The sequence below is a fragment of the Heliconius melpomene genome, chromosome 13 (assembly GCF_056956725.1).
Source record: "Heliconius melpomene rosina isolate 202511_hmr_F chromosome 13, ASM5695672v1, whole genome shotgun sequence".
Lineage (NCBI taxonomy): Eukaryota > Metazoa > Arthropoda > Insecta > Lepidoptera > Nymphalidae > Heliconius > Heliconius melpomene.
In genome coordinates this window covers 2,934,475-3,056,370 of record NC_140401.1, presented here as the reverse complement: position 1 = coordinate 3,056,370, position 121,896 = coordinate 2,934,475, and the positions used below count along the sequence as shown (strand labels likewise).

General features: G+C 31.7%; 2 protein-coding genes and 1 long non-coding RNA gene across 3 annotated transcripts; all 3 read left to right on the top strand.

The window, feature by feature from the left end:
* The first annotated feature begins 822 nt into the window (after positions 1–822).
* LOC146532475 (protein qui-1) lies at positions 823–91,930 on the top strand. Its single transcript, XM_085195961.1, has 31 exons — positions 823–961; positions 42,688–42,840; positions 43,381–43,460; positions 46,194–46,316; positions 47,169–47,338; positions 49,879–50,033; positions 51,572–51,740; positions 53,364–53,523; positions 53,660–54,404; positions 54,957–55,100; positions 56,145–56,345; positions 57,384–57,562; positions 57,791–57,937; positions 61,180–61,298; positions 65,443–65,621; positions 72,796–72,919; positions 74,711–74,822; positions 75,395–75,673; positions 78,208–78,379; positions 80,098–80,216; positions 80,616–80,876; positions 81,274–81,444; positions 83,382–83,576; positions 84,658–84,856; positions 85,029–85,166; positions 86,096–86,182; positions 86,617–86,761; positions 86,951–87,023; positions 87,973–88,077; positions 88,766–88,841; positions 89,514–91,930. Exons 2-31 carry the CDS (start codon positions 42,729–42,731, stop codon positions 89,528–89,530), a joined length of 4,956 nt encoding a protein of 1,651 aa, XP_085052087.1. The 5' UTR covers positions 823–961; positions 42,688–42,728; the 3' UTR covers positions 89,531–91,930.
* Positions 30,010–35,501, top strand: LOC146532476 (uncharacterized). Its single transcript, XM_085196211.1, has 3 exons — positions 30,010–30,939; positions 32,792–34,002; positions 35,117–35,501. The coding sequence occupies exons 1-3, from the start codon at positions 30,010–30,012 to the stop codon at positions 35,499–35,501; spliced, it is 2,526 nt and encodes an 841-aa protein (XP_085052337.1).
* A 23,089-nt stretch (positions 91,931–115,019) lies between the features above and the next one.
* On the top strand, positions 115,020–118,016 carry LOC146532474 (uncharacterized). The gene is made up of 2 exons (XR_014878658.1): positions 115,020–115,420; positions 115,905–118,016. It is a non-coding gene; the product is annotated as an uncharacterized LOC146532474 (long non-coding RNA).
* The last annotated feature ends 3,880 nt before the right edge of the window (positions 118,017–121,896 follow it).

Here is a 121,896-nt window from a genome sequence, read left to right as displayed (position 1 = left end):
TTGAGTTTCGCCACTCAACACGCCTTTAAAATTCGGCGGAAAGTGAGGAACGGAGTGTCTTGACACTAGGTTCCCTCTGCCTAACCTGCTGCGTGCGGGATACAGCGTGAAGCTGATTTTATTTTATGTTATATTCATTAGTTATCCTATTTATGAAGAGAGATTAGTAAAAGAGATAAAGTGAGAATTGGGTTGGTTTTAAAATATAAGTGTGAAATCAGAGTCAAGTTAAATGTGAATTAATCCGTCATTCTGAACTCTACCGACAAAAAAATGAGATATCTGTATTTATTATTGATTTTAATATTATCCCAATTTTGAGTTCGATATTTACTCAGAGGGATGAATTATTTGCATTTCCTAACGAGACAAAGCACGACGTTTGCGTTGAGTTCATAGCACATAGTGCCTCCAAAATTAGGCGGAGTGTCTTTAACACTAGATTCTCTCAGGCTATTCTGTATTATGTGGAATATAGCGTGAAGCGAAAAAAATAGAAAGTAAATTACACAAGATTAATTTATTTCCGGACAAAGACAAACGTGTCTCACGTTAAAATTACTTGTATTTGTTTGCGATAATATCAAAACCTCATTTTCATTCTAACAACACGAATCTTTTATCCTTATCCCATTGTTACGGCATTTGAATCGCTATAGAAATATAAAGATAGCAGGAAAGCAATGACGCGTAGTGAACCACCTTAGGGCGGGCGGGCCTTCTCCGTCCCGCACCTTGGCGCAGTCTACCTCCGGCCTCGGTATATGATGGACGTGCACCACGTGGTTATACCAATCGTGATTACCGCGTAATCATAATATTAAAAATATGAATTAAAATTACGATTTATTACTTGGTAATTTAATATTATTAACTCTTTATAGTGCCAGTGATTTAATAACTGAGTGTTTGTGTTTTGTGAGGGGATTTTCGTTGATTTCTTTGATTCAGGTGTATTTAGGTAAGATTAATTATATTTTTAATATTTTTATTGAAAAATATATCTTACATATATATATATATATATATATATATATATATATATATATATAGTTGCATATTTATACTGAAAAATTTATACAAAAAGTGTTATTTATGGGCATTAAATATTTTGAAGTTTAATCAATGTTATTTCTGTAATAATATCTATATTTTTAAATATCTTCTTTTACACATAAACTTGCTTCAAAAAACGTTCTAATTGATTATACCTATATTTGCTTTAGTAGTACAACCTAATAGAATAAACATATTCATAAGTAATCACTAATGGTGTGCCAGTGACAAGTAGATGAGTTTGCTTGTCATTGACATTATATATTGAAGAATAATTTATGTTATGTTTATTTAATATTTCTATCAATTTTCTCTTTCAAAATTCTTCAATATGTTTAACAGAACACTAAGCCATTAACGAGTTATGGCAGTGTTAAATCACTATGCTCTCTTTTTTGTATATATGTATCATATATTGAGGCCATCATCAGGCGCTCATCATATCATATCATATCATATCTCATCATATCAGAGTATGATCGGGAAATTATTTTTTGGATAATCATTTTAGGAATCCACCACAACGCCTATCAAATTAAGAAAAAAATGTTTTTAACAATATTAGTATTTTTGTAGAAAATAACAATGTACTGATAACTAAAACCTTGAACTCGAATAATAAATCGATTAAAACGAAAAATTTGGAACACCCAAATAGTTGAAATATTAAGTTATCATTAGCACATAAAGATAAAAAATATGTTTAATGTAAATGCTCGGTACACTAAAGATATGGGTCGCCACAGGTCAAAGATACGTAGAAGCGCGTGCGTTGAAAATTCATAATTAAACTACTAAGGATTGTCCTCCACTTGAGTAAAAAAAATCGCTTGTCATCATGTTTTGTATATAAAATGTAGAGCTTTTCAAATAAATTTAATAAATTATTATTAAATAATATGACGTCATTACCTGCATATGTATGCAGGTAATGACGTCATATTTTTTTAGCTTTACCTGTATACCGCACATAGCATACCGCAAGGTAGGCAGAGAGAACATGGGACTCTGGATATTAAGAGACTCTGTTCTCATTAAGACTTCCGTTCAGTAGCGAATACGTTGCGTTACACTTAATATATTTTTCCAATTGCTTTTGAAATTTATATACAGGGTGTCCCAGGAGTCAACGATAAAACGAAAACAGGTGATAGACCAAGTCGTGACAGTTATGAGAAAAATATTAAAAAAAATCTGTGTCATCTATTTTTCATATTATATTGATTTAAAAAAAATCGGAAAAACCGACACCCTGTGATGGTTTTTCAAGCCCTAAGACTACAAATATTACTCTTTTTTCATTTTTTTTTCTGTAATGTAATCATGAGTAACCCTTCTGTGAATTACGGCTTAAAATTGAAACATACCTGCATCGGTTTTCAATAAAATGCCGTGTTTTTGCCAAACATTAAATTCAAAATATTTAGTACACCCAACTTTAACCGACTGTACTATAAAAAAATGTACTACACTGTTTTTGCAAGTAACTTTAAAAGTTGGCGCATTTAATCTGGATTCCGAAATGGTACGATACTTGCTGGATTACTTCTTTGTTGAAGAGAGAAAAATCGAAATACACGATAATCGGGATGACGTTCAACATTTTGGTATGTTTTCCGATACATTCTAGCTGCAGCATTAGCATTACATAACCATTCTCCATGAATGAAATGCATATTGACAATGTGTCAAAGACCGAGTATATGGCTTGCGAGATCGCGGACTCGAGCACTATCCTTATAGGTCCTGGGTCAGCCCCTAAGTCGAAAAAGTTCAGGTATCTTAGATCCGTCATGCACGAGTCAGGAGGCATCGATCATGATCTCCATGGTCGGATAAGCGTTGCCTGGGCTAAGTGGCGGGAGGTCACTGGTGTGGTCTGTGATCGCAGGATACCGTCCAAACCTTTTCCGACTTAGGGGCTGGCCCAGGACTTATAAGGATAGTGCTCGAGTCCGGGCTCTCACAGGCCATATACTAGGTCTTTGACACATTGTCAAGATGCATTTCATTCATGGAGAATGGTTATGTAATGCTAATGCTGCAGCTAGAATATATCGGAAAACATACCAAAATGTTGAACGTCATCCCGATTATCGTGTATTTCGATTTTTCTCTCTTCAACAAAGAAGTAATCCAGCAAGTATCGTACCATTTCGGAATCCAGATTAAATGCGCCAACTTTTAAAGTTACTTGCAAAAACAGTGTAGTACATTTTTTTTATAGTACAGTCGGTTAAAGTTGGGTGTACTAAATATTTTGAATTTAATGTTTGGCAAAAACACGGCATTTTATTGAAAACCGATGCAGGTATGTTTCAATTTTAAGCCGTAATTCACAGAAGGGTTACTCATGATTACATTACAGAAAAAAAATGAAAAAAGAGTAATATTTGTAGTCATAGGGCTTGAAAAACCATCACAGGGTGTCGGTTTTTCCGATTTTTTTTAAATCAATATAATATGAAAAATAGATGACACAGATTTTTTTTAATATTTTTCTCATAACTGTCACGACTTGGTCTATCACCTGTTTTCGTTTTATCGTTGACTCCTGGGACATCCTGTATATGCCTATAAGGAAAGAAATTGTCATAAAGATAAAAAAATCGAGCCGATTATTAAAATATATAGCGCTATACTATACTATATTACAGTGGGTAAACCTAACAATGTAATATTAGAATATGCAAAGTTCCTCGCTCATGTCGGCGCGCTAAAAGATGAGTTGGTTTTAACGACTGCCTCGCAACCTACATAAATAATATGAGATACACGTAAGAGGTGAAATGTAAACAAAGCCTAACCTTAGACAAACGGTAGAGTTAATTTTTATATGTTATAGTACAGTTTTCCTATTTTATGTTGCTATTTTCAAAATAAATGTGTTGTTTTTTTGTCAAGCAAGGTCAGAGTCATCTTAGTATCGATACACTCCATTGTCTACTTTTCGTCTGAATTTGAGACATTGCCTCTTAGGTGGCGGAAATTTTCACAGCGCTTTATGTTACCAAAGTAGATAAAAGAAATAATTTAAACATAATTCGGCAAGCAGAAGTGTCTTAGAGGGAACGGCATGTCCTAACACTAGGTTCCCAGGTTGCCTCTGCTTATTATTGTTGCACGGGTTCACGTTACAGCGTAAACCTAAATAAAAAATCCCGGAGTGAGAATCGACCTACAACCATTGCTCTTACAGTTACATACATTTTAACATTATTTTTTATGAGTAATTGAATGCTGAAAAACTGATGGTCAAAACGAATATATTTAAATTTTTATTAAATGAATCAAATTCACATCATTTCATATAGAGTAAGTGAAGTATTATTTTCCTTGTAAACTACCTCAATACAATATAGTAATGTCTCCTTTTAAACTCAAATATATAGCAAATAAAAATACTTTCTTTTATATTTTGTATTTACATCCCTAAATATAAGCATAAAAATTATTTGAAGACTGTGTAAATTGAAATTGATAACAGAGATGGATCAAGGGAAATGCGATAAAGGAACTCACTCGGTGGAATGAATTTGTAAATAAATGTTTTGTAACTTTTCTTTTTTTAGCTTCACCCTGTATCTTGTTTTTAGTAGATTAGGCAGAGGGAACCTAGTGTTGACTCCACATTCCATCCAGCGTTGAGTTACAATGTTCTTGCTAGAGTCACTATTTACTAACTCCACGTCGCTATTTTTTTGTTTCCAAAGCGAGGAAATGAAAATGATTTTTCCCCTCGATTAGGAATCCAACCGACGACTATTACGTTTATAGACGGACACATCAGGGCGGTTATGTCTCGTGTAAATTGAAAATCAGAGAAATATGAATTAATTTAATTATAGTAAAATCCACGGCAAGATGATTCCATTCCATCTATGCTTTCGGGGGCTGAATCGTAATAGATATCGATTCCAACAGAAGGGGAAACATTTAAAATATAGAACATTTTTTAGTCTGCTGCAAGTTAGGACTGCAAGAATAAAAAAAAAATCTTTGAAGATATAAAAAGAAATTACAGTCAACCTATTAAATCCATTAAGTATATTGGTTACTTCGTACTGTGATTACAATCAATAGTTCAACCATTGAATACTAAACTACACATTTATCAGTACATATATTACAAAACAAATCAGAGGTTATTTTATTCTAATGGAGTGCCGAATTTATTTAAATCGCGATTGACACGTCCATGTTTAGATAACGTTTCCGTTTTATATCACGCGAAATGAGTGTGACACAAGCATTATTATTTTTAAAATTTATTACATTTAATACTGCATTAGGTCATATTTTTGTGCTGTGGTAATAAGATATGGAAATTTATGTGAAAAAATCTAAAACATGTAGAGTTTGATGGAAATATGATAAAAATAAATATTTATGTAGAGTGATGAGATAGCTTTCGCTTCGCTTTTCAAACGTGTTTCACTGTACAAAATGATTGAGCTTTACGCTGTATCCCGCGTATATCAGGGTAGGCAGAGGGAACATATTGCTAAGACTTTTCAGAGACATTACGTGTTACGTGTGGTTTCTACAGTAAGGAAATGAAGATAATTTCTCCAGCTAATGGAAATCGAACCGTTGTGAGTTCGTCGTGTTTACAGTCAGTTTTTATACTCTATATATTAAAATATTTTTAATTCCCTTATCTGGTCAATGCGGTGATCAATTCTACCGCTCTCTACCTAATCTCCTTATTTGAAAAGAAAACGGTGTAACCTACGCCTTAATTACTGATGCCTATAATGTGGGAGCTGCGTGAAAATAAAAAAATAATATTGATTTAGGGCATGAGAAATCGTATGTGCTATAAACGATGTACTAAAATCCAGGATTAAGCTAGCATTGTGTTGACCATAAATTCCACCAGCGCTTTTGTCCCAATTTGAATAGAGCAAAGCGTTTTGGTTTGAATGAATAGGGTATTAGAAGAAAGGTGATGTTACAGCATATTGGTTCTATGCCTCATAGTCAATTCTAGGTTTAAAAAATATTTTATTAACGTATATGTCTATATGACTATATACACAAGATATACTAGACTATATAAACAAGACTTTGTTAAAATTATTTTTTACGATAACAAATGGTTTTTAACTGTTAATATATAGGATAAACTCTTATATAATTATTGAAGATATAATCAGCCCGTGGTGACGCAGTTGCACAAAAGTGTTACTGTAAACGGAACGGTGCTAAGTTCGATTCCCACTCCGAGAATTGAATTATTATTTATTAATATTTTCATTTCATTGCTCTGGTAACAAGGCAAAGCGCGAAGTTGAGGTTTGCACCACTCAACACGTAATGCTTCCAGAATTCGGCGGAAAGTGGCTTCTTAATACTAGGCTTCCTCTGCCTATCCTGCGATATAAATTGCTATGTATAGTTAAAAAAAGGACAAACAACAAGAAAAATCTATGAAATATCACTGAAAAATACACATCCTAACATGATTACTAAAAAATAACTTTACTCAAGCCTTTCTTAGAAAATAATCCAAGTTGTAACAAAACGAACGAATGAATGAACCTATATACCTATATACAAAAATTCTCTCGAAATGGAGCGAGCTAAATAAATGATGAGCTGGTTCGGAGCGTGATATCAATTATGTACGGGATACGGGACGGGACCGCTTTATTTTAGTCGCACCGGTAAATCAATACTTGGTATTAACTTAGCCGCATTGTTGGATACTACTAGTTTGTAGAACCAGTGCTGTTTGATTAAGTATTTAATATTTTTATTAACGAGACAGCGCGGCGTTGAGTTCCGCCAATCTTCCAGAATTCGGCAGAAAGTGAGGAATGGAAGTGCCTTAACGCTAAGTTCCCAGGTTCCCTATGCTTACCTGTTATGTGCAGGATTCGATACGATTTTACATTATAATTTATTTACTTCATGAAAGCTAAGAAACGATAGGTGCAGATTTATTAAATATATCTATATATTTTTTTAAAAAAGTTATAATAAACGATAAAGATAATTTTCTGCTCATTTACAGAAGCTATCTATGCAAAGTAATTATGAATGTTTGAAATATTATATTATAAACGTAGTAATTTACATGTAAATAGGTTAAGGGTGTAGAAATAAGAAAAAATAGAAATTAGGTCTAGATTGTTAAAATATATATCACTACATATCCTACGTGTTCTAGTGTAGGCAAGTGTCTTTTTACTCTTTTATTTATCCACCCGGTACGCGGAAGTAGAATTATAATACCTTTTTAAAAAAAATATATTAAAAAACTTTTTATTTCAAATTACTGCAACGAAATCTTGTATGAACGAACACGTATTATTGGTAATTGAAAAGTCAAATAAGAACACCTATTTTATTTATGTAAATATAGACACAACTCTCAAGGGATATCTTAATAATTTCTCCCAGCCCAAATTGACATCCACTGTCACAAATTATTCACTAGTTAAATTCTGACAATTTTTAAAAAAATATTAGCATTTTAATAGGCGCCGAAGGTTTAATATATACAAATGTATGTAAATATAGACCTAGTTATTTTTATGAAAATAAATACATTTAGGTATTCTATATGATCTAGATAATGTCTTTTTAGGGTTCTCTAAAAAAAACTTTAATGGGGTTAATTTATTGTCTGTCTGAGCTGAAATTAATGTCAAATATTCACGTGTACGTTTTCTTGGAGCACAGAAACAAATTTAATTTTTGAGTCAACGCAATGAAAAATTATATTAAAATTACTTTCCAGTAGTTAGAATTTGCTATACAAATAAAAGAAAATATCGAAATTTATATTTAACTTGATTAGCGAACCCTCGGTAAGCGAGTCCAATTCGCGCTTGACCAATTTTTATTGTGTGAAAAAATCAAAGGGTCACAGTGGCCCATCATAGAAGATAATATGTAAATAGAATTTTATGATGTGGTGTCTTTAAGGTAATTAACATAAGTACATTATAACAAAGGTTCATACGAGTAGCATATATCTTTGTCTGGCATCAGAGTTGTTAAAAAACTAATTGAGCTAATAATTTAATATCAGCAGGAAAGGCAGCCATGGCTACTAAATTATATTTAATAATAATTATATTATATACACATATTATCAAAATGATAAATAATTGTGTCTTATCAATATTCGCCACCAAGTTTTCTTTGAACTGTCCGCAAGACACTGTAAATTTTGAAAACAAACATTTCCTTAGCTTTTAAAATTAATTAAACCTACGTAAAACAAATAAGTTCAAGAAGATCCATCAAATGGGTCTTGTAATTAATTCAAGTTTCAACTTAAAGCGGTTTTTCAAAGTTGTCGAATTTCCCGAGGCGGCCTTTCACGCTTAATCGGCTACTTAGATCCAAACTCTAATATTTTGGAAACATTACGTCATTATTTATTTGAAAAGGGTTTCTGATGTTCGTAGCTATGATGCTGATGCTGCGGTAAGTAGGTAAGATCTCTTATCTCTTATCTACATAGTAATGCCTTTGTTCTTTACAGATGGATATAAATCGTGGATTTTGTCGGGCTTCTGCCAAGACGTCTAGTTCAATTACATCAGACGTCACTTTGATGTTGCTTAATGGTTATAGAATAGTATAGAATTGAAAAAGAATCTTTAAAATATGATATATCTATTTTGCTGGTAATTCTTGTTAAATTCTGTAAATCTTACGAAATATGTAAATCTTATATTGGTCACGAACATTGCTTTATAAAACATAGTAAATTGAAACTTTACCTAGAAACTGAAAATATTATTAACTAATGAAATATAAAAATTACAAGCATAGATAATTAAGTACTTAAACTAAAATCTTAAGTAGATACCAATTAGCTAAACTTTACAATGTTTATACAGATGACAAATTTGATCTTGTCAGCAAACTGGCTCAAACTCTTTCCTAATTAATGCAAGTTCTCTTGAGACTGTTAACTGTCGAATTTAGTCATGAAAGCTTCTCGTATTAACATAATTCCTTTATGAAATAATGTTATTATACATGTTATTATTATCATTTTTAATTGAGATTTACTATGCATATTACTTGTTTTTATATTTTATATGTATTTTGCAGTAAAAAATACTTAAAACCGATATATATATATATCTTGTTTCTTTTGTATATATTTTAGTAAAATACATTAAACAAAAACATAAAATATTTCGTGTATGGACGTCAAGTATCTCTTATAAGAGATCCCTTACGGTCAACGTATGAAAGTGGTTAAGTGTATATTGTACTCTATTAAGACATAAGGATCTCTATATAAGACAAAACACAGTTTTGCTCAATTCTACATTATGCAAAACAATTTGGTTTTTTCTAATTCGTATAAACTTCCCTAAAAGGACTTTTCCCAACTTTGCCACAAAGATTTAAGGCATAAAACATATTTGCTAGGTATAGTAAACTTTATGTACAACTGTATGTGAAAGTGCTTTATATAAAAATGTAAAAGTTTTTACATTCTTCAGTTTCAGGCTGCAATCTTTTTCGGATTTTTATTTAAAGCCACTCTCGCGGAAATGTCCATATTAAAATTATATTTAATAAAAGCTCCCCACTACTATACGCAATGTCCTTGAAAAGTATGAAAAGAGAAGAGAGAAAAGAAGAGAAGAGAAGAAAGAGTGTACTTACTCCAGATTCTCTTCTAGAATTACGTTTCATGCGGGAGACTGGTGACAACATTGTTCGTCACAGCTTCCATATTTGACACACAGGTGTTCAGAATAAACATATTTATATGTGTACTAGAATTATTTTACACTTCGTTACTATTATCTTAAAACAAACATTAGATATCTCGCAGATAGTACATAGTCTCTTACGTAAAAGGTTTATTTGATCTCATTATCTATGCCAGAGCATTGGTAATGCAAATTTACCAATTTCATTGTCTTCTGAGTAAATAAAAAATAATAATTTGGAGTAACAAGTGAATTCTTGCGATCCAAATTCATAATTTTAGCTATTTGTCTTAAGTAACCAGATACAAAGTATTATTTTAGACGTCTCGAGTTTTGATTAGAATAATTTTCTATGTTGTTGTTATTATTTGTAAATACAGGTACAGTAACTTTACAAATGCTAAATTTACCTACAATTTTTAAAGTATAATTTTTGCTGATTTTACCTTTTGGGTATGGAAACAATTATACTGAGTAATGAGTATAAACGTACTTATGGTACATATCTGTGCACTCGTCTGTGGCTTTACTCAGAAAGAGCCTAACCGATATAAATGCAATTTAAAGAAGGATATTCACTTTTATTAAATTACTTGAAATTGTATTTTTAACGTATATATGTATACGCATAAATATAAACAGTTAATGTAACAATATAAAAATAATACAAATTAGTATAAAATAATTATGTAGTCAAAAGCGGGCGAAGCCGCCAGCGATTCGTTAGTCCTTGAAATAGTTATCCTGTATATTTATTTGTTAATATTATTTTACGTAACACTATCTATCTTCCATCACAGACAGTGAACTAGTTTTATTTCCATCGTAGTGCCTATATCCACTATAATCTTATTAATTCAGCTCTCTGGGTCGTACGACGACGAGTGCTCTTCAGTTTTTGAGTGCGGGAGACCTCGTTATGCGAAACAGGACGCAATCACACTAACTACGTTTCTTTGTCGTTTATATAGATTGCGTTGGGAATATACACTTCACGATGTTATATAAGCTTTCTTTGAGTTATTTACTTTAGAATTACGATATATAAAATATAATTTACAATGGATTCATGTGAATTACGAGTACATTGTTAAAGTAATTGTTAATTGTTTAAATTACTCTTAAATTAAGCAAAATAGAATTTCAAAGGAATAATTTAAATACTATTTTGCCTATGATACACGATATAGCAAGTTTAATAATGAGGATTCACATTACAAAGCTCTATGAATAAACGATCTAATAACGCCTAGAAACTTCAAAGTAGACTAATAAGTTAAACCCTTTCGTCTGAAGTAATCTAGCAGAAAATAAAATTAAGAAGCTTTTTATTTGCAAAAAGGGTCAGATCAAAGGAAATTTTCAATATTAAAATTATAGTAGGTATTAAAGTGAATTTAAGAAAATAATATTAAATATATAAATATGTGGGTGACACTAAAACAGGTTGATTATTGTTTGGGAGTTATTTCGAAAGGTAAGGAATATCTGGAGCGGACGTGAACACTCGGTTTTATGTTCCCATTTAGGAAATTATACGAGCTGTAAAAACGACGTAAATTTATGTCACCGAGATGACTATATCCATATACGGTAAATATATGGATATAGTCATCTCGGCACTGCGTACTTTTAATATGGATTTGTACGGTCTAAATATTTTTTTATTAGTTTCCCGCGTCCTGCATACAGTAGTGTATGTATAGGGAAACTAGTGTTAAAACTCTACGTTCCCCATTATCCGCCGAATTTTTGGGACAGCGTGTTGGGTGTCGAAAGTCTACGCCTCGTTTCGCCTGGTTACCAAAGTGAGAAAATGGAAATATTAAATAATTAATTTTCTCGAGTGGGAATCGAACACATAACCTTAGCTCTTACAATCACTCTCTCTGCCACTGCGCCACGACGGATCTAAATATTATTATATTATCCATTAATATTAAATATAATATTTTTATTTCAAACAAAACGTGTATTTTATAATTAGTTAACACAATAATTATTTTTTCATTATGATTCTTTATAAAAGCTATTGTCGTTTGAAAGTTTCTTTTTTTATATTATCTTTACAAATTTTTTATACAATTAGCTGTATCAATATTTATTTCTAAGTATTCAATTTCTCGAAGAAAACAATATATTTTCTTCAATAAACTTTAAATTAAATAATTTACTAGTTCTAAATAACTGTCTAAGTATAACTTATCTAACATTGATTTATTTGGTAATTATTATTAATGTTATAGGTATTATATTTCTTCAGATTCACGCATTATCATATCGGGAAAATAAAGGAACAAATATTTTATTTTTCCTCCTCTAGGCTTCGAATTCACAACTACATGTGTCATTTCCATCCCATAATCCACACTAATTTCAGTGATGGCAATTTCATGCATGTTTCACTTTATTTTCTTGTTGCTTTGAGTCTATGGTGGGCTCTTGTGTGAAACAGGGCTTACAACTTACAGGGCGCAAAGAACACTTGGCCAGCATCGTTATATGTGTACAGGAGGAGGGTTTGGACATTCAGTAATTGGTGATTGACATCATCGTCTACTTTCTAGGCGGTGAATGTTTGTACATCTCTTTATATTTAAAAAAATAATGCTTCGACATTCCGGACTTCACAAATAATGTAACAAAGACTTTATTTTAGATATATTGATATATTTTTGTTTGTCCTAAAAAATATGGTATATGTTATAAAATAATATGTTTTAAATTTTCCAAAATAAATTTTACACTGTTTATACGTATACAGTATATTTATATTAAATATGTATATTATAATTTTAAATATGTTCCTAACGTCGTCCGCGTAAGCGTGTCTGTCAGTCTCATCATAAATATCATTTGGAAGACAAGACTGACGTCGTACGTGCGCAGACTCGCAATTTCGTGATGCGTTTAATCATATTAACTTCGCTGTTTAAACGTGAAATTTGTCTTTGTAGCGTACAGCCGTGTTATACATTATACACCGCGTTTACTTTTTTACTCTGACAAGCTTTCAAGCTCAAGCTCAAGCTTTCAAGCAAACTTCTGAAAAGTTAAGTATATAAAGCTAAATAATATTCAATGACTTTCCCGCATCATATATATTGAGATTTGTGTATTAGTTAAGTATTATATCTTTTTATATTAACTTTGTTAAAGGATTTTTATTATTAATCTAAACAAATGAGTTTTTAATGGAAAACCATTACAAGCCAACCAGCCACGCCATTATATAGAATCAATTCCCCACTTTTGACAAATTCTCGAGGCATTGCGCGTTGAGCCTTTGTCTTGTTACCATACCGAGGACATTAAAATATTAAATAATTCATTCTCTAGAGTAGAAATCGAACTTACAACCTATGCGCTTACAGACACACTGTGCCATTAGGCCACAGCGACAACGATTAGATGTATATAATGTTTTGAATCTTACTACAAAGGAGCAATACCTCCTGCTTAAGGCGTAAGTAAGATGTTTCTTGAATATTACAACTCAACAAGTAATAATTAATGAACTGATAATAATTAATTAATAATACACATTACTCTGTAACATGCTCAGGTGTATTCAAAAAAGGTATATTTCATTGTTTACAACGCAGTTACCGTATAATATAATAGTAAGATTAATTATTTTATTATTATAAAATAGAGAACGAAAATTTAAAATAAGATGAAAAAGTATCAGATTTCATCACTCCCTTTGGTTCCACACTTCTGTTCTCCATTTTCCGCTTGATCCTGGATGCATTGCGTGTTGAATTGCGGAACTTAACGCCGCGATCTGCTTTGTTACAAAAGCGAGGAAAAATTCAAAATGATGTGAGTCAAATTCTAAATATTAATCTAATAAGTGAGTATCAAATATTAAATATTAGTCAAAATGTAGTACATATTATGGTGAATGTTGCATTCCCAGCGTAGTTAATCCCATTACTGCCGCTTGTTTGGATGCAAGATGGGCCTTTGTGGCGTTCTATCCGCTCGTCTGTGAACGACTCCATCACGCTTTATTGCGAAATGTATGGTATTAACTGAATTATTAAATACCAAAAAAGGATATCTACTTTGATTTGTATAGAAAGCAAAAAATATTTAATTGGTTTAAAATTTATTTAAAACAAAACATGAACACCATAGTGAACTTTGACTAGATTTATTTTCACGCCATAAATAATATGCCTATACCCACATTTTCTTAACATTATTTATAAGCAGTGGCAAGGCATGATAAAGTTAACAATTTTTTTTATTTAATTTTGCATTTTTTTTACTTCAATAAAATCAACTATAATTGAATAAATAACTATAATAATCTTTACTACGTATTTTAAAATAAACAAAAAATAACTATTTTAAATACTATCCGAGTTAACTATTCAGATCAAATAAGAACTCTAGTGATAATGATCTATTTCAACAAACACGCTAAAAGTACATATTTATTAAAGTGACGTCTGTATATAGACAGGATAGCACGACAGTGATTCGAGGCCATAATATGAATAAATTATCTTATACTAAAATAAACCATATACTCATATTCTACTTTATTTTACCATTACCATTCTACTTTATTTTACCATTTTCAATTAAAAAAATTGAGTAGAAAATGGTACACGAAGTGTTTTAACTCTATATTGTCTCTGCCAAACGAGAAGTTGCAAAAAATATTGATTTTATATATATTAACTATTTATATTGATTTCAATACCAAAATATACAGCAGGCACTTTATTCTCTAAATATATCACTTTTACATATACTTATTTTGTATGAGATTCTACATATACATATATGAGAATAGAGAACGTGACTAAGCATCCCGCTTCTCCGCTTACCGTCGGATTAATTTCGAAAGGGATTTGTTGTATATTGGTTTCTAACATATTAAAAGACTGTATTTGAATATATAAAATATAAGCTTACAATATATATTACAAGCTACAAAAGAAATGTTATTATATAGAAGTCTTATTATCTATCTATATATATATAAAATCGAAAGGTCACTCACTCATCACGAAATCTCAGAAACTACAAGTGCTAGGAATCTGAAATTTTTTCATAGGAGTTACTTATAGGACGTAGGTGCTCGCTAAGACGGGAATTTGCAATATTCGACTTCTAAGGGGTTGTTTTTGGGGTCGCAAGTTTGTATGAAACTTCGTTACTACAAATGGTAGGAGTCTCAAATTTTGCATAGACGTCACTGGGACGTAGTCATGGAGACAGACAACATTTTGATTAAAAATATTTGGTATCCAAAACATCAGGCTATTTCGTTTGACAAACTATATATTGTATTTTGGAAAACTTTTTTTTCCTCCTTCAAAAAGTCAGCGCCCAGTTAAAAAATTGTATACATTAAACCTTCGAACATATATATATATAGCACAGTATGTTTTTGCCAAAGGGTCGTAGTGTTAAAACACTGCTTTATCGTTAAAGTACCACCGTTTACCACTTACTCAAGGCATTATGAGTTAATTGGTGAAACCCAACAGACGGAATCCTCGTTACCGGAGCGAGAATATAAAACTATTAAATATTTAGATTTTAAGCGACACCTAAAAAGACACAAGAATTCTCAATCTCAATCATGGAACACAATATAAAAATTCTCTAACTACATATTGCTATTTAATTATCAACAGTTAGTTACTGGGAAATAAAATTCCCAGCAGGTTCAATGAAAGCGCGTTCCAATTCTATTTTGGTTTTTATGGAATACTGAATTCGTCCCGTTATGTATGATTCACGGTAACAAAGACCAGATGTAAAATACAATAAGGATATAAAAAGAGAGTAATATTTTTGGATTTATTTAATAATAAAAAGATATTAAAGAAAACAAAAATTTTTAATATCATAATAATTTACATTATTATGTAAATTAAATAAAATCATATAGTTTGAATTAAAATGACCAAACCGAACTCACCGTTGGATTTGTTGTTTTTTTAATTTCCAATAAATATTTTTAAGGGAATCGAACTCACAAACATCGATTATACACAACATTACCCAACTGTCTCACAATAGTGTGTAATTTTTGATAATAGTAACATCATTATTAATAGCGAAGAGCTGAAGATCGAGCGTAATGGCGTCAGCCATTGGGGAGGCCTATGTCCAGCAGTAGACGAGGACAGCCTGATGATGAGGATGATGATGATGATGAATAACAATATAAAAATGCAAGGGCTTATAATTTTACAACCTGAACTCCCAACAAAAACACACTTTGAACAGGTGATAAAAATTCACTTACGCCCAATTTCCTAAGTGCCTGCATTAAGATGCTGAATCACGAACACATTGTCGTCGTAATATCCATAACATTCCCTCTACATGCATTCAAGTACGAGCATATTCTGCAAGAGCTTTAAGAAGCTTTTACAGTTTTAGAATATAACATTTGAACGGCTTATTACTTTTGAATGTCTTTGTTGTTACATTTGAATATTATTTAGTATGATTGTGGTAAGGTCTTTTATGAGGTAATTGTTTTACCATAAAAATAGCATTTAGCTTAAGGTAAAAACACTCTGCTTTACGCTTTCTACACGAATTCAAAATGTAGTATTTCGTAGTGGGTACCTCAATACCATAGTTTGTAAGGATACCGGGAAATGAACCACAATTTCCAATGCAATTACTAATCTATATAATATACTAAGAAAAATTGAAATTGTATAAAAATATTGATTTATTAAACTTCGATTACTAAATCTGTATTTTATACAATTGTCTAATTACTGTATGAAATTGTCTTATAAATATGTTACTTATTTTAAAATTCTACTTGCTGCCATTAGGTCTAAAAACGAGCATGTTGGATTATCTGTTTAATCGATAACACAGTTTCGTTGCAAAATTCCTGTATTTTTTGCGTAACAGTTACAAGGAGATATATCGAGATAACGTCATGAATTATGTTATTACTTATTTAACGAGCTAGTGCTTTAGTTAGAAGTTATAATTACTATATAAATATGTTTAAATTGTAAATTGTACAGAGGAAAACTGTAGTGGATTATAACTATTTTTATAATATATTATGAGGCCGGTCGTGGCGCAGGAGCACACGTTTCTGTAAACGGGACTGGTTGTGGGTTCGATCCCCGCTCGAAGAAATGATTTAAAATGTATATTTTAATTTTTTCGTTCTGGTGTGGAGGCAAAGCGCGGCGTTATTCGCCACTCAACACACACAGTGCCTCCAGAATTCGAGGGAAAATGGGGAACGGAGTGTCCTAACCTTGGTTCCCTCTGCCTGCCCCGCTGTGTGCGGGATACAGCGTGAAGTTGACTTAAAAGATGATAGATAAATAATTTCATACTGATATTATATTTTCATGTAAAATAACTATTTCACATATATTAGTCACTTGCAGCAATTTCGCTGTACTTTAACTCTTTATACTAAGCACTTAAAATACATAAGTTTAAAAAATATATTATACAAACCTGACCTAACCTAAAAGAGCAGCTAGTATTTCCCACAAAAAACCTTATCGTCCATTATTTGAATTGACCGCCATATCATATTCCACGTAATACGACACTGTTTCCTAGAACAAATATTTGCGCCCGCAAAGAAATTGTGAAGCTTTTCGTATCTTTCACATACCGACTAAACTGAAAGTAAAAAGAACAGACCAATAAATAAACTAAGACTTTCAAGTTATTACTCATAACCATAGTTTACTACACAAAAGAAAAATAACAGTTAATTATTAGTTTAGCAAAAGCTAATAAATAAAAGCACGGAAGAACCGCAAGCGTATACAATACGTGTATTATAATAAACGTAGCCGTTTCCATGGCTCGGTAAAAATAATTGAACTGTGTAGCGCAACGCTCTACCCTTTGATGTCAAACGCAGTTAGCGCATTTTAAAACAAAACTATCCTGTATACCTAGGTTCTAGGTGTACAGGCAGCACAATATAAAATGTTTATATACAGGAACTGATATTAGAGCATATTTCATGATTTTTATTGAAAATATGACACAGTCATTGTTTAAAGTTTTGACGTGACAACGTATTATAATTCATTGTCACGTTCCGCCCGAGCCGAGCGTGCAAGCGAGAGCGCAAGTCAGGCGATAGAGAGGTGCCAGCAGCCTAAGTATAATTTATGTAAAATCTATTTGAATTGATGAATGCAAATATATGTGAATTTATTGAAAAAAAATTAATTAACTCCTTACTATTATAGAAAATAATGATAACTCAGTGATTTTTTAGATATTTTTTATATTGGATAGTTAACTAGAAAGATAACTTCATGGTGCGGTTAACATACGATGAAGTAATCCAAAACTTTTCAATACTTACAAAATGTCAAAATGACGCATCATTTCATATGTGATCAGTGCTCTACTGGCACGCTCCTTAGCCATAAACTAAGAACTGAACTGAACATGTACATAATATTATTAATAATGTGGAATTTGAACAGTCATTGATAATCGATACGATGATAAAATGAAATATGCCAATAATAATGAGCGCTAGATATTATTTTATCATAGATATTTTATTGTTAGTAATAAAACACAAAAATTATATTGTTTAAACTGACGAAAATTCAATTCGACGGGTATGAATGTGTAAAATGTTTTTATATAATTCTATCAAAAATTACGAACAACTATCTCTGAACGAAATTACTATATTATTGCTATTAATATTTTTTTAATAAAAAGAAAACACAAATCAGGTTAAAGAACTTTTCATATTAACCCACTTCAATGTAGTACCTACAAAAGATAATACTAAATTTTTAGCACGAAACTCGTAAAAAGGTCATTACTTTCTATATAAAAAAGATTTCTGAAAAATAATGCCATTGTCCTAACCACTTTGTTTGTCTCTTTTATTTTATTTTTCCCCATCTCGGTCACAAACACGTGTGTCACCATAAATAAGAATATAACATGGGGCGAAGCGACTCGACCGTCCGTACGCTATGTATCATTCTTGTATTCTTTTTTTTGTAGCCATATATCTACAGTTTTTGTCTTTTTATTTTAGCAAGATCTAATTCTTTTCAAGATGTTGGTGTGAAAGTGCTACTTCAATAAAGTAAGGTATACTTAAAGAAAACAATGATAAATGTATTGTTTTTATAAGTATAGAATTTAGGGAATAATACAGCAATATATATATTTTTTTAATCATAAAATATCAGCATACTTTTGCAACTAGCTAGTAAATTTTTGATATCAGGCAATTTTCCTCTTATTATTGTTATCCAGTTGATAGAAATAAAGTTATATATTTTATTAAAACTTACATTCTTTTCTATATTAATAGACACATCGTGTTTTCAGAATGATAATTAAATATTATTCATTCACTTACATAAATAATCGTATAATATGAACTATAAAAAGACCACAGCATAAATATTTTAATCGTCATTTATAATCCACAAACCGTGCCCTAATTTCCAGTAGAGTTCGCAACACAATGCCAGTCTTTCTACGAAAGATCGATATTATATTCAACAACCGAAATGTGGAAATTTCTGTAGTAAATTCCACATTATATTCCATGTAATAGAGTTCAGAATTGCCTCACAGTACTAGTAATACGAGGAACTTCATTTTAACTTGGTTTTTGCAACAGGTGTGCCACTAAGTCTTGACTTACGACTGTAGAATATAGCTTAAGGGAAAGGAAAACCCAGCTACGGTTTTCCGAACAAAAGTTTAATTACTTGGTAGGGAATATGAAAGCAAAATATACATTAGAAAATTATTTTAGGCAAGTATCTATGTATCTGAATCTAGAAATATCTTGAGTAAAATTAAAGTGGTATTTTTTATAACTTAATAATAGGCAAGAAAAAAATATTTTAGTATCTAAATTTTCTTAGGTAAACTTTATAAATACTTTATTTTATAAGTTCAGAAACTGTTTAACAAATTACACACGATTCCGTGCAATGGGTTTTGCGTGACATGTCACAAATAATTAAAACTATAGGAACATTTCATTTATAATATCAGTCGAATATACCTTCACAGCGCCTTTCTTTCAGTATTTAACTAATGATTGAATAGAAAACATTTTTATTTGAATGACAGATTAAATAATGTACACTTTTACTGTAAAGAAGAAAGAAGACGGGAAGAAGAATTATTATATGAAAAGTTTTAATTTTGTTTAATAGTTACAAGAATACGTAAAATATATAACGAAGTTAAATTGAATTAATGTATTTATATAATTAATATACATACTTAAATTCAATTCAGCTTCATTCTTTTTCCCACATAGAGCTCGAGAAGCAGAGAAAACTTAATATTAAGATCAGCCTGCCAGCCAGTTTCTACTTTTTACCATTTTGGCACAGTGCCACAAATTCTGACTTTTCCGCCACTTAACACGCATTACCTCGAATTCCGATAGAAAGTGGAGAGTGGAGTGTTTTTTCGATATAACATAATGGTAAATAAATTAACTTATATTTCTATGAACTCTAAACTTAATTTAAATCCGACTACATAACCAATCGAGTGTTTGATTAAATTAATTAACATAATAATTAATAAGGCCGTGTCTATTAGGAACATGAGTAACCACAGCTATACTCGATTAGCTGCAATAATTAAGTGTAATTGAACTATTGTATTCTATATAGGTTTGTATAGAATACATTGTCGAAATGTTTTAGTGATACGTCACTACGTAATTCACTGTGTGATATGTGATAGAAATCCTAAATATTAAGTAAGTCATTTGCAGGCTTACTAAGTTTTATATAACAAATAGTTTTATATAAAGTAAGAATTAATACAAATATAAGAAACAATTATTTTAAAATATTTTACATATTATACAGGCATAATTTTAGAGTCTATAGCATATTATAATACAGTCATTAAATATGAATCTGTAGAAAAAAATGTAATAAGATTACGACATAGTAGACGTTCATGAAAAACGCTACATAATTTAAAACGGCTAAGCTTTCAAACAACTTGTAACTAAATAATTTTTCAATTTAAATCCTACACACATATATTTTGGCATACATGAGTTTTGAGAATTGTAGATTGACGGGAAGTACAGCTTATAAAAGTTTACAAACTTAAATTTTAGGGCATATGCAGTCATTTTGTATAAAATGAACTACAAATATAAGTTTCCAATATTCTTTTTCTGATCATGCTTTTATAATTATTATTTATATTAAAAATCTTATTTAATGCAAAATTCATAATTACCTTTCCGTGATACCTCCACGGACAGACGGACGACAAAATGATCCTTTAAGTTATCCGTTCTTACCTTTTGAGATACGGAACCCTAAAAATTGTGCTTTATGTATGCACATCACGTGTTATCATATGTTATCGAGACAGGAAAGTGTTCTTTGTATTTTAAAAGCGTGAACAACTTTATCATGCTAATTTTAATTTCGCTTCATAATTTTAATTTAGAATATGTAAATTTATTGCAAATACCTATAATTTACAACTAGTGATGCGAAAATGCAGAAATTAATTTTAATTATAACACAATAAATATTTTGTATGTTTGGTTTCTTGCTGTCTTCTCTGTATTACTTACTTTTGTAAAGAAATCAAACACCTCGAGGCTTTTACAGAACTTATATTTCTTCCAGGGCTAAATAACATTAGGCTTCTACAATTTATATCTCAGGACTTTTACAGAACTTATACTTCTTCCAGGGCTAGATACCATTAGGCTTGTACAATGTATATCTTAAATTATAATACAATATTTTATTCTAGAGGACCACTTTCCTCTTCAGCTCCAAATCTAATAATGCGCATCAGAATTTTCAACACATCATGCGTCGCGCTAGTTCTATGTATCAATTTTCAAATATATCTTTTTATTAAACAAAGAGGTTGATTTACATTTTTCTATAACAAATTATCGTAAATATAAAAACTATTTATATTAAATCATTACATTCGGCCATCCGACTTCGTGCAATCTCCCGATGCACGACTACTCACAAACTCACTCATTACATTCGGTCGATTACAAATAATATATGTATTGATATTGCCGCAGCCTACTTGACATCACTAGTTTCAACAAATATACAACTAATTAAATCATTGCGTCTTGAGCTAGTACAATCATATTATAACAAAATGCGCAATAGATACTAGACTTAACATATAATTTACAAAAAATAATTACTTTTGAGACCAGAAGACTTTTGGAGTTCTCTCAGAAGTTTAACCATATGTACATATAACGAAATTGTAACTTATCGCTGCGTGGAAGAAATACGAGAAAATCTATCAATAAATAAAACATGTTTTGTTAAAATGTTGTCTGTCGGTTTTGTCGGTTTATGTGTCCCTGCGTTTGTCTGTACGCAAAGTTGAGCAAGTAAAGAAATATGTAGTATAAAGTTTAGTTTCAACTTAAAGTAACATCAATAATCATACACACAAATATAAATATTATGTTCTAATGTCCACTGGCTACATGTTATATTGCACTCTTTACGTACATACTATTTAAAGTTTATTTCTTGCTGTTACCTATTATTATCTGTCAGTTCCGTTATTGAACTTTAATTTCACTCTTAAATATATAAAATAATAAGGATAGCGTATTTATATTTGAAACTCCGCTAAAATTACAAATATCCTACGAAATACTTTATTGTCCATCATCAAATAAAGTGTAGTAAAAGAAAATGCTTCACATAAGAAAATGCACAGCAGGCGGCCTTATCGCTGTAAGCGATCTCTGCCAGGCTACCTTAAGGTGCACTCGGAAGTGTCTGTCAATCGGTAGCCTACCGCTGCTTTATATCCTTATACACATACGTAATATATCCTATTATATTGTATAGAATTATTAATTATAATAAAATATAATTTCTAATGTCAACAAATATATATAAATACGGTCACGTTAATTTGTAAAGAAAAGGATACAAAAACTTAAATATGTCTAGGTCTAGGTCTTGGTATAAGGATACCTAGGAAATATTATTAAGCAATTTTAATTAACACAATAGATGTATGTTGATAAGTATGTAAAAAAAATCCATAACAGTACGTTCAGAAAAGTAAAAGGATCTACGATATTACAGAGCCAAGTAGTGTGCATCTAGCTGGGCTTATAATGTTTGGATTGAGAACGTTATATTCGATAGGAATACACCGTCGAGCTATTGGCATCATCAAAAATAAATATATATAATAACAATTTTGCAGTTGAGTTATAACAATTACTTCACATACATACTCATAATAAAATCGTAAGAGGTTCGGTCTTTACTTGAAAAATATTTTTTAAAAAAAAAATGTTATTAACCTAATAGAACCCAAAACAATTATTTTTGAATTTTTGTTTATTTGTCCGTTTGTCTGTGCGTTTGCTATCTCAGAATCGACTTAACCGATTTAAATGCGGTTTTCACTATTGGGTTCTGGCAAGCTCCCGAAAACATATAGGGTTTATTTTATTACAATCGGTTCATAAACAAAAAAAATAAAAGTTATGCCAATTTAAAGTATTTAGTTCGACAAATTTGCTAATTGCCGTAACAGTTATTTTATACAAGTGTTTTACTGAACTGACTGAATCTTTAGTTTTCAATTCCTTTATTAATATTTCTATTTCAGGCGGGCGTAGCCCCGGACGGGCCCACTAGTAGTAAATAAATTCTTATGTAATGTAAAGAATAACCTCATGAGAAACACTATAACGATTTTACAAAGTTATTTTTTTATTTTAAAATCATCCAATATGAGAATTCCAATTTTAATTAAGTAGAACAACATGTTCCCTGAACTATTCAAGACCGACCTAAACACAGCAATCCCTAACCATGCCACGGAACGACATGCAAGGAGAGTTGGCTGTGGCTGAAATATTCGAAACGATCATCTGTTGAACTATATTTACATAAAAGTCATTTAAACCATCAAATATTCTTTGTGTTGTAAAATTTACTCGTTAAAGAACCGATTCCGAAAATTCCTCAAATTTTTGCAATTGAAATTTACTGAATTTAGGTAAAAAATACATATATATATATCAAGGACGAGTAATTCCGACGGCTAAATCAAATTTTAAAAACTATGATTTATATAAATAAAAAATAATTTTCCGTATTATTTCTTAACGTATACACACACAATGCTACAAAAACTATTTTTTTAGTCCTATGTAACTTCCTTAGTAATTTCCTAAAAAATATTTCTTTTGAGATACTTTAATTTTTATAAATAAATTTAGAAATCTTTATTGCCCATTTACGCTTAATGACTAGAATTGGTTTATGAATAAAAACGTTATGTTAATATGAAGCACGTTTGTAAGACAAAATTGCTGCAAAATAACTTATTGAATCGGCTAAACATTGTTTCTAAAATTGCTCGGTATAAACATTGTTTCTAAGTCTACGTTGACGATGCGGTCCCAGAACGAAAATACACTAAATTGTGACCACCATGTTGTCATAAGGGGAACAAAATCGCGTAAAAATAACTACGTACGTAGCAGTTATTATTATTTACAGTTACCAGCAAACAAATTGCGATCTTTTACGAGCTACCAATTGTTAAAGTTTCGAGTTCGTAAGAGAGTAAACATCTATCTTCGTGACAAATTTGACTAAGACAAGGTAAGCAACAAACGCGGAACGCCACATTTTAATGCAGTAAAATCTCATCTACAACTAGAGCACTAACGCCTGCCTAGTCATCAGATGAATTTTCAAAAGGTAAGTAAACCCCTGGACAGAGGTCCAAGAGAGGTGAAGAGAAACTAACAAGTTTACTAGTCTTAGTTTACATGTTTATTAAATTTATGAGCTTAAAAAATGCAGATATTGACACTCGCTCTATGTGCGTTTCAATTCGCTACCATAAAGAAAATGGCAGAATACATAAATATACATTTTGTACTAAATAATATGTTTTGGAACTGGAGAAAAATATATATAAAGACAATATACTACCTTTTTAAACATAGCGTTTAAATAGTGCGATAAAATAGTGAATACGTGTGAATACAAAACCAACGTAAGAAGATAATAATTGCTATAAATCAAAGCAGACTGGATAACGCTAAAAGACAACAAAGTGAGATGATTCATTAATTGTGACTGTCGTTTCTCTAATTTACACATAATTTGCAACGTCTGTACATATTGTAATTATGCTAATAATAAAATTGTAACGTGTGTATGCTAATAAACTCTTATGTACATAGAAACAAATTTAATTAATTTATTCCAATCACCCCAACCCGATATAAATCACATATATGAATTCTACTGGAAATACAAAATGTCGAAACTTGTAGGTGGTACTACACTGGTGGCAGAACCTAATGCTGTGGCTTTGTTATCGTGTTTCTATTTATCTTGTTTAATATATTTGTTGCCACAATAATTGATACATAAAAAATATATATCTTTCAATATATAAAATTTTGAACTAGCAGACCAAACTAACACTGTTATGACCTATGATATTTATAACACTGACGGTACCTGATCCTGATCCTGATCCTAATCCTGACCCGATACCCGAGTGAGACTAATTTTCTACTTTTAATGCATGATATCTGAGATAAATCAATAAATCTTCTGGTTTTTTTACATTTCTAATAGGTTTATCGAGTATCCTAATACAGAAAATAGCTTTTTTTTCTTTCGTTTTAACCAGATCTAAAAGTAAAGCTAAGGGTAATTTATTACAGAAATATTGATGTATATTTTTTTATTGTCTAGTATTAGCTTTCATTTCTTTGAGAAACTGATCATAATTTCGCTCAAAGCACTTTATTAAACTTTTTGTAGATACGAATTATTTCCTCACAAGACCCATTATAAACAAACGAGCAAAATTTATACACTCATTTACTTATGTAAGCCAATTTTCTATATGTCACACAAACTGCGGAATTACATTTAAACGTGATCTATTAACTTTTATAATACCAGTAACTAAAGTTTAACTTTAATTCTTATCTATTATACAGAAATTTATAAATCTAAACATTGCTTTTGTATACCAGTAAAAAGTTCCTTTGCTTGTCTTTATGTCACCGAAGCGCTTTATCACATCAGATGAACCGCTCATCAGAAGATGTAAATCAATCACGGCCGCGAAGATCTCGAAGTTTTGCATTTTCGATAAATTCCTTTTTTTTTTTTGTTTGTCATTGCCATCATTCCACTGGGTGGTTCCTCTAGGGTGCGTCTCAGCATCCGACTCCATTTCCCTCAAATTAATGCAACAAATGTCATTAAAAACTAATAATCTTAATAAATTAATTGGTGTATTTATAAATTATCAATTCAAAAGCATTCTCTTTTAAATGTCATTCAAAAAATATTTAAAATGGATCGTCAAAATGTCAATAAATAAATCAGAATCAATCAAAAGAAAAAAAAAAAAAAAATACTAAAATAATCAATATTAATAAACAAACATAATAATTTAAGCATACATTACTTACAAAGACTACTACACACTATGCCTGACTGCCGCAATCATCAGTCACGAGCAGGCGCTTACTTAATGTTTTACTTTACTACTACGCCCGACATACCGAGGCCACCACCAGCCTCGAGCAAGCAGGCTCTTACTCTAAATACATAATATCAATCATCAATCTTCGGCACGCTGACCGATAATTCATCTACGGCACGCTGACCGTTAATTCATCTATGGTATTCTAACCATTCTTCTGTGGCACGCTGACCACTAATTCATCTATGGTATTCTAACCATTCTTCTGTGGCACGCTGACCACTAATTCATCTACGGCATCCTTAGCCGTGTATCAATCTTTATACTATTCTATAAAATATACTTTATCTTCATACTATTCTAATAAAATGCATAATAACTCTTAAAGTGACTAAATTTTCAATCAAAAGCTCTCCGATCAATAATATCTACAAAAGCTAGCAGTGGAAAACTTGATTTCCATGTTTTTGTTGTACGTACCTCACTTTGGGGCGGAATCTGATCCCGCTTCTGACTGTAAAGAAATCAAACACCTCGAGGCTTTTACAGAACTTATATTTCTTCCAGGGCTAAATAACATTAGGCTTCTACAATTTATATCTCAGGACTTTTACAGAACTTATACTTCTTCCAGGGCTAGATACCATTAGGCTTGTACAATGTATATCTTAAATTATAATACAATATTTTATTCTAGAGGACCACTTTCCTCTTCAGCTCCAAATCTAATAATGCGCATCAGAATTTTCAACACATCATGCGTCGCGCTAGTTCTATGTATCAATTTTCAAATATATCTTTTTATTAAACAAAGAGGTTGATTTACATTTTTCTATAACAAATTATCGTAAATATAAAAACTATTTATATAAAATCATTACACTTTTACTTTTATTATTTACTTTTACTTTTTTGCCTTACAAACATGTTTATATTTGCAATACAAGGTATATTAAAATGGTGCATTAGAAACATTAGTCTTCATGAAACTGGTAAGTCCAACAGGTATTCCCGGTTTGATTATGTAAAACATTAAAACAACCATTTAGCACGCAACGCTATTAAGTAGGCGAGAAGTGGAAAACTAAAAAATTGATGACTCAGTCCTTCTGAATTACTTTTCCGTTTCAGTAGTATAAGATTAAAGTTTATTTTGCTATAAATGTATTATATTTAATAAATAAATAAATAATAATAATATAATAAAGCGGAAGAGTTTGTTTGTTTGTTTCAACGCTAAGATCTCTGGATCCGATTTACTATGTCTTTGTTTTGTATGAAAGCTGCATTCTCCAGAAGTGCTATAGGCTATATAACATTACATTACACATATATACTAATATATTAAAGTATTTTCTAATTTGACATGCAATTTATTCTGCCATGTTAATAACAATCGTCGTTGCTAAGCAACGGTTTGCAATGTTTCTTGGTTGTTTTAAGAAAACGTCACCCAAAATGAACTTATATTTTGATATTCATCCTTATAAAAATAAATATATTATATAATGTTTAATAAATATTCTTATAGTTCAAGCAGGCGTAACCGCGTCCGGGTCCACTAGTTTAATAGATAAAATCATTTAATCAAATAAGTCTGTTGTATCCCGCACACAGCAGGCTAGGCAGAGGCAAAGGGCGAGAGAATGTTAAGACACTCCGTTTCCCACTTCTTGACATTGTGGACTGTCTTTTGTCTTGTAAGTACATTATTTTTTTCTTTTCTTGTTCCCCCAGTGGGATCAAACCTTCAACCCCCGCGTTAATAACGTATATTATACGTTTTATCACTGCGCTACAATGACGCCCATTATTGAATTAAATTGTCTAATATAGTTAATTCATCAGTCAACACAAGCTTCTATGAAAGTAGAAAACGTTTCGTGACCGACTGACTCCACCCATCGTTTTATAAAAAATACAAAATGGGTGGATCTAACGACCTCAGTTCATTAACTGTAATATTTCTACCGTGACCGTAGATTATACGTCGACGTCACGCAACGTGTCATTAATGCTTTTGAACGCATTGTAACAACATTATGTGAAAAATGGTTCCTACGATTTTGTAAAGGGAAAACTTTTGTTAGACTTAAATGTTATAAATTTATTGAAGCCTTCTGGTTTGTATTCAATTATTATAATGTATAGATTAGTTAATGATTTAAATCTTTTGTATGAATTGCCAAAAAAAGACAAAATTCCGCGTATTGTCTTTTTAACAGAGCTAGGAAATAAAATGAATTCAACACCCAGAATGAAACTGAACCTAGGACCTCCGGTAACTACAGTCAAATACTGTCCCGCTGCGCCACTACGGCTCCAAGATTACTTAGGTACTTATATTTTTTGCAGATTAAAGAGGAAATATACAAAATGGACACAAATATAATTTTCAAGGAAAAGCTTTTCGGTTCTCTATTGTGTAGATATTTCAGCAACCCGAAAATAAGGAATTACTATTGTCACATTCTTAGAAATTCAGAATTACATTACGAATCGACGTAAAAGTTCAATTATGGAAAAATAAATAAAAATGTTTCACAATAATTGAAGGTATTTCACAAATTGATTACTATAGTTTATTTATAAAAGTATGAATCGTAATTAGCATTGCATGTTGAGAGGTGGAACTCAACGCCACGCATTGCCTCGACACCAGATCGTAGAAATGAAAATATTAAATATTTCTTTTGATCGAGTACCAATCAAACCCGTAACCTGTCGCATTTACAGAAATACGCCATGCGCCGTGAGTGGGCAAAATGGAAAGTACTGTTTGATATAAATAGTTTCCCTCTGCCTAGAGATAATTTTTACGATATTTATTTTAAATATTTATTTTTATAAAACTAATGATTTTTATTTAATATATCTTTAATTTTAAATTAAATTAAAAATGAAATAAAATATCGCAGAGCGAACTACTTCCGTCTTTATCAAAGCTCTTTAGGCAGTGAATAGATTGATGGGCGCGATATTAATAGACTTAGTATTGGCATGCTGCGAAAAATAAACAACATGTGAAATCTCAGTAACATGTTCAAATTTTAGGAACATTTTAATTAAGTTATATTTCTGTCTTAAAAGAAAACAGACCGGATTGTTTCGGCTCAATGAAATAATCTCGTAGTGGTAACGCGATGTTTGTGGATTCGATTCCCACTCAGAAGAAAAAAATATTTATTACTATTTTAATTGCTCGGCTTAGAATAAAGAGGGTATTGTGTCCCACTAGTCAACATGCAATTTCTTAAATTTGAACAAAAATTAGAACAGAGTGTCTTCACACTAGGGTCTCTGTACATACTCTTCTACATGGAGGGCTTAATATACATACGAAGACTACTTAATGCATTTTGAGTCCGATTCATCAATGCCTTTATGAACAGCTATTATTATAATTTTATTTTATTAGATTAATGATATAGATATACAAGTAAAAAGCTACTGCAATCACTATTTGAACTATTTATTAACTTTGTATAGATGCTATTCATAAAGCATTATGCTTTTTTTTATTTAAGCATATAGGTATATGCACATGCTACTAAAAAAACATAATGAAAGAAATAACGTGTTATATATTAAGTAATATTAAATTATTAATAAATGTGAGGTAGAATGCAAAACAATTGTAAAACTAGTTATGAGAAATAAAAGTCAGTCTTGGTCGTGAGCTAGTTGTTTTACTACATGGTGACAGCGGTGTTAAATTTAAACAGATAAATGATTATTATTATTAAACATGGAACACGCTAGACCTCCAACGGAATTAATATTGGAAGGTGGCCCTGCAAATCGGGCCGACGCGTGGCGTAAATGGTATACTCAATTCCAAGTGTTTTTAAAGGCATCGGGAGTGTACAGAGAAACAAAGGAAGTACAAGCGAGTTTACTTATTAATTTGATCGGACCTGATGGATATGACATATTTTCAACCTTCAAGTTCACAAAGGATGAGAGCCAGGACGATTTTGATGTGCTCGTTAGAAAATTTAATGAATATTTTGTATCGAAACATAATACAACAATGGCGAGGTTCCGGTTTTTTACACGTGTTCAAGAACCGGGCGAAACTATTGACGTTTACGTGACTGCGTTGCGTCTGCTGAGTCATCACTGTGAGTTTGAGCATTTAGAGGATGGTTTAATACGTGATCGTATCGTTTGTGGCATATCCGACATTACAGTTCGTGACAGATTACTAAGGACAGAGGAATTGACCTTAGAAAAAACTATAAAAATTTGTCAGGCAAACGAAATATGTAATGGCGCGGAATCATCGGCGGCGCTTCGAACAGTGGACGCGTTGTTCGGTGCGCGTGCGCGTGCGCCGAGGCGCGGCGGTGGCGGCGGCGCGGCAGCATCGGCAGCATCGTCGGCACCGAGTGCGGGCCGCGGGCACGTACGCGAACGCCCCACACTGGACAGCGGGAATGCAGATCGTCGGGGCACTGCTTTCAACAGTGGCAAGTACGTCCCGACTAAGTGTTGTGTCGCGTGTGGTAATTCTTATTATATAGATAACTATCATCGGTGTCCGGCCAGGTTTGTGCAGTGTTTTTTGTGCAATAATAAAGGGCATTATAAAAAGATGTGTCCGGTGAAAGGTAAAAAACAAGTACATGAGCTTCGTGAAAGTGTTAGTGACCATGACTCGCTTCTTGTGTCAACTGTAAGAGATTATTGTAATAAAAATAGCAAATGGTTCGAAACATTATATTTGTATAGTACTGGTGTGCCTGTAAATTTTAAATTGGATTCGGGGTCCGATTTAAATGTGTTATCATTTTTAACTTATAAAAGATTAGGTTATTGTTTAAATGATTTAACAAAATGTAACATAAAAGCACAATCTTTTTGTGAGAATTACTTACCTATACTTGGTTCTATTGAGATGTCTTGGATATACAGTGTGTCCCAGGAGCCAACGATAAAACGAAACCAGGTGATAGACCAAGTCGTGACAGTTATGAGAAAAATATAAAAAAAATTCTTTGTCATGTATTTTTCATATTATATTGATTTTAAAAAATATCGCAAAAACCGACACCCTGTGATGGTTTTTCACGTCCCTGGACTACAAATATTACTCTTTCTTCATTTTTTTTTCTGTAATGTAATCATGAGTAACCCTTCTGTGAATTACAGTTTAATATTTAAACATACCTGCATCAGTTTTCAATAAAATGTGGTGTTTTTGCCAAACATTAAATTCAAAATATTTACTACACCCAACTTTAACCGACTGTACTATAAAAAAAATGTACTACACTGTTTTTGCAAGTAACTTTAAAAGTTGGCGCATTTAATCTGGATTCCGAAATGGTACGACACTTGCTGGATTACTTCTTTGTTGAAGAGAGAAAAATCGAAATACACGATAATCGGGATGACGTTCAGCTTTTTGGTATCTTCTCCGATACATTCTAGCTGCAGCATTTGCGTTACATAACCATTCTCCATGAATGAAATGCATATTGGTAACGTGTCAAAGACCGAGTATATGGCCTGCGAGAGCCCGGACTCGAGCACTGTTCTTATAAGTCCTGGGCCAGCCCCTAAATCGGATAAGCGTTGCCTGGGCTAAGTGTTTAGTTTAGGGAGGTGACTGGTGTGGTCTGTGATCGCAGGATACCGTCCAAACTCTTATCCGTCTTATAGAGATCATGATCGATGCCTTCAGACTCGTGCATGACGGATCCAAGGTACCTGAACTTTTCCAACTTAGGGGATGGGGACCCAGGACTTATAAGGACAGTGCTCGAGTCCGGGGTCTCGCAGGCGATATACTCGGTCTTTGACACATTGCCAATATGCATTTCATTCATGGAGAATGGTTATGTAACGCAAATGCTGCAGCTAGAATGTATCGGAAAATATACCAAAAAGCTGAACGTCATCCCGATTATCGTGTATTTCGATTTTTCTCTCTTCAACAAAGAAGTAATCCAGCAAGTGTCGTACCATTTCGGAATCCAGATTAAATGCGCCAACTTTTAAAGTTACTTGCAAAAACAGTGTAGTAAATTTTTTTTATAGTACAGTCGGTTAAAGTTGGGTGTAGTAAATATTTTGAATTTAATGTTTGGCAAAAACACCACATTTTATTGAAAACTGACGTAGGTATGTTTAAATCTTAAACTGTAATTCACAGAAGGGTTACTCATGATTACATTACAGAAAAAAAAATGAAGAAAGAGTAATATTTGTAGTCCAGGGACGTGAAAAACCATCACAGGGTGTCGGTTTTTGCGATATTTTTAAAATCAATATAATATGAAAAATACATGACAAAGAATTTTTTTTATATTTTTCTCATAACTGTCACGACTTGGTCTATCACCTGGTTTCGTTTTATCGTTGGCTCCTGGGACACCCTGTATAAGAATAATATTTATAAAATTAATTTTGTAATATGTAATGATAACTGTCAGAGTGTTTTAGGTCAAGATACTTGTGAAAAGTTGGGAGTTATTAAGCGTATATATTCTTTAAATATAGAAACATATGATGATTTATTTCAGGGTGTAGGAAAACTACCGGGTAAATATAAAATTATGATTGAGAAAAACGTATGTCCGTCAGTATGTCCAGTGCGAAAAATTCCATTCGGTATAAGAGATAAATTAAAATGTGAATTAAATAATATGGAAGAAATAGGCATTATAAGAAAAGTATCACATCCGACTCCCTGGGTAAACGCTATTGTATTGCCAGCTAAAAAGGATGGCAGCATTCGTATCTGTCTCGATCCTCGGACTCACAACCGTGCGATACGCCGTGCTCACTATCCGCTACCTACTGTTACTGATATTGCGTCTGCGCTGCGCGGCGCCAAATATTTTAGTAAATTAGATGCGCGCTCCGGGTTGTGGATGATTCAATTAGATGACGAAAGCGCTGATTTATGTACTTTTGGTACTCCCTTTGGTCGTTATCAATTTTTAAGGCTGCCGTATGGTATTAGTTGTGCTAGTGAAGTATTTCATGCAAAAATTTGTCAATTGCTCGAGGGCTTAGAGGGAGTTCATTCGTTTGTTGATGACATTATAGTTCACGGACGTACTATGGAAGAGCATGATATGAGACTAAGACTACTCTTGAATAGGGCGCGGCAAGTAGGTATTAAATTTAATCGCGATAAATGTGAATTCGGGGTCGAGGAAGTTATTTATTTGGGTCATATGTTTAATGCTGATGGTATGCATATAGATAAAAATAAGTTAAGGGCTATAAAAGAAATGCCTAGTCCGACCAACAGAGAATCATTGGAGAGATTTCTTGGAATGACTAATTATTTGTCTAAGTTTATCGCTGGGTATGCTAATATAGTAACTCCTTTAAGAAATTTATTAAAAAAAGGTGTTGTGTGGTGTTGGAATAGCACATACGAGTCTATCGTATTAGAATTAAAAAACGCGATATGTCAAGCGCCTGTGCTTGGTTTGTATGCACCTACTGAGCCCATAACTTTAACAGTAGATGCAAGCTCAAGAGCCATAGGTGCTGCGTTATTGCAAAATGGAAGGCCAGTTGAATATGCTTCACTTACATTAACAGAAACTCAGTCAAGATATGCACAAATTGAAAAAGAAATGCTAGCTATTGTTTTTGCACTTGAAAGATTTCATCAGTATGTATATGGACGTGGTAATATAACAATTGAAAGTGATCATAAGCCTCTTGAAGCGTTTTTAAAAAAAACCGTTGCATTTAGTACCGGCGCGGTTACAGCGTATGATGTTGCGTATCCAAAGTTATACTTTTAATGTTATTTATAAACCTGGAAAGTATATGTATGTTGCTGACACTCTGTCCAGAGCACCCCTTACCGATATAATGGATACTAAGTATTCAATTGAACTCGAAGCTCAAGAGTGTTTCCTTATTGCCAATGTACGGTTTAGTGACGAAAAAATTAAATGTGTTAAAAACGCAACTAGCACGGATTTAGAATGTAAAATCTTAATTAAATACATTTTATACGGGTGGCCGCGTTACAGAGCTGACGTGGATAAGGCAGTTAGTGTCCATTGGCCGTATAGGACATCTTTTGAATATATTGATGGTGTAATATTTAAAGATAATTTAGTTTTTATTCCTCGCGAATTACGGACGACAATGTTACAATGTGTGCACGAAGGTCATTTAGGCATTGATAGATGTAAAAGACGTGCGCGGGATGTAATGTTTTGGAGTGGCATGTCGCGAGATGTTGAGCGTGCAGTTCGGGCGTGTGCTGTATGTGCTGATCTTGCTGCATCACCCTCCAAGGAGCCAATGATACCGCATGATGTACCAAATTTGCCATGGAGGAAAGTCGGCTCAGATATTTTTGTTTGCTATCGAAAATATTATTTAATATTAGTTGATTATTTTTCTAATTTTATTGAAGTAAGTCCGTTAAATAACATCGGGTCGAGAGCTGTAATAAACGCGATGAAAGATCAATTTGCTCGACATGGAATACCTGCTGAATTAGTAACAGATAATGGTCCTGCGTATATATCTAAAGAATTTAATCAATTTTCATTGGATTGGTGTTTTAAACACACGACAACTTCACCTTATTATGCTCAGGCTAATGGGTTGAGTGAACGAGCTGTGCGAACTGTTAAAAATATTATTAAGAAATCGATTATTTCGGGGACAGATTTGCATTTAGGTCTTCTTAATATACGAGTGACTCCTCGTAATGGAGTGAGCTCGTAATGGAGTGAGTTGATGGGTAGACGTTTGAACACAAAGCTTCCCATACACGTTAATAAATTAAAACCTGATCGTAACAATAGCGATGATTATCTAAATATAGTGAAAAATCGTTCTTATACTAAAAAATACTATGATAGGTCGGCGCGAAAGTTACCGCAATTAAATTCCGGAGAAGAAGTAGTAGTTGTTGATGGTAAATCAAGAAAACGTATGATTGTTCGCGATCCTGCTCCGCAGCCACGGTCCTATTTTCTTACGGACAACACGGGTAGGTTACATAGACGAAATCGTCGTCATCTTATTAAGGCACAACCCAGCACGTCTTTGCAAGATACATCTTCTGCAATCTTAGGAGAAAAGGCGGTATATGATGATAATACAGAGAATGAAGTGGATATTGAACCATTTTTAGTTAATGCGTCGCCCAGTGAGCCCCACACGGATGATACAGAAACTACTCGTACTCGTAGGTTAGCCGCATGTAAAGCACGCGAAAAAATGGCATTATTATTTAAAAATTAAAAAAAATAATAGTTTTTTTAGTTATATTAGTATACTAGCGGACGCGCGCAGCTTCGCTTGCGTATTTAAGGGTGAATTCTAATAACCCATGAAACATGTGTTCAATGAAATAATTTTAAGAGTCTAAATTTCAAATTTTATAAAAATCGGTGCCGATTTAATAAAAACCTATACAAACTTTCAACCCCTTATTTGCACCCTTAGGGGGAGAATTCTAGAAAACGACGAAACACGTGTTCAATTAAATACTTTTAAAAATCTAAATTTCAAATTTTATAAAAATCGGTGCCGATTAAAATTTTTTTCCATACAAATTTTGAACCCCTATTTCACCCCTTTAGGGTTAAAATTTTTCAAAGTCCCTTCTTAGTGGATGTCCAGATTACGAAAGTAAACTTTTGTCCAAATTTCACGTTTCTACCATCAGCGGTTACGGCTGTGCGTGCGTCTTACCTCAGTCAGTGAGGACAAGTCCTTTTATATATATAGATTTTAATGAAAGTTCTGTCTAAGTCTATAAATATTGTAAAATTTTATATAAAGATTTATATATCTAGATAGATATTGGTGATGGTATAATTTTTTTTATTTTTTTTGTAAGGGGAAGATGTTATATATTAAGTAATATTAAATTATTAATAAACTAGCGGACGCGCGCAGCTTCGCTTACGTATTTAAGGGTGAATTCTAATAACCCATGAAACATGTGTTCAATGAAATATTTTTAAGTCTAAATTTCAAATTTTGTAAAAACCGGTGGCTATTTAAAGATTTTTCCATACAAACTTTCAACCCCTTATTTGCACCCTTAGGGGGTGAATTCTAGAAAACAATGAAACATATGTTCAATTAAATATTTTTAAGAGTCTAAACATCAAATTTTATAAAAATCGGTGGCGATTTAAGAATTTTTCCATACAAACTTTTAACCCCTTATTTGCACACTTAGGGGGAAAATTCTAGAAAACGACGAAACACGTGCTCAATTAAATACTTTTAAAAATCTAAATTTCAAATTTTATAAAAATCGGTGCCGATTTAATTTTTTTTCCATACAAACTTTGAACCCCTATTTCACCCCTTTAGGGTTAAAATTTTTCAAAATCCCTTCTTAGTGGATGTCCAGATTACGAAAGTAAACACCTGCCCAAATTTCACGTTTCTACCATCAGCGGTTACGGCTGTGCGCGCGTCTTACCTCAGTCAGTGAGGACAAGTCCTTTTATATATATAGATGTGAGGTAGAATGCAAAACAATTGTAAAACTAGTTATGAGAAATAAAAGTCAGTCTTGGTCGTGAGCTAGTTGTTTTACTACATAACGTACGTACTAAAAATTATAAATGCCGTGAAAACGATAAAAAAACTTATACTCTGTTAATAGTTCGCAAACTGTTTAAGAATATTTTATGAGGGTAAAATACGTCGACATGCCGACACACACGCGATTGGGCAATAAAAGCGAAACACTACCTTAAATATTGTTTTAATTTTCCGACCAGAGCTGAGCAAAAAGTTTTCATAAAATAGGAACAAAGAAAAATTAAAGTGTGTTCTCGTTCATAATAGGTAAAATAATAATAAAAAAAATTCCATTGTTTTTGTACTTTTTTATTGTATTTAACGTAAATCAGGGAAGGTAGAGGGAACCTATTGTTAAGACAGTTCGTTCTCCATTTTATGACAGTTTTTTGAAGTATTAGCGGCGGGACTTAACACCGCGCGTTGTCTAATTCTGTTCGTTGTATCATTCATACTTCTCAGAGTGGGCATATTATGAGTAACATTTCTCCGTTTTCTACGCTCAATCTCCTAAAGGATATTGAAAATGGAATTCCAACGCCCTACTTTGCCTAAGCTTATCGGCTATAGGCCTTTGTACATATAAACATTAAAGCGAATGGGAATTAAGAGCCACGATCGTGCAGTCAGACACGTTCCAGTTACGTCACTATAAACGCATTAATGTTTTTTAATCTAAAGGTATTATAGCTTTTTCTTTGTGTAGTTAGTTAGATTTAAAATAATTAAAATTATATATATTATATTAAAAAAATAAATTAAAATAATAAGTGTTTGTGTTTTCTTTTACAATTAAAAACCGAACTAGTACATGTTGGACTCGCCCACCGAGGGCTACGTACCAAATTCTGGATTGTAGGTGAAAGAAACTAAGATTTAAAGACATATAAACTCATTTTGTATTTAATGAAACTATACATATAAACTCTTTTTGTACTAAAATTATAAGCTTGATATAAGAAATGTCAATTTTCCAGACTTTTTCCTTTATATGTACTGCAAGTTCGCACTTCTTCCCAATCGCGTTCCACATGTAATAAATATATGATTTCTCGAAAGGAATTTGATCATACGATTCTCACGATAATTTATACATCTACTTGTTATACTATTAACAACACTGACGAGAATCATGGAGAACTAAACAAAGACTGTCTTAAATGTATATGAAATAACATTAATATTAAATATTAGAATATTCCTATATAGACATTCAGACAGATTCTTAGACATAAGTAATTCACTTACGTAGGTACTCCCGCTATAATTAGCTTTATTAGTGCTTTTAGAAATGTTCCATTAGTATGCTCTACATTAAAGTTATTAATTGCAAGTGAAGTCTCTAGAAGTTACTTTCTCAGCAATGGTTGCGGCGATAAAAGTGCTAACATTATTGTTACTGACTTCTACAAGTTAGTAGAGTTTAGTGGTGTTTGATTAAATAATTTTAAGATACTGTAATTCACTCTAATAAGTACTTACTTATTCATTTAATTGAAGCTGAGTAATTAATATTTTTTTGTAGCTACACGCTATCTTCTCCATTTACAAGGATATAGATTAACAACTTAGTGTTAAGGCACTCCGCCGCGCTTCGTGCCAGTATATAAAATAATTCTTTCCCTTACGTGGGCATCGAATTCACGATCGTAGAGCTTAAAGGCACATGCTGTGCCACGGCGTCATGAGGGTTCAGAAATTAAAATCGTAAATCAGTTCACAATTTGTCGATGACACTGTGTAGATATTGACGTTCATTAATTTGGCGAGGTTCACGTATTACGATTGATGAGTTGTTTGTAATTATGAAATTTGTTACAAAATCATTAGTTTCTCTAAGTTTTTTTTTTGCAGCTTCACACTGTTTCCTGCATGTAGGAAGGTAGACACACTAGAAAACTACCTTTGAGCCTCGAAGTTTTGATAATCATTTTTATAAAAGACGTACAGTCTCACTCATAGAGCTCTATGACATTTAAATCAGAGCATATTGCCACTATACTTACGGTATATTTGAGTGCGGTTATTAGTAATTTCTAATACTAAAATATTTTGATTTTCACGAGAAATTCGGAGTAATATCTACCTAAAAAAGAAAAGTTGCTATATTTCATCGAGCTGAATCCCGTCCATAAAATTTAGAAGCCATCTCGTTTCCCCCAACGTCACATGAAAGTAACAAAAAAGTTAAAAAAGTAGAACACTTCAAGAAATAAAAACTCGAAGTCCAAGTTTATATACTTTCCTTCTCATTACCATACTTAGAACATTCTTTGATTATGTCTGGCCTCACGGCAACCACGCTGCCTATAGCGTGGTTGCTGAAATAATAATAAAAGTCACGATATTATTGCTGTCAGCAGCTATTACATTGTAGAAATTATTATAAGTTCTTCGTAGTTAGACACTTTTTTGTTTATTCATCGTTGGGGCACAAGCATGTGACTGTAAAGGTGGTGGGTTGTAGGTTCGATTCCTATTTGAGGACATGAAATATTTAATCTTTTAATTTCTTCGCTCTGGCGTCGAAGCAGAGCGCGGCGTTGAGTTCCGCAACTCAACACGCAAGGCCTCTAGAATCATGAATTACCTATGACAAATTACATAAAAATGCGATTTCTTATATTTCTTTAAGCAAACCTATTTTCTTTACATCTTATACAACTTAAAATTAATATTAAATGATATTTGAATATGCCTAAAATTTAAAAAAAATACCAGAACATTTCATAACATAAAATAATCGAAATATTTTTGACTTGTAATTGGATATAGAACCAAAACGACAGTAGCACGTTTAAGTCTCAAATTTCGATATTTCAGTAAAATTTTCAATATAATTTATGCATTCTGCAAATCCACTTGCTATTCCAAGCAAAAGTGCCACAGGTGCTCTACACTTGGACCGTGTATCATCTGACGTTGAATAATACAGCAGATAATTGCGTTAGCTTGTCAGCTTCCTAAAGCCTTTTGACGTCAGTTTATACATAATATATATAATGTTATAAAATTGTTATGAGAGTATAAGAATGCTCCTGTCGTTAATTTTTTTTTCATTTAAACTCCTAATTTTTTGAGGTCACAGGTGCAGGAGCACAAGCGTGACACTGTAAACTCGATACGATTCCCACTCAAAATTGAAAGTGGGGAACAGAAATGTCTTAATAAGAACGGTAAGTCCCTAGGTTCCCTCAGCCTACCCTGCTAAATGCGGAGCAGAGCATGAAGCTTATAAAATATAAGGAAATAGAAAACATTTGCAAACTCTAATTTTTTTTCAGTTTTAATATTCAAAGCCTACGAAAATACAAAAACGATGTTACACTTGTGCGTCAAGCGTACATTTTATATAGCTGTCACATAGGTACCGTATGTACGAAACCTAAGCTCTTTTGTATTCATGAATATGAGATAGGCAATAAAAACAAAGTAAGGTTCAGGATCATGCATAATTTGAAAGATATAACGGGTTAAAATAAGTAGAATAGTCAACAAGGCTTATTCTGATAGGGTAAGGGAAAGCTCTATGCTCACTTTTTATTTTGACTTTTGGATGTTATACAAAAACAAAAATTTTTAAAAATTATCTTTTATACAAATAGAAACATATTTTATTTATATATAATATACATATTGTATAACAGTATATTAATTTCAGAAAGGAATTGTATATTTAGATATAGTAAAGTAATGACGTACTTGATAATTCAAATTTTAGTATAAGTAAAGATATCAATCTTCCACTCTACTCCCAATAACATATACTAGTACGTACAGTATTTATTTTATACTTGGTATAAATCATCTTGTTTTTATTACGAAATCCAAGAATAAACTGGCTGAAAAACTGAGACTACACGCTGAGAGAAAAATGTCTTCTTTCCTCCAATGGGGTAAATTATAATGTTTATTATTTATTATAGTCAATTCACATTATTATATATTTATTATTAAACTTTGATTTTATTTATTATTAAATAATATTTATTATTAAATTTAAATTTATATTATTAATTAGTATTTAGTATTAAAATATATTTAAAATTCTGCTCGTGTTAAAAAACAATCAAATATTGCATTTCAAGTTGTCTACCGTAATAGAACCCACTACCAATTCGTGTTCTAATCTTAATTATTATTAAGATATAAAATCGATATTACATTTGAAATCGATATTTCATTCGGATTAATAGACGTTAGCACTACAACTATTTCATAATAAAGTTCTCCCTGCAACACAAACGATTGGTACAAACGTTACTCAATTTTAATTATAGCATTCTGCGCTACTACCACATTTGTTAAGTTGATTAATTGTGCAAATCCACAATTATTATACTGTGGATTAATTTCTCTTGTATATACACGCTTGCTCTCATGTAATTGACAGGGATAATTGCGTTTACATAATTTTGATGATTGCACAAACGAATATGTTTTAGTTCGAGGGCGTCGTGGCGCAGAAATACAAGGATGGACAACACAACGATTGTGGGTTTGATCCTTACAACGGGGAGTAAATACTACTATAGTACTATTAAATATCCATACAAACATTATTTAACAGTGATAAGGCACTAGAAAAAACCACAAAGGTTTGTCTCGAGTATTCGTCCCAAATAATATTTCTTTAATATGTTTAAATATAATATTAATACATTTAAATAATATATCTTTAATATTTGATTTCTGCTAATCAACACGTAATACCTCGAAAAAAAATCAGCGGAAAGTGGGTAACGGAGTGTCTTAACACTAGGTTCCCTCTGTGTGCGGGATACAGCGTGTTAAAAAATAATTAAATTTCCCTCGATTATATAGTTTCGTATATTATATATTCATCCGTAGGTTTGTACATCACACAAATAGGAATTTCCAACATAACATAAATAACAATTTAACGTCTAACGATAATAAACGAACGATCTAGTCTTATCCCGCAACGATAGCTGGTATTAAGTGTGCTCCCCATAAATCTTGCACTCCATTCAACGAAGGAGTTATAAAATGGCTTGTAATAACGAGTGTAAGAGTTGCTTTTGATTAAATCGCTTTGTTCGTATCGGCATCTGTTACTTCTCTAAGTAAAACTTCTTTTCATTGTTATTTATTTAACATCCTAAAATACTTTTGTACGTTAGAATAAGAACCACTTTTATTAGGGCAGGCAGAGGGAACCTGGGAATCTAGTGTTATGAAAGTCTGTTTCTATTGAGACATTTCCGTTCGCCACTTTCCACCAAGTTCTGGAGGTATTATGTATTGAATGTCAGAATTCGACGTCGCGTTTTGCCTCGTTACTAGAACGAAGAAATTAAAAATAAAAAAATAATAATTTCCTCTATAATTGGGTATCGAACCCCTAAGTGGCGTTTAGACGCTTGTGCCTTTTTCGCCACGACTGGCCTATAAAAAAAAGTTTCATTCAAAAATAATAAAACTTAAGAATAATTAGAACTAGCCCTCAAAGTTTCTGGCAGATGATGCAAAAAAATTTTTCCTACTCTTAAATTGAAATTATTATTGAAAGAAGTAGACTTGTTTCATAAAAGCTTACAATGATGAGTGCTCAAGATGTTTTTCATTAGATTCTTTTGCGTTTTCAATCACCTGCCAGATCGCTTCTTCTCCCTTATCTTTCTCCATTGTTGTATATTCCGCTCCATGATATCAATACATTTATAAATTGCCGTCCCGTACCATAGATAAGCATTTTAAGATACTTATCATTTTTACCATAATTTCTGTTTTACGAATGAATTATATTAAAAAAAATAGATATCTGTATATATAGTACATACATATCTCTTTTCAAAATTGAACTAAAAATATAATGTTTACTGAAGTAATTTTTCTATTGAAAACAAATACTTGTTCCCAGAATGGCGGGGTGTTTGAGCGCAGGCTGAAGGAGCGAGTGCGATGAGCGCGCCCGAGCCTCTGGTGCTTCAAGCACTGCAGGGGTACACCGAGCAGAGCGACAAGTGGCCTGGACCTCGAGCTGTTAAAATATATGTGGCTTCTGTTTATAATGGTAAGATTTTTTTAACCTTATGCTTCCTCTTTCCATCCACTTTAATATATTACTACTACATACATAGGTATAAGATGGGAAATTAGAATTTTCACGTATTTTCCCTAAAAAATTAATGGTATAAAGATATCTATTTTAGTTACGTATTTCTCCCTATTGGAAAGCAACCCATAACTACCACGTTCAATGATATCTAAAGTAACTTTCAAATTGAACTACGATAAGCGAGAAATTAGATTTATGTCAGCCGCCCAGTCTGATTTCCGCGTCGCACAAACGTAAGTCAACTCTCATTAGCGCTATAAACCCGTGATTAACTAATTGGAACACCTCTAGTTAGCTTTTCTACGTACTCTGAACTTAAATGATGAGAGTATTAGAAATGAACTAATATTATTTAGTATTAGTTTCTTCATTTAACAATAATTCTACGTATTCCGCACTTGTATAAATAACTAGAAAAAGTGATAAAGTCCGAAAATATTTCATGAAAATAAGTTCCATTTTAAGAAAATATGTAACATATTTCTTCTTTTACAGATTTTCGTGAAGAACGACGCCAGATTCTTGAATTAGTAGGCCCAGAATTACAATCTACTTACGATGACCGATATATTGAGGTATTTTTTTAACTGTAATAAATATTGTTCTTGTTTAATATTAACTTAAATAAATATTTGAAACATGAAACAGTAAAAATGTTATGTTATTAAGAAGATTTAAGCTGAGCTTTTCATTTGTGTGAGTGATTATAATAGTGCCAGAAGAAACTATTAAAAATATAAAGAACTATTAGAAATCTATAAAAGACCAAGCAAGTGACCAAGCGAGTGAGTTACCTTACACATATAAAGAACACCCACACATATGCAAACCTCAGCTTTAATTTTCTTAATAACAATAACATTTTCATTTGTTTCCCGATCCAAATATATTTTTTAAGTAAGCAGTAAGCTACCCTTATAAAAATATTCTACACAAATACCAATAGTTTTTAAAATTACTAGTGGCAAAAAATTCCCTGCAGATTTTAATTAAAATTGTTGTTATTTTATCCTAAAATTGAAAAATAAAACAACAATATTTTTACAACCTAAAATCCATTTTCACTAAGTATCTAGATGTATGATACTCTTGGCGTGCTTAGTGTTTCAAACATAAATCTGTAATGAAATTTACAGCTACAAGTCCAGAAAGCACCCCTCCGGGTTTTTTAGTAACTTTGCTACTTATCCCTAATTTATCACGTGCGGTGAAGGAGAACTTTGCAAGGAAACGTGCAAGTCGGAACTTATACAAGGTTTTATTTGGCCATTCTCGAAGGAATATCGTGATGAATAACTTTTCTTAAACAAACGATAAATGGTTGCTTCTTTAGCTTTATATTAAAGTATTATACAATTTTGGAAACCCGACATTTCGAGCACTCCGCAGTAGTCCTTAGTCACGGGTAGACTGAAGTGGCATTCGTCTGTGAGTTGACATAAATATTATATCAAACTACCACCAACGATTTGACTGGATTTGAATGAAGTGACTTCAATAACCTCGCGGATTATTCTAGTACTATATTTATTATATATAGGATATAGGATGTGAGGTTTATCAAACGTGATGTATCAATTTGGTCTGTCTGCTACATTCTCGTATTCACACACAGCTGACCTCAATATATGCCCATTCTTGACATCAGAGACGTATTCCTTCATGATAGATGTATAATAAGCCACAGTTGCAATCTAGTTTATGCGCCTTTTGTCTCGCAAAAGCGAAGAAATGGAAATGTAATTTTAAATAAAATAATTATTTCCTTCAGTGGAATCGAACCCACAACCAGTCGACCTTACAGTCACACTTTTTGCTTCTACGCCATGCCTGGCCTCACACTCATATTACAAAAAAAAGCATTAAATAATTTATTCACACAATAGAATCGTATATTAAAAACTCAAAGTTAACCACAGTCCAGTGGGCGTGTGTACACAAGTGTTCATAATTGCTCTATTTATAGACAGTCCAAACTGATCGAAGTCCACGTGGCGTTGGCGGTGGTGGTGGCCGCGTATGCTTAAAGCCAAAGTTCTGACATAAACTTTGATAAATCACGTAATATAACATAAGTTTTATTTATTATTCTCACATCTAAGACGTATACTTAGTTGCTAACTTTTCTTTACTGATAAAAACAACCGATAGTCGCCACGCGGCGTAGAACGCTAGAATTTAGCGTTGTAGGTTTTTTAGCTTTATAAAGTATAGGAGAGAGCACTGAGGTTTTTTCGAAATTCCTATGAGAATGGACAAAAAAGGGATTTTAGTTTTTATAGTCCAGGAAACCGAAGTCGGGCAGAAGTTATCCTATGTAATATGTATAGAATGTAGTATATTTATAAAGTATTTTTAATCCTGTAGTAAACTGAAACAATGTTTCATATTGCCTCTTTTGCTAGTTAAAACCGAAGTGGTTATCATATAAAGATTATAAAGTATGAATATAGGTGGATCTATTGATACTTGTAGGCGAATTAATCATCACAAAATTATGGATGAGGTATTTTTCTTACTATCAACCGCATTACATTGAACGTTAGAATTTTTTTTTCTAATTCTCAGGGTTCCGGATCTCAAAATATATAAACGGAATCCTTCAATTTTGTTATATGTCTGTAATTTTGTAATTTTGTCTGTCCATTCATCTCAAGAACACGAGGATGTGTCCCAAGCATAAAAAAAAAAACGTAATTAAAACCTATAGAATACTTCCCGTGGATTTACAATTACGAAAGTTGGCACATACTGGGAACTGACGATACATATAAGGAAAAAATATGTGAAAAGTTAAAAGACCTAATGTGAAATACATATTAAAGAAGTGTTTTCAATCTTTCTTCTTTCCTTTTTTTCTTTACATACGTAGGCTTAGTTGGTCAGTGCGCTTGAAGAAAGTGTTTGTCTTTCCTAAGTGTGGAATAATACTTTAAAAATGTTTTCAATCTACTAAACTAAACATTTACTAAAGTATACCTAATAATTAATTACAATACTTTAACAGTTATCTAATATAACTAACTGATTCCATGCGAAGCTAATAAGTTCATATACGACAGCATTCGTAGAAGTTGTACGTTGGGATTTGCGTCATACTAACTATTAACTTCGTCACTGGTGGCGTTGGAGCGGGAGTCCTGACGCTTGAACTTTGAAATTGTTCGTACAATATATTTAAATTAACTGAATACATTTGAATTAATATGAGGCAACATATGCTTCTTTATCTTTGAGGAGCTGTCACATTTTGTGGTAGACAATTGATACCTGCAAAAGTTATATAAAATTCTATTGTACACCAACAGTTCGAGTTCGTGGACATGCACTATGGCACGGACGGCGGCGACGAGACCAATCCGGCGCTCCTGCGGCACTATCTCGATGAAATACGCTGTTGCAACGTCACCTCCAAAGCTGGATATTTTCTGGTATTACCTTTTATTGCATTTCCTATTTTGAATTAACCTATAGAGATATGGTGAACCTGGCTCGTGTTTTGTAGTATATTTTTTTAGTTTTACTTGTATTTGTGTTCATATTTTATAAGAAATATGTTTTTATTAATCTATTTATATGTTGAAATTCCTTCAGAAATCTAAATCCTGTCAGTTTTACGACAAAGGCATAGAAGAATTAGATAATTGTTACTTTTTTTTCTCATTAAGGTAGTACGTGTTGCATGAGAGGTAAAAAATATTTTGGTATAAATAAGCGTATTTCGTACCCACAGATATTGTATTTAAACAATAAAATTTCAACTTTGTAATAATACGTTTATATTACAAAACAGTTATGCCTCTCATTAAAAATAATTAGGGAACTTTTTCACAAACAAAATTGAAAAAAAAAGCTCAATTATTGAAATTGTATATCCAATTACAATACAATTGGGTCAATTACGTAATAAGTAGTCATTGTTTTGAGTTTGATTGTTTTCTCATTAAAAGTCCCTATGTTTGTTTAATTTTGTTGTATAAAATACTGAATTCCACGATTATTTCCCTTTCAAAGGAATACAAAGTAAAAAAAAATCTTGAGTTTGGATGTATTTTAGTTATATCTGTATATAATTAATTTTGATTAAAAAAGAGCATCTTTGTCCGAAAACGTGAAAATGAAGAGAAAGTTCGTGTATTACAAGATTTTTTTATGTATCCTTCATACTAAGTTTATCTAGTTATATTTACGTGTATAAATATATATGCAATATATATTAAGTAATAGATTACTTATCGATAATCTATGACAAAAGAAAATAAAATAAAATTATTTTTATTCAGTGTTTCATCAGCGGCGAGGCCACCAGCTACCAGCCAGCGTTACCCTTCAAGATCAATGCGGACACATTTGAAATGTTGGTTAAATCAGACTCGGCGCAAACAAAACTCATACGGACATGTTATAAGCTGAACGACGATGGTACCTATCATTTGGATGGAGAACAGAAGTGGTATGTACTTACATTGTGAAAATAGTCCTATACCTGTTTTATTTTATTTTTCTTTAAAATATATCTATATTATATAAAATTATAATTGTAATAAATAATTAACTTAATTATAGAACTAATTTAAAACTATTGAGTTAAAAGTTAAAAGTTTATTCTTACATTATGTTATAGTTTAATGTAATGTAATTTTAACTAACTAAAATTTCGAAATATACATAAATATGTTATTTTTTATTAAATATACATACGTCATTGTAGTGGAAAATTCTAAATACATATATCGTTAGTTAATGAACACGTTAATTATACAAATGAATTCGAGCACAGCTTTACATTTTGATTAGATTGTGTGATATTCTAACGGCAGTGCTAATTAATGTTTCAATGCACTAAATCTGATAAAGTACGTTAGGAAATATACGTAAAATTAATTTACATTTACATATATGTATTTTCAGTAAAGTCACTTTTAGGTCCTTTAGTTACCTAAAAGTGTCTAGTACCTACATATACATATATTTTTAAAATATTGTAATTTATGGCATCAAAACTACGATTTGTTTATAAATAAACCGGAAAATTGGTTTTATCGAAATTGGAATAACTAAAAGTTGGGTATGGCACACGACAAACCAAAGGACTCTAACCACAGGCCAATTGTTTGCTTCAAAATGGTTGACCTGATTTATATATGACATAGCCTACTTCGATAAATGGACTATTCGATACAAAAGATTTTTTTCTATTCGAACTAGAAGTTCTTAAGGTTAGCGCGTTTAAGCAAACTAACTCTCTGGCTTTATAATATGAAATACCTATAGAAGTATACGTTATTAAATTAAAATATTAAAACTATTACCCTAGAGCAGCACTTGAACCTTTTAAAATAAATCAGCTTCACGCTGTATCCCGCACACAGCAGGTTAGGCAGAAGAAACCTAGTGTTAAAACACTGCATTCCCTACTTTCAGCCGAATTCTGAAGGCATTGCGTGTTGAGGGGCAGAACTCAATTTTTTTTCCATAAAAAAAAATAAGCAAATACAATTTTCTTAAGGTTAAATTAGATGACTTGTCAATGTCAAAAAAATTCCTTACTATATCCGTTACTTTCAAATTATTTATACTTTCCGTAGCAGCAATTCTAATTCCAGAGGGTCGCTATTTGTCACTGTAATTAAGGAAAGTGATATAAATCGTGGGATATGAAGAGTATTCTTTTGTTCTGTATTACGTTCTATTTGCGAAAGTGCTTTACTTGAAATACAAGCCTTGACTGTAATGAAAGCTTCATTCTTCAGAAGTGCTATAGGCTATATAACATTACATTACACATATATACTAATAAATTAAAAAACTTATTTCTAATTTGACATGCAATTTATTCTGCCATGTTAATAACAACCGTCGTCGCTACGCAACCGCGTTCGTCACTGCGTCATTTTGATATTCATCCTTATGAAAATAAATATAATAGTCACTTTTAGCATTTCATCTAGATTGAAATTATATTTCTATAGAAATCACATTCTTATATTTCAAGCAGGCGTAGCCGCGTCCGGGTCCGCTAGTTCTAAAATATAAATATAATAACTTAAGAAATTTTATCAATATTAGGGATATATGTAAGTTTATACATATAGGTATTAGGGTACAGTCACACGCTTGTGCCCCTCCGTGACGACTGGCCTCATAAATTTAATAAAACACTTTAAAGTTATTTATACAAACGCCGACACGAGGTCCTCGTGACGCACCGGCACAAGGGTGTGACTGCAACGCGACGGTTGTGGGTTCGATCCCACTCGAGGAAGTGAAATATTTATTTACGTTTATATTTCCATTTCTTCGCTCTGGTTTCGAGGCAAAAGCGCCGCGTTGAGTTCTGCCATTCCACTCGCAATGCCTGCAGAATTCGGCAGAAAATAGGGAACGGAGTGTTTTAACACTAGGTTCCCTCTGCCTATCCTGCTGTGTGCGGAATACAGCACACGGCTGAATGGAAGCTGATTTATACATCAAATCGACATTTCTGCACATACATTTCTTCACATACGACCTTAACATTTTTTTAGCTGGTACAACGAAAACCGACAAAATCCAAGGGAAGGTAAGATTACCTGCATTATTCAATATGTTCTGACCCGTACCTCGCCTAATGCTTATGTAGGTACGTAAAACGTTATCACGAATTGGATCAAAAACTATTTGGGAGCCACCCAGCGACGCGACCTGAAATATTTCATTTTATATTTGATATTTATCTTTTCCATATTTTTGGGTTCGATCATTCGGAATTATAAAAGGATTGCATTTGTATTTGGGTTTTTTTTCGATTTTTATTTTTTAAATATTTGAACGTTAACAATACGTGTATATTTTATGTAATCTTAAGTGAGGTCATCAAATATATAAGCTCAAATATTTAAACACGATGATTATGAGTTCAATTTCGTTCGTACAGCCAAAAATAAAAATAACTTCATACAATAAATTCGTATAATAAAATTAAGAATGATAATTTCTTGTTTTTTTAACCAGGTATAGTGATTTACTGGAACGGGAAGAACAGCGGAAGCGGCTATCGACAGTTCAGAAAGTTTTCAATACGTTGGCTCTGGAAGCGCTGGAAGGCGGCGCGAGCGTCGGCGAATTGTTACGAAGCCCTGTGGAAATACAATGTGAAACTGCGCTAGGTAAGTTATTTTATAATAATACTAGCAACCTGCACGCGGCTTCGCCCGCTTGATCTATAAAATAATTTATTTTCCAACCTGGATTACGTTCGTGTTGTAATAACGTCATATTGAACACTAATATTTGATCTAATTAAATTTAAAAAAATCATGAAAATTTTGTATCGAAACATACCATAATCTATTTAAAGAAGATATATTTAAAATTACAAAATTACACCGAAAAATAATTAAAGTCGTGACTTCCAAAGCATCAAGTATAGCATGGTACTACCCACCAGTTCGCCAAAAATATATACCTATGTATATTTATATAATTAATAAAAACGTAAACGTGTAACGATTGAACGAAAATTCCTGAAAAAGTTATTAATAAAGGAATTCTCAGAGCGGTTTAATCATAAAAAATAGTCCAATAGTTAACCCAATTTCCCAGAAACGACTTTGCCTGCATTGAAATATCGCTACGCTCATTGCCTCACTTGTTGATTGGCTCGAATAAAACAGAAATAAAGTTGTACCTTACCTATAGCTTTCTCTAACAATGTTTTATCGAGATATTAATTGTTGTGTATACTTTCCAATTGCATTCTGTTCTCTTTTTCTCTTTTTTTAAAACACTCTTCTCGCCACTTTCCGCCGAATTCTGGAGGCATTGGATTCTTAGCAGTCTCGACACCAGAGCGAAGATATTAAAATATGAAATATTTCATTTTCTCGAGTAGGTTCCTCGCGCGATAAAAAATTGTCTATAGGATATACCATCACCACCACTCATGGATATACCATAGCAATAATATTTCTGTTCATTTTCATAACTTAAAATATCATTTGGTCAGCTACCCGTATCCGTTCTTTATTTAAAACATTATTAATGGATGCCATACATTCAAACGTCAAGGTGTTTCATTTGATATTAATCTGAAAGGTACAACTGGAGTGAACTTCTACAGAACTCGTAGGTATCACGGAATGCAATATTGTATTCAGATGGAGAGCATTTCTCGGGCGTGAATTTATCTAACCTGAGTTTTAAAACGTTAAATCGATAGAATGATATATGTTCTACAATATAAATTGTGCTCGTATACTCGTAGTATAAAATAGAGTAGTATATTTGACGTTACTTTTTGTGGTCCAATTATATTTGTATTAAACTTGTACTAATTTTAACATAGTCTCTTAGATACTATCTACATAAAAATGAATAAAACATGCATATTATAATAAAGAAAAATCGGGAATACTTAACATATTGTATGTAAAGTGATAACGTAAATTAGTATCTTTCTACAGAAAAAGGAGACACTTAACCAATAATAGGCATAATCGTATAAGCCACACAAACTAGTATAAAATATAGGTCTTATCGACCTAGTTAAACAGACTACAGCATCGGAACCTTACGCTGCTAGTTATTTTTTAATAAACAACCAAAATCTAAGAACAAAATAAGGAATTACTATGACCTATGCGTATGTGCTAAGATAAATACTTCTTTTATTCCTACTGGTGTATAATAAATATATTTGTTACAGAATTATTAAAAAATGGAAAACATCCAAAAGGTCTTATTGCTGTGCTACGAGACATTCCAGATTTGGAGCCAGATGACTCCAAACTAACAGTATTAGCACACCAAAGATTAAAAAGATTACAAAAAAAATTAGAGGATCTTTTACCGGAAACACATATTATAAGGCTAGAGTAAGTATATACCTAGTACCCATCGAATGTTAATTAAGTTGATATTTTTATTATATTTTATGAGTTTATATTATAATGTATTAGGTTCGGTATTAAATTCAATAACCAATTGAAATTTACAAGTGCTAAACTTTATTGAATTTTACTATTTTTATATCCTAAATATTTATCTGGACTGGAGTGGGCAGGGTATTAATATCAACGGAGAATACATTTCACACCTTCGATTTGCTGACGACATAGTTATAATGGCCGAATCGCTGCATGAGTTAACGGAGATGCTGCAAAGCCTGAGTGTTTCTTCCAGACGGGTGGGTCTGGGAATGAACTTGGATAAGACTAAGGTCATGTTCAATTCATTCGCAGATCCAAGGCCAGTTATCGTCGATAATGTTAGCATCGAAGTTGTTCAGGAATACATCTACCTAGGTCAGACTATACAACTTGGTAGGAACAACTTCGACAAAGAGGCTGACAGAAGAATACGATTGGGCTGGGCAGCGTACGGAAAACTTCGTCGAATCTTCGACTCGCCACTACCTCAATGCCTGAAATCTCGGGCATTCGACCAGTGCGTTCTTCCGGTCATGACGTATGGGGCGGAGACATGGACTCTAACGAAAGGCCTCGTCCACAAATTTCAAGTCGCTCAGCGCGCCATGGAGCGGGCTATGCTCGGTGTATCTCTTAAGGATAAAATCCGAAACGAGGAAATCCGTAGGAGAACCAAGGTTACCGACATAGCCCAAAGAATTGGTAAGCTGAAGTGGCAATGGGCGGGGCATATCTGTCGTAGAGCCGACGGCCGCTGGGGCAGACGTCTCGTAGAATGGAGACCCCGTACAAAACGACCGGTGGGACGACCTCCTGCCAGATGGGCCGACGACATAAAGAGGTTGGCGGGAAGCGGATGGGTCCGAAAAGCTGAGGATCGAGTGTGGTGGCGAGAATTGGGGAAGGCCTATGTCCAACAGTGGACAAAAGATGGCTGTTGATGATGATGATGATGATGAAATATTTATCGAATACAATAATTCTTTTTTATACAATTTTCCTTCAATTCAATTAAATTCTCATTTTTCACGAATAGTACACATTTTAAACGTAACTCTTTAATCGTAAAACATATCATAAATTTTTGTAAACCTGATCTCCGTAACGGCGGAAACAGAAAGCGACGGAGTGTCTTGTCACTAATGAAGCCTAAAGAATTAAAAGTACAATAACCAACAACACATACATACCTGAATAATATAATGTAATAGTAAACTCATATTTATATGCTTCGATATTTTCAATATTTTTCAATAAACGAGAATCAAAACAATCATAATAAAAACATGTTTTTTTTATTCATACTACACAATAAGAGAAGCTCGTGCTATAATCCAATATTGACGGAGTAATTAATTTTATACTGCACCTATAATATTGTTTATGCGGTGAACTTCATTTCATAATAGTGTTATCATGAAAAGAAAGTATAAAACTGATTGAAATGTTTATTACAAACATAGATAAATGGTTCTACTATTAATATTATGCCCGTTGTGAAAGTTTCATGGGAAATTCATGGGAATTTCTTGAAAATATCTCTCTCAATTAATAAATTTGTTTCTTTAGAGCAATATCTGCAGACTCATCTCGAACGGACGCAGCGTCCGATACTGAGGAGAAGTTATCTCCATTCAGGGATCGTGTACAAACTGTCATCAGTGCGCTAGTTGATGACAGCCTTAGCACTGAACCTGATCAGGGTAAAGGCAGGAAAAAGACTGTCCAGGTTAGAGTCGATATATATATATATATATATATACATAGTATATAACGTTATACATGAATGCAGTATGCATATGATAAATAAACATATTAATATGTAAAAGATTTTTTTTGTTTTAATAATAATAATTACATTTTAGGAAGTATTTCTGGAGCACATAACTCACCTTAGGATATGTATAGAACACAATCGATTATATAGCGTAAATGTTAAGCAAATCGAAGACGCTGCTAGAAGTATATTAGATAACGCAAAGGAAAATTATCAAAGTAAATCACGGCATCCCCCCGTCTTGATATACGGGCCCGATGCTTCCGGAAAGAGTACACTGCTAACTCATCTGTATTTCAAGTTCGAACAGATATTCTCTAAGCCTGTGCTAAGAATTATAAGGTTTTCCGCTTCCACGCCGAGATCGGCTTACAATCTCGAACTACTGAGAGTTATGTGCCAACAAATATCGATCATCCTGAACATTCCCGAGGGCTATCTACCAAAAGACGCAAGTTTCGATCCGTTGTACATAAACAATTGGTTCCAAAGTTTGCTCAAACGATGCGAGGATATGGAAAATGAGATACTGCTAATCTTCATAGATAATGTACATAGAGTTAATCCTTTGGAGTGCGACATCGTGACGGGATTGTCGTGGCTTCCGATGTCGTTACCGAGAAACGTATTCCTGGTTTGTACGAGTTCAGTGTCTTTGGAACAATTACAACTGACGCCAGCTCAAAAGGAAAAGTTTAAAGTTCAGAATTGTTACTACTTGTTGGACGCTATCGAGGAAACCTCAGATAATAATAGTTCAGGAGACTTTATTGACGGTGCCTTTGATCATTTAGAAGTTGTGTTTGGCTCTAAGGCTTTCAGTAAATTGGCTAGTGAGTTTTGATTTATTTGTATTTGTAATTGTAATATACATATATATTCGTATTTATTTAACTTATCTAGTTTTTAGCATTAACTGCTGAGAAGCAGGTAGTCAGTTCACCCCCACCGAGAATAAGTACCTGTGCGATAAGGATCTAAACAATTCTATGATTAAGACTAAATTTATTTGTTCATGTCTACATCTGTAGTACATACGTTTGCATTAGTTGACTAGCAACCTTAGTACAGATTGCCTCTTATGTCAAACATTGGGTAACCATGGTCCCTGAGATATCTAAATATACTATATTTAATTAAATATACTATGATTGTTTTATTGTTCCGTATTTCGAATTGAGATATTTCGCCAATCTATTTCAGTGAAAAGAAAAAATCACGTACTAAATTAAAAAAAATGTTTTTCTCCGTTAATGATTAAGTTATTCAATTGACAAAGATTCAAATCCAGTCAAAACGTGAAGTGACGCAGTTTAAAAATATTTGTACGTCAATCTCGTAATATTTTACGTAGAATTTTGTTATTTAAATTGTACACGTTTCAGGTTACATAACATGTTCCGAGTTCGGGTTGACAGAACTAGAACTTTTGGAACTTTTGATGCCAACCAGTAATAGTGAAGCTGTTATTACACTTAAGGATGCGAACTTTAACTTTTCCACTTTATGTGTTGCTAAATATATGATGAGTGAGTATTTTTTGACGTTAATGTCCTTACATTTCATTTTTGGACATAGACAGATGTTTAAAGTTATGGGTTCGATTCCTCCTAGGGACTTATATTTTATATTTTCATTTTCCCGCTCTAGGCAAAGTTCTTGTCGAAGTAGTAAGGTATTGATTTTGTTTATACATAAAATGTATTAAAATAACACACAAAGAAATACCTATGTTTATATATTGCAATATAAAATTAAAATATTAAAATGTCACATTTCCTCGAGTGGGAATCGAACCCACAGCCTACCGCGCTTACAATCACACTGTGTTCTTGCGCCACCGCTAACCTAACATTAAAAGAAATCATGAAAGCTTCGATTTCTGGGAAAATTAATGTACCTATAGATATTCTTTACGGAAAATTATAATATATCTAGACCAGTGTATTTCATACATAAAGTTCTCGGAACACGTAATAAAGTGTTGATGTGAATATAAAATTATAATTTAAGATGTTATGAAATGTTGAAGCTTGTGTACGTCCGCTTTATAATCGCTTTGAAGTGTAGTTCCAATTGCAACGAGGACGATGTCTGAAATGTGTGGCATCTCATCTAAAATGTATTATAAACCTAGATCTAGAGAGTTTTCATTTCTTATTTATAGAAATGAGATATATGTATAGAATATTTAATTATATAAAAGTATGTAAATAAAACTTATTTTTATATTAATTTATCGTGAAATATTATAATCATAATTGATATATCCGAACACTAATGTTGTAATGATTCCAGTTCTGTCTTAGGTACTTCATGTTTGAAATATAGTATTTTAAATATTGAATGTAATGTTAATAAAATACGTATTAAAAGGTGAAAATTATAGAATTAAAATATAACAGACTTACTGTGATCTTTTTACTTTCCATAATAAATGAAAATCTATAAATATAAGCCATACGCGTATTTACTCGTACTGAATAAATAATTATTAATAACTTAAGTAAAGTTTCGTTCTCCAATAATTCCATATGAACCTAAATCTCACCACCCATTTACTTTCCTAACAGAATCAATAATATCAGAGAACGTGGTGTCCGGTCGTAGCACGTGGCGGTGGCGCGCCTCGGCCGCCAGCTCGCGCGCTCGTCGTCGGTACGTGCGCGTGCAGAGTGCGCTGAGAGACGCTCACTCAGATCTCGCCGCTTTACATTTTGCAAATTTCCTCAATGATGCCGACGACACTGATACTAGTGAAACCCAAGAACCAGGTTTGTATGTGAATGTTTGCCAATATTCTGATGCTGAAGTATTGTATGAAAATATATATAAGAAGTTATATTTTATTTATATGTTAAATTGCTAAAAAATATCAATAAATTCATAATCTAATCGATATTTAATAAATACACAAAATATATAGAGGAGTATATAGAACGCTTACAAGTTTCTACTAAGAACATTTTTTATATGTACATTTATGTGTACATCAACGGAAGCTAGCAGAAGGGATGTTTTTTTCAATGTAATTCACAAATATCGTCATAACAATTGGTAACTTGTTATCGTAAAATGTTCATCCGCCCATCCTTCCTTTCGAGAAAGGGGACACCTTTCTATTCGTGAAAAACTTATAAAAAATCTCGGAAACTATTTTACCTTTTTTTTAATATTAGGCTGAAGGAACATACTATGCTATGAATATATAAAATCTTTTTGTTTGTGTATTTTCACGCTGTATCCCGCACATAGCAGGGTTGGCAAAGAGTACAAGGGAACCTGGGTACAGCTGGGTGAAATATTGCGTGTTGAGTGGCGGAATTCAACACCGTATGTATAAAATATAAAGATGCCAAAATATAAATATTTTTTTTTGCTACAATTTCTTTTACACATTAAAAATAATAAATTTCTACTAGAGATGAAATGTGCTTCACATACGCTTTGAATCTTTACAATCAGTCTAGTAATTACAGTAATTATACCTTCAAGGATAAGTATCTTTGGAACAGCTCTAATGAAAAGTTATTTAAACGGCTGAGACTTTGATGAAACTCCTAATTTTCTTTTCATTATTTTAATTAATATAGTTATGTTACCGAAATTTTATAATTTATCATTACTTACAACTTTTTTAATAAAATCCATTAAAACATTACCAACAGATTTGTGAACATAACATTAAAATATTCTAATGTTTAATCCAAGTTTCTCATTTCTAATTCACCATAAATTACATTAAAATGGTTTAAACATTTTTTTAGACGAAATATTTCTCTCGTACATATTATTTATGTTTGGTTATCCAGGTTGCGTGGACGATGACGATGCACTGTTGGATTCTACACCGTTCCACTCAGCCAGTAGAACGGCGGCTGCCTTTACACAACGCCACGTAGAAGAGTCTTGGCTCCATCTGTTATTGGCAGGGGATTTCTCCAAACTTAAAGACCTGACTGTCTGCAATTTCGACTTTTTACTCGCCGCTGTAAGTTTAATGTGATTTTTCTTAAAGTTTAACCAGCTAAATTCGTTATCTTGGAATATGTTATTTTTTCAGCTTTTTTGCTAATAACAGTACTTTTAATTAAAGTAATCATAATTATTATATGTATATGTATTTCACATAATAATTCAATTAATAGTTTTTTTTTTCATATATTTCACACAATAAAAAATATTTTATAACCTCAATCATGTCTCTTCCTCTTAACAGGTGCAAACTGTAACTGTATCTTATCTCCGGTGTATCCTGGAACACGTGCGTTGCTACATCCTGGACCGGGATGTGGAACTCGTGTACGGCGCTGTCAGGAAATCTAGTGATATCCTTACTAGAGATCCTATGCAATTGGGTGCTCAGGTACAGTATATAATATTTTTATCTTTTTGAGTTCCGAACCTCAAAAGAAAAAATAACTGAGTTTTCTTTCAGAAAAATCTCTTTGTTTGATTTGAGTTACTTTGTTTAACTTTACGGTAAATTAGCATAATAACGTAGAAATAGAGTGTTAAGACACTTCGTTCCCAATTTTCCATATTATTAGTATTATTACATGAATTGCAAATATATAATTCTATTTAAACGCCAACTTCACTTTAATTAAATATGCAATTTTACTCTACTAAAGTTGAGGTATAGTAAAATTACAAATAAATTACAAATAAAATTATCTATTCTATTCCAATATTCGCTTGAATGCCTATTCACTTCGTTATAGAATAGTAAATTATTTTATATTATTTAATATCTATTTGAAATTTAACTAATTAACAACTTCATACTGTACATAGTTGTTTAAATCATTATCGGAGCAGGTTAATTTATCAAGTATATGTAAATTAATGAACTGATTTCATCATAGAGTAGTTGAAATGCAATTTCAATTTATATAGTGGCTTCAAGTCTTACGTTCAGGAAAATTTATGTTTAAAATATAAATGATGCTTCAATTTAGTTAGACGAAGGGCGACGTGGGGTGTATCACACGCAATATCCTGTTGGGATAGAAAATAGAAAACATTTATATGTAACGGCAACCGGTTTTAAATTTTGAAAACATAAAAATGTTAAAATGTTTTAAGTAAACCTCAGCTCGAAAGTTAGAAAAATATTTCTTCTATGTTCCATTTTAGAAATGTTAAATATTTTTAAAAATTCAATTGGAAAGTTTTCTCAAGATGAAAACTCTAATGAAATCTCTAAAAATATATTTTTAAATAACTGAGGAAAAAAACTTTTAAAAAATATGACGTCATTTGAAAACGTATTCATTAAGAAAATGGCTAAAGATTCGAAGATAATGTTCAATTCATTAAGTTGGTAGCTTACTGTCAATCAAAGCGACCTTATACTGAAAGACAAACACGATAAAATTCCATGATGGGATTTTTATAGCAACTTTATGGCCGGAGCGAATTAAAAATGTAGGTTGCTAATAAAATGTTATGCGTCTCAGAGTTACCTATAACCAATCAAATGGTTAAATATTTTGATTTCATTATTATATTTTTTCATTATTTCGTACACTTTAATTTCATTTTCAAATTTTATATCAAACAAAATTATATATATTCTTTATTGCACATAAAAACACATAGGAAATACAAAATAAAAGTTTAGTTAGCAAAGGTAAGTCTCTTCGTACCCTACGTTTCACCGAATTTTTCGAGGCATTGCGTGTTCAAATTAAAATATTAATAAATAATTTTTATGTATATTATAAAACTATTTCTAGTATTTATAGGTTTGAATTATACTGCAATGTTTCTTCTCGTCCATTTTCATGTTTAGATCGCATTTCGTTCGATGAAAACCGCTAAATTGAAATTGAAAAAACTAGAAAGTAAATAAGTTAAACTCGATGCAAGTCGTGGCGCAGGGGTACAAGCTTGCGATTGAGAAAGTTGTGGGTGCGATTTCCATTCGAGGAAATATTTAATACTTTTATTACCTCACTTTGGTAATTTGGCAAAGTGTAGCGTAGAGTTCCGCCACTCAACACGTAATATCTCCAAAATATTGCCGAAAGTAGGGAGCGGAAATGTTTTAATGGAAACGGAGTGTCTTAGCACTAAGTCCCCAGCTTCCTTTTGCCTAATCGGAAAAAAACACTGAAAAACTCATTAAAATAAACTTTATTTGACATTCGGCCTACCTTCGAAGTATTTCGTAAATAAATGTTTTTTCCTTCTACTCAAGTTACCTAATCAACTTAATTCCATTTGTAAATAAAAGTAAATACTGAATTAGCAAACTTATCTAATTTGGAACCTTTGTAGTTAAATCTGTCCCTTACTCGCAGTACTGTACAAACCCTCCAAGTTTAAATAGCTAGAGATAACCCTCTTAGAGGCAAGTGTATAAATAAGGCCCCGGTTAATACCATTAGTCCCTTTTGTCACCATTCATTTTTTTATGAATATTCATAGTGTTTTGTTTACACGCTTTATTTAACCTTAAATGGAAATAGTATGTTTAAAACTATTTATAATTCTGTTTGTATTATAAAATGTTAAATAATGTAGGCCGTCGTAGCGCAAACAACGACTGTGTGTTCGATTCCCACTTGGAAGAATGAATTATTATTTTTCAATATGGTTTTTCCCTCAATTTAGAGATGAGAGAAAGAATGAGAACAAGATGACAATAAATGTCTACTGACAAACTGAAATGTGAGAATTTTATATCACAAAATATAGTAAATATAATATAATAATTGCTTTGAAAAATTTAATAGCCCTCAGCACTATTAGTTGACATGTATAAAAAAGTTTAAAAATATAAAAGCTCTAACGTGTGCATGGAAATGCTTTCACATCCAATTTGTTTGAAAAAAGGATTAAGTAAACCATTTTAGTGTTGTTCGTGTAGCCGCCTTCATGAAAGCTTCACAAATATGGGATAGCAGAATTTTACTCGTTATAAAATGGATTTTATGTGAGAATAATTCGATTCGATATATTAACTGCCATATGTATAAATAATGTTATTTAAATTTAAAAATATATATTTAAAAATATTATTTTTTTTTGTCTTCTCGCTCTGGTACCGAAGCAAAACGCGGCGTAGAGTACCACGCGAAAGGAGTGTCTTAACACTAGGTTCCCTCTGTCTAACCTGCTACATGCAAGATACAAGATGAAGTTTAAAAAAATAAACCAATTCCAACAAATTTTCTTTATTTCCAATCTTGATGTCTCTTTTATAAAGAACCTTCTTACTTATCTATTGAGTTTAGCTCATTCTTAACGGTATTTTTAATCAAATTACAGATACTATCGAATAACTCTCCATTCACAACTCTGTTGACAGGGTTAAGCTGCCCGGCTTTACCTTCGTCAGTTATAAAGGGTCTTGTGTAAACCTATCTGGTACAAAAGAAACATGTATTAGTCCTATCCTTATATGAAGAAAGTAATATATTATGATTTATATTTAAATAAATCCAATTTTGTATGAAATTTAATAAATAGAATTGGGAATAATGTGGAGAGAGTTTAATAAGTTCTTTGTTATAAATTTTGATAAGCAAATGTCAGAAGAAATATATTAGGGCGAAATTATATGTATAGATATAATATAATGTTTTTTTTGTTATTTAGATAATAGCATGGCTGCGTCCAGCAGTTGCAAGACGCGGGGTCCTCGCTACTCTGGTCACAGCCGCTATGGCCTGGTGCGACGGCTACGACAAACCTCTTCTTGTACCGCTTAATGGGTGGTGAGTTAATTTTTTTATTTTTTAAACTTGTTAATTTAAATTTGAAAATAATTTTATTGAAGAGGTTCATATGTATGTATGTATGATATGCATGTATCTATGATATATAAATTACATTTATTTCATTTTAATACCATTCTATAGTAGGATTCTAAATATGAATTATTTTGAAGTAACTCAAGAATAGTAAACATACACAGAAGTAACGCGTGAAATTTATTAAAACCTAGAGCTTATTCTAAAAAATACTTAGTGTATAAATTTTATAAGAAAATATATTGCCGTTTTAAGTTAAAAACAACAAGCACACTATATAATGAAAGAAATAATATTTTAAAGTTAAATATGAAACAGTTGTAAAAAAAATGAATATTTCACCCGTATAATACCAGATTCACAATGAAAGCACATTGTACCAACCTCTGGTACAACATCAATCAAAACAAAATGAGAAAGTTCTTTTGATTTATTATACAGTCACATTTTAACAAAACATAGTCGAGTTCGCTCCAATATTTGAAACCATTGTTGATGAATCTATTGAAGTCATGCATAATATAGGTATTTTAGTTCATTAATCATAAGTTAATACACGAAAGTTATTAAATTAAGCTTAACAGTTCAAATTATCTAAGGGAATTTGTTCAATGGTTCAATGTAGTTTAATTTCCGTTCAAGTTCAAGGTTGCGACTTCAAATACCACTCGAAGACTTACCCCGAATGTGATGTCTAAATTTATGGATAGAGGACTTTTCTTTGATATATTATTTCTTTACTATCTATCTTAGTACGATAATGCTAAAGGACAGGAGTTTTTGGTTTAAATTGAAAAAATAATATTGTTTTAGATGGTCCATTTGTCAAAGTAATTAATAGGTTATCGCTTTCGATATATCCTACTGTATGTACTGAATGTGAAATACATAACAAGTATTTATTTCCACCCGACACGGGGACGAAGCCGCATGTAAAAGCTATTCATAGAAAAGAAAAGAATATATATAAATAAATAGTATGCAAATCTACATAATATAACTTTATATATTTTAAAAGTTTTACTGCAATAATAACATGAAAAATGCAAGAAAACACAGTACACAAAGATTACACAACTCTTAGTTTAAACGGAAAGTAGGTTGGGTTTGCGATGAAAAAGTTTAATATTTATACAGCACGACAACAAAAAAGGTTATTAAAAATGCAATCTTGTCAAGTGTATTTAAAAGCATTTATTAAAAAAGTATTTAAAATATAATTACTGCTTAAATAATGTTGAACGAGGGTGGCGAGGCGCAGAGGCAAAAGCATGTATTTGTAACGCGATGGTTGTGGGTTCGATTCACACTCGCGAGAATAAAGTATCTATTATTTATTAATAAAGTATTTATTTAAATTTAAAGTTGATCGATGATTATTCTCTCTATTAATGTTATATAGTTACTTTAATAATTCATAATATTTTCTTTATATAATTAAAATACTGGGTTTTAGAAGTGTATAATAAACTTCTAATTCTAATATACACAATCCAATTTAATTCTGGAAAACTTATTTACTGATACACTAATTGGCGCAGCATGTGTTGAAATCAGAACTTACCTTAAACTTTTCGCTTCCAATATTAATCTATTTATTTTGACTTAGCTTTCAAACTAAAAACTTGGGCGATATTTGTTTTTCAAAAATTGAAAGTAAATCCTAACTTAAAATCAATATTAATAGGACAAAGATATATTCTCTGTGATCAACTTTGTAATGAGAATCTCTACAAGACATACGAGTACTTCTTGTGTTTCTTCAATGCGTCTTATTAAGCTATTTGTATACACTTGACACATAAAAAAAAAACAATTAACTTGAATCTAAATATTCTCAATTCTGAACCAAACAAACCATGTTTTAGCGGCAAAAAAAATTGAAAAGCCAATTTATTCTACCTCATTTTTGACCAAAAGAATAAAAAGAAAAACCTTTCACACAATCCAACTTTCCCGTAAACCATTGTGTATTTTCTATCAAAAAGATAAATATATATTTTAGTTTATAGTTATTGTGGTAGCTTTCGCCGCCAGAAACGAACCGCACCTGTTACCCACATCCTTTGTTCATAAATACTTAGGCGATAACTTGCCCTACTTCTTAATAGAAATTACTTTAACACGCTTAAATATATACAATATACAATAATTATTACTAACAAATAAGGTTTTAATTTAAAACTATAAAATCGTTTTACCTACTGGTGGAACATATGTATGACAGTTATTTTAAAATATTCAAGTCTATTCTATTTTTTTATAGGGTAAGTAAAAAGCAACTATAAATAAAAGCTATTCTGATCACCACTGATAAATATTTTGAACTACGAAGGGGAAAAAATAAAAATAGAATGGGATTATAGAATTCAATGAAAACTTCAAGCGAAAATTGCTTTAAACAAAATTGATTTCGTGGTTTAAGAACTCTCCCAGAGTTTTGATGAAAATAACTTTCGGTCGAATCGACTCGAAATGATGGTACTAGTAATATAATATATTTTTTATTTGCCGCTACGGAACCTATCATAGGCAAGTCCGACTCGTTCTTCACCAGTTTTTTATTAAATATCGTATATTTATTTTTATATAACCATTAACAATGGTTAACCAACTCCCAATTGTGACTAAATTCAGCAAAATATAAAATTCCATCGAATATTTCATATTGTTTTTTTCCATTGCATATAGTGGTATCGTACGAAAATACACTATAGAGTTTGGTTAGTGAAGTTTGTTTGGCTACGGTCAATATATGTATTCAAAGGTACATCGTTTTGTTATTATAGATAGCTATATTATAGCATAGATATTTTTTCTTTTTTTATTTAAATATATTTTTGCTAAGTATAAGAAACAAGTTACTCAAATGAGAAACAATAATAAAGGAATACACTAAGCAATACACGCGTTTTTCCGCCACATCTTTTTAGACAGAGATATGAAAAGAGAGACAGAGATTTCCCCGTGTAGTCATCGAATTTATAACCATCTCATGTTGTCCACTGTTGCGCTGTTCCATAGCTTCAATGGAAGTTCACATCACTTCTATATAAATTGCATACTTAGCGTGCCTGTCACCAATACCACCAACAGGTGTGATCTAGCCACCAATTAATTAAAGGTTTGTCGAAAAGAGTAGTACTGTAATCGGATCGCTAATTGTTTTGTTTATCGTATCTCATTAACTTTCTGACCCCATCGACTGTACAGGGGGACCATTTGGGAAATTGTTCGTGCCATTTAAGCGTTCATTACGGCGTATGTGGACTGTTATGGGAATTGCCGTTTTCCACGTTCTGTATACGATGATATATATTTTTCTGTATTTTTTTTAAGCATCACCCTGTATTTTGCATACATCAGGGTAAACAGAGGAAAACCTAATATAAAAACACTTCATTTCCCATTTTTGAGACAAATTCAACGCCGCACTTTTCCTCGACAGCAGAGCGAAGAAATGAGAAAATGATTGATCATGTGAGATTTTATTTCCTATGTGAGTGGGAATCGAACCCAGAACCTGTCGCGTTTACAGCCTCACTTTGTGTCCCTGCACCACTACTGGCCTCAATAAACATGATATTTATTTTTCATGTTACGTAAATAACAAAGGTTGTTCATTTTAATTAAGCTAAATGTTTATTTGGAGAATACTGTTTGGTAGATTATTATTGATTTTAGTATTACACATTTCATTCAATAACATGTATTTGTTTATATGTTATAAGCATTTATATTTTGATATCGGTTAACTTTTTTACCTATACACAATATATATTAAAAAGAACCTAATCAGCTTCACGGTGTATCCCGCACACAGCAGAGTAGGCTGAGGGAACCTAGCGTTAAGACACTCCGTTTCAGAATTCGGCATAAAGTCGGGAAGTATGCGTGTTGAGTGAAGGAACTCTGAAGGTTAAGTGGAGGAATTTAAGTATTTTCATTTCCTCAAACGGGGATCGAACCCGCGTTAAGCCGCGTCGCGTTAAACAGTCATAGATTGTACTCCTGCGCTACGATTGACTCTTAAAACTCTCTTAAAAATATAAGTTTCTTAAGACAAATGAAATAGAATGCTTATACGAATGTATTGTTTATTTATTAGGTTACATCCACCAATCGCTTCAACGGTCCGTGTTGTGTCCGTGGGAGGATCAACCCCTGGGGCGGGTGTTCGACTCCTTCAGCTCGCACCATCTGGACAACATCTTGTACTGGCGCCGTCCGCTGGTGACCCTCAGTTGTGGCATGTCATGTCTAATTCAAAAGTACACACGTTTAAAGGTAAGCGATTTTACAGTGATTCGTCTTATTTTTTTTGTATTTTCGCGTACATCGAGATGAAAAGACAGCTGACACAATGTCATTGTTCTTTATATTCTAACCTTTACCGATAATATGTATTGGCTGCGACAAGAAAAATATTTGAATATAAAAATAAATTATAGTTTTTTTTTTCATATATCTATATCATATTTGTACATAATATATCCCAGATATACTTTTTTGTGTAATTTTAAAAACAGCAGCATTTTGGAAAGCACGTTAAAATTGAAAATGATAGATTGTTTTCACTTCTATCTTCTTAATAACAGTAAGCTACAATATTTATAAAGGTTGGCTTGCTCTTTTCACCTACACTTAATTAACGGACGAAAAACCTTCGTAGGCATTACGTGGTTCGCTCTCTTTAATTAAGTTCTTTTTCATATTATGAATTTTGAAACTTTTGAGATATATTTAGTGTGTAAGATTATATTTAACCGACTTCAAAAATGAGCAGATATGTTATCTATGTTCATCCATCGATTTCTTCTTTTTCTTGTACCGATTTCAAAATATATTATTTTTATTGGAAAGAGCCGACTTTTATCGTGTCTTCTTCAAATTGTATAGGCATCACCCATCTGACTCATTTTTTAATGAATATATCCATAAAATATATATGGATAGTGACTTTGTCAAAATATTTCAAACAATAACATAGGACACGTAACTTCAAAATTTGGTATTTTTTCCAGTATTTTTTTGTATTTTAATGGGGAACGGATTGTTTAAACACTAGGTTCCCTCTGCCTATCCTGCTGTGTGCGGGATACAGCGTGAAGCTGGTTAACATTGATTAGTTAATTAATGTGTATAAATGAATATATACATATGTCCTTGCAATTATTAACCCGGAAATGTCTTAAATTCAAAACTCGAATAAATAGAATAAGTATCGCTACATGATCTTTTCAAAGCGATTGTATTTCTATGACTAAGCATTAGGTACCTTCTTCCTTTGATGAGCACTTAAAAGGTTTCGAGTGACAATTGTAGAGCTTAAGAAAGCTCTTTTCACTTGCCAAGTGTCTATGTATTTTTAGTACAGAAATTCAATTTAAAAGATTAATGAAACTGATTGGAAATACAATATCAAAAGGGTTCATAATTAATTACTACAAGTCTAAAATTAAACAATTTTGGTCGATATTTTTTATTGTAGAGTCCAATCAATTGATAAGTATGGAAATCGTGTTTTTTTGTTGGGAAATAACCCTAATAACAATATCTTTTTAGCTTAACTGTTATTCCGAATATAAAAATGTAGTAAGGAAGTCGAAAACAAGGAAAATTTTCTAGATATTTTGTTCTCCACGTTTTGCCCAAATAAAAACATTAATTATAGAGTGGCGGAACTCAACGCCGTAAGAGGGGTAGTGGCTAAATATTTCTTAATAAGTATATATAATATAGAACATCACTAGCAGCTTTCTGTCTACCTAGCATAATACGAACCGAAATGTGTGAAAATGAATATAATACATTAAATTTTGTATATATTAAGAGCGAGGAAAATAAACAAACATTCCAAATTTACCCATATAGACTCGCTCCCTCTCAACAAGCGACGGTATTAACATTTGTTCCTTCATCTCACGCACCCTTAATTAACAAGAGAAATCCCTTTTTGCCATTACTTCGCTACTTTGTATTGAGCAGAACTTTGTCCCATTTTTATTCTTTTATATTGATTTATTTATGTGTTTTATAGAATTCTTCTTTTGCCTTTTATTTCATTTATTTTTATTTAAATTAATTCTCTATTTGTACTTTTTGTATTTTTTTAATAGTCCTCGTCATTTAAGGACATATGATAGCACCTAGATATTTATTTTGTCGTTCCCCTGGTCTCGCATAAAATGAGACTTTTATTTCATTACTCAAAACATACTACGCCAAGCCTAGTATATGCATAATTTTAAAAAACCTAAAATCCATATTTTATTTTATACATACGTATGCCCAACCAGAAGAATCCACATAATTTAAAAGAGTTATTTTTCTTTTTTATTTGTAATCACAAAAACGTTATGCTTAATAACTATCGATTTTTTTCTATTTGTATAGTATAAATAGATTTTTTTATATACATGATATTTTAATCTATATCTAAACTTGTATGTTTAGCATGTTAAATATAGAGTATAGAATTTTTTATAAAAGGTAGAAATAAAAAGAAATAATAAGAATGATCGTTAAAAGGAATGACAACAATTTTTCTTCATAAGCCACCATTGAATTTTCTTTTACATCGTTTTATATAACAAATATAATATATTTTATCAAACCATACAATTTAGAATATAATAATAAACGACGTAAATCGCTTAAGGGCCAACCAGTAATAGAAACAGAAGCAAACATCAAAGTAAAATTTAAATACCGATTCGCCCTAAAGCGACTCTTGGATTCTTTATTCACGATATAACCGCGGCTTACTTATTATAATGTTTAATACAATTATTATAATTTTGTAATAAATATAATAGTTGGGAATTTTTATTATATAAGATGGTCGTTGGCTCAAACAATGCTTTTTGTATTCGTGGAAAGTAACGAATCTAATGACTATTGACATTTAGATATATTTTTAAATTTATTATATGTATTTTTATGAAACCAGCTAATACTGTAAGCCATAAATATCCCCACTCTTCTCAAGTAAGGATATAAAAAGACATTGCGAAATACAAATTCCACCTAACAGCATATGTGTCCACACCGAACCAAACTAAAGCTATTAAAATTGAAGTGAACAAGCAATTATCGGCAAATAAAATGAAAATAAACATTACTGAAAACACTTAAATCTACCAAACATCTGGTAGAAAATTGCAAATCATTTTCTAACCTAACTATGCATTTATATAGGCTATAGGTTCACGCTGTATCCCTCATGTAGCAGCGTAGGTAGAGGAAGCATAGTATTAAGACACTCCGCTACCCACTCTCCGCCAAATTCTGGAAGCACTGCGTGTTGAGTGGCGGAACTCAACGCTGCGGTTTGACTTCGACACCAGAGCGAAGAAATGAAAATATTAAATATTAATTTTTCCCGTTTGGGAATCGACCAGTCGCGCTTGTGCCTCTACGCCACGACTGGCCTACATATACCTACATATGAATCAGCAATTTATTATGCAAATAATAATAGAAATTATTCGGAATCAACGATCGATATAAATTACAAATACCATTAGCAGCCATGATTACTGAACAATAGAATCGTTAAACTATACACGAGTATATACTACAACATGAGTTAGATATTACTGAAAGTATACAAAGATAATAGATAACTTAATATACCAGTATATATTTGTACTAATTTCTCCTTTATTGTTGTAAATTAAAACTATGGAGGCGCAGTGGAACAGTGTCTGGCGTGAAGTTGTAGATTCAATTCCTTAAAATAATTTAAACAATCAAATTCAAATCTTATGTGAATGTACCCTACCGTACCCTACTATATGCATAGTAAATGTATCGGAAAATATAATACATAATAATTTTATTGCTTTACTTTACTCTACATTTAGATATTTTTTAAGTAATTTTCAATCAAATCTATTAAAATAGGATCGATCTCAAAACTATCGAATGTAGTCTAATGATGAAGGCGTCAGATTTAGATAATATACCAGTTTATATAAGTACCGTTGGTCCCAAATAATAACAACGAACTGTTTGCGAGCGAGTGTACAATATTAAATTTAATTGAACAGTGCGAAACTCCTTTGATATTGCTCTAGTGTTTCCTTCACCAGCTGTGAATTGTTGTCTGGGATATAAAATATCGTCTTCTTACGTTATAGAGAAGCTGAGAGCAGTTTTTGTTAGAAATTTTATTAAATCGTCCATTTTCTAAAGTCTATTGTATGTTTCTCAACAAAGGTAATAATATTTTTTGATTTTGTTATATATATTTTTTATATATTTAATAATTGTCACTAATCTTTAAATATGAAATTATAATATGCTCTAAAGTACTTTTTACTTATCTAGAATATTAATGAAAATCATTAATTCGTCCTACTATATGTTTTTTAATATAAAATTTCAATATATTAATACTTGTAGCATGTACTTCAGCGTTGTACGTTTTGTTTTTTATAAAAAGAGGCAGCACTTAGCAGATTACGCGATTCACAGAACTTTGAGTGGATAAACACTCTCGAGTGCTCTTATAAATATATTCTTAGTAAAATATGTAACATATAGGTTTTTTTTTCCTATAAGAACTTTGTCAGAGTCAAACGAGGCCGTCGTGGCGTAGGGGCACAAGGGAGTAACTGTAACGCGGTCGTTGTGGGTTTAATCCCCACTCGGGGAAATGAATTGTTATTTATTAATATATTCATTTCTTTCCGGCGTTGAATTCCGCCATTCAATACACAATGCCTTGAAATATTTGGCGGAAAGTAGGGAACAGCTTACCACTAAGTTCCCTCTGCCTACACTGCTATACGCGGGATAGCTTCTGTTTTTTTTTATATAAAAACTTTATGTCCTATAAAAAATTGTGATAATAAAACGAAAAGTAAATCACAAGTAGTTTCTAACTGGTTCGGTCAGAAAATAAAAGATTGGAGAACCCAGTTGGTTTCATGAGAAACTAGTTTCAAATAGTTTTGCTATTGTGGTATACATATATTATATATTTTATCTCATCATAAAAGCTAACTTCATAATATTTTCTTGAATTTAATTATTAATTTACACTTTTGTCAGTAACATTTTTTTTTAATCAATATTAAAACACGTATACTACGTGGAAATTAAAGAACTATTCTCTTAAACTATGTTAATAAATACTTATATGCATACTTATTAATAGAACTGTAGTCTCAAAGAAAATTATTATAACATTACGACTAAAGATATCTATCTATACACACGAGGATTATTTGTGGCATGAAAAAGAAACGTTTCCTAAGAAATATAATGAGTGTTCGAGACTGAATTGAGTGGTGTATTATAGACTTCTTTATTCCTATAACTTATTATTCATCCAAATTTATACAATAAATGAAGTATAGTAGGTATAAAATAATTAGACAGGGTATTTAATTATTTATTTTTAATGATATAAAGTACTAATATAGCATTTTTTCAACATAATAAGATACTTTTACTTCCCTGGGAACCTTCCCGAGGTTCCCCAACTTTTGTGGCGTGTTCAGTAATGAACTCAACGCCGCGATATGTCTTGTTTCCAAACGCCATTTTGATAATCGTTATTTTGTAAATTTTCTTTAATAAAAGCGTTATTTTCTTCTACTTGTAACGTTATCTATATATATAAAATCGAAAGGTCACTCACTCATCACGAAATCTCAGAAACTACATGTGCTAGGAATCTTAAATTTTGCATAGGAGTTATTTATAGGACGTAGGTGCTCGCTAAGACGGGAATTTGCAATATTCGGCTTCTAAGGGGTTGTTTTTGTGGTTGAAATTTTGTATGAAACTTCGTTACTACAAATGCTAGGAGTCTCAAATTTTGAATGGACGTCACTTATAGACCGTAGGTACTCATGGACAGATAATAACGTAGTTCACGCAGGCGAAGCCGCGAGCGGGCCGCTAGTAATTAATATTTCTTGGCTCCCTTCAACTACTCTACGCAAACACTATTTGACCTTTTAAGATCTAATTTTGTATTAAGTAACCTTTGAAAAGAATATAAATATACGTTCAATAAAAATATTAATGTCAGCTATATCTGAACCATATAATTTGACCCTCTAACGAATAAATCGAGAAGAAAATCGACATCTCAATTTAGATTTGCATTATACCAACCAATGTTGAGAGTAAATAATAATAATAATATAATTTATTCATAAACAAAATTACAAAAAAACAATTTATAACGATAATAACCGCATTAGTTACAAACTGTGTGGCAGTTATTAACGCCCGCCTCACAAGCATCCATTCATAAATTAGTATGATCAAAATGAGTTCAATTAGAAAACAAAAAACTTTAAAATATAACAAATGATAAAAATAAAAATAAAAGTAAAAATATCTCACCATTTAATGGGAATACGGTGTCCGACGTCTTTAAGTATACCCCCGAAGGAATTGCCTAAATATTCCTTCCTATATTTAATAGGTGGAATATGCGTCTTTTATTTGTATAAAAGACGCATATTCCAGGAAGTTATCTTCCTGAGATCGCGTGGAGGTGTCGAGCTGAAATTAATATTAAATATTCAAGTCTATGGTCCTCTTAAGCACAGAAAATTAAAGATCTAAGTCAACGAAATCAAAAGTTACGAGCGCTTAAGGATCGATTTTGTTGCATTTTATATGAAATTCGTGTATTCAAAACCTACATAGTACTTCTCGGGGATTTACAATGATAAAAAATTGGTACGAACTGAGAACTTACAATAAAAATAAAGAAAAATGCCCGAAAAGTCAAAATGTATACGTATTACATAAAAAACGGAGAGCCCTTATAAAATGCAGGCAATTTGTTAAGAATTTAATAAGTGTACAATATTCATATATAATATACTGGCAATAACATCGACAGAGCAAATCTCGAAGTCAATAATTGCTATATTCCTAATAATTATACCCTTCAATCCTTATTAGACGCTATGTTACGTTTAATCCACCGATTAGTTTAATATGTGGTTTCATATTACGTAATTGTAGCTCGAACAGATTTCCCAGTGCTTAGCTATATTGGAAATATATTGATTTGCTCCTTCTATTATTAAGGGATGAGATTAGATATTATTATGATATAGATAGTTAAGTAGTTTTTTCTATATTATTTATTCATATTCTTTATTTTGTATAGGTAGAAAGAAAGTTATCTAATCTAATGATAGATAATTTTTTTCTCTACTTTCTACTTATAATTGTTACCGATTTCCACTCGGAAAAATAAATTACTTTCATATCGTTTCACGGAGTGTCCTAACACCAGTTTCCCTCTGCCTATGCTGTTACATACGTATTTTTAAAAAACATTCTTCATATTAAAGCATTAAAACAAAAAATGCTTTCGATAATATAATATCTTGTATAACTTGAACAATTATTTTCCCTAACAATGATCTTAACCTATCCCAGTTCATCATCAAAAGCCATAACCCCAAGTTGTTTCCAGGTCACTCCGGCCGGATACTGTGTATGTGCGTCACGCGCGAATCCCAGTATCTCCTCACCGGGTCAGAGGATACGAGTGTCGTTGTATGGGATTTACACACTTTGGCTGTTAAGACGAAAATTTTGTGAGTATCAGTTTTAATATAGAATTTCTGCTTTTAGGTTCGAGTGAAAGTGAAAACATTTCTTTACAGTACATTTTTATATTATAGTTTGTTGATAACAATGTTTTTAGCTGTACTTTAAAATGGGGCTATGTCTATAAAATATCGACATATAATGTTTCTTATAATAATCAAATCTTTCAGGAAATTATATTATATATAGGAATTATAATCTCGCTTAACTGGTTTAACTAAATTCTGTAAAACTATATTTTTATGACGATTCCAAAGAAAAAAAATTAGAAAAAAATATAAGAAAAAACAAAAACATTTCATGCTCTTTATACGAGTACTATAATAAATATGAATGGATATCTCCAGTAAAACTAGAACGTGCCCTGGTAATAACTTACCCTCGTACGTACGCAGCAGCTCTTATTGTAACATAATACATCATTAGTGCCCACAATTTAATAGGTTGGCATGTTTACTTGGGAACTTTGCTTTGAAATTCCGTATATACTTAGTTTCCTCACTTAAATACTTAGTAAATACATTGGCGGTATCAGTTGTAGACAAGTTATATAATTAATTAGAATAAGCTTTGTATTTTGGAAAGTTTAGAGCTAATTCTAAACACAATGCAAACTAGTGTTTCCATGTGGAAATTTAATAATGTTGTGCTATATAATATTGGATTTAGTAAGGCCACAGATGTGCGACTGGAAGCGCGGCAGGCTATAGGTTCGATTGCCACTCGAGAATATGAAATATTAAATCGAGGCTGTCGTGACGCAAGGGCCTTGCGTATTGTGTGGCGGAAATCAACGCCGCGCCTCTTTTTGCACAGTTACCAGAACAAAGAAATGAAAATATTTGAATCAGTTTCCAGCTGTATCCCGCGAATAGGAATTTAAGCAGAAGGTACCTAGTATTAAGATACTCCGTTCCCCACTTGCGCTGAAGCTTTCCGAGGTATTGCGTGTTGAGTAGCGGAACTTAACGCCGAGATTTTGGCTAGGTGCCAGAGCGAAGAAGTAAAAACATTGATAAATAATAATTATTTCTCTCTATTGAGCACCGAACCCACAACCTGTTGCGTTTACAGTCGCACGCCTGTACACTTGCGCCACAACTGGCCTTACTCACTATAATTATTATAAAAAAAACGTAATTTAAAAGTTACAAAGCTCAAAAAACCTTGATATCAAAACTAAGAGCCGCTTTTGTAACTAGCAAGTAAAAGTTCGTTAGCTTCTGTTCTACTACGGTGCTTTGTTGGGACGAATAATTTTTATGCTCGGAATTTTTATTAGTACTAACTTTTAGCAGTACAATTGTGTTTTTTTAAATACGAAATGTGATTATTGTTGATAACTAAAATTATGGAGTTAGTATACTATAATTAAATATAGTATTTTATTTATTACTTTTCAAGTTGCTTTCTATGTCTTATGTTTTTAAAAATGCTTATATAAGAACATTCTCTTTTTTTAACTTCATGCTGTATCCAGAATATAAGGTAGGCAGAGGGACCCTAATGTTAAGACATTCCGTTCCTAACTTCTCGCCGAATTATGGAGGCATTACGTGTTGTACTAGTGGCGGAATTCAACACCGCGTATTGCGTCGACATCAAAGTGAAGAAATGAAAATATTAAATATTCCACACATTAGAGCACCAGCGCCACGACTGGCCTAAACATTTTTTTTACATATTTATTAATTACATATCATATAAAACTGCTATAATTAATAATTTCTAAAAATATATATCACAATAAAATCATTTTACGTATTTCTTTTCTCAAGAGAGCACATAGCCCCCGTTCTGTGCGTCGCAGCAATTGTCAACCGCTCACTCGTCATCAGCGGAGGGGAGGACTCGGCCGTTATTGTCACATCACTTATTAATGGAGCCTTGGTAAGCATTTAGATATTTGTAAAAAAAAAATAGAAAAAAATAGTTTTTAGAAACTTTTAAAAAATTTTACATAGCGGAATTTGAACCCGCACCTCTTGAAAATCGTGCAAAAATAATAAGAACGTGTGATGACACGTTCCTATTATTTTTATACATTTTCTAATAAGTATATATTTTTTCTTACATGTGGAATAAAATATTAAAAATGATAAAAATAAATAAGTTATATTTCCACAAAAAAAATACAATAACTTATGTAAATATTTAAAATAAGACATCAATATAGTAATTACTAGCAGATTTAAGCATTATAGAAAACAGAAACATAATTATTATGAATGGAAAGCGTCCTTTACCTTTTCCAGGAATAATAAGCACTTTGATAAAGAAAATTATTTCAGAGTTATAATTTTTGTATTAACCATATATTGAATACAAATACATTAACATATTAAATAGATTATATTTTGTAACAAAAATAATTTTAGAAACATTTTCAATCTTTAATTTTAAATAATAAGATAATAAGACGATTCCACTGCCACCACTCTATTACAATATTCTCTCCAAAGGTAACCAAACTCGACCACCACCGAGGCCCAGTAACATCAATCAAAGTGATATTAGATGGTGACATCTTGGTCACCTGTTCCCAAGATGGTACGATCTGTACGTGGAACGTGGACAATTTTACGTTACTCAACACTGTCTCCGCCGGAGTGCCGGTCCACGCGATGGAAGTTACTGAGGACAATGTGTTTTTAGTCACCCTGCAAGGAGAAAACGAATTACACATCCGCACTTTTATAACTGGGACTTATTTGCATGTATTGAAGAGGCATAAAGCTAAGGTAAGAAAAAAAAATCTATTGTACACAATAGTGTAATAAATATATTAAAATATAAAAAATAAAAAATTACGTGAGAAGGCAAAGCGCAACAATAATTTCTATCACTCAGCACGCAATGCCTTCTAAATTCAATAGAAACTGGACAGAAGTGTTATATATATATATATATATATATATATATATATTAATTTTACTTAAAATAAAAATATTAATTAAAAAAATATACTTTAATCTATTCTCCATTCTATTAAATAACTAAATATTTTAATTTTTATATTACTAACACTGTTCTTTTTTTTTTCAAATTTATTCCCACTCGAGAAAGTGAAGTGTTAAGACACTACGCTACCATAGGAAATGTCTTAAATTAATATAAATATGATGAATAACAGCTATATTTAACATACTGACGGAACCATTGCATCTTGCATTCTGAACTTACCTGTGTCAATGCGGTCTGTTATATAACTTTTGAAAAGAAGTATGAAAACCTGTAAGTTTTTCTAAATGGTTGAGCGCTGCATTGCGGATTAGCGGAAAAATTTACGTCGTTTAAGTAGCCAGATGTCGCAATATTTTTTAAATAGAATCTAAAATATTAATTTGTCCATATACTAAAAGATTATAGCTATACATAATACCTATATTCTAAGCGATAAAAAACATATTTTCTACCTAATGGCAATATTTAAACTTCTAAAGTAAAGAAAGGAATATAAGCTTTAATCGAAGACATTTAAATTTTAACTCCTTCACCCTCTGAATTAAATAGAATAAAATATGCAAATGTACCTGTAAAATTTAACGAAATCTCAGGAGAAATCCCTAAGAAGTTATTTCCTCCTAATTCGTATTTCTTTATTACTTGAAATAAGTAATCCAATTACGTTACAATTTCCTTAATAGTCCCCATTTTCTCGATTGTAGATTTGATAGCTTGGAAATGTGGACCCAATTCCTTTAAGATGTCCTTTTGACATGACTACAAAAGGTTTTGTTGATATGATACATTGGATGGGTTAAGAAATATAATATTACGAAACTTACAATAATTCTATCATTAGTTGTAATAAAAACATTATTATAAAAAAATCTCAACTCGACTGCGTAAAAGAAAAAAACAAACCGTATATAATTAGGGAACCCTGTAAAATTAAAAAAGGTATTTTTTAAATTCACTCTTTTTTGTAAGGACTATCTATTCGTTTCGTTATAAGGATTTTCCTTAATATTACAACGCCAAGAAATTTACACCCCTTATTGTTTTTAGTGAAAACCACCGAGTGTACAATCACTTACGATACCATAGCGAGGTTACTAACATAACTAAACCAAAGTAAAACAAACACACCGTAAATCTATCTTCGAATTAAAGTCTTAATAAGATCCATCTAGAACGTTCTTAACAAGGTAAATTCATTATAATGAGCAAAGGTTACCCAGAACCCTCGACCCTCTTCGTGCTGTAATTGAGGATCACTAAATTGTTTTAGCTCTTACTTACACTTTTGTAGAGAAATAAATTACAGACAATTTCTAGTAAGTGCCCTTAGACCATTCTCTCTTATTAGATTTAGACATGATTAGCTTTTGTCCGACAGTCCGCAATTGATTTTGATGTGGAAAGGTTGTAGATTGAAATCTAACGAGGCGATGGATCCTTTTTTCTGTGCCCAGCCATGTAGAGTATACAGTGTATTGTTTAGTGGCAGTCGATTAATTGTATTGTTTTAGTATTGTACGGAGTGTTTTAACACTAGGTTTCCTTTGTACTTCTGTAAGGCAGAAGGAGCCTAGTGTTAAGACACTCCGTTCCCCACTTTCTGCCTAATTCTGGAGGCCTATCGCGACAACAGAACAAAGAAATTAAATTATTAAAAAAATCATTTGCTCGAATAGGAATAAAATTAACAACCTAATAATGAAAAAATAATGTCTCTCTAAACAATTAAAGATCGAGTGCCATATCACTACTGCTAAATGCGGTAAATGCGTGAAGGAAAGGAAGGAAAATATAAAAAATGTAATGGACCCGTTACTCTTATTCAGTCACGAATGTATTTTATATCTGCTTAACAAACTTTGGAATGCTTGAACATTGGAACTCGTTAAATTTGGTTCTGTAATTTGATACATATCTGAATTCGCGAGTTATTGTTGTTTTTGAAACTTTGCTAACATCATCTGAGCATTAAATAACTTCTTTGAGTAAGTTAAAATTTTTATATTATGAATGTCAGAATTGTTTATCTCCATTACTATGTCATTATATATGAAAATCATTATTGAGACCGTCTTGGCGTAGTGGCATAAAGTATGACTGTAAACACGGCTGACTGTGGGCTCGATTACCTTTTAAGGAAATTAAATATTTACTTAAATTTATATTTCCATTTCTTGGCTCTGGCGTCGAGGCAAAGAGAAGCAAAATTTAAGGACCGAATTGTTTTAATGCTAGGCTTCCTTCCTACCTTGCGGGATATGCGGGATATAGCGTGAAAAAAGATAATTATTTAGTGCCTTTTCTTCCTTAGGTAAAATGTTTCTGCGTGGGACACGACTCGTCCAGAGCGGCGGTTGGTTGTGCTGACCAGCGCATCTACATATACAGTCTGCACACTGCTCAATTGTTACGTACTCTGGCGGCCGCGCACGATCTGGCGGCTTTGGCTATTGCCGACAAGGATCATTTTCTTTTAGCTGCCGGTAAAAAAAAACCTCTAACTTAGTTTATTTTTTAGATTTATAATTGTTTATCCATTATTATTTAACTAGCGACCCTCTTGCGGCTTCGCCCGCTTTAACTACTGGGTTATTCATATAATGTATGTTTACAAAGCGCTTAAGATAATGTGAAAATTAATTAAACCCTAATGCAGCCCGCATTTTCGTAGTGTCAATAAGGATTTTCCAATTGTTTTACACAGCAAGGATTTTTTAGTAGGTACCGTTATTTTAAATCTGTGCTACTAATCTTTTCAAGTACTAATGTACCATTGATTTTAAAAAGAGCAACTGTTGAGTTTCTTGCCGGCTCTTCTCAGCAGAACTGCCTTCCGAACCGGTGGTAGCTTTTTGTTCATATGTTCATTCGACGATTCAAAAGTGCTTATAAAAATTTTATTTGAATAAAGAATATTTTGAATATGAATTTGAATTTGACTTATTAAAACATATTTAAATGACTATTTTAGATAGTTAAATGACTATTTTTAAACGGAAGATATTATAAACAAAAGCCTACCTACTAATAACTACTACAAAAAATATGAAACCAAATATATCGCGCTGAAATAATACATTCAACTCCAATTATCCAATACGTGCAAACGCATCTAAATCTTCGTTACTATAGAGGCAGGCGGGTTTTTTTTCGAGCTTGTAGTTAATGCTGAAGAGGGTATTCTGTCCCTGATGAAAAGCAAGCAATACGTGGCTGCCTGTGAGGAAAATTAAATAGAATGCATTGGCCGGGAATCGAACCCGGGCCCGCGTGGCAGGCGAGCATTCTACCACTGAATCACCGATGACTGCTCATGACGCGCTTGTATAAGCAAAACGTCGCGGGGCGCGTTTCGCAGCAAGGATGTTTTGATATTGTAACAACTTCTAAAGTACTTATTAAAATAAAAAAACAGTAAAAGACAGTTTTGATCTACATTAAATGGCCAACGTAACTAATATACTTATTTATATGCTGAGAGTAAGGGATAAGTAAAACTTGAGTCGGCACAGCTGAAGTGTCGGCGGTGAACGGCAGGATGTGTCAACAATTAAATGCGTTTTTCTCTAATACTATTCGCAATTTCGAAATAGTGTAAAAAGCAAATTTTATCTTCGTTTAACGTAGAAATTTAATAAAGTATTTTAAAGGATAAGGATTAATACCATTATGGAAAAATATCCCTCACAATAAAAAATATATTGAAATTACTATTTTTAGACAGAAATATGATCACTACACGTTATTCTTAAAAGATAAAAATATGCTGTCGCGGACTTTTTTGTAGATCTTATTAAGAGGAATAATACTCCAGTACATTATTTTCATGTAGTACTTACCATTAAAGCAGCGCATGCGCGAAAAGGCCTCAACGGGTAGGACTTTATACATATTTATCGTATTTATGTTAATTTACATAAGAATGTACAAAAAATAAACTATATATAAACCTTCTACGAAAAATACTCGACCTAATGGTGAAGACCGCATCAAAATCCGTTGGGTGGTTTAGAAGAAGAAGAGTTAGAAAGTTCAGACAGACACGAAAAGCGACTTTGTTTTATAAGATATAAGATTAGAAAAATATTTTTCTCTGGCAACATTTTTTATACCATGATTTTGCTTTATTAAAACAAGTAACGTTCTAAAACACAGTTATTTTTTACATTTTTTGACTCATAACAGTGTTATATTTTTTAAGGTGGCAATAGAGTAACAATATATTCATTCCACACTGAGGACAACCTTACCAATTTCCGCCCAACTAAGCAACTGAAGCGGCGTCAGACGAAATCAACAACAAACGTCACTTTATTACAGGTTAGTTTGATATACATATTATTGTCATATTTTAATAATTATTTTTTTTATAAAAAAAAAGAAACACTTTCCGTAACCAAATTGCGTTCACATGAAGAAATTATCCAAGTGTTAAAACGCTCCGTTCCCGATTTTTAGCTGAATTCTGGACGCATTACGATTTGAACCAGAGGAGGAAACCAGAACCACCAGAACGGAGGAATGAAAATATAAACAAAAAATAATTAATTTCACCTAGTGGGAATTGAACCCGCAACCGTCGCGTATACAGTCACACACTTGTGCCTCTGCGCTACGACGACCTCAACAACTTACATAACATGTTCTTAGGAAAAGCTTATTTAATTACAAATTCAATGCTGAAAATAAACCAAATTAACAAGTTATTGTATCCACCAGGCAGAACAAAGCGAACTAATACCGATCAGTTGTTTAGAAGTGTCTAGGGATGGGCAACTCGCCGCTAGCGGGTGCGCCCGTGGCTTAGTCCGAGTTTGGCAACTTTCCACACACCGATTGCAAACTACCCTCAGTGGTCATATGGGGCACATCACTTGTGTCACTTTCAGCCCCAATAATCTGCTAGTGCTCAGTGGATCTGAGGATAGGACTGTTGTTGTATGGCAATTGGCTGATAATTCTCCATCATTGACTTATAAGGTAAGGAAAAACTATATATTTATTTGTATTTAATCTTAATTTTTGTCCGTAAATTCGTATTTAATATATTTTATCATTTTATTTACATTTATGTGGTTATTAGAAATTTAATGTAAGTGAATTCGAAAAAGATTTTTTATAGCATACATCATATAATCCTAATACAAAAGGAATTCCCTGTCTAATTTCATTAAGATGGGTTTAGAAATTTAGGCGGGACAAAGTACTTTCTTTTAATCTATTTTACCCTAATAATAAGTAATTGATGCTCCCTTTTATAGAGCACAATAATTATAAATGCAAGTAAATGTTAAGCATTTTTATGGAATAAAAATATTTTGACTTTTTTGACTTTTATATAATTGCTTGCTAATTAAAAAATATTAAAATAAACCAGGGTCATCAGTCTGCTCTTCAAACCCTCCTGATGATGTCGGACGGTCGCCGCGCGATGTCGGGGGATAGAGCTCGCAACGTCCACGTGTGGCTCGTGGACTCCGGCATTGTGCTGCATTCGGTTAACGCTCCCAGCACTAGTGTTGATGTCACACTTAATATGAAGTATGCGGTAAGTTATATTTAAGCATTTTATAATGTTCTAAGTTATTATAAGTATAAAGCAGCCTTTAAATATTGAATGGCTGAATTACTCAAAATTCAGTGTGTTCACACATTACAATTATAGTAAACCCTGACAGAAAAAAACTTATTCGTTTGTTTGCTTTTATTGTGATTTCTTATAAATAACTATATTTTTCAGTTACAATACTTTTATTTTGAAGTTATTCATGGTTATAAATAAAATATAGAAATAGTAACGAAGAGGTATGCAGTTAAAGCCGTAGAGTTTAACTTATTAATATATTTTTGATCGATAACAAAATTAATAATCATAGACAAAATTACTGTAGGTTACTAAGGTTACTGAAATAATTATTAAAAAATATATTTTATTAAATGAATACGTCATATTTTTACAGTAAATTCTTATCTTTCCAAATAATGATTTCATTTTGCTGAAGTTACAACAAAATTATAAAGCGATAAGGAAAATTAACATTCTGTGCAGCCATTTTCACACAATTTAATTTGAAATTTTCAAAGTTATACGTTTACGGGCTTGTGGTTTACTAATCTACTTATCCAAGGAATTTTACTCCCTTTCTATGTAGAGAACAAAAATGTATATTGATATATGAAAATAACCAAAAATTTACTAACGTTTTGGTCAAAATACAAAGTAAAGCACGATTATTATTATCAGCTTCATGCTGTATTCCGCAAAAAGTAGGGTAGGAAGAGGGCACCTAGTGGTAAGACACTCTATTCCCCGTTTTCCGCCGAATTCTAGAAGCATTACGCGTTGAATGGCGGAACTCAACACCGCGCCTTGCCTCGAAAGCATATCGAAGAAAAGAAAATATAAATTTGCAATAAATATTTAAAAAAATTGTAAAGCAATTTCATGCTAAGAAAATTGCTTTTACCTGAACTAATGTACACATCGCGTTTATGTCGTTATGACATATTGCACGCAAACTAATCTCAAAGTTTCCGAGGTTGATACATCTAGCTGCTTAATAGCAGTCATCCACAACTTGTATTTAATATACGTGTTTAATTAAAGATATAATAAATGTCTTAATAAAATAAGTTCACATTACTTGGCCAAGATTTTAGTACCTAAGCTTTCTTATTGATAATATATAGTAGATAAATAGTTAACATTTTCTAATTATCGCCAAATTAATCCTGGACAACAAAAAGGATTTTTCCATCTATCATCGAAATCAATAGACGTCAAACAAGACGTTTATTAGAGACTCACCTCTACTTTCCAGTCCTTCAGATTAAAAAAGACAATGTCAACGATAGATTGCTTTTAAGAGAAATTGAGTAAATTCCAATTTCACCGTACTGTCGCTTTTCTTTAGTGTTCTGTAATCAGCCATTATAGTATTTTTGAACAAGTTTGAACAGTTTTCGCTTCCATCCTGCTTGTCGCAGTCAAAAACTTTTTCCATTAAGCAAATTTGAAACACGCTGTCTCATGGTGTAAACTTAAATGAAACTCCGTCACGATTCTCTCAGATTAATGGGGGGATCTTGTCGATTATCCTTTTGTCATTACGGTCTTTAATCTTTCATGGGAGATTAGATAGTAGTGGACTGAAAAGGTAAGGATGTTTCCAGTTTTGTTTTTAGCATAGTAAAGTTAAGACATAATGCTGAAAAAAAATCAATTATTAATATTATGCTATCGTTATACGTATTATATTAATATAGGTATGTGAAAAAAGAAACACAATTAATAATAGGCTGGTAGAGAGCTTTTTAACGTTAAGCTCGCTTTTTGCGTCTGTATATTTTTAATGAGCGCAAGAACAGATTAAAAAAATATATTAATAAGATAAAAGATATTTTATATTAATTTAATATAATACATACATCTTTTAAATAATAATTATAAACGAATGTCCTTCAATACACAATTCCAATTCCCAGGTACTATCTGATGGTGACAACTCGGTCCGTATTTGGGCGTTGGCGGAAGGGGACAGTGGGGATGAGAAACGTTCCATATCTCATGCGGAACGGGTCACGTGCTTTGCGCTGACGGCGGACTCCCAGCACGTTGTTACCGGTTCGATGGATATGTCACTGAAAGTATGGCAGCTGCACGGTGGGAAGTTGTCTCAGGTAATTTTTTTATCTAATATCTTATTATGGGAAAAATAATATTTAAATAGTTAATAGCTAAGATTTTCTGTAAAATATCTTCATATATTATAATTAATATTTTGCTTTCCTATATTATGGCTAGCTTAAGTTTTTAGTATTGATTCATACGATCATACAGCATAAGTCCTATTGGAAAATGCTTAAAAGTATTATTATTTAAGTTTCAGCAAAAATTTAATTCTCATTTCAATTCACTTAGTTTTTAATATATTCGTCCATATTTTATGTTCCACTTAAACAGAGTATCTATCTAATACTATTTACTTCACGACGTCGTAAAATATTAGCGCTGTCCGTATGGCTTTAGTGGTAGTAAACATATACCTTTGCCTTATTGAAATAGATTGTGTTTTGTTTGTTTAATAATATTGCTATGCTATTGTAGTTTATTCCAATTATTTGATAATAATTATTTTAGTTTAATAAAAAACTGAATTAATATTAAAATGTATATATCTTTATTTCGGTAAAAAAATATATTTTTATTAAATATTTAATTTAAAAAAAGAATAAAACTATATATGTATGTAACTAAACCAGGTTAGTGGGTACTTACTTTTAAGTTGACTTGGACGCCAATCTAGAATTTTTCGGAGGTTTTTAAAGTTTTTGCCTTAAAGGAAATAAAAAAAATACCTTGCCTTTATCAAATTTTCCATCTATTGGAGAGCAACACTGCTGTGGACAATGGAAGAAATAAAAAATAAATAATCTCACGATAGGAAACCGAAGCCATCGCGTATATATCCATTAAAAGTTTCTAACTACTTCATGAGCTAGCTATTCTAATGCTATATTTTTATTGTGTAAGAAAGACCAAAAACTCGTTTAGCTTTAGAGTAAATATTTCATATATTAAGTTGTTAAGAAATAAAAAAAAGTTGGGAACAGAGTGCCTTAAACCAAGGTTCCCAGGTTCCCTATGCTTGCTCTACCATATAGGGGATACAGAGTGAACCTATAAAGGAGGACGAACTGATTGTCTATAGTCTTATCAATTAAATATCAATTAATATATCAATTCATCCGTTCCCCCTAGGTACTAGTGGGCCACTCTGACATAGTAACCTGTGTGGCTGTGTCTATAACAAACAAAACGCAAGTCGTATCTGGTTCGTGGGATTACAATTTGATAGTATGGGACATAAACACTGGCTCTGACGTCCACTTGCTGTCAGGTCATTTGGGCAAAGTCACTTGTGTGAAGGTGACTGGTGATGGGTCGATAGCTGTTTCTGGTATGTATTCTTTACTTCTGTCTTTAACTTATTTTTTATAATTTCAGAAAAAACTAGGTTGAAATTTATAAATTAATTGTAGTTATTAATGTAGTTAAAAAAAAATTATTGATTAAAAAGAAATTAATAACATACATAAAAATATTATACAGAAGTTGTTTTTCTCTCACAGGAGCGGAGGACAAAACACTTATTATATGGGAAACGAAGCGGGGCCTGGCGCTGACCTCCTTATCGCTTCACGTCCCGTTGCTAGGTTTCCAGATAACTAGTGATTGCTCCCGAATCGTCGTGCACTTGTTAGATAGAGGTATGTATTTATTATTCTCACCAAAAACATTTTCGTAGTTTTTCCTTTTTAAAATGTAGAATACATTTTTAAAAAATGTTAAAAAGTATTATTATCATAATAGTAAATGGAGTGTCTCGTCTCTAGATTCCCTCATATCTTGGAACCGTATTCAATATTAAGTATGGTTATCGTCTTCGCTGATAAATAAGTAAATAAACATTTCTTTATAAATAAATAAATGAAAGCTTGAATTTTCCTAAATTTAACAACTTTTCAGTCTATATTTGATCAACATATTTCATATTTGTATTTCAAAAAATTCCTACACAAATTTTCAGTTAAAATTTCAATTCTATTTCGATGAATGCATTTTCATTAGTATTCAACGACACGATCTGTCCACTATTCAGCGGGAGTAAAAAATGAGGATCCTTTCAGTGTTGAATAGAATACTCGTTTACATAAATCCAGATGACTATAATTTAGTTGGTATTTTCAATGGCTTATTGCGTATGTGCTTAATGTGAATTAAATTTTAGGCTATAATAGCAGAATTTTAGCGTGCCTAACTGGATAGCATGATTGATATATTAAAATAGTTTTTTTTTTTAATATAATAATTATACGAGTATATCATAATTTTAGCATAGTAGAGTACCAATTGCCGTTGCCGTTGTCATGGCAACTATGTACAACTATGTCACTTTATAAAAAAAGTTTACATATTGTCAAACATATGGTAGTGCGTGTTACATTTATTTTATTAATTTAATGTATTTTTATTAATGTTTTTAAAGCATTTTGCACTCGTTCTCCATATATGTAAACTATAACTGCGCCAAATTTTAAACTCCTACTTCCAAATTTTCGTTAAAGTCTTTCTAAAATATTTAAATAGATAAATAATGGTTTAATATATGATAACAAAAGCTTATATGACTCAACAGGTTGCTTGCCTATTATCTGCTTGCACAACTCGCCGGCGACGTACGTCAAGATACCGACGTATGCAGCGCCTACTAAAGACGTTGATGGTAAGATTACTTTTGCTAAAAGAATTTACTAACTTCATGTTTAACTATAATTATGTTAAAATTTGGAATATTATTATAGATTTATACATGCCGTAACTTTCTTAAATATTGCTCATTGTTCATTCGGGAAGAAAATTAGCAAAATAAAAAAAAACGTATCGTTAAATCTACACTGCCATCTCATCAGCCAAAGACACAGGGCGGCTATTACTCGTTGACTAAACTAAAGATAGCTTTAATAAAAAAATGAAAGATCGAATCTACACAATATCATTAAGTAATTGCCCCCCGCATTTGCCGTAATAGAGACGCGCCCTAACGCTTCCGTGGGGGTGTAACATTTACGTTTCAATTTCTATATCGATTACCAACTCGCAAACATTTTATCCAATTAGTAATCGATATAAGAATACAAATAATCAATTTTTATTTAGAATTACGACCTCTGGCACCAAAGCGGCCGATGAAGAGGTTGCTCAAGAAGGAAGTTTCTCTAGACACGTACACTTGGCAGAAGAAATACGGTCATTTGACGTCAGCTGCTATGATGGCACAAGTGGATGAACGATTGAAGAGACGGTAATTGTTATAAATTATATATATTATGTTAAGTATAGAGAATTTTCAACATACTCGCTACTCAATATTTTTAGAAATCATAATATCTTCGGTATTTTCCTTTTAATTTAATATGAATACCGACAATATAATAGAAATTGCTGTTAATGTGAAAAATTAACATGTTATTGTTATAAACATCATTCGTAGGTTTTCGGTGTCAGCGTCGATGGAAGAAATATCGAAAATACAAGAGGCGAAGAATAAAGACTTGGGCTCACAGGTGAGATATAATAATACGAGTATATGTACATACGCGTATATGTTACATTTCTTTGTTATCTTTTGTGCTGAACCTGCGTATATACGTAATATATTTACTATGACTCATATATTTAGCATTTATACAGCTTCACGCTGTATACCGTACTTATCAGGGTAGATAGAGGGAACCTGGTAACTTAATGTTAAGACACTCCGTTTTTTATTAAGACACTTCAGTGCCCCACGACAACAAAGTGTTAGTGTTTAGTTTTTATACTTTTATTATCAAAAATAAAATTTTAAAATAGTTGTATAAGCTTGCTTTAATTACTATCAATTCCATTATTCCTATTACAATGATATATTATTAGCAGCAAATACCTACATATCCAGTTATATGTTCACGCATCAATCTTTACCTTTGAATTGCGATTCTGAAGTTAACTCACTTGGAAAATTGGGATCGAAGGCAATTTTGATACAAACCTATTTTATAATAGACGAAACTTGTTGAAGCGTTGTAAAAGCTAGGCAGCTCTCTAACGCTTAAAGCTATAATAGAAATCGTCTGGTTTATATCGTTAATTGGTTGTGAATTGAAAAGCGATGGTCGTCAATTTAAATTTTTTGTGTAAATAGTGTAGCTTTATATATTTTTTACAATATTTCTTTTTCATAATATTTTATAATACAATAAAATTCTAATGATAATAATTGTTTTTTTTAAATATGTTTCTTTTTTATAAAATGTTTAATATATGTATTTTTGGGTTTATTAATGATTTATGTCCAAAAAATAATGGATCAAATTATAATTATTTATTTACTTTGAACATCACGAAACTTAAATAAATATGAAATATTGATAAAATCGATCAATAAATATAATAATAAAATAAATTTCAACACTTGTCACAAAATAATAATAAAATAAAATAACATTTATTAAGTTCATTATCAAAACTCAGGTAAGCCTCGGTCCCGAGCAGGCCGCGATAGCGCAATCCCAGCACTTCGACCAACTGGAAGCTCTATGGAATAAAATATCGCCGCCGCGACGACGATCCAATAAGGTAAGCTATTTTAATATGGATATCGAATATTCACATTTTTGTTTGCCTTTCATTTGCTATAAAAACTTTTTGACTCTAGAAAGCTTTTAATGAAATCTTTTCATAGAATTGCCTTAATAAATAAATAAGAAAATCTTTAGAATTTTATTTCGTATTGTGATCAAGTTTAAACAGGTTTACTTTACACAGTTATTGAGCTTTTTTAATGTAAGACACATAGACTACGTACTAGTATGTATTTGTAACTGTGTCATTAAAGTACCAACACGATGTTCATCACATTAGAGATGTATGGTAAATCATTTATGAAATCGAACGTTTTTGCTATTATTGTCATTCGTAGATATCGAACATCTTATTTGATCTGAATTTGTAGCTGAAATATAATATTGGAGAATCATCCACATGTTCGTAATTTTATATCCTGTTTTTAAATTAAAAAAATATAATATTGTCTTCCTATGAACTTTTTCGTTTCACTATCAAAATTCATTTTTAGATATAAATAAAATGGATGAACTTACCTTTTCTTATCTCTGATTCTGATCCAATTTAATTTGCGTAGTATATTTTTTGTCTGTGCCCAAAGAAATAACAGTTACTTTTTGTATTTATTTTAACTTATAACTAACTTTTTATAGCCAACTTTTGCGGTAGAGTAAAAATTTACGTATCTTTATTGTTTCAGTGTCTTTCAAAGCAAAGTTCTCTGATCGAGAAAGTGGATTCATCAGATGAAGATCACACTCCAGTGGAAGAACAAGGTTAGTGTATAATATTAACATATTATATAGGGTGCTATTTATGATAATTTGTTTGATTTTCTATACTGAAATCTATATAATTAATGACAATGACCTTTTTGCCTCATATGGTCAAAAATTAAGTTCAGATTACTTATGTCTATTATTTTGTCTACTAAATTTTCATACAATAAAATAGAAAAATTATAGATATAAAATTTTGGTTCAAGCTAAAATTACTCAAAAAATATCATCAACTCTGCTTAGGTAAAAATATGAACAACTTCTTCCGCTTAAAACTCAACTGAAGTCTAAAAAAAACATTGATGTTTTTAAATCCCGTTCAAAGTTTGTGAAAACGTCACCACAGAATGAAATGAAAATAATACGATGTCCTCGTTTTAGCTATTTGCTAGAATAACTTTTAAAAGTACTCATAATTTCGTTTTATTTAGTTGTTTTATTCGTTTATTCGTTTATTCGATTTTTACAAAAGTAAACTATACATTCTTCTATATACTTATATTATTTTTTTATCGCATAGTAGAGACTATGAGAAACGAGGTTTAAATCCTGCTGTTTTAAATACCTATAAGAAATCGTTTGTAATTTGTTAATAAATCTAAATAATACTTCACATTATTATAAAAATCAAAATACCTCAATAATATTTTTTTAATAATTTTCTTTCAGAGCACATGGTGGAGTGATCTTTTTGTATCGAATAACATATTTCAGTACCATTAAATTTAAATTACTTAAAGAGCTGGTCTCTATGTGTCTATATACCTACGAGTATAATTTATTTTACTTAAATTGACTTTATAATTTAAAAATAAAGATAACTTTCTATTTCTATAATTTACAAAGACCTGAAATCAAACCTGCAACTATTGCAATTCAAACAAAATGACAGACCTAAGCCAGGTCAATAAAAAATACTTAAAAGCCATTAACAATTTGCAATTCAAATAAGCATTTGCACAATCATTTATTTCCACTGGCTCCCAACTTTTGTTTATTATTACAAATTGAATGCTATGAATAGAAAAGTTCGACTCAGAGTTAACTAATTTTAACGGCTATTGTTTATATTGTAGGTATAAACTTATTATTATAACGAAACTCAATTTTTTATTTACTTGATTCTACCAGTTTTTTTTTTTTTTGTAAAGTTGTGTTATTAAAGATTATTTTAATACTTTTATTTATCTTCGTTAATCACTTATAAATGGTGAAACTAACGTAAGGAAGTTATTATTATTTGAAGAATATGTTTCTGCCTTTATATTAAGTAGGAGTAATTTCATTAGACTAGGCTATCTAAGTTATATTAGACTTCCAGCCTCTATGCAATGTGATCTTGTAGAAATAGTGTAGTTTTCAGACCAGTTTCTAAAACTTTGTTTGTAATATTTTTTCAATTGTACTTTACAATTATTTTAGGTCTGTTTTATGGCCTAGTTATTTTATTACTAATAATTTAAATTTGCGTATATATATTTATTCTGCATTTATCTATACTTATGTTTTAATCATACTTAAGTTAAAAGAACTGGTCTTTAGATCTATAAATAGTTAAGTACATGTTCGTGTTACTTATTGATTATAAGAAAAAGTGCATAAATACAATTTTGATAGTGGCATTTTAAATCTTTTACGTTTTAATAAATAATTTTTTTCACGCTTCATTTAGATAATATAAGTTAATTTGGTATAATCATAAAAACAATGAATAATAATTGTATATTTGTTTTAAAAGGTTAATTTGTTTTAAATATTTTGTTCTTGTTTTTAATTTTATATGTCTTAGACATAAATAATAGTTGTTAACTATAGGCTTAAAAATAATTCCCTGATCATAATGACCTTAGAATATAAGAGTTATTAGAAATGCTTAGAGTAAATGCACATTTGAGGCGAAATCATATATAATCCGATATAATTAAGTGTAATATTTTTCCCAAAACATCGCATACCTTCATTTCTACATTCTCTTCGTTCTAAGGTTATGTCGAACTAGTTTTCCAAACTGTGATCCCTTATAAAGACTTCTATGTAAGTACATAATTAAAGTTACCCCTATGATAACTTAGTGTTATATAATACTAAATCTAGTTACCACCTAGTTTTAATTGTAAATCGTTAACAATATTAATTTCAAAACTATGTCAACTATAATCCTCTAACATCTAAAGCTCGTTGCAATTGTAAAGTTTGATATATTCCCCTCTACAGTGTGAGCTATAAAATTCTGACGTTGATATATTATCGGATGCACTTATTGATATTTGCAGCGATAAATTTTGACATTTATAACATGCAGTCTTCAGTCTTGTATTGGGAAAATTCTTTAACTAAAATTTTAAATATATGAATTTGAGCTTACTTTCTTTCAAAAAGTAATCCAAAATAATGAATTACACTTAGAATTAACTCAAAAGAACAACCAATGAAGTAAGTTATTGATGAGTTATTTTTTTTAATATCATAAAAAAAGAAATTGATTTATATAAATATGGCTTATGCTTACGCAAATCTGAAAATATTTAGTTTAAAATGATCCTTTGCCATATTTCGTTTTAAATAGTCAGTTTTTAATGTTAACGAAAATTGGTAGAAACGGTGGTTATAACTTAATTATTATTAGATGTTATGTAAATTAGAAAATGCAATAATATTTCGTAAGTAGATGCACTTACTTGTAGTTGTATAAGCTTACTGTTTAGGTTTAACCAATCTGTCTGCTGTCCTATGTCTGTCGAGCGCTTTATCCATAAATACTTATAAACATACAGACAATTTTTAGATTTTAACTATTTTAAAATCCGTTTTTACTCATTATAAATTTAAATGAATTTTTAATATTAATCTTAAATTTAATGCAATTTTCTTGTATTAAGTTTGACAATCTGTGGTTAAAAACTAAAAATTGTCTTTACTTTAAAGTCATGTTTACACAAATGCTGTATTGTATAAAATATGACTCACCTTGTTGACTATTTGTATAGAGTTTTATATATTCGTGGTTTCCTATTTCTCACTTGTGTGAGTTTTATTTTGGACCTGTCGTGATGTTATATCTGAAATATATTCTCTGTGTTTCTTAACTTGCGTTTTATTTCATATACCTACCTTTATAAAAATCATAAAATCTCCTAAAGATAATTCCATGACCTTATAAAAATACATATCTTAAGGAAAAAATAGTTAAAAATTGGTCCACATCTAAGTAACAAGACAGTATATTTAACTTTACTATTTCTTTTATACTTTAAAAATTAAAATAGTATAATTTATTTATTAAGTGTTTTTTAATACAATATACCCCCAACAAATCGCTTTTGATTGCTACGAACACTATAGTAATAAGTACCTGTGATTTGTTTTATTAATTTTTTGAAGGACGCTCTAATCTTCTAAAGATAAGGTTTATCACATGTTTACAACTAAATAACAGTTTACTGTAATATAAGCTTTTTAGAAAGAGTGCCGTGTGTACTCTCATTGTTATTAACGTACATAAAGGATGATGAAAATAAAGTAGAAAACAGTGGAAAAATGGAAAAGTTTAGATTTCTTTCGTTTAGGAGTGATAAAATATCAATTATTTGTACAATATCATGTTTTAACGAATTAATAAGAGAACAAACTTTGATTTGAAAATACATTATTTATAAACAATAATTTGGGAAAGAGTTTATTAGAGAAAAATGGATATTATGATGATAACTGCGAAAGGCAATTCTACTTTCATGCCAGGATTAACATTCGCATGTAGCACAATTGGAATGGTCCTGTGTTTCACTGCTTTGGTTCTTCTTCTACTGACAGCTCTGCTCTTCACCGAATGGAGGCAGAACTACAAAAACCAACTGCTCATCCAATTTATGATAGCAAGATTCTTCTACACAGGAACTCGATACATCTACGACGTGGCCGACGTTTTTTTCGAAAGCACCGGATATTTCACGCCCGTTTTCTTAGACATTTTACCGATGGGATATTCTGAAATGGTTCTAGTGACTTGGATGTTTGTGTTTAGCAAACAAATGTATGACAGCTTTGTGAGAGTGTTCGTTGCCACCCTAGGCTTACGTAAAGTCTCTTTGTGCGCTTGGCTGATCCCTGGTGTCATATCAGTTCTCTTTCGTCTTAGTTACAATCTACCTATAGAAAATCATCTTAAAGGTTTTCTCATATACTTAATAATACTAAAATGGCCGGTTTTAATCACCAATGGTGTTCTATTAATTTCAGTTTTGAAAAGTATTTTAATAACAAACAAAAGTAAAATTGAAAGTAATCCCAGAATTATTGTTGTAATGATAATTCTTATTTTTACATTTAGCTGTCAACAAGCCATATTGGATACTTATAAGCTGACATATTTAATATTTAATAGAAATAACAATAGTAAGTGTACGCCTTTATTTTTCGTATTTTTTAACATTATAACAGTCTACCACTGTGCATTCTCCATTTTGTTCTGGTTGTTTGCGAATAAGAGGACTAGAATATTGTGGGGATTTTCTAAAGAGAAAGCTATTGTGCCAGTACAACAGAATTTAGGGCAAGTCACTTGTTATACAACTTCATGGCTGTAGATTTAGTTATAAATTATGTTACTGTTTCTAAATAAATTTATCAAAATCAACGGTTCTTATTATTTTAATTTTACTTAATCTCTACCTTATTTTAATAAGTAATTAAAAAAGTTGTATTCCTATATTATAAGGGTTTTTTTATTACAAATCTAAATTTCCTATAATATTTCAACAATGTAACATACATACAGGACAAACTGATAACCTCTTGATTTTGAAGTCGGTTAAACATTTAATTGTGGTGATTTTATAATAATTCTCTACCAATAACTGTCAAGGAAAGCTAATAAAAATATAAAAATTCTACCATCTTATAGGCATAGTACCTAATACAAATGTCAGGATAAATTTCATTTTAACTAAAGTAGAAATGAACTTAATGGCAAACTAAATTGGTCTGTAATTAGTGTAAAATTACTGCCAGAGTTGGACCTCAGGCGCTAAATGGATGTAAGAGGTTCTAGCGAGAGCTCTAAGAGCTTTGATTTAGTTTATACTACATTATTCATTATTATATCATAATAAGATTATTTCATTTATACTTTAACGAGGCCATCGTGGCTTAGCGGCTCAAAGATGTGACTGTAAATAATCGTAACTGAATGTAGTTTCGATTCCTGCTGGAGGAAATAAAATTATATTTTTTTAATTTCTTCGCTCTGGCAAGGCAAAAGCCCGGCCTTCATTTAACACACTGAATATACAATACCTCTAAAAAGTCGGTTCGGTGTCATAACACTATGTTCCCTCTGCCTTCTCTGCTATACGCGAGATGCAACATGAATCTAATTTATTTTATTTTATTTACTTAGTAAAATATATGTTACTTGCATTAATATTCTGTATATATTTTTGTAACAAAAGATGCTGTGACATGTTATTTCCACTCTACGTGACTAGTAAAAACTAGTGAATAATAAGTAGAAGCGCTCGCTCTGAATAAATATTTAATAGGCTGTATGTTTTGAAAATATTTTTATAAACATATTGGAATTTGAATATGTAACTATGTTTTTGTGTATATATTAAATTAATAGTATTCTGCTTAGTGAAATAATGATTTTAGCTTCATTTTAGGGTAAAGCATAAGAATCTCTCTTCAGTGTCTAAATAACAAAAAACATTACCATGAAAAAAGCAGTGAGAAAAAAAATTTTTTTTAGAATACCGTGCTAGTCCAGTATTTAAACTATATTTGTATAAAAAGTGGCCTCATTTTTTACGATTAAAAAACGAATTTATTTAACGACAAGACAGAATCTAATTGTAATAGAAGATTAAACATCTGCGGTTTTTAAAAGAAAAAAAATCTAAAGAACTCTAGTGAAGAATAATTCAAATGGACGATTTCAAACACGGCGAATGTTTTTATCGGAATCACACAGTCTGTCCAAGTACGAGGTTACATGTCATTCTGGATAAGACTGGCTTAGCCGATCCACTGCCATGTTAACTTGGGAGCTGAAACTATATTTTATCTTACTTTAAGCGAAGACTTACAAGAAATTCTTAATTTAAAGTAGCATTTATTTTCATTTCATATGTTCAATTTATAATAATTTTTTGGTATATATAATATTTTATTTTAAAATCAAATAAATGTCAAATTTTAGATTACCTTTTTTTCTCTTATTGTCTTTCTTTACTACTTTTATAAAATCTCTTTAATAAGCTGGATTTAATTTAATAACCGTTAAACGTATTGTAGATATGGCATATATGCAAAAAATCGTTTTCTAATAATAGGTTTTAAAATGTCTCAGATTTATTATTATGATAATTTTAAATTTTAAATTAACTAAAAATGCGAAATGATTAAACTAAACGAAACGAAATAAACTTTGAGTTAATTATACGTATATAAGACAACATAAAGCGTTAAGTTCCGCTACGCAATGTCTTAAAAAATGGACCTTGAGAGAAAAATAGTACAAACATTCTGTTATGTAACTAAAATCATAACATGATATGCTAAATACAAACGTTAATTATATTTTAAGCGAAACAGCTTAAGTTAATACCCTGTCTTACAGAAAGATCACGTTTTTTTGTTTCTATTTTTTTTTTTTTACTTTATCACCCTAAAATTAAAGATTTATTTTCATTACATTAGATTTTAAAATAAATGCCTAAAATACTTTTAATAAATAAGAAATTTGAAAATATACCATGTAACATTATACATTTTGAATTTTGGGCCATACCTGGCGCAAGTATGTGACTGTAAACACGACCGGTTGTGGTTTCGATTCCCATTCGAGTAATTGAAATATTTAATAATTTCATATCTTCGCTCTAGCATCGAGGTAGAGCACAGCGTTGAGTCTGTCTGTCACTTAACAAAATTTGACGGAAAATGTAAAACGGAGTATCTTACTAAGTCCCCTTAGTATTTTGTATCTTGCTGTGCGGAATACAGCGGGAAGAAAATAAATTCTTATTTTCATATTTTATATCCATAATATTCAAAATATAACATACTTCTTCACCAACATAAATTACTTTGAAAATAAATTTAAAATATAGAATATCATTCCGCCGGAAATTAAAAGGAACGATGTGACGGACATGTTAGCTTACCGTCCCCTTGCTACATTTATTTAAATTTTCACTGCGATTAGAGGAAAATTTCATACCTCTCGCGTGACAGGTGGTTAATTACTAAAAGAAATAAAATATTTGAACGACCCATACGTCTGAGTTCAAATCTTGTGTTCTATTTAGAATCGGCATTTCTATTTTTTAGACATTTTGAACATAGAGAAAAACTAGTGTTAAGACACTCGGTCCTCTACCTTTCATTGAATGAAGATTTTATGTTGAATGAATGTTACGCTGAAAAATTGATACTTTATATCCATTTGTGAATCTAAAAAAAAGAATACAAATATAAGGTTAATTGAAGAAATATTTACAGCTTTTGAAGACAGTATATGGATGATATTTACTACATGATATATGTACGACGAGATGAAGAAAAAAAAGTTATTTCATAAAATTGACAAGTCGTAGAGCAGGAGCAATAGCGGGTTGCTGTAAACGCGACCGGTTGTGGGTTCGATCCCATTCGAGGAAATAAAATATTAAATATTTTCATTTCTTCACTGTTGTGTTGACGCAAAACACGGCGTTGTGTTCCGCCACTCAACACACAATATCAGAATTCAGCGAAAAGGGGGAAACCTGAGAGTTTTAACACAAGTCTCCCACTGGCCACATCCAAGATACATTGCGAAGCTGAAATAAAAAAAAATACACCTACTTATAGTCATTGTACTGTACTTATTTCATTTTGTTTTCTTTAAGAATTTATTTTGTATGAGAAAGAAGAGATGTATTTTCCTACTATATCCAATAGAAATACGTAATATATTTCTACAAACAATGACAGTATAGCAGCAGTACTACTGGTAATCGAATGGAATTGGTCGTTGTCTAGTGCCCGACGTAACCGAGAGCGTGATGGGTATAAGTGAAACGTGACATGTCACTTGGAAAATCAACTCGTATCTCTAGGAATAAATGTTTCGAAATAAGATATAAATAATTTTAGTTTTTATGTTTCTTTATTTTGTTTCACGCTCTATCCCGTTAATACCAGAATAGGCAGGTGACACAGCGTTAAGACACCTTTTTGTCCTTTTCGTTTCCGAATTTGAGATATTACGTGTGGAGTTGCGGAATTCAACGCCGCATTTTGTCGTAGCATATCACAAAAATGAAAAAAATCATACTCCCAATGGAAATCGAACCTACAGTCATCATATTTACAGCGTCACAATGATCTCGCCTTGTTTGTACTTAAAAGTTACTTTAAGATGTGATCGTAGCACTTCTACAAAATGCATAGCGTCTTTCACGATGCCTCAGAGTATTATATGAGACTTTCTTCACCTATAAAAGACTGTCGATAGAAGCAGCCAGATCAATATTTAAAAATGATTTTATATTTTTTTGTATTGTTATAATATTTATTTTCATATATTTAGTCTAATTTAGTATTTTATTTATACGTACATAATTTCAACTTTGTTTAGATAGAGAGTGTAGTCACATTTAAAAAGGGCCTCTTAAACCTATACTCAGTCGCAAGCTTAAAATTCGGTGGAAAATGGAAAGTGCAGTATCTTAACACCAGGTTTCTCCTGCCTACCCCCCTACAAGCGGGATACCGCGTGAAATAAAAAAACTGAAAAATTAATGTCTTCTAAGAAATATAACAGAAGTATCCGTATACTTCCTCAGTTCAATTTGAATCTGTGTGTCACATATGTAAATTGGCCGACGCGACGTCAAGCGTAATATAGATGTTCTAGTTACGTACACCGGCAGGAGAGGACGTGACTCAACAGCGGGGAAATTAAGCCTAGCAATATATGTATGTATGTAGGTACTTATGAAAATATGGAAAATTGCTTTCTATAGACTTGCTCCATATATTTATGTTACGATGTTCCGGTTTATGATTATATTATTTGAGAGTTGAAAATTATTTTGGATATATTTTATTTAATGGAAGAAGTAAATTATGTTAATTTTAGAAGAAGAATTTTTAAAAGTTTTCCCCTTAATTAAGGGGAAAAGCGTGTGAACGGTACGGGCTACGGGTTCGATTCTTACTCGAAAAAAATAGATTTTATATAGTGTCATTTCTTCGTTAAATTCCACCACTCAACACGCAGAGTCTAAAGGCTTTGGTGGAAAATGGAGAATGGAGTGTCTTATCATTAGGTTCCCTCTGCCTAAAAAAATGCATGTACAATAAATATCCCATATGAGCCCATCCCAAAAATAATATGATCTGTGGAACAGGTAATTGCCTTGTTTAGATAAACATAAAGTTACGCCCCTAGTTGTTTGTCGGGTTGAGTAATTAGGCCAATGCTTACAGAACATTCATTTTTATAAAGTGACATATTTACAACTTTTTTTTCTTGGGAAATTATAAGCCACAAATATGATATTTGTAAATTTAGAAATTATATAAAAAATATACTAAAACAGAAATTTCAGAATTAGAAAACTGTACTGTACCAATATATTATTACATTCATTAAGTATAGAAAATAGTGTTGTTTCAAACAAATTCGATGAAGACAATTATTAATACTATTCTTAATTAATACATAAATTAATATTATAGATACCTATGAATTACCTATCTAGAAAATAAATAAAAATGTTGAAATAATATTATTTTATGGAATTTCAGAGATTTTCTGTAAACGATCACAAAAAGCAATAATTACAATAGCTACGTGACCGTCCTGGCAATGAGCAAAAAGCAGTTTTTCACGTAACTCAGAGATCTGATTACGATTAATGAAATTGAGCCATATTTCTTTACAAACGTGATTGGAATTCATATTTGCGAAAATGTTAATGGTGTTTTTGGTTCCATTTTTGTTTAAAGAAAAAGCTGAATTCGTTATTTCTTTTAATATGATCCATCTAAATCTAAACTGAAAGGCTCAATACCTTTCAGTATAGATTTTATGGAATCAAAACATATTTAAATATTAAATAATACATTTAGGAAATACATAAATAAATACAATAAAATTTATGTATGAGCTTTAAAATAAAAAATTTTAGGTAAGATATAAGTAGTATTAGAAGATTAAAATGTGTCATTAGGTCTTTCCCCGTAAAAAGCGTGGAAATGGAAAAAAAAATTCCAAAAAAGCCCCACCTTCCTTATTTTAATGAAGGTAGGTATGTATATACGCCTACACGAGCTTTTGTGTAAACGACTATCGATTGTCACGCAGTTACCGTAATGAGGCTGCGTTATTCTTCATTTTGAGACTTATAATTATAAGCGATTATTAGTGCTTTATATTAATTGCAAATTTCTGCAAAATAAAGGTAATAAATAAAAATTATAAATGAATTTGTATATCGATTGTGGGTTTGATTCCCATGCGAGGAAATTGAATAATTCATATTTTCATTTCCTCGTTCTCTTCTTTAACTACACAAAACGCGGCATTGAGCTCCGCTACTCAACACTTAACAGAGAATCTTAACAATAGCTTCTCTCCCTCTGCCGCAGCAGGGTGCTTTGTTAACCTTTAAGTATGGACGTCGGGTCTGACAGACCCATCTAGTTCTACGAATTCTATAAATCGGCCACTTCTCGGTGACTTCCGCCACTGAATCGCTCAGTACCTTTCGTATTAATGACAAAATGAATGTAGATAGCAGAGGTTGGGTCTCTGGGTTCAAAACACGTGAGTATTTAACTTTCTAAACGGGGCCTGGGTCTGTCAGACCCGACGTCCATGTTTCTCATACATGAATGATTTCAAAACGCCATATATTTTTATAATATTACAAAATATACTTTAATATTTTAATTGTATTATTTGTATTCAAATGTTTTTATTGTTATATATCATATATTATTTTGCATTGTTTGTTATATATTTTAGTAATATACGTAGGAAAAAAATGATCGAGCACGTCAGGGACAAAAATATCAGTACTTTATAATCAACGTCAAACAAAAGAATTGGACGACGACATTTTATAAAGAAAATAGCACTTTATCAAATAAAAAGACGCGTTTCGTATACTAAACTACTCTAAGAATTGAGAATGACTTTGACTCGCGTTTCGCGATCTGATCTATCATTTATTGAACATGAAGCTAAAAAAATAGTTTTGGGTTTTCGAAAAACATGTATACTTTGCCCCCAAAAGATATATAGAAAGACAACACATACTTATGTTGACTGCAATCGTCCTATTTGCCTACAATGTTGAAAGCCATTGTGTATGGATGTTCAATAATACCTTATCTTGAGGTGTTGTAAAAATTTTTATTTTATAACATAAGATGTAATTTCTTTATTTTTTTTAATTGTTACACTTTATATTTTGTTAAAAAAATATTTATTTTATTATCTGTCTTTTTTTATAATATTATTTTCTTAAGAGTCATCCCATGTGGCCAAAGACTGAAATTGTGACTTTAAGTTATTTAAATCGTTGTGATGCGTAAACTTTAACAAAAAGCGATTTTATTTATATTGATTTTGTTTGATTTGAGGCTATTCATGTAAACTAAACATAAAATTGTGTTCGTCCTTTAAAAAACAGACGGAATATGACCAATAAATACACTGGTCTGACAGACCCGACGTCCATATGTGTGTTATAAAAAAATCACGTCCATAGTTAAAGGTTAAGGGATACAGCATGAAAATAAAAGAGAAACAAAACACACAACAAGTGTAATGAAGAAAAACAATGAATTTGGATAAAAAGTGGAAACGGAGTGCCTTCAAACTGATTTAAATTAAAATAAACTTGAAACAAATAAAAAACAACATAATGGCCAATAGAAACGTGAGATTCTGCTTAAAAATTAAATCCAACACTCGGCGGCGTAATGGGATTGGACGATACTGTAATCGGATTGCTATCCTTGGGCAAGAAAAGAATACCAAGCAAAACGTAAACAACTTACTTCAATTGAAATTTAGAGAAACAGTTTTGTTGTGTTAGAATTTCAAAGTTTTTTTAACTTATTACGACTATTAATATTAATAAATATATAAGAATTATAATCTAATGTTTAAGATAAATCAAAATAGCCTCGAATTCAGTCGTCAGTTCGTTTGTATTTCACTTATGTGGTACAATACTATTTAAAAAAGTAACGTTTGCAATCGAAGTTTTCAATAATCTACCTGGCATTCTTATAAAATAAACAAATCTTAAGGTTTTTCTTCAAAATATTTTGCCTAGAATTCTCTAAAATGTTGTCTACATTCTAGAGATTCATTCAACATCCTTTTTCTTAGAGGCTTTTTTTTTTATTTAAAAATATTATTATTATTTTGTTACACTTTAAATAAATCATTAAAAGACAAGAAGGAATACTGTGTATATATCCAATGGGAGACGAAGTGACGAGAGACTCATCTTCCTCCACGTTGCTTTCCAACGCCTAATTAAATCTTACGCCAAAAGGCTGTGAGGCTAATCGAATTAGAGTCGAAAGTTGGAAGTATTTTATGAACTTATTTTGTTATATTATTTAACAAAATAAAATATTAAAACGATTGTATTATAATACGCAGGAAAAATTAAATTTTAACATCTTGACTTGGTTCAGAAAGATCTAATTTATCGCATTAAGTTTAGGTTCAAAGGTGACATGTTTCTGGTGACGTCTCCTCGTGCAGCATGCTCTCCTGGTACTTCTGCCATGGGCACCTACGTACGCAGAGGGAACCTAGTTGTAAGACACCTACATTTCCCACGCGCCGCTCAATTGCGCGTTGAAGAAATAATTCATTCCCTCGAGTGGAAATATCTTTTCTCTAGATACATTAACATACAAACGTGCACTCATCTGAACGTAATTTCCCTTGAAGTAAAACTAGCCAACGCTATAAATTTGTATCCCTTTGTCAGCTCTTTACAGCAGCAAGACTTGGAGAGTAAATTGCTGCGTTAACGTTCCCCAGTAATCGTTCATTGTCAGCACAATTCAATATTCCAAAGCCTTAAGATATTTAACGTTGGATTTCTATCCAAAGTTGTATAACTAAATGCAAAACCGACAATCGGATATTCTACGAGTTATAATAAGTCGTTTTAGTACTTATAAGAATCTTAGTATTTTTTTATTTTTTATTTTTGCATTGCCGGCGGAGAGCACTTAATCTCGTGTACGCTCTATTTTCTGTGTTCCGTACTTTAAAACAAAAAAAAAACGAAACCTGTATGTCTGTCTATCCTGACTAACCTGTAAGTCTATCTGTATGTTTTACGTCTGTCTGTCCATCAGTCAAGACCACTTTTCTCTAGATCACATAAAGAGGCTAAAATTATGTCAAATATTATTAGAAAATATAAAGTTTGGTAAGAAGTGAGAACTTTAGTAAAAAGAAAAGAAAAAATCCAAAAATATTAATTTTAAGTTACATCACATGGAAACAATTACAAGCTTATCTTCGAAGATCATGTCAAACAAAATTAATGTAGACGCCTACAAATTTAAGTTTGTACGTACAATCCTAAAATTGGAACGCTTGACCGGTTCTGGTTAACAAATTATTAATACTGGTTCTAATTAAATATTAAAAATGTGTTACAGACACTTAATAAAAACCATCTATTCTAACAAAACCCTCTATTTCTCCAGATAAGTATTCACAAAGTCCCTCTTTTAAACACGTCCACGCTCAATGCCGTCAGACGAGAGTCTCTTGTAATTGGGAATCTCCTATTGTTCACTAAGTAAAGCATCAAAAAGGCCTACTTTATTACTTGGAGTGTTTTGTCCAAGAGGACTCGGCTAAAATGAAATGTACTGTACTGTATAAAATACCCGTTTTTAAATGTGTATTCGTCTAACTAAAACGTGACAAATGTGAGTTATAAACTTTACTCGGTAGAAAATTTAAATAAAATGGTGAGTGAGAGACTACCCATCATAAAATTACTTCAACTAGAGAACTGAAACTGAACAGAGAGAGAGGAGAGGGAAAATATGGAATGAAACTTACCACTATGTGTGTTAAGTCCTATTCCGTTATTAATGTCTAATTGTCGAGATATTATATAACATTTAATATTTATCAGCGCGGATAATTGTAAATTATTCTAATGTACGCTATTTTTTAGTTAAAGTTAAGAAGCTGATTAATATTATATTATTTGACCTACTCAGCTGATAATTGTTTTTGTATCTCGCACACTCTATATCCTATCCTATTATATATATATATATATATATATATATATATATATATATATATATATATATATATATATATATATATATATCTTATAAAACAAAGTCGCTTTTCGTGTCTGTCTGTTGTTTCTAACTCTTCTTCTTCTAAACCACCCAACGGATTTTTATGCGGTCTTCACCCTTAAGTCGAGTGTTTTTCGTAGAAGGTTTATATATAGTTTATTATTTGTACATTCTTATGTAAATTAACATAAATACGATAAATGTGTATAAAGTCCTACCCGTTGAGACACTTTCGCGCATGCGCTGCTCTAATGGTAACTACTACATGAAAAAAATGTACTGTAGTATTGTTCCTCTTAATAAGATCTACAAAAAAGTCCGCGAGAGCATATTCGTATCTTTTAAGAATAACGTGTAGTGATCATTTTTCTGTCTAAAAATAATAGTTTCAATATATTTTTTATTGTGAGGGATATTTTTCCATAATGGTATTAATAATCCTTAAAATAATCCTTAAAAATACTTTATTAATTTTCTACGTTAAACGAAGATAAAATTTGCTTTTTAAAATATTTCGAAATTGCGAATAGTTTTACAGAAAAACGCATTTAATTGTTGACATATCCCGCCGTTGACACATCAGCTGGATGTTACTCAAGTTTCACTTATCCCTTACTCTCAGCTTATAAATAAGTATATTAGTTACGTTGGCCATTTAATGTAGACCAAAACTGTCTTTTACTGTTTTTCATTTTAATAAGTACTTTAGAAGTTGTTACAATATCAAAAAAATCCTTGCTGCGAAACGGCTCGCCACTCGCCATGCGTCCGCCGTGCCCACTTGCTTTACACGCATCGGTGGTTCAGGGGTAGAATGCTCGCTTGCCACGCGGGCGGCCCGGGTTCGATTCCCGGCCCATGCATTCTATATTTAATTTTCCTCACAGGCAGCCACGTCGTGCTTGCTTTTCATCAGGGACAGAATACCCCCTTCAGCATTAACCACAAGCTTGAAAAAAAAAACCCGGCTGCCTCTATAGCAACGAAGATTTTGAGTTGAATGTAATAATAATAATAATAATAATAAAAGTCTTTATTGCACATTTACAAGAATTACTTGCGATGAATGTATGTATTATTTAAGCGCGATATATTTGGTTTCACATTTTTTGTAGTAGTTAGTAGTAGGTAGGTTTTTGTTTATAATTTCTTCCGTTTAAAAATAGTCATTTAACTATCTAAAAATAGTCATTTAAATATATTTTAATAAGTACTTGAAAAGATTAGTAGCACAGATTTAAAATTACGGTACCTACTAAAAAATCCTTGCTGCGTAAAACAATTGGAAAATCCTTATTGAAACTACAAAAATGCGGGTTGCATTAGGGTTTTATTAATTTCCACATTATCTTAAGTGCTTTGCAAACATACATTACATGAATAATCCAGTAGTAAAAGCGGGCGAAGCCGCAAGAGGGTCGCTAGTATCTTATAAAACAAAGTCGCTTTTTGTGTCTGTCTGAACTTTCTAACTCTTCTTATATATAGTTTATTATTTGTACATTCTTATATAAATCAACATAAATACGATAAATGTGTATAAAGTCCTACCCGTTGAGACACTTTCGCGCATGCGCTGCTCTAATGGTAAGTACTACATGAAAAAAATGTACTGGAGTATTGTTCCTCTTAATAAGATCTACAAAAAAGTCCGCGATGGCATATTCGTATCTTTAAGAATAACGTGTAGTGATCATATTTCTGTCTAAAAATTGTAATTTCAATATATTTTTTATTGTGAGGGATATTTTTCCATAATGGTATTAATCCTTATCCTTTAAAATACTTTATTAAATTTCTACGTTAAACGAAGATAAAATTTGCTTTTCAAACAATTTCGAAATTGCGAATAGTTTTAGAGAAAAACGTATTTAATTATTGACACATCACGCCGTTCACACATCAACTGTATCGAGTCAAGTTTCACTTATCCCTTACTCTCAGCATATAAATAAGTATATTAGTTACGTTGGCCATTTAATGTAGATCAAAACTGTCTTTTCTGTTTTTCATTTTAATAAGTACTTTAGAAGTTGTTACAATATCAAAAAATCCTTGCTGCGAAACGCGCCTCGCGACGTTATGCTTATACAGGGTGAGTCATATTGAACTTTCCGGTTTTGGAAGGACGTTGCACGAAGAAGGGAAGGAGTAGAAGGGTGGGGATGGTGTCATTAGACGCGCCATGACATGCAGTTTTAGTGTGAGCAATGGCTTGGTCGGGACAACATCGTGCGTTCGTAGTTGAAGAGTTTATTAAAAATGGCGGCTCCGTGATCACAACACAGCGTACGTTCCGTTTACATTTTGCTATTGGTCGACGTGATCCCATTCCCACTGGACCAACAATCAGAAATTGGGTATCAAATTTTAGAGCAACATCATCAGCATTAAAAACAAGACCACAAGGCCGAATTAGGACGTCAACGTCAGCGGAAAACGTGGATAGAGTGCGGGCTTCAATTCAACAATCCCCTCGGCGTTCTGTTCGGAAACATGCCGCTTCACTAGGATTATCTTTCAGTAGTGTCCGCAGAATACTGCATAGAGACCTTAAATTTCACCCATACAAGATTCAGGTAGTGCAAGAATTAACAGTTAGAGACTTAGACACACGAACAAATTTATGCCGCGACATTCAGCAGATCCCCCGCACTGCTGTTTTGATCTTCAGTGATGAGGCACATTTTCACCTCGCCGGAACTGTCAACAAACAGAATTTTCGATACTGGGCTGAGAATAACCCACGAAACCTACACGAACGACCACTTCACAGCCCTCGAGTGACAGTGTGGTGCGCTATTGCAGAGTTTGGTGTGTGGGGTCCCTATTTTTTTGAAGAAGATGGTCAAGTCGTCACAGTTACCTCTGCTCGGTATTGCGACATGCTTGAAACTTTTCTGAAACCGAAATTGGAGGAATTAACGCAGAATCATGACAACGATAACATCTGGTTCCAACAAGATGGTGCTACAGCCCATACATCCAGGCGTTCAATGGAAATCCTGCGACAAATGTTTCCCGGTCATCTCATTTCTTTGCGAGGTGACGTTGGGTGGCCGCCGAGATCACCTGATTTAACCCCCTGCGATTTCTTTCTCTGGGGTTACCTGAAGGAAAAGGTGTACACGCATCGTCCCCGAACCATCGATGAACTGAAGGCTGCAATCACGGAAGAAATCAATGCTATTCCGCTGAATATGACTCGACGAGTAATGGACAACTTCCGGGAAAGGCTTCAGCAGTGTGTGGTCAATGGAGGTAGACATTTACAGGATATCATTTTTAAAACCAACTAAATTAAAACTGCATGTTATGTGCTTTCAAACAATAAAATAATTTTTACTGCATGTCGCTTTGTTTTTAATACACACCTTATTGAAATCGGAAAGTTCAATATGACTTACCCTGTACAAGCGAGTACGCCGCGCCCGCCTGCCTTACACGCATCGGTGGTTCAGTGGTAGAATGCTCGCCTGCCACGCGGGCACCCCGGGTTCAATTCCCGGCCGATGCATTCTATTTAATTTTCGTCACAGGCAGCCACGTAGTGCTTGCTTTTCATCAGAGACAGAATACCCTCTTCAGCATTAACCACAAGCTCGAAAAAAAAAACCCGCCTGCCTTTTAGCAACGAAGATTTAGATGCGTTTGCACGTATTGGATAATTCGAGTTGAATGCATTATTTAATGTCATTTAACTATCTAAAAATAGTAATTTAAATATATTTTAATAAGTACTTGAAAAGATTAGTAGCACAGATTTAAAATTACGGTACCTACTAAAAAATCCTTGCTGTGTAAAACAATTGGAAAATCCTTATTGAAAATACGAAAATGCGGGTTGCATTAGGGTTTAATTAATTTTCACATTATCTTAAGTGCTTTGCAAACATACATTATATGAATAATCCAGTAGTAAAAGCGGGCGAAGCCGCAATAGGGTCGCTAGTTAATTATAATTTTGTTTTAATCCGTCAAGTCATATATATTATAATTCGACTTACCAACAAATTAGGCAATTTTCCTGTTCAGGCATTTTACGAAGTTAGCTCGAACGCCCGTTAAATTGGGTGTGGCTCGAATAATTAAGGCAGTGTTTACACAAAGTTGCTTCAACTAAATTTATTAGAACGCACATGTTACTTGGAACTTGTACGTACAAGCTTTTTACTCTACTGGGAGTTCCTTCGCTCCTAAACTGTATTTTGTTAGTTGATTTCGCCACCAGAACTTTAATGAATATTTTTAAATACATTTAAAAGGAATACTTTTTTCGCGAATATTATAAACACTTTTAATTTAACTGTTTTAATCGTGTCGTAAGTAGAGACTACAGTGACTAGTGACCACAGACAACAGCGATGAAAATAGTAAAATAAAAAAAAATGTATATAATTATATATTTAGCAAAGTGAAGGTAGCATTTATATCACAACCGCCAACGTCACGACCACATGTTGCCAGAATTATATAAACGTTAGTCTGTCACCTGCAGCCACATGCATTTACAGTTGAAATAACTTCACAGGGTGCCTATTGTTAAGACACTCCGTTCCTCACTTTTGCCTTGAAATGAGGAATAATTAAATTACATTCATTCTAAAGAGTAGGAATCGATCCGGAAGCCGTTGTGTTCATACCCTGAACCACAGATGGAAAATGGAGGATGAAAGTTCTTAATATTATTAAGACTTGGTTCTGTTTAGATAGATTATGTAGAACCAAGTTTCAAAATAGTCCCGCTACAATTAGGACCGTATTTATAAGCCAGTCTCAAGTCAGAGATCGATCATAAAATGACGTTGTCGATCAATAAATTATATATGAAAACGGAATCTCAAGATCGATCTCAGATTTGACAGCAATTTATAAATACTTATAACGTCGCCTAAATCGCGAAACATATTTTTTGTTTTTCTAAAACGTAGACAGACATAACATTATAAATTACACTGATCATACATTATTCGTTTATTTAATTTATTAATTTTAAAATGTAATTAGAATTTTTATATTTCTTTTTAACATTATTTAGTAGTCACATACTGAAAAGAAATATACATAGAGGCCTAAACAACCGCTTAAACTAATAACTGACTTGTGAACACGAACTTATAATGAGGGAAAAGTCGAGAACAAAAAAAACTATCAACTCTGGGTCGAAACTTATTTTGATAGTTACACTGTCCCTTGAAACTTTTCTATAGAAATGCTTGCTTACTAGCAAATAAAAGAGTATTGTTGGAAATAATGTTTTGATTTATTATTTATAGCATTTTTAAGAAAAGATTCTTCTTTTATTCAAGTCACATGAGTCATTATACTAAGTAATTTATATGTACTGAAATAAAACCACAAACTTCTCTAATAGTACACAATTAGGTATTTATAATACGTTTCTCCTTTACTGCATTTTATGAGAGAAACTAGTGATCAGATCTTTTTTTTGGCACTTTAAGGATATAAAGCTTTATTTATATCTCATTTTAATTGAAATATTATTATTTATATTATTTATATATAGGATTCGTGTAAATAATTCAACCGAGAAACAGCGGACCACGTAGCTTTCGAATTCAATTAGTTTCTAGTATATCGTTAGACTGACGAGAAACGGTCGACCGCAATGCAAAGCTGTGGCCTATTGTTATTATAGTACATAGAGTTCAATTTTAATAACTGATTATAATAAATTCGTTGATAGTTTTCTATCTATTAAATGTATTAAATGGATTTTCCATTTGTGTCTGTTATTTCTCTTCTTGTTGATTTAAGTAACTTGGTTAAATATTATAGAAGAGAATATCATAAGGCTTGTAGTCCACAGGTCAGGTACAAATGTAAACACATTTCTTCCCTTAAGATAGTTCGTATAAAAAATGTGAAAATTTATCCCATCATAGCAAAACTATCTTGAAGGAAAATATAATCAACGTACCTTATAGAGTACCTCTAGTACTCGTAGTTTATACGTTAGCTGGTTAGTTGGGTCAGTCAAAATTGTTATATCATATTAAAAATGTATATTATTTGTGGTTTAGTTAATATATTGGCTTTATAGCAAAAAAAAAATTAAAAGATTGTCAAAAATAAAAAAAATAGACTAAAGGACACTTTTAAAAAACAAACAAAGTAAATAAAATAAGTTTTTAATAGTATTACGAGTTAAATAAAAATGCATATTTCAACAAATAACCCGAGTGTGTTGGTGTTTACAGCTACCACTGGGAATGTAATTCTCAGAGGATCGTCCTGCGGTAACATACATTTAGAAGATTGTTTTTTAGTAGAGCATTTCATTTCTCATTTAAGTTCTTTTTTTTCTAACTTCACGCTGTTTCCCGCACATAGCAAGATAGGTGGAGGGAACCTGGGAGCTTATTGTTAAGACACTCTGTTTATTAGATAACGCCGCTAATATCAATAATTTGTTTATTATTTATTCATTCCCCAAATGGAATATTTCATTCCCTAAATGGAAATCGAACACAACCGCTACGTTTACAGTTTCACCCTTGTGCCCCTAAGCCACGATGGCCTCTTAATTATAATTTCCTCTATATACCTAATACTAAAATACTGAAGTCGAAATATGTGCCAAATAATATTCATTTCGTACTAAAAATTGTTGGATTTAATACAATTACTGGGATTCGCTTTTCACTAGCGACATGTCAATTATCGTTAAAAGCCTATACTACGAGTATGTATAGATCTAAAAAAATTTTTAATTACAGTATGGAGAGAGATTTTTTTAATTACAGTATGGAGATTGTGTAGCGTGTGTTTAAGCTTCTACTTTTTACGTTTGATATTGGAACGGACATTTATTTGATTACGAGCTTTTTTATTGAGGAAAAAATAGAGGGAAAAAAATATAAAAAAAGAAAAAAAAATTGCCGAACTTGTGTAAATAATAATACTAATTAAATAACTTTTATATCAATTGCTTAGTAAGACAAAGTTCCTACTGCGTTTAGTTTCGCCTACAAAATTTGTTTGAAATATTTTTCCTATCTTGCTATATGAGGATAGTACTAGATCTTCTGTTATTTATGTACATATTGTTTGGTCATGCATTTCTTGGTCAAGAAAAAAATAAACTACGATAATTTCCTAACATCTTTCAAAATAAATATAATATTAGATTAATATAAGAAATTGTAATCTCTTAGGCACTAACTGTAAAGGAATTGTTTATGCTTCCCTTAAAACACAAATATATGTACGTATTACCCTAGAGTATGTCGTCCTAAGCCGCTGTGGTCAGCTCTGCGGTTATATGGGTAATGCATCGGTAAATAGGTTAGAGGCTTGAATTCCAGATTGCTAATACTATAAGAACATAAAGCTATATGTACATACATATACACAGATAGATAGATATTAATAAAGATTAATTAGAGGCATGTCTATGTAAACGCGATATACTGTGGGTTCGATTCCCACTGGTGGTAATGAAATGTTTTATATTTTCATTCCTTCGCTCTGGTGTCGAGGCAAAGCGCGGCATTAATCCTAAAGCTAATTATTAATACATAAAAAAAGAATTTAAAAAAGCACGCTACAAGATAAATATGAAAGATGCTTTCGTTCGCAATCCCGTAATATATGAGGGATGGAGAATTTAATATTTCACGAGGCAGCCGCGCTCAGCTCCTGCATTATGGAAATTGTTCCCAGCAACTACCGAAACGTACTTGATGAACGAGCTTCACTAAGCAGAGCTGGCGGCAGCACGTGTACTATGTATTTATATTTACAGTATCGATTTTTTATTGTGTTTTTGTTTTTGGTACGGTAGTATTGGATATTATTTTAGTTTTGATTTGAGGTCGAACGCGAGCTGCGGGGTGGTTTTCCATACGATTAAGTCAAATATTTAATATTTTCGTTTCTTTATCAAAAATGCCTCTAGAATTCGGGGAGGGCGAGGCGAAGTTGGGAGTGGTCCCAGGTCTAGGTTCCCTCTGATTTTTATTAAGATTTTGATTTTTATTTTAATAAAATAACAGGTACTATTACAAATAATAGTCTTGCCAGTCATAAAAAGTAAGAAATAAAGAATTTTATTATTTATATTATTATCGCAATGATCACTACTCTATATTATATCTTAAGTTATGATCGACTATTTCTCACAATTAATATTAATATTAATATTCTATCCCGAGGAACTAGTGCCTCCACAGTGAGCTCCACGAAACAATAGGGCTTTACGAGACGGATATTGGTACGAGGACAAAGGAGAGAGCCCCAAAGACATCCTTTGGAACAGATGCAATTATCTAGGTACCTATAGATGATGTAGACGTTTGATTTCGATATTGCTTTCTGGTGGAGGTAGCAGATTCATATTGAAATTGTATTTATATGTCAAGAAGCCTCATAAAAAAATAGAAATATATGTTTGAATTTAATAGTAATATTTAGCTTCATTTTGGCGAATTATATATGCACTTTTCTGATCTTACCGCTGTAATAAAATAAATAGTAGAGTAACGAAGTGTCTTGACTAGGTTCCCTATATCTGAGCTAAAATTACAAAAAATTGTATTAGTGTATTATGAGAAAGGAAAAATATAAAATTGTATTTATTATAGCGGATCTTGATAATATGCATTTGTATACGAATGATAGAAACAATATTAAGTATATGCTGTCAATTTCCACTATAATATATGCAGGTTTAAGAAATTTATTCTAATTGTAAGCAATAATATCTATAGACAATTCTTAATTACAAAAATTAAAAAAAACCGTAAATATAAGGTTCCATAAATTTTCATAACTTTAGGTTTACTGTTGATGGAAATAAATAATGTTGTTCATTTGACTGCTTACTAATTACAACGCTGAAAGCTCGTAATCCAATTCACCTTGTATATAATGAAATATATCGCCATTTTTTACGTAAGCCTGTTAATAAAACAAACGGGATGTTCACCTGAATGTTCATTAATCTTACTTTTCAACACATAACATACCGTTTTATTATTTTTATAGAAGGTGTCTTTAGATTTTTTGCGTATTTTGTGAGGTAGTTAAAGATAGAGATATAGGGGCACAAAGTGTGCCTGTAAAATCGACTGGTTGTGGATTCGATCCCCATTCGAGGAGATGAAACATTTATTTAAATCTCTTTCTTTGCTCTGGTGTCAAGGCCACTGCCACCCAACATGCAATACTTATAAAAAAATAATAAAAATTCCAATATTTTATATTTATAAACGTTTAAGCAATATATATTTACAACGTTATACAGCATTATACATATATCATTAATTTTTCAAATACAACCATAATTATATAAAATATCTATGATCTTATTAAAATACAATACAAAATAAATGAACCAAAAAATCCACATACGCTACAATACACTTGCATATTCATTGGGATTACAGTACGGATTGCAGCACATACGAGTACACCTAAATATTACATGAAACGGCAGAATAAAGCTGCACTTCATTTGAATACGACAAAAGCCTCTACAATGATAGAGATCCAATCTAAACTAGACACTACATAGATGCTATGTCATGTTGACACAAAAAGAGTTGGGGAACGCTCTCCCTAGGTTGCATAACCAAAATCAATAACCATCAAAAGCACTGTGTCGACTTAAAAAGCATTGCTTGACTGTTTTTCAAATGGAAAACGAATAATTATAATTTTTTCTTTTATTTTTTGTTTATTATTTTTCAGAAAGTGTTTTGAAATTCAAATATGCTGAATTTCAATCCGGACCAACCAAGGGCTTGAAATATTACCAAGTAATTAATTGAAAGCAGTGGAAGTATTTATAGTACTGATTGCAAATCGAATCGGTGATATTTTCTTTATCATCTGGTATTGTTTAATCAGCCAGTCAATTTTTCCGTTTTACAGCCCGAGCGAGCTTCATTGAGCGTTTATCGATTTGCATAATAAGTATTAAGGAATATAATTATATTTAAATTAAGAAAAAACCTGTGCAGGTCTGAGAACTTATAAAAGTTAACAAACGTAAATTTGCAAGCACTGTATATTCTGGACTATAAAATTTTAATTTTATATAAATCTTTATGCTTGAAAAAGTAATAAAAAACTGTTAACGGTAAAATTCTTTGAAATACTTCACAGTGAGTTAATTAAAACCATTCCAATTAAACCTCCGATCGAGTTTCATTGAAAAAACAGTAACTTTTAATTTAAATTGAAGTTACTTGTAAATTAACGAACTATCATCCCGATATTATTTGAAAGAGAGAATTTTCATAATGTTTAAAATAGTAAAAGTTATTGCGGTACAGTTCTATAATATCTTACTAAAAGTATGAAATGTAAAAATTATAGCTTTTGGTTCCGCTAAGCACGTAGTTTTTATTAATGATTGTTTAAATATAAACAATGGAGAGATTATCCTATTTTGCAACGACACGGAATCCTGGAGCAATGTGAAAAATAATATGAGGCCAGTCGTGGCGCATGTGCAGGCACAAAATGTGACTGTAACGCGACGGTTGTGGGTTCGATCCCGACTTGAGGAAATTAAATTTTGAAAATTTTGAAAATTGGTGTCGAGGCAAAGCGCGGCGTTGAGTTCTGCCACTCAAGATGCAATGCCTCCAGAATTCGGCAGAAAGTGGAGAGCAGAGTGTCTTAGCATTTGGTTCCCTCTGCCAACCCTGCTGTGTGCGGGATACAGTGTGAAGCTGAAAAAAAAATCTTATCCATAAACATTGAGGCAATCAAAAAATATACTTTATCAATTATTTTTTCATTATGCAAATAAACTGTAGACCAGCGTGCAGCGCTGCAAATACGCAGCATTGAAACGCTATTAAATACAATAACGGGTTTATCGATAAAATTGCAATATTTCTCTATAGACGATATCTTTGTGTAAAAATGTGATGAATTTTTATTTGCATAATAAACGTGGCATTTATTTTTTATTTAATAGAAAATTTTAATAATATTTTATTAGAAAAAATTTATTACATTGCATTATAAAGGTAATCTAAGTAAATAAAAGTGTGGTATCAAATGAAAGGGCTCTGGCTAAGTCTGAATTTCAGAAAAAGCTTGAGACCTCCAATTTTTGTACGGAAACTTCGGTGCGTAAGCTTTTCTCGCTTTTGTCTGGTTTTTGTAGATTTCAATGCCTAAAATACGAGACTTGACTACTTACTGTTAAAATAATCAATGTATATCACTATAACGAAAATTTGGTATAGTATGGAAATGTCTGACTTGATAGTTGTAGATTCAACTCCCACTCGATTCAATTACAACTGGATTCACAATTTAAAAAAAATCTGTTTTTTCATTACGGTTACAAAAATCGAGATATCACGCAATTCACCACTCAACCAGCAATGTCTCTAAAACGAGGTCATGAGTGGCACAATGTCGTCTTCGTCAAATAAAAATATATTCTATAATAAAATTGCACGCACGAAAATTTGCATGTTAATAAAATTTTGGCAAAGAGAGCTGACGTCCACAGAAATCTATAAAATTTGTCAAGAAGACAAGTAACAACTTCGAGAAGAGCTATAAACGACTGAAATCAAATTTACGAAAACTTTGAATTCACAATTTTAGAGCTTTTATAGATATACTTACTTTGATAAATTTGAATGAAATCTCAGAAAATTTTTAATAGTAGGTAATAAGAAAATGGTGAAATATGAATTACTTAAACATTAATAAGCATTACACCTAACATCTAAAAAAATCCACTTATAATTATGTTAAAATTAAAATTAAATTTAACAAAACCATGAACAAAAAAAAATAAATATTCTATTGTTTCTATTGTAATGATTTTATATAAATAGTTTTTATATTTACGATAATTTGTTATAGAAAAATGTAAATCAACCTCTTTGTTTAATAAAAAGATATATTTGAAAATTTATACATAGAACTAGCGCGACGCTTGATGTGTTGAAAATTCTGATGCGCATTATTAGATTTGGAGCTGAAGAGGAAAGTGGTCCTCTAGAATAAAATATTGTATTATAATTTAATATATACATTGTACAAGCCTAATGGTATCTAGCCCTGGAAGAAGTATAAGTTCTGTAAAAGTCCTGAGATATAAATTGTAGAAGCCTAATGTTATTTAGCCCTGGAAGAAATATAAGTTCTGTAAAAGCCTCGAGGTGTTTGATTTCATCACAGTTCAGAAGCAGGATCAGATCCAGCCCCAAAGTGAGGTACGTACAACAAAAACATGGAAATCAAGTTTTCCACTGCTAGCTTTTGTAAATATTATTGATCGGAGAGCTTTTGATTGAAAATTTAGTCACTTTAAGAGTTATTATGCATTTTATTAGAATAGTATGAAGATAAAGTATATTTTATAGAATAGTGTGATGATGAAGTATATTTTATAGAATAGTGTGATGATGAAGTATATTTTGTAGAATAGTGTGATGATGAAGTATATTTTATTAGAATAGTATGAAGATAAAGTATATTTTATAGAATAGTATAAAGATTGATACACGGCTAAGGATGCCGTAGATGAATTAGTGGTCAGCGTGCCACAGAAGAATGGTTAGAATACCATAGATGAATTAGTGGTCAGCGTGCCACAGAAGAATGGTTAGAATACCATAGATGAATTAACGGTCAGCGTGCCGTAGATGAATTATCGGTCAGCGTGCCGAAGATTGATGATTGATATTATGTATTTAGAGTAAGAGCCTGCTTGCTCGAGGCTGGTGGTGGCCTCGGTATGTCGGGCGTAGTAGTAAAGTAAAACATTAAGTAAGCGCCTGCTCGTGACTGATGATTGCGGCAGTCAGGCATAGTGTGTAGTAGTCTTTGTAAGTAATGTATGCTTAAATTATTATGTTTGTTTATTAATATTGATTATTTTAGTATTTTTTTTTTCTTTTGATTGATTCTGATTTATTTATTGACATTTTGACGATCCATTTTAAATATTTTTTGAATGACATTTAAAAGAGAATACTTTTGAATTGATAATTTATAAATACACCAATTAATTTATTAAGATTATTAGTTTTTAATGACATTTGTTGCATTAATTTGAGGGAAATGGAGTCGGATGCTGAGACGCACCCTAGAGGAACCACCCAGTGGAATGATGGCAATGACAAACAAAAAAAAAAGGGAATTTATCGAAAATGCAAAACTTCGAGATCTTCGCGGCCGTAGGAGTGATTTACATCTTCTGATGAGCGGTTCATCTGATGTGATAAAGCGCTTCGGTGACATAAAGACAAGCAAAGGAACTTTTTACTGGTATACAAAAGCAATGTTTAGATTTATAAATTTCTGTATAATAGATAAGAATTAAAGTTAAACTTTAGTTACTGGTATTATAAAAGTTAATAGATCACATTTAAATGTAATTCCGCAGTTTGTGTGACATATAGAAAATTGGCTTACATAAGTAAATGAGTGTATAAATTTTGCTCGTTTGTTTATAATGGGTCTTGTGAGGAAATAATTCGTATCTACAAAAAGTTTAATAAAGTGCTTTGAGCGAAATTATGATCAGTTTCTCAAAGAAATGAAAGCTAATACTAGACAATAAAAAAAATATACATCAATATTTCTGTAATAAATTACCCTTAGCTTTACTTTTAGATCTGGTTAAAACGAAAGAAAAAAGCTATTTTCTGTATTAGGATACTCGATAAACCTATTAGAAATGTAAAAAAACCAGAAGATTTATTGATTTATCTCAGATATCATGCATTAAAAGTAGAAAATTAGTCTCACTCGGGTATCGGGTCAGGATTAGGATCAGGATCAGGATCAGGTACCGTCAGTGTCATAAATATTATAGGTCATAACAGTGTTAGTTTGGTCTGCTAGTTCAAAATTTTATGTATTGAAAGATATATATTTTTTATGTATCAATTATTGTGGCAACAAATATATTAAACAAGATAAATAGAAACACGATAACAAAGTCACAGCATTAGGTTCTGCCACCAGTGTAGTACCACCTACAAGTTTCGACATTTTTTATTTCCAGTATATAGTTATATATCGGGTTGGGGTGATTGGAATAAATTAATTAAATTTGTTTCTATGTACATAAGAGTTTATTAGGCGTACACACGTTACAATTTTATTATTAGCATAATTACAATATGTACAGACGTTGCAAGTTATGTGTAAATTAGAGAAACGACAGTCACAATTAATTATTCATCTCACTTTGTTGTCTTTTAGGGTTATCCAGTCTGCTTTGATTTATAGCAATTATTATTTTCTTACGTTGGTTTTGTATTCACACGTATTCAGTATTTTATTCTTTGTACGAGGCTGTCAATTAATTATAGACATCTGTCGGGGGTCATAAAAATGAAACGCTATGTTTAAAAAGGTAGTATATTGTCTTTACATATATTTTTCTCCAGTTCCAAAATATATTATTTAGTACAAAATGTATATTTATGTATTCTGCCATTTTCTTTATGGTAGCGAATTGAAACGCACATAGAGCGAGTGTCAATATCTGCATTTCTTAAGCTCATAAATTTAATAAACATGTAAACTAAGACTAGTAAACTTGTTAGTTTCTCTTCACCTCTCTTGGACCTCTGTCCAGGGGTTTACTTACCTTTTGAAAATTCATCTGATGACTAGGCAGGCGTTAGTGCTCTAGTTGTAGATGAGATTTTACTGCATTAAAATATGGCGTTCCGCGTTTGTTGCTTACCTTGTCTTAGTCAAATTTGTCACGAAGATAGATGTTTACTCTCTTACGAACTCGAAACTTTAACAATTGGTAGCTCGTAAAAGATCGCAATTTGTTTGCTGGTAACTGTAAATAATAATAACTGCTACGTACGTAGTTATTTAAACGCGATTTTGTTCCCCTTATGACAACATGGTGGTCACAATTTAGTGTATTTTCGTTCTGGGACCGCATCGTCAACGTAGACTTAGAAACAATGTTTATACGTTGAAAATTACATTTTTAGCCGATTCAATAAGTTATTTTGCAGCAATTTTGTCTTACAAACGTGCTTCATATTAACATAACGTTTTTATTCATAAACCAATTCTAGTCATAAAGCGTAAATGGGCAATAAAGATTTCTAAATTTATTTATAAAAATTAAAGTATCTCAAAAGAAATATTTTTTAGGAAATTACTAGGGAAGTTACATAGGACTAAAAAAATAGTTTTTGTAGCATTGTGTATACGTTAAGAAATAATACGGAAAATTATTTTTTATCTATATAAATCATAGTTTTTAAAATTTGATTTAGCCGTCGAAATTACTCGTCCTTGATATATATACCTATATGTATTTTTTTACCTAAATTCAGTAAATTTCAATTGCAAAAATTTGAGGAATTTTCGGAAACGGTTCTTTAACGAGTAAATTTTACAACGCAAAGAATATTTGATGGTTTAAATGACTTTTATGTAAATATAGTTCAACAGATGATCGTTTCGAATATTTCAGCCACAGCCAACTCTTCTTGCATGTCGTTCCGTGGCATGGTTAGGGATTGCTGTGTTTAGGTCGGTCTTGAATAGTTCAGGGAACATGTTGTTCTACTTAATTAAAATTGGAATTCTCATATTGGATGATTTTAAAATAAAAAAATAACTTTGTAAAATCGTTATAGTGTTTCTCATGAGGTTATTCTTTACATTACATAAGAATTTATTTACTACTAGTGGGCCCGTCCGGGGCTACGCCCGCCTGAAATAGAAATATTAATAAAGGAATTGAAAACTAAAGATTCAGTCAGTTCAGTAAAACACTTGTATAAAATAACTGTTACGGCAATTAGCAAATTTGTCGAACTAAATACTTTAAATTGGCATAACTTTTATTTTTTTTTTGTTTATGAACCGATTGTAATAAAATAAACCCTATATGTTTTCGGGAGCTTGCCAGAACCCAATAGTGAAAACCGCATTTAAATCGGTTAAGTCGATTCTGAGATAACAAACGCACAGACAAACGGACAAATAAACAAAAATTCAAAAATAATTGTTTTGGGTTCTATTAGGTTAATAACATTTTTTTTAAAAAAATATTTTTCAAGTAAAGACCGAACCTCTTACGATTTTATTATGAGTATGTATGTGAAGTAATTGTTATAACTCAACTGCAAAATTGTTATTATATATATTTATTTTTGATGATGCCAATAGCTCGACGCTGTATTCCTATCGAATGTAACGTTCTCAATCCAAACATTATATTAGCCCAGCTAGATGCACACTACTTGGCTCTGTAATATCGTTGATCCTTACTTTCTGAACGTACTGTTATGGATTTTTTTTTACATACTTATCAACATACATCTATTGTGTTAATTAAAATTGCTTAATAATATTTCCTAGGTATCCTTACACCTAGACCTAGACCTAGACATATTTAAGTTTTTGTATCCTTTTCTTTACAAATTAACGTGACCGTATTTATATATATTTGTTGACATTAGAAATTATATTAATAATTCTATACAATATAATAGGATATATTACGTATGTGTATAAGGATATAAAGCAGCGGTAGGCTACCGATTGACATACACTTCCGAGTGCACCTTAAGGTAGCCTGGCAGAGATCGCTTACAGCGATAAGGCCGCCTGCTGTGCATTTTCTTATGTTAAGCATTTTCTTTTACTTCTCTTTATTTGATGATGGACAAAGTATTTCGTAGGATATTTGTAATTATAGCGGGTATCATTACAGGAGTTTCAAATATAAATACGCTATGCTTATTATTTTATATATTTAGAAGTGAAATTAAAGTTCAATAACGAAACTGACAGATAATAATAGGTAACAGCAAGAAAATAAACTTAATAATGTAGGTAAAGAGTGCAATATACGCAGAGATAAACAAGCATGTAGCCAGTGGACATAATATTTATATTTGTGTGTATGATTATTGATATTACTTGTTGAAACTAAACTTTATATTACATATTCCTTTACTTGCTCAACTTTTATTACTAAAATGTTTAAAGTGTTCATAATCTCAGGATATGCGTACAGACAAACGCAAGGAGACATAAACCGACCAAACCGACAGACATTTTAATAAAACATCTTTTATTTATTGATAGATTTTCTAGTATTTTTTCCACGCAGCGATAAGTTACAATTTCGTTATATGTACATATGGTTAAATTTCTGAGAGAACTCCAAAAGTCTTCTGGTCTCAAAAGTAATTATTTTTTGTAAATTATATGTTAAGTCTAGTATCTATTGCGCATTTTGTTATAATATGATTGTACTAGCTCCATAAGACGCAATGGCTTAATTAGTTGTATTTGTTGAAACTAGTGATGTCAAGTAGGCTGCGGCAATATCAATACATATATTATTTGTAATCGACCGAATGTAATGAGTGAGTTTGTGAGTAGTCGTGCATCGGGAGATTGCACGAAGTCGGATGGCCGAATGTAATGATTTTATATAAATAGTTTTTATATTTACGATAATTTGTTATAGAAAAATGTAAATCAACCTCTTTGTTTAATAAAAAGATATATTTGAAAATTTATACATAGAACTAGCGCGACGCTTGATGTGTTGAAAATTCTGATGCGCATTATTAGATTTGGAGCTGAAGAGGAAAGTGGTCCTCTAGAATAAAATATTGTATTATAATTTAATATATACATTGTACAAGCCTAATGGTATCTAGCCCTGGAAGAAGTATAAGTTCTGTAAAAGTCCTGAGATATAAATTGTAGAAGCCTAATGTTATTTAGCCCTGGAAGAAATATAAGTTCTGTAAAAGCCTCGAGGTGTTTGATTTCATCACACTATTATATAAAAAAGATTTGTCTAATTGATTCCTTTAATTTTTTTTACATAGTATAAGTAAAACCAAAAGCCATTGAAGTGGAGTGAAGCAAGAGGGGACTCCCCGATAAATAGATAACTACCAACTACCTAGAACTTAATATTAAACTATAATACATACAAATATCAAATAAAAAAAAAACAAATATATACAAAATACAAATATTAAACTTATAGAACGGAGATTAATAAAACGTTCAGATTGAAAACGCAGACTTTTTGAGGGATTATTTACGAATACAGACAGAAGGCCCCACTGGAATCCTCAGAAAGTGCTCGCTAAAGTTAATCTATATTTGCATAGGAAACAGTATGAAATATACAGTTCTTACATCTGCAAAGCAAATTTTATATTTTTGTATTTTTAAAATTGCCATCTCCGTTTAAAAGTCTTAAACATAGTAATCGATATATTTCATCAAACAAATACAATGTTTTAGTATTGAAATCTAAAAAGAGTTTGTACTAAATATTCTATATTACATCCTTAAGAATATATTGTCACGTTAAATTATCGAATATATAAACAAACAAATAATTTTCACTTTATCGCTCAAATAAGACAATGTGTTTAGAGTTCCGACACTAACTACGAATCAACCACTCAGTCAAATTGTAATTGCAACAACTGAATTGAATTGGGTGTTTAGGCACTAAGAACTGACTAGGCCTACGTTTTTTTGCTAGACTGAAATAGAGTCCAAAACTGAAAAAAAGTAATAAATATAACATTCACAACATTTACCTACTGCAAATTAAAACAAAAAATAGTTTAAAAATCTATGTAAACAATAAGATTCACACATGGTAAGGTAGTTCGATAAGAGCAACTTCAGTTCGAAACTGTATTCAAATGTATTG

Excerpts from the sequence above, each read along its gene's own strand:
- LOC146532476 (XM_085196211.1), top strand. The coding sequence starts at position 30,010 with ATGGAACACGCTAGACCTCCAACGGAATTAATATTGGAAGGTGGCCCT. Across the intron at positions 30,940-32,791 it reads ACTCGCTTCTTGTGTCAACT|GGTGTAGGAAAACTACCGGG; the intron begins GTAAGAGATTAT and ends GATTTATTTCAG. Across the intron at positions 34,003-35,116 it reads AGTACCGGCGCGGTTACAGC|GTCGGCGCGAAAGTTACCGC; the intron begins GTATGATGTTGC and ends ATACTATGATAG.
- LOC146532475 (XM_085195961.1), top strand. The coding sequence starts at position 42,729 with ATGAGCGCGCCCGAGCCTCTGGTGCTTCAAGCACTGCAGGGGTACACC. Across the intron at positions 51,741-53,363 it reads ACACATATTATAAGGCTAGA|AGCAATATCTGCAGACTCAT; the intron begins GTAAGTATATAC and ends TTGTTTCTTTAG. Across the intron at positions 85,167-86,095 it reads CGTGCACTTGTTAGATAGAG|GTTGCTTGCCTATTATCTGC; the intron begins GTATGTATTTAT and ends ATGACTCAACAG.